We start from the raw sequence: 125284 nt of genomic DNA, 5'->3' as shown, positions 1-125284 counted from the left end.
ATTCATGCTCTCCAATTAACATTCTTGTACTCCTTCACAGGATCCTAGTCCTTCAACTTTATTTTTATTTTTGTTGCATTATGTGTACCCGTAGTAAGAACGATCGAGCCTCTAAGTTGAGTTTTGTGATGTTTCTGTCGACCGGCGTGGCCAGCAATGCGCCATCAAGGTACGTAACTACAAACGCACAAAATGAAGGCACTTCGCAGTCGTTGAATCTACCCAGGTATTAAAAAAGTCAGCAACAACTTACAGGATGCATTGTACAGCAGTGTGCAAGCCATAACAGATACCAATTAAACCAAACAAAAACGCAGTATATGAGCTATCGAATGGTTCGTAGGCAATTCTCTTACACACAGAACCATAACCCAACAAAACCAACAACCTCCTCCCGTGCTAGGTCCGGACCCAACAATCCGAGATGGTACCGAAGGCAAGGATGGATCTGAAAATGGGCACCTCAAACTACACCGCAGGTATTTCAGATCCCATCCAACGCTGTGGGTTCCATCCGGTCAAAATGGTACCGGATTGGGGGGAGGCTCGAAGAGGGACTACAACACAATGGCAAACCAGCTATGATGCCAGGGAATGAACAGTCAAACAGCAACGTAACTCACACTGCAGTGCTGTGAGCTGCTGGTTGAATGCAAAGAACACAACTATCTGAATGATGGAAAGCGAAACAATCAGTTTTCAATGCCGGACATGTAGGACGAAACAGATGAGCAGAGCAAGCGAACATCTGTCAACGACAGCGGACATTTGGATCAAACAAACGATCACGATCAAACGATGTCGATAAATATTGGTTACAGAAGAAAGAAACACGTATAGCTTCTCATTAACAGCTCGTATCGTAACATGGTGCAAGGAACAGCATTGCAAGCAGGCGCAGCGATAATGCACCATCCTAGCCGTGAGAATGGGTCAAACGCTACGAGAACCAAATACTAATGCTAGACAGCGAATGAAGTGGAATAAACAAAAAGGTGAGAAACAGTTTTCTGACTTTGTTTCTTATCAGTTGCGATGGTGGGACAGTTTCCAGTAGAAGCGTGTATTTCGTTTTAAGGTGGGTTGAAATTTTACAACAATAATCCTAGTGCAAAATTACCATCGAGAACGCGAACATACTATATTATAGCTAAAGCAAAAGGAAGACAAGTCCCTTAACGTGAACAGAATCCAAAGAACAAACAAAAAGGAAAGGAGATAGAGAAAATTGTGTTTTGAAAGCAAAAGGGCGATTTGTGTTTTATTCTTTCACAATCACGTTGCATACCAGTTTGAGTCGTTTTTGTCTAACATTTCGTGTAATCTAAAATCTACCTCATATTAACGTATACTTTTAAGCGAAGGCGAAGAAACATAACAAAAAGTTAAAAAAAAAACACGCGCTAACAATGACGTTATAGCAGGGTGAAAGGTAAACTACTCTCAAAACTAAAATTAAAACGAACAACAACGGACATACCAACTAACGGTGTGTCAGAAATGCGTATCCCCAAAGAAAGGTAAAAAGAGAAGTAGAGAGCAAGGAAACAAAAACACGAGAAATTATTAATGAAAAACATCTATGGAACAATATTTTTGAAACCAATCCAGGATCAAGAGGAAACAAATTACAAAACAAAAACACTTAATCACAACTAAAACCATCCCACATTTAGGAACCAACTGTTTGAGAACGTACGATGCAAAAGTAACCAAAGGAAAACGATTCAAATCCCATCTCGATGGCTGACCAGTCGACGGGATAATCTATCCAACGCTCATACACATACCCACCCCTTGCTTTGGCATGTCATTGGTAGAATGTTCCCTAAATTCAACATGAGAGGATTTAGCATTTCCTTCCTGTGCAGCACGCTCGAATACTTAGGTACGGCTACGGCTTCGTTTTCTTCACCCAAAAGCGCCATCTGTGGTGAAACAATTGAATCTTACAGTTACTGTTTGGTTATAAATTCACTATCGGAAGAATGAGAAAATTAAAACAAAAAATGTTTACGGAATTGATCAACATTCGGTACACTTAGCTTCACTTGTTTCTGTGGAATTCCGTTCCTACCTATGTAAACTAATATTTCGAATCGAAAGTACCGAGCAACCAAAGAAAATTCAAGCAACCAAAACGCTCCGAAAAGCGTTTGTCATTGGCAAACTCGAAAATAAGCAGTTCAATTCAAACGACGTGCTGTGCGAAAGCTAGTCAACAACGTTTATTATTGTTTGTATAAAAACACATCATCCCCAGATTTTCAAGAGAAAGCAAACGATCATAATGAATTCACTAAGTACGACAGAAGTGTACGGGCAACATCAAAACAGGGCAACATGCGAGTGAATCAATAGAAGAAAACCGCACAAAAATGAAAATAAAATATTTGAACAATCTAATCATAACATAAAATGGAAAGGAACATAATAATAGCAATTGAGCAACTCTAACAAATATCGGATTTTTTTAAATGCGTTGTCTGATTTCGACAGTTTCGTTGGGCTGCCGCACGCAGAGTGTTCCGTCTGAACCTTGCGTACGGATTTCCCGTTTCTTAATTATTTTTTAATAACAATCCAACAACACCGAAACAAACTGGAAATATATAGAGATGCGATATGAATCGCTACTATTTTAGGCCATACTTTGGAAACCATTAAATCAATTTAATATGAATGTATATAAATAACTTTTAACGGGCATTTCGATGAACGCTTCGGCGGAAGAAATCGAGTTGTTGCTTGCGGAAAGCAGCAACCGATTGCTCTCCGTCAAGTGTTTGTTTAAAGTTATGTTTTTGAGAAGAACGCTTGGTTTCAGGTTACACACAATTAATAAACAATCACACACACAGCTAACAGACAAACAATTTGAAAGTAATACGGAAAGAAACAGCCAAGGAAGAGAAAAAGTAATAAATAGTGGAATTCAGTTCATCAACACCATAAACGAATCCAGCAGCTGATAACACATTCGCAATCAAACAATAGCAAAAGGAAGCGAAAGTACGGGCAAACTTCAATAAAAATCAGGTCTAAGGTGAGGTGCTTACAATGAGAAGACACTATCAAAGCTTACCCATCAAGTGAATAGTAACATCAACAAACAACAGAAGCACTACGAAGTGAAAAATAAGCTACTAAACGCGGTTCAAAATTACAGTCAAAATTCATACAAAATGTCAAAATTTCAACGGAAGATGATGATGCTGGAAAACGTTGTTTATTGTTGATTTGCTCAAAACAAAATTGAAATCAAAAAGGAAAACTAAAACTAACGCAAAATTATTAACGATAGCCAACGACGAAAACGAGGAAAAAACACACACTCCAGATAGGTGCGTATGCGAAGCATGGTTTGAACTTTGATATAGTAAACCCTTTCATTCGTACAAAAAATTCAGTATATTACAATACCGTCAGATTCTTCTTGGTGAACGTGTTTTCGATTTAATGTCTGTTGAAATGCAACGCATAGTTTAAAATAGTTTTTTTGTGTTTAGTTTAATTAAATTAAAAAAGGAACGTAATGCTAAAAATATAATAAAAATTAAATATAACAAAGCATTTCAATGTTTCAATCATTGCTTTAATTATTTTCAAATCAGGCTTTATAAAAGATTTCAAAAGTATGATTGAAACAAAAAAAAACTTTAATGCATTTTTAAACCTAGTTTCGCATCCAAATGAAACAGCTCGCTCTATCTGGAATCGTGCGGTGGACCAAGCGTAGGAACAGAAGGGGCTAAACTTTCGTTTCAAATATATCCCGGTCTCTTGTTTAGGAGTAATCTAGGTCAAAGTTGAAAACTAAAAACGCAGCAAACCAATAATAACAATAGAAAACAAACGAACAGATGTAAAGACAAGACAGCAAACAGGCAAACAAACCTACGAAAAGAATGGAAACAGAGGAAAAAAAGATGTTCTCGGCAATGTTTTTTGGGATTTCCGGTCTAAAGAATAGAAGAAGATGAAGAAGATAAAAATATCACGAAAAAAGTACAAGCTTATTTGAAGCACCTTCGCGCCTTATCTTTAAAAAATTAAAACAAAAAAGAAAACTTGTGAAACAAATCTTAAGAAACGTAATTAAGAAACACAATTTTAAACAAACAAAACAACTCAGCAAAGTAACGGTAGTGGCGAAAATAGAAACCAAGAGAAGGCGAAAAACCGCAACCGCAAAATGGTAAAGGGATGAACGTATGCGTGTGAACTGCGTGTGAATCAAAACGAAAGCAAAACATAAAAGCAAACGAAGAAACGGTCGTTTCACAGATTTGGACAAAATAAAAAAGAAACAAACAAAAGACAAGTCACGGAGCAAATGAGCGTGCAAAATCAAGCAAGAAATACTACGCGTACTAAGACATTGTGTGTAATTTTACCAAAATCTGCCTTAACTTATATTTTCTTATATACAAAAAAAGAAATGGAAATCAAGAAAGCAAAAACAAATAAAATTTAAAATGTGAAATATTGCGGTTAGAATCTAAAACATTACAAAACTGAAAGCAGTAGCAGAAGAAGTGTTCCGAACCGAAAGTGCGGTAGCGAGGAGAAATTCTATATTAAGGGAAGCACTAGAAAGCAGAGAAACTAATTCAGGTCTTAAAGTGAACAGGATTCATATTTTGACTACTCCCAACGGCTTAAGTTCCGTAGATTTAGGTGTTGCTATCATGTACTATGGACAAACAAACGGGCCACAAAACAGTAAATGGCTAACGTCATGCATAAGCGACGCATCCAAACAAAAGGTACATATTTCAAACACCATGCACCAACATGTTGTGAGATGAGCAAAACACTTTTTTAAAGCACGCGATGTATGGATCACACAAGAAAACGAACGTACCATCAAACTACACTTTTAACGGAGCTTTTCAGAGTGTTCCACCATGTTTCATTTGGGATCTTCAGAAGAAAAGCAAATTAGTTTGTTTTTAAACTTTTACAAGAAATTGCTACCAACTACTTCTGATAAAACCAAAACCTGATTCGGATGAGGTCCATGTCATGTTTTTTTTCAAACAGAAATACCTAAAGAGAGTAAAGGTAAATTTGTGTACAGCATTAGTACCTGTTAGTTTCGGGCCGCTGTCCTTCTCTTAACGCTGCGCATCCATGATCGAAGCGAGATTTTACCATCCAAACATCAAGCTAACGAATGTTAAGTAAAAGAAGAAATTATTGAGAAATCGAAGCGCACTGAAGAAGCGTTAGAAACCTACCAGGTACTATAGTGGCTGCAAGTACGAAGGAAAACTACCAAAGGTACACTTTTTACATGATCGTGAACAATGGCAGTACAAACAACACTCTCATCAGTGCAGATCAGATAATTACGGTAGGGAATGGAGAAAAAAGACACATACTGTGTGAAGCAAACTAAACGGAACAAACTACTACTATTCCTACTACTAATCGAGAAGCCAACAGGGCAGCACCTATCTGGCTGACACCGGAAAACGCAACCGGAAGACATCGGATGTGAAACATCGGAAAGGTTTTGTTTTTCCAAATGTTCAAAAGGACACACACAGACACACTATGGCATAGGATGCCGAGCCCGTGTAGATTTATTTACTAGGACGTTTCTTAACAAAGAGAGGTATAAGCATGTAACCATTTTGCCAAGAGGCAGATAGGAAAGTACATCAACGAGCAGCAAACGAGAAGGTACATTTTTGTTTTATTTCATTCATTCGTGGGATGTAGCATAAATAATGTGTAAAGTTATCGGAAAAGGAGCAATCTCCGCAAATCTTGTCGAATGCGCTAGGCCAATACTATGCAAGCAGAGCGTTTGCTAAAGCAGGCAAAAAATGTGGACAAACGTGCAACATTGCATCAAAGGAAAAATGGGGTAAAGTGCTAAAGTAATGCAATACAGAGAGAGAGAAAGAGAGAGAGAGAAAGAGAGAGAAAGAGCGAGGCAGCATAAAAAAAGGCACATGCATAGGTGAAAAGTAGAAATAAAATTTCACATGACTATTAACAAAACAAAAAAGGTATAAGAGCGCAAAGTGGGGAGAAAGGCAGAAAGAGAACACACAAAAACCATTGTAATTTTATTCCTTAATAATGAAAAGTAAATCCCAAAGTAAGATAAATCAAATATTAGTAACTAAATAAAAGAAGAAGAAAAGCAGCAAGAAAGCGAGACGCGAAAGAGAGAAACGCATTACCAAACCAAGAAGTAAAATTTAGACATAAAAGTCATGGTAGCGGTTATTTCTAAACTATTTAATACTTTAGGCCAACGTTAGTGAGCAACAAGCAGCACCATTAAGGGCAAAACGAGATCAACCAAATGAGCTGAACAAAAGACTAAAACAAAAACTGAATCAAGAAGAACACAGGAAAAGAAATCTTCTAACCCCCAAACCCCATAACCGGCAAAACAAAAAAACTACATTACAACCTCAAACAAGCGTTATTTTATAAAGATGTACCAAAGCTGGCAACGTTTTAAGTTCACCCCAACTGCCAGTTTGGTATCAATTTGCGTTTACCATTTCCGGCAAATACCGAGCACACGGCCCGTGTCGTTCGGTGCCCCGTGGTCTGCGGAAGGCCTGGGCGGCACTGGTTGGATGCACAATGGTAACTAAAGGCGTTGATGATAATTTTCTTCCACTCTTTTATTTTCAATTTGAAATTTACGTTAGGAGAAACTGGTTTTCGGTTAGTTATTGCTATGTACCCAGCAACAGCAACTACTAAGCAAACTAATACTACTACACACACACACACATACACATACAGACAACCGCAGGTTCACCGGCAGATGGCAGAAAACTACTAGGCGGGTGACGCCAGATCAATCGATCTTTCACTCCTGCCGATGGACCCCCAGAGAAATAATATTTGAGATTTATGATTTGCAAGATACTTAACAACATGCACGCACGCACTAACACACATACACACATACACCGTATACATATTCAGATAGTAATGTGTGCTCTTGCCCTGAAACAACACAAGCAAGCGAACAATTGCAATATGTATTGAACGTGTGTGTGGTATCTACAGGGCCTGAGGCACACTTATTTGGATTTTTTTAGTACTCCGTACCAATCGCAAGTAGGACATATGTGTCCCGTAGGAGCCTTTCTTATGTTTTCGACTTAGAACATAAACCCTTGTCTTATTCGACAACGATTACAATCCAAGCGCAGCAACCAACTGTAAAATCTCGAAAACGAATGCTCCTCGAATTTGATGGGTCTGCAGGGTAAACTACTACATGAACAAAATTGTAACAAACTCAAAAGCAAAATTAGAAATTACTGTTCGTCTCGTACGCAGTGCTTTCTGACGAGTGTGTAAAGGAGAATATTGAGACTTTTCTTGATTCTTGGCTACTTTTCGATTCTCCAATGAAATTGAAAAAAGATACTTGTATATTGGTAAGCAGTTGTGCATCTTCATTGACAAAATTCCGTATCACACTGTAATGGACAGACAATTCCGAAGAAAATACGAAATTCCGAGCGCAAAAAAGCACTTTTGGAACGTAAATTTGACTGTTGGTAAATGTTTTCATTCGACTGAACCGAAGAAAATACTGTTTCGGCGGCAAATCTTTCAACAACAAAAAAATCTTGTGGAAACAGAAAAAAAGTTTTTATTATAGGATCATCACAAAAAACAAACGGTGTGATACTTTCATTAAGTATAACAAAGCAACATCGAGTATTTTCATGATCGTTCTGGATGCATATTTTCAATATGAATGCAGCATTATCATTCACCACATTCACATACATACACCACACAAACATACATACACACACACACACCAGGAGGAAGAAAATCCCAACAATCATGGGAATTAAGTTGTGATCGTCGGACGAGTAGCCGAGCATTCTCAAAACTGAAATAGCCACGTTTTTTAATCTCTGACATAATCCAAAACCGTTCTTGCAATAGCAAATGAAGGCAATCAAAATGAAATAAAAATGGAACATTTAGATATTTTAGTTTCTTTTTTGCAGTCTGCTGACGCCACACATTATCGCATGCCCAATTTAGGTGGATGTTGTTTCCGTTGCGCATCGTGCGACTAGCTCACGCGTTCACTATGCAGCACGGAACAATGCAATGGGCAAATGAAATTCAAACGAACGATACTGATTGAACATGCGATCGAACATGGCAAAGCAAACGTCAAACAGAAATTACATCCTTCTGGCGTAAAACATCTTTTGGCGATACTAACGACGGTACGTTATGGCTGCAAACATCTACCAAAACATAATGAGCGCGCTAGCAGTGAGTATCAACTTCACTAGTACAATCGATTTGGCATGCCACAAATATTTCAAACAAACTTTGGCTAACATTCTAAATACACTTGAACAAAAACTAACTAAACACGAAACTAAACTTTTACCAAGACACTTTGGCCACATACAAAGCATTCGGAACAATTAGTAAAATGTAACTGGTACTAAATCATTACAAAAACAACACCACACGTATCCAAAATGAAACAAAATTGCTAGCGCGTCAACATAACATCAACAGTAAACAGCAACTCTACAAACACATTTCAACCGGCATTCAAAAACAAACACAAAAAGGTAACACTTGGGCCGCCACGTCCGATCTAAAGTGCCTTCAAAAAGAATAATAAAGTAATAATGTTGATTTTTACAAAAAAAAAGAAATGGAAAAGATAAATAATTAATAAGTTTTATATACGAAAAAAGAGAGTAAAAAAATGCGTAAAAAAAGTGCGACGATGATGAAAAATGACGAAAAAGCGGAACGATGAGGAAGTATAAAACGGGCCCTTTAATAGACTTCTCGCCCCAAACCAAAGTGTTCGGCTACTCGTGCGCGATCTTGTGTAACTTTTTTGTTTATCTTTTGTTCCATTCTACTGTCATAGAGCGTGTCAATTGATGCGCACTTACCAATCAATCAACAACAGCAACAATAAACAGCAGCAAACCATCAACAACAATACAGAGTATACTGTTGCAGATTGCAGAGTGTAAAGAGTAGCAAACAGCAGCAGCAACAGCAACAGCAAGCCAAACCAAACAGATCAGATGCAATAGAACTACTGGACCACATTTTTATTTTTCGAACAAACACCTCTACAAAAGCACAAAACCACAGAAAAAATACAGGCAGAAACAACAAACAGAAGATAACAGTCATTTGGAAAGCTCAAAAACGTGTTTAGAAATAAAGCAGAATCGGCGGGCCGGCAGGCGAGATTGAACGGTGTGATGTCACTTTTCGTGTAATGAGTAAGTAGCGAAACAAAACACAAACCAAATCTAATCAATAAATGGATAGTGGAAGAGAGGCATGGTAGTGAAGGGAAGAAAGGACTAAATTTAAGTTTAATAATGTATAATTCAGAACATGAACAGATATAAAAATGCAGCAAAAAAGCGAATGCAAAAGCAAACCATAAAACTACACTGTTACACGAGCTGGGAAAGTAGAAAAAAAAGAAAATTTACAAAAAAATACATTAATACACTTATAAAAAGGTAAAATTACACACTACCACGATGAGATAACCTATCTAAAAGCCATAATATCAAAACGATAACACTTGCATGTGCAAAATAGTTGTCGATCAAATGTAACTCGATTTCGTGGAAAGCAATGAAAACTTAAGAAAGCAAAATGTCAAAGAACTCACGGTTCAGACTTTGTCCTGTACGAGAGAAATCTAACGGAAAGAGGAAGGGAGAAAACAACAGAGGGACAAAATTAAACATACTAGTACGTAGTGAACAAAGGCAACAAGACAGCAAACTAAAAACACTGAGCATAACCAACTTACAAGCATCAAACTCGAGATGGCCATAATACTCTATGACAAAGGGAAGAAAAACAAAACGGGAATGTATCAAATCCTATTTACATTCAGCGGCAACGGCAATGCCCGAAAGCCGTTGCGCAATTGTATTAAAGTGAAAAGGAAAAATCTAATGCAAAGCAGAGAAAAGAGAAAAATCTACCAAATTATCGAACGATGAGTTACACCTTTAAGTTACCGTATGTTTTGGCTCACCTTTGCGGCTTCGTTTAACGCTGCGTTGCGGTTTGATAGCATCGTGCCAAAGCGGGACTGCCTCCCGATTTTCACCTAATTACCGAATTACTATATACAGGGAGGGACCGCTTTGCGCATGCTACACGTACGACCGTGCGTGCAAATCGTCCGCAGCGAACGACTGTCAGCCAACTTTAGTCATCGTTTTTTGGTTTGTTTTTAGTTTTAATGTAAAACATCATAACAACCCAAACAACAGCGCAAAGCTGTATAAGTAAATAGTTTAACAATGCAAAAAAGGAAGAAGGCAAACAACCACACTAACACAATACAATGCTCTCACACACATATTCTTTAACATTAAGCAACCAATTGCAGAATGAAGAAGCAAATGAATTACTAATAAACAAGTAACAAACCAGAAATCTTAAACCACAACCATTCCCCCCCCCCCCCAACGCCAAATCATAAGCAAAGGCAACCCCAATTCCTAGAGAGAAGAAAATTTCCAAAAACTTATCACTAAACGACAAAACGCAAAAAACGAAACACAAATTATATAAACAACAAGTGTCAAAGCGAAGGGTGACCACATCACTACTGTTCTACTGAGGGAGACACTAGGCAGACCGCATAAAAGAGAAAAAAGGGGGTAAAGATTAGCAATCAATCGCAAACCATTCCTACCATGCTTTTACTTGGGTGCATCGCAAACTGTTTTCCACGCAAACGATCACACGGAAGGCCGTTTGCCAAAATGCTTCCAGTGCTTCGAGGAAGGTGACAGTAAGTGCGACCGCTGATGTGCTGTTTGACGGTTTAAAAAATAGTAACAACTTGTAGTAGTAACACTACTAGCACTACAACTATTACTAGCACGACAAGCCATCAGCAAACCAAAGACAAGCTCTTATTGTGTGCGACAGGGAAATCGAAGCAAGAAGATTCCTTTGTGGTTGGTTACTTTTAACCATCAGTCTACTTCTGTTCACTTGAAACGTCTTCTTCGAGAAGCGTCCCAGTTACCAGTATACTAGGCATAGTAGACAAGGTTGGTTTGTTTTGTTTTTTTTTTAAAGGGTTTTGTTCATCGCTCGCCTGAGCGAACATTTGTCGAGTTCTTCCCTATTTGCTAGTTCAAAAGGGACGCATGCACATTTAACTCTTTCCGCTGGCTGTAGAAGGCTAACAACGTGATTTCTGCTTGATACTGACGAGAGCGAAACAAGTGTAAGGCTCCGGTCGTGTTGCATTCAGTGTCTTACCGATTGGTACCGATCGTTAGATCGCGGAACACACGCGCCCAGACAAGCAAGACAAGTGTTTGTAGAACCTTCTGCACCGCTCTCTATACGCAGCATTAATCTAAAACTGAAGTAATTTGGCGCTCCAGAGCAGCGATATATTTCACCGGGCTTTAAAAAAACCCAGCAGGTTTTATTTTTTGTTGCCACAATTTGTGTCACATTACTAAATAAGCAATGTAAACTGCAAGCGCACTGTAACAGTAAAACCCAGAACAGAGCGTAAGCAAACCCATTTACCTAACTAACGAAGCATGCGGAGGAATGTGGCGAGATTAAGAAGCAAAACCACTCTTACACAACACGCAAACAATTTTAATATAAACAGATAAACCTAATACAAGCACCGTGGCGACGAGCAGCATAAGAAGACGATGAAGAAGAAGGATAAAGGAGTAATGAACCAAGTGGAAAACAAAAACAAAATGCATAAAGAATCCCCCATCTTCCATCCACCGATCCAGTGAGCTTCGAGGCGAACCGGCGGCTTGCCAGGTCTGTGGCGAAGGGTCATCAACTATTTTTTGCTAGTAGATTTAAGTGAAAGTATGATGGGCAGTTTTTATTGGCTACGTGTCGGTTTAGGGTGCATGGCCCCCGTCGGCACTTGCACGTGGTTCGAGGGGTTAGGTGTATGCTCAACGTTTCCTACCGTTTCACCGTGCGATGCACCGCGAAAGGAGTGATTTCCAACCGAACATGATGCTTACCGACCCGTGATGTCTGCAACGTGTTTGGTCGGGTGTCGTCAGACACATGGCGCAAAAAAAAAAGTGTTTCGATCCCACTGTTTTCACTAGATCAATCAAAGATGAAAACATTTTGCATTGTGGAAATTCAAAATTGATGCTTTTTTGGAACAAAATTCAAAACCAAACAAAAATCCTACCCTTTTGAGTCATTGCGTGTGAGGTGTTACATTGATGTTGTCCTCCTTTAGCAAGGATTTGTCTTGCGCATCGCATCGAGCTGAACGGGTTCATCAACGGTCGAGCACACCAAGCGTAGTTTCGAGCAGGGATTGAGCTAATGACGGTCGGCCTGCGGTGTCGACGATTGGACTGATAAATGATGATTCCTATTACGTGCGTAAAATGCACTCTTACTAATACATTCACACGCTCACAAATACATTTACACCGCAACACACACACTCACTCACATTAACAAACAACGATCCTTCGTCCAAGCGGCCAGCAAGCTGCGGTCGCCATTCTCGGTCTGCGGTCGGTATGGTATGGGGTATAACTTATTTTTTGTAATCTAATTTTAATCACACAAACACACCCACAAGCATATTGTATTTATTCTCTATTTAAATGCAGCAAAACAAGCAAAGCAAAACAAAAAAAAAACATAATGAATGATGAAAAATTAAATAAACACAAAACTCACCAGTAAATAGTATCGAAATAATCAGAAGTATTCAAACATTATTTCTCAAAACAAAGCAAACGAATAAAACAAACAGAAGCAACCAGCAGCAGCAACAAAACAGATACAGAAGCTAGAGGATACGCGAACACGTAATTTCAAATCCGCAAAGGAGAAAATCTTAGAAGATACGAAGAACAAACAACAACCATATGCAAAATGTATTTTAAAAAGAAAAACCAAACTTACTAACACAGAATGCAGAAGTAAATGGAAAAGTACATACGACGATCATCATCAGCAGTAACTTGAATGATAATACCATCAGAAAAACAACAACAACAACAACAACCGAACCGAATAATCTGGAATATCCATAATTTTCAATTGAGACAGTGTGCGCTACTTTCTCTACCGCTGGACACACTGTGGCCTCCCGGAAGAGGTGACAGGGTGAGACAAACCCTTGTCTGGCAGAGCGAATGCCACAAACCACCGGAGCCGACAGACCGAGTGCAGCGTGTGTGAAACAAAGGAAACCAACATTTTGAACCAACCAAATAATAACTAAATGTGAACTAATCAATCTTAATTCAACTAACAAACAAACAAAACAGCATTGAAACATAACGCAACACCGAACAACCTGTACCAGCAGTTCCAATGTAGTAACACCAGCACCGAAAGCGAAACACGATGGTACATATTATCCCGCAAAACAAACCAACCATTTTCTGCATAAGTTTTCATTTCTGTTTTAACTTTTCAATCGATTTTTCACACCTTTTCGGAAGCGTAAAAGCAAACAAACCAAAACCAAACAAAGCAAAAGCAAAAGATAAGATCCAAGTTCAACAACGTAAACTTTTGGCACAATTTGTAGCACGGAAACACACTTACACATTTGGACGTTAGAGACATTGAAGTTGGAGAATTGTTCAACGATGCGCACCCGGGGCGCAGTCATAGGGCTCGAATCAACGCACTTACCATTCAAACACGACCACCCCAGGAAACTGGTCTAAGGTGCAGCCCGGATGCTGTTGCAAAACGAAGCGAAGGAAAAACTGTCACGAAACGGGAGAGATAGAGCGCAGGCAAAAGTACGATATAGAGAGAAGCGAATCTGAAGACTAATTCAAACCAATCAAACCAAACCTATCCTACCTCTCTGTGAGGTGCACTCAAAATCTAGCAGGATACTTTCGGTACTTCTTGGGAGTTATTTTCAGTTCTGGTTTTTAGTGATCCGTAGCTAACATAGTTGAGTTGTCTTTTGTCGAATGTTTGTTTGTGAGATTTCTGCCCATAACAAAACAGCACAACACCACGGCACGCCAAGCAGTACGGTGAAGATGATGAAGATTTTCGCCCAAGATCTTCCTACCACCATCTGCCCCGCCTATCGATCACTCTGCTGGGGTACTTCATGCCCGTATGTGCTGGTGTGCGCGAGTATATTTACATGCATGATATTGCACCGGATCCGATAGCAAGCAAGGCTTTGCAAAACATCTCGAAGCCTTGAACGCTGAAGCGTGGCTCCAGAACATCGAGAAACACGCCAACCAGAAAAGCCCCGGACATTCCACTAACAGATGGCGAAAGGGGTTGTGTGCAAATCCCACAACAAAACACACAACAACAACACTCTACTTACGTTGTAACATGCACAATAGACCATACGAGACGGCGTCGGCAACACAGTTTTGCTGCGCGTTTCTCAATAATTTCTTTCTTTATTTCTCATTTGACTCTTCAACTCCAAACCAACGAGTTCAAAAACAAACAAACCCATAATGAACACACATACAGACACACTACTGCACCGGCACACGATCACACTATCCACCTACAAAACTACAACCACAGCAGCAGCAGCAGCAGCAACAGTTAGAACTGAACCACATGTGGACCCAGCACGGGCTCAACATAAACTAACCCCAATCAACAGCAAAACAACCAACCCCCCATACGCAATAATGGCGAACAATAGTCAAACCTTCTGGACAGGATAGCCAAACCAATAACCAAACCAAACTGTAAAATAGTGAACTCGACGACAGCTCCCCGGCGGCGGAGCTGAACGAGTGTGTGGAGTTAGATGTACATACATTATAAACCATACCGGATTTATTTCACGGATCTTTACGTTCCATTTACGCGGCTTTCTGTTGACAGTTTTCCACCACCCGGTAATCAATATTGCCACAATCACAATAGCCGAGCCTGGCTGACGCCAGCTCGGGCACCGATAATTGCGCCCGCCGTGACAGCCGGCGACTACCGGTCTCCGAGCGACCCAAGCCGGGAGCATCGAGTACGGTAGTGACGACTGACGGCGGTCTGCAAAGATGTATTTTATGTTGAAATAGGATAAAGTACCTAACTAACAATGGTAAAGCAGAAGAAAAACGAAAAAAAAAATATTTCACTCAAGCCAAGGAAGCAACGACAAAAGACGGCAGAAGAAGCAGAAAAAACACAGGAAGGACAGAAATACTTTATGCAAAAAACACCTACTAACATAAGAGAATGAGAGATAGGAAGATCGCACAACAGAGAGTAAGGAAGGGGAAAAATGAAATCAGAAAACCACCAAACAGCAAGAGAAGAAAATAATAACAGTAACTTCCAAGAAACCGACAAGAACATGCAAACAGAACACGATTAGTAGTTGCAGCAAAGGGTGCAGAACACTATAAAGCATGAAAACAGTTTAACAAAACAAAAAGAAAGAAGACATCAAACAGACAGACAGATAGAGAGAATAACGGTAAGAAAGTGCATCAAAAGTAAACAAAACGAAACATTTGTGCCAAAAATTTTCGATTGCAAAACTCACCCACACACTACACAGAAACACATACACATTTAAACACGAACAAGTGGTACTTCTAATGCAACACAACAACCACAACCGCTGCAGGTGCTATAAAAGGCACTTGCGATCCAGCAGGTATCTAAACTACTACTATTACTAATAGTGCTACTAATACTCAAAGATCAGAGTCATACCAGATCGATCGATGAACAAACCACAATATTTAACAACAAAAATTCACACACACACATACACACACATACATACGCAACATCAACAACAACAGCAACAACAAACTTGGTAATAATGACACGCTTCAGTGCGAATTATGTTTCAAATACCTTTTTGAACCATTTCCGTTCGACCCTTCTCGGTTCCATACGCACCGGAAAGGCCGGTGCGCAAAAACGCAAAATCTCAAACACTGGAAACGTTTTAAGTTTGCTGAGTTGTCGGACATCAGCCGCAAAGCGCTGAGCTCGACTGGATGAGTTGCACGTTTTACTGTGCGCGAGCAAGTACGCGCCATCAGCCAGATCCCTCGACATTGGACGGAAATCACACAGTTCCGGAAAGTTTGCTAAATCTCTTAAAACCTTCCTTCACCGTCCACCGAACCGAAGGAAGGAAGGGCGCTCGAGGTGTGAAGGCAGAAATGGGCGCGGCTTCTCCCTCGCACATACTTTTGAGTTGAATTTTCACCATAGACAGGCAGCAGGCAAAAATGCCAGGCAATCGCACGCGGCCAGCAACATCGGCGCGGGCAGTCGATTGTTTGCATTCGCCACAGGATCAACCACATACCACCACCACATAGTTCGTGGAAAGAAGAGTGTGTTTTCGGTTTCGGCCATGTTTACATCACAGGAGCAAGATGGAGCAGGAGAGCGAGCGGCGCTCGAGCAGCCAATACAATATCAACACACAGTTACAATATGCAACCACAAGTAAACCAATTTTCCACTAGCAATATCAAGATAATGAACGCGCAAGCTGGACGGGCTGCCAGGTGTCCAAACGGAGCGGAGAAAGGGGATACCGAAATGAAGGAAATGAACAAACGGAAAGGGTAGTTAGCGGAAGCCACCCAACAACTGAGAAGTTACATCACTTACTATCCAAGCCATAAACGAGCAACATCAAGACAAATACAGCCAATAGATGGGTTGAAAGTAACACTACACCACCAAGTAGATGCAACGACAGCAACGACAGCAGCAGCAGCAGCAACAAACGATCAAATGATCCATCCATCACCGACGTCTGGCTGCATTCGGGGCAAATAGAGCACCAATAGCAAACGGTTAATTTTGTGCACCTCCATATAAACGCTCGGCAGTGGCGGTGGCCCCGCTTTTCGGCCGGAGTGCTTTGACGCACTTGATGCAGCGGAAGGACACGTTCCCGCGCGCCCGAAACGGTCACCATCATCCAGCGTTTGACCTACCCAAAAAATGCAACAATAGACAGGTTAACAATAGTACATGAAAAAGAAAACAAACACACACACACACACACACACATACACACCCACTTACTCATACCTACACACACACAAAAACACATTGTAATGACGACTGTAACTACTGGCTACACCACCAACACCATCTGGCAGTGCATATAATTCTTTTTGGAACGAACGCAGCAAACAAATTACCCTTTCGGACTTTGCGAATGAAACAGTTTTCGGAAAAAAACGAAACCTGACAAAAGCAAACGGAGCAGCATACACAGCAGGAACAGAACTCAATCATTTTTGGATATTCCTGACGAATCAACGAGACTCGTCTATATCATCGATACACTAGGGTCTTGTAGTAAACCGAAGAAACGTTCTCTGTTTTAGAGTTTGCGGAGACGACAACAGCAACAGCAATGGATAGCAGAAACCACTACTGGCAGCAACCATAACGACTTTTCGAATCATTCGTGCACTGTTTGTTCGAGCGGTACACAGATTTGTGTTTATCATTTTCATCGTGCAGTACACGCAATAGTAGACGCTTTTCAGTTGCCTTCAGTTTCAACCAGTTTAAAATAGAAACGAAAAGAAGAGAGAGCGAGAGAGAAAGAGAGAAAAAGCAAAGTGAAAGGTGAAGACACACACCATTAAACCCTCATGCGAGCATCCATCAGCAGGAACCGGCTACACAACAGCGAAGCTGGTCGAACTACATCGTGCTGGTGGATCTTTGGAAACTAAAACAAACAAAGAAAAACAAAAAGGACAAAACATCATACGGCAAACAATAATGACGTAGCGGTTATGTTTTTGGAAATTTTTGGATAACAAATAATAAAAGTGCAAACAAACATCACAACTCACCCAAACGAAACCGAGCGCGCAAACGCAGCAAACAATTGAAATAGTCAAATCAACCGGAAAACAGAGCAAACTGTCAAAGTGAACAAATTCCAAAACTAGTATTATTTTTGCAGTTTAGAAACAACATTTTCGGGACTGTAATGCTATTTTAGAGCGAAAAAATCTGTCTTGGAGTGATTTTTATGTTTATTAAATTATTTCGATCACTTGTTTTACAAGAAAAAAACAAGTATTTATAAATACAAAAAGATGGCAAAATGCGAAATGTCTCTTTTCGATCGAAACGGAAATAAAAAGAAAATAAATGGTAGTAAACTTAAAGGTAAACGGAAGATTTAGACGTTGGCATAGACAACGAACTTGACAGAATATCGTAGTCAGGCAAGCCACAACAAAACAATTATAGCGCGAAACAAAAAGGAAACAAAGAAGACATCTCAAGAACAAACAAAAAATCAGTGTAACATTGCTATCCAACACAAGCAATATTGAATAGCGACCCTGGCACGAAACCAGGCCGGTGTCCGGTACCGTTATGCAGCGGAACGATGACCTCACTGTGATCTCTTATACACAGCTGTAAGACATTGTAATTTGTACTATTTATCTAGGGAGTTAACTCAAAAATTACTCTTAATCCAGTCCGAGATCCTATTTAGGCGCAAAAAAGGAAGGATTGAACGAAGAAGAAGAAGAAGCAAAGCTGAAACAGTAGATCTCGGATAACCAAAATTGCCCATTTAGGCCGTCACTTATCGTGGAACCAGAAACAAGGAAAGGCAGAAAGGAGAAAATTATGTAAAGAAAAATTAAACTAAAACTATACCGTTTAGGCCACTGTACATTTATAATGTGTGTTGTATATAGAGCACAAGCAGGAGCAAAAACGAAGCTATAAAAAACAAAACAGTGTAAAGTGAGTCAAGAACGGTTCCAGAATAAACAGTACCGGATCGGAGCCTCAGGCCGTGCGATAAGGGTAAGTTCGTCAAGCCATTCGCTACATCCACAGCTCAGCTCAGCAACATATAGTGTACGATCACATGTGCTGTATATGGTCAACAGAAACAGATACCATTTGAGGAAAAGTCAAAGTTTTCATTGCACTCTAATGCGAGAAACAAAAAAATAAACAAAAACCCTCGAAAGGAAACAAATCCCAAGGCTAAAATGTCTCGTGGCGAGACAGCAAAACACAAAAACACACAATTCTTGGATCAAACACAGAAAAAGAATGTTCGACGTGTGCAGCGCGGCAGCGAAAGCAAATGTATTTAGTCATTAAATTAAGCAAAAAATGTTTAGATAACCGAACGCCACACCTTCTCGAGAACATATGCGCAAAACCAAAATTGGAATGCAGGAAAACTAGGTGAAAGAACACGCATACACACAAGCGCGCGCGCGCGCTTTTTGAGGAAAGGCTGAACTAGCGAGCTAGGGAAAGAAGGATGAATGTGACGTACAAAAGACGATTTATGGTTTTTGTGTGTTTAAGTTGCACATCACAGAGTAAATCGTAACAAGAACGAAAAACAAACCAAAAAATACCAAATGCAAATGCAAGCGTATTTTTGAGAGGACAACATCAACTACAACAACAAAAAACGGGTTAAAACGGACAAGCTAGGTAGAAGAGTTTAATGTTTCTGTTGAACGATCTTAATTTTGCGTTTTTTTCAATTAGGTCGTAATTTTAAGTCAAACTGATTGTATAATAAATCACAAAAGGGGCAACACAAAAACTAAAGGTGAAATTAACGAGTTATCCACTGCACTGAAATCTTCAACCAGGAAGAATGTGAAAGTGAACGTGAGAAAAGAGCAGATACAAGCAAAAAGGCACACACACAACACACCTGACAGCAGGAAATGATGCAACACGGACGTTATCGCTGAGAGTTGAAAAACAAAACTGTTTCGAACATGAAAAGCTAGAATGCAGCGTAATCGGATTTCTATTTTCGGAACAAACACATAAACAAAGCACACTGTCCCGGATAGAAGCACGAGATGCAAAAATGGCGATCAAGCGTAATGTAAAATTTACACAAAAGAACGAATATATGGTGACATATATATTATGTGTATAAAAAAACCGCGAACGCAACAGAAAGCAAAAACAAATCAAACAAAGAATGTTTTAAGTTTGTGAGAAAATGAGAAACGTCTCAAAATTGCTATCTAAATTATGATAAAAATTTAAGACGACAGCAGGCAAAGCGATGCGCAAATCCATTACTGACGAGTTTGGAACGACAAAACGAAGTATTAGTCGGGGTGGGAAAATCAAGGAACAAAACAAAACAAACTCTTAACGTAGTCTGATGCAACCGAAAGCCGGAAAATGCTGAAAACATGGATATGAGCATGCGCGAAAGCAAAACTAGGAGGAAAAATAAAACGAAACAATATTACCTTAAATTTAAATATGGATACGTCAGAGGCAGTGGTCAAAAATGTAAAAAATACACACAAACACACACACATTAACACAAACACAAACACACTTAAGAAATGAAGAGAAAAACGATACTAAAGCTGTAAGATATTTAAGCGACTAAACTATAGGGTTGCAAATTTTAGATGAAACAAGCAAGACCTGCGTTAAGAAAACCCAAATTTAATGCATACTAAATCTAGGAACAATGGCGAAGTTGAAGAAAATTAAAAAAAAACAATCTAAAACAAAGAAAATGTACGCGAAAAACAGAAGATCATAACACGAGTGAAGAAAAGAAGAGAGAAAGAAACAGAGCGAGAGAGAGAGAGAGAAAAAACGAAACCAAACTAATTGCAAAACTGAACGAACGTGGTTGACGCACATTAAAAACCGTTTCAATTCCCCCAAAAAAAGAAACCAACCGCAGCGTCGCTTACCGATGAGCGCGCCATGCACTTAAAAGCTATAAAGCCACCATGCACAGAGTGCAACACGCTGGCAAAGATGGTATCAGAATCGTATTGTACGTATTGTGGGTGGGAACAAGCCAAAAACATGAATCCAAGCAAAGGGCTAGACAAACCGTCGCTCGTCTGGCAGGCCAGGCTTCTGCCATGATCTTGCCGAGAGAATGCAAAAAGAAAGCTAGGGAAGAACAACACATCATCTGGCAGCACAGTTCGAGCCGAATGAAGATCGGAACGATGGAAGAAAAAAGGTGAACGAAAACCATAAATTACAACAACATCCAGTGATGTACGAGGCTAGAACGGAGAAACCATGCAAAAGCAAACGAACAACAACTTACAAAGTGGTACTATACATGTAATTATATACTTACGAAACAAGCAAAAGGAAAATGAGAATCGCAACAGCGCGATATGCGAGCAGGAACAACTACGAACGGGAGAAAAAAAGGTGAAAACTTAAGAAAAATTATAAGACAAAATCACACTAATTGAAAAAAAATCTACATTTTGCATAAACAAGAACACAAAAAGGATATTTATGCTTATTATTTTATCTCTGTAACAAAGCGTGTCATTGTCCATACATGTTATTAGAAGTTTCAACTGTTTGGTGTAATAAAAATTAAAACTAATGAATAAAGAAAAGTAAAAATTATTAATAAACACAGGTACGTTGTCGTTGACTCCATTATGATGACATGTGTGCTGCTCTACGCATCGTTTTAGCTGAAAACAAACGGTAAGTTCTAATGGGATATTGGTCCCTAGCACGTTAGGACGAACGACGAAAATCCTTTCGCCGTTCACTGGCGTATAACATATTATTCAATACAGGAAGGAAAGGGGCATTTTTTCTGATCTACAGTTTATTTGTTCGGTGCAAAAAATACAAAACTTGGACAAACATGATAAACCGCAAAGTTTGCAGTATACTCATTTTCACTAACAAACTAACCCACTAGAAATCCGTAGCACAAAACTTCACTGATTTCTCAGTAAGTATATCCTGATTCCAATGCATTTCTTACCTAAGCTCATTTGGCTTCTAAGATCCTTTACATCGAATATTAAATGCATATAGCTCTCTAAATAACAATATCGATCTCAAAGTTAGTGTATATCTTCTTAAAATTATTCTTCGAGACACATATTCACGATCAGTAGCTTATATTAATTTATTCAATATTTATTTTGTATATATTTATCTAGTTAATGATTTATTTAATTATTAATTTATTAATTTATTAATTTATTAATTTATTAATTTACACCTGTTCTCACATTCCTCTGAATCTTTATCCGGTTGCTATGGATCGCAATCCATGAGAATGGATCGCAATCAACTACGTCTGAATCGTTTTCAGCTACGTTTGGATCGTTTTCAGCTACGTTTGGATCGCTCTCAGCTACCTTTGGATTGTGCGGTAGCTCGCGCAAATTTCATTGCAGCGCAACCGTTTACTCAGTGACCGCGGGACACATTTGCATCCCAAGGAAAGAATGCAATAATTAATACATTAAATTGTAAATTCTTATCGTATTTTTGATGTGAAGCTTACATCACCATTCATACATTTTTGATTATTGGACAAAAATTTTCGAACAAACCTGCACAATTTTCTTTTTGAAGTTACGACCTACTTGGTCATTCAGTCATGTTCAGACTTTCGAGATTTAACCGGATATTCCATGCTATGGAGTGAAGGTTTGGTTGGTAATCTATTCTGATGCGTAGAAGCCGACAAATCTATCAAATGTTATTCATAGCCTAAAAATGGGTTTTCAACACAAGTTCTCAATTGGGTTCAAACATAGAACAATATGAAATTGTTTTCAAATCGTCTGTTATGAGTAGAGTCATGAGGTACGCCGAGCGGTGACTAAATAAACTATGTGCCGCAACGAAATTTGCGCGAGCCACCACAAAATCCAAAGGTAGCTGAGAGCGATCCAAACGTAACTGAAAACGATCCAAACGTAGCTGAAAACGATTCAGACGTAGTTGATTGCGATCCATTCTCATGGATTGCGATCCATAGCAACCGGATAAAGATTCAGAGGAAAGTGAGAACAGGTGTATTTATTTATTTACACCCCCTCCATTCTAAAGATGGTATATCCGGGTATACCTCAAAACCCTGAACAAGACTAAATGACCACGTAGGTCGTTACGCTAAAAAGAAGAAGATTGTGCTGGTTTGTTTGGAAAACTTGGTCTAATAACCAAAAACGTATGAATGGTGATGTAAGCTTCATATAAAAAATACGATAAGATTTTATAATTGAATGCATTAATTGTTTAGTTCTTTCCTTGGGGTGCAAATGTGTCCCGTGGTCACCAAATAAACGGTGCGCCGCAACGAAATTTGCGCGAGCTACCGCAAAATCCAAAAGTAGCTGAGAGCGATCCAAACGTAGCTGAAAACGATTCAGACGTAGCTGAAAACGATTCAGACGTAGTTGATTGCGATCCATTCTCATGGATTGCGATCCATAGCAGCCGGATAACGATTCAGAGGAAAGTGAGAACAGGTGTACGTTAGCTCGCGCAAATTTTGTTGCGGCGCATAGTTTATTTAGTGACCGCTTGGCGTACCTCACGATTCACATCATAATAGACGATATGAAAAGCAACAATTTCATATTGTTCTATGTTTGAACCCAATTGAGAGTTTCTCATTGAATTCTGAAACCCCATTTTTAAGCAATGAATAACATTTGACAGATTTATCGGCTTCTATGCATCAGAATAGATTCCCAACCAGACCGTCCCTACATAGCAAAGAAAGAATATCCGGCTAAATCTCGAAAGCCTAAACAGGACTGAATGACTACGTAGGTCGTCACGTCAAAAAGAAGAAGATTGTGCATGTTTGTTTGGAAAAGTTTGGTCAAATAATCAATAAAGTATGAATGGTGATGTAAGCTTCACATACAAAAGTGATTAGATTTTACAATTGAATGCATTAATTATTTAATTCTTTCCTTGGAATGCAAATGTGTCCCGTTTCACTGAATAAACGGTTGCGCTGCAATGAAATTTGCTCGAGCTACCGCACAATCCAAAGGTAGCTGAGAGCGATCCAAACGTAGCTGAAAACGATCCAAACGTAGCTGAAAACGATTCAGACGTAGTTGATTGCGATCCATGCTCATGGATTGCGATCCATAGCAACCGGATAAAGATTCAGAGGAAAGTGAGAACAGGTGTATATATGTTTTATATGTTTATTTATTTATTTTTTTTATTTTTTTTTTATTTTTTCATGAACATTTTATTCTTTATTTGTTTTCTTATTTATTTTTATTTATTTATTTATTCATTTTATAATTTATTTATTTATTACACCTGTTCTCACTTTCCTCTGAATCTTTATCCGGTTGCTATGGATCGCAATCTATGAGAATGGATCGCAATCAACTACGTCTGAATCGTTTTCAGCTTCGTCTGAATCGTTTTCAGCTTCGTCTGAATCGTTTTCAGCTTCGTCTGAATCGTTTTCGCCTACGTTTGGATTGCTCTCAGCCACCTTTGGATTTTACGGTAGCTCGCGCAAATTTTGTTGCGGCGCATAGATTATTTGGTGACCGCTCGGCGTACCTCACGATTCTCCTCATAACAGATGATTCGAAAAGCAACAATTTCATATTGTTCTATGCTTGAACCCAATCGAGAACTTGTGTTGAATACTGATTTTTAAGAAATGAATAACATTTGACAGATTTGTCCGCTTCTACGAATCAGCATAGATATCCAACCATACCGTCACTCCATAGCAAAGAAAGAATATTAGGCTAAATCTCGAAAGCCACAGGACTGAAAGACCACGAAGGTTGTTACGCCAAAAAGATGAAGATTGTGAGGGTTTGTTTGGAAAACATGGTCAAAGAATACAAAAATGTATGAATGATGATGTAAGCTTCACATAAAAAAGTGATTAGATTTTACAATTGAATGCATTAATTATTTAATGCTTTCCTTGGAATGCAAATGTGTCCCGCGGTCACCGAATAAACGGCTGCAATGCAACGAAATTTGCGCGAGCTACCGCAAAATCCAAAGGTAGCTGAGAGCGATCCAAACGTAGCTGAAAACGATCCAAACGTAGCTGAAAACGATTCAGACGTAGTTGATTGCGATCCATTCTCATGGATTGCGATCCATAGCAACCGGATAAAGATTCAGAGGAAAGTGAGAACAGGTGTATAATACATTATTAATGCCTCACACCCGAAGAGGACTCCGTAAACAGCACTGCGAAAGGAAGGTGGACATTCTTCCTTATTCGTGACATGGCAACATGGATGACCAGAAAGCATGGAGATATTGACTTTTACGTCACGCAGATCCTTTCCGGCCACGGATGTTTTAAGAGTTATCTGCACAAGTTTCGGCACGCTTCTTCTCCTAGATGTTCATCGTGTAGTCACGTTGAATAAACAGCGGAGCAGGTTATGTTTCGTTGCCCGAGATTCATCTCAGAGCGCCAGCAGTTAAACGCCAGAATGGAGTAGTTAAGATAGGTGGAATAGAGGTAAGCTCAACGAATCTGATCCAGTTGATGCTAAAGAACGATGTGGATTGCTGCAGCGACGACTATGAGGCAGATTTTGACCAAGCTGGAGCGGTAGTGGCGACTCGATCAAATAAACGTGAGCGACGTGAGAGTTTGTGTTAGGGAAATGTGTAGTAAGTGTTATGTGTAAGTGAAAATTGTTGCTAGCACGTGTTGAATGGCAGAGTGAGTGCCGCAGTACTGCCTCTCCTGCGAAGTAATACCATGAGGGGATCCCGTGGGAGGGTGCGACAGGGCCAAGGAGAGTTGTTTACTGGGTTAGAATATGTCCTTATGTCTTATAAAGATTTCTCTCCTTGCAAAAAAACATACATACATACATACATACATACATACATACAGCAATGTATACTAACATACATACGTTAAGCATGATTTTTCTCATGAATTAAGTTAAACAATGGTGGAATTTCCTTTATTTTATTTTCCTTTATATCCATCCGTGAGCGATGGAGATGGTACAAGATGCGTTTATGAGTTTTCTTTTTGTGTCCTGATCTCTAGAATTTTGTCCTAAATTTGCTAAAGGGATTCGAAAATATTGTTATCCCTATTACCATTCTTTTAAAATGTTGTTATGTTTTGTTATGTTAATTGGTCACATTTGCGAACAAAAGTTTCATAACGACTTTTATTATTTTTAAGTCAAAGCTTATCAGTATGTGGTTTGTTAAGTCATGCAAGCTGACGACTAATGTTTGCATTGAAAAATGTACTCAAATTGGCGATTTTTAATGGGTTTATCTTAACCTGCACTAACAAACCTTGATTGCTTTTTGAATAATAGTATCCCATGAGTCAGTAGACAAAATTTGATACATCTCTCAGTCGAACTCTAACCGTGTTTTCCAAAACAGTAAAACAACTTCGTTCAGGAGCTTGCGCGATCAAAAAACGACACCCCGTAGCGTTTAAAACAGACATCGTGCGGCAGTTTGTGAGCGTCGTATAAGCCTGTTCCGGCATCTACTACAACTTGGCACTATTATACAACAATCAGAGCATCCAAAGAAAGCCCGGTTCCGATTAACAGACGGTCCTGAATGACTTGGGGTTCCAAAGGAAGCTGAAAATGAAGACCGAGGAACATGTGGCTACATTCCTGCAGAAGCTTGGCCGGGTGGTCTATGCATCCGACCAAACAGTGAAATAGTACCTGGGGAACATGAACAAACATATTAGGAGAATAGATAGCTATAGTATATATCAATGTTGGCCCTGAACGTTTTCTAGTAAAGCACCCTGTGCATCTAATACAAAAATGAAAATAATAGATTGAAATAGACTACTGTGAAATAGATTACAGTGATAATAGTAATCTGTGTTTTAGAAATATAGATGCTCCATAAGTTGATGGTGCACTCAACTTTTTCGCAATCCGTTATCAATGTTTTGGTCAGTTTTTATGCTAGACTTCGAATTATAATGCCATTCGATCGATAATCTTTCTGACCATCGATTAGAGTTTAAAGAAAACGATTATCATAATTTGTAAGTCTTAATTAGTAAGTGTCAAGGACATGGGTGTTTTCGTCCCGTATTAATTTTCTTCGTGCATCGCGTCTGAATGTTTAGCGTCTTTGTAATAGCTGTGTGTAAGTGTGAGACTATGTAAATCTGTGAAACGGGTATACATCAAGTCGGCTTACGAGATTCATGAATAAATATACAAATATAAAAATACCAACTTGTAGACAAGATCTGCAGTCGTATAAATGGGTTGATCTTCTTCTTCTTTTTTGGCTCAACAACCATTGTCAGTGAAGGCCTGCCTGTGCCAATTATGGACTTGGCTTTCAGTGACTGATTTATTACCATAGCAGGATAGTCAGTCCTACGTATGAGAGCACGGTCCCTTCGGGGCTTGAACCCATGACGGGCATATTGTTAAGTCGCAACAGTTAACTACGAGATTGGTCCCATTTGTCATTTGATTTGCTTTTTTAATCTAACATTTTAAGCATTTCTTTCTGTATTATATTGCCTTTATGCAGTGGGGAATTAACACGTGTGGAGGCCCTACTCGGTCACACGAATGTAGGCCTTTCTGATGAGTCGAGCGATAAATTGTTCGAGGAATTCTAAACCAGAAAAGGACTGCGAAGCATATTCTCTTGTGAGCGGAGAGTGCGTTCCATTTCTCGGGTCCCCTCGAGACCTCGAGGCTCCAAGCGACCGCTTAGTTTGCGTACTGCATTGCTCTAAAATATGACCAAAACCATGCTTAAACATCCATTTTCCATGGATTCCATCCATCTATACGGATAATAAGGCGGCCTTCGACAGTGTTTCCCACAGTATCCTTCTTGCCGAATACGACAGACTCGGGTTGCACCCTTCCCTGGTAATATGATTTAAATCTTACCTTTCTGATTGATTTTTCGCGGTCAGGCTTGGCCCACATCTGTCCAGACAGATCCGCACTTCTTCTGGTGTACCACAGGTTAGCAAGCTGGGCTCCCTACTGTTCCTGCTCTATATTAATGATGTTACCTCGCTACTGGTCCACTCCAACTGTCTCTTATACGAAGATGATGCAAAAATCTACCGCGAGATCCGAAATCCCGAAGACCATCATCAACTTCAAACATCCTCAACGACGCTTAAAAAAGGCTTAAAGCTTAACGCTTAAAACACTAAATGTTAAATAATTTATTTGGGGGAAAGAATCATGTTGATAACGTCTGAACAGACAAAGTCTTGAAAGAGTGTCTTGTGCCAAGGACCTTGGAGTTTTTTTTTTCTTTTTTTATAGAGACTTTGAGCCAATTGGCCTCATTCTCCTCATGTGGTTTTCTGCATCTACTCAGGCTCTGGCGCCGCTCGAGCCAATTCAGCGGAGGACAATATGCCTTGCCCTTCGTGATTGGCACCGATGGCTCGACTGTGAGACTAGGCGTCTGCTGCTGGGGCTTCCTCCGCTAGCAGACCGTATACGGCATGCCAGGTTGTCATTCATCTTCAGGCTTCGTAACGGAAGTGTCGACTGTATTATGCTGCTCTCGTAGGTTCAGTTGTACGTGCCAGCTAGGTCACTTCGTACCCACCCATTGCTGCACCTCGGACTTCATTTGGCGCCAGCGATCCCATGATCTGCATGACCCTTTTGATAAACTCCGTGACCTTTACAAGCCCGGTACCACGGCGGTGGTTAATTAACCACCGAATCCGTATTACGTACCACTGACTTGCGCGTATTGTGTTGATATGTATATGTTTAAGAGCAGCTCTGATTGGGCTATGCAGTCCCTTGACAATAAACATATAACGTTAAGCATTTTGAATTGAATTAAATTTGAATTGAATTTATTAAATCAATTAACAAAACTAATGACAACATAATCGTCGCAAAAAGGCCAAGCATTGTCACATAAATTGAACAACTGTATGTTCACCTCAAATGTAATAATTAGCATTGCGGCCGGCCCGTTCTAACTCAACAAAACATATACATAACAAAACAATTAAAATTGATAAAGAATATAAAGGACGAAAAAAGGATCGTCAATGAAGGTGTTTGTACATTGGCTCATTCAACCGTCAACCCAAACGTGCAAGAGTTCATTCACGGACTGCGATTATCTCACACGACCTGTCATTGGTGTTTTTCGTGATACCATGAGGATCTCAGTTCTTGTGTTTTTGACCATCGGTAGTTTTTTATTACTCGAAACCAAATTTAGACCGACCTTTTTTGACTGAATAAATAAATTTTTTAAACTAGCTTCAAACAAAAGAAAGTACCTGTTTACCAGGGGCGCTTGTTTTGGTAGGATCGATTACATCAGAATCGAAACACGAAATCGGCATAAGTATTGGGCAAAAGAATCATATCATAGTAATACAGTCACCTTACCTAAAATATCCCACTCTGCTGAATTTTCGTTTCAGTATCAAACAAAGGTAAGTCTCGAAATCATGTCTAGGCCGGCATTTTCACGTAGGAAGTTACGCCAAAGAGAAGAAGAAGATCATAAAAAGGAAATATATAATGTAACACATTACAAAAAAAAATCAACCAACTACGTAATGCACACATCATATTGTACCAGAAACATACTGTACGATTGTACGAAATACTTACGAAACTTACTTTAATATGAACGCTTTAGCGCCTTATTCCATTGCGATTTCGTGAACAAAAACGAACCCGTCGATGAACAAAAAACATGTGTTTGCTGGTTAACATTTGGGCTTCTTTAATTTCTAACCACCTCTAACTATATATTACGTTCATGCACCGGGATGCAATGCAATACAAAAATACGTAATCTGTACTAAATAATGTGGGTTCAAATCTGGGCTAAGATATGAAGAGAAGCCGCCACAAAGAAACATTGCCGCCCTCCTCATATCACAACCATCAATTTCCTACAAAAAAAATAGTAGCGTTCTCTATTGGTAAAATAGGTAAGCATAATAAATTAGAACGAAAACATCAGCGTCCTCTATATGACGAACCGATAAGCTTGTCAGTTTGCTGCGCCAACGGTAGCACCATCTACATGTGAAACATAAAAACTACCCTGTGACTAAATTAGTGCCCTCTACAGGGCTATATGTAAAGCTAATATCCAAGACATATTTAACGAAAGATGCGAGCGCTACCTGTTTTACAGTAGGTAAAGCTTTTGTTATTGCAGTGTACGAAAAACGTATGCAATCTGCACTTTTAGTACAGCCCAATCTCGTTCTCAAATGTCGACTTACTTACGCCTGAAGTGTATGCAATATCGATTGGACAGTTGGTTGATTTTGCACATTGCATATTTCGTTAAATGAAAACGGTTTTACGCAGTGCTTTTTAAATTGAGTCAATTAGGAACACATTTGCGAAGAATCGACTAGATGAAAAAATAAATACACACACATTTACCAACAAAGGCATTTTGCGACACAAAAATTTAATTGCTGTTTGTATCACATCGCATGATGCACGTACACGAGCGCACGTAGTAAGTTCGTTCCAGTCCACGTTCGGAAACAGTAGAACTAGGAATGGAAGTTCCAAACTAGTAGATTCGGTTGGAATTATAGAACCTATGAAGCGGTCAAAAGAAAATAAAAATCACAAACGAGCTTATCAATAACTTTTTGTTAAATGTTCGGAGTGTTTGCTTTGGATAGGTTTATCGAAACATACATTTGTTTGGATGACGATGGATGATGAAAATGATGATGTTGATGATGAAGTTGACGATGATGATGATGATGATGATGATGATAATGGTCGGCAAACTTTTTAGGCAAACGGCCATTTTTTATATGATCGAGTTCCGTGGGCCAGTAGAATGCAATGATGTTTTAATTTATTTTTAATACTTCTTCTTTGGCACAACAACCGGAGTCGGTTATGGCCTGTCTGTATCAGTAGTAGGTTCAGTTTCAGTTCACTACCCTAGTAGGATAGTCAGTCCTACGTATGGGAGCACGGTAAATTCGGGGCTTGAACCCATGACGGAGTACAGTCGTTAATTCGAATGACTTAACAACATGCCCGAGACAGGCTAAAAAAAGTGAGGTTATTAAATTATTATTAAATTACGAGGTTATTAAATTTGAAATTAAAAAAAAAACTATCAGGTTTATTTATTAGCTTTTGTCAACCGCTGCTTTAGTGTATTAAACATGTTGCTGTTCTTGACACTAGATAAAAGATAAAACTCTAAAACAAGCATACACGCATGGTATTCGTCCGCTATGGCGAATAATACGGAGAACTGCAGGAAGGTCGCAAGGTCGTAGATTCATGTTTACTAGTAAGTGTAAATAATGACAATTCCTGGAATGTTTTTGTAACGCAATTATCTGTCTTGGTTCTTTTAAAATACCCCCGCTTACAAGTAAATTTGCTTCTCAATTCTTCTACGGTTTAGAATTCCTCATACTACTTTGCGCTCGACACTTCAGAAAGGCCTGCATTTGTGTGGCTGCTTGGGACATGCACTCGTGTTAATCCGCCACTGTTTGCGCGAGCACTTCTTAAACAAGCCCTTTTTTAAGAATAGCGGTTTGAGTCGACTGGAGCCATTAAGAGTCGGCGTCGGAGATAAAACGCCTTACCATAAACACATCGCAACGGACATCTCCACCAGGCCGACTCCGGACAACTTCAATTCCGATCCGACTCCGGCCGACTTCAGATGACTCCAGTCGATTCCAAGCGGCTCTGGATAATGCTAAACGAACCTACCTTCAAAGTCGGTTCTGAAATTTTCGGATAAGGATCGAAGTCGGCTCTGGATTTTTGCCAACTTTACCCATCACTAATTGACATACGCTGCCTCCCGATGTGGCTCTACCACGTCCGGAACCTTCCGGCAAGCTGCTATTTTGTTTTCTCCAGATTAGTTATCAAACCAATGATTGGTGCCTCTCGTTTCAAAGCCATGCTACCGATGTCTATTTTAAGAATAGTTAAAATAGCTGCAGGATCTGGTTCATATTAAATTTGAGGCTTTTCAAATAATTTTCAGATATTTGCCAAATTATGGTGTTATACTGTGTATTTTGTTATACTGTCATTAATCAAAATCATGCATATGTTTTACCGAAGTTTTTCGTATCAAACTGCTGTCAGCTACAGTGGTATTTGTGCTTTAAAATATTGTCAGAGTACATTTATGCGTACATTCATTTTTTACATTTTCAGTAACATTGGTACGCTAATGATGAACCTGAATGATGTGGAAAATGAATCGCCATGGTGCGTGTGAAATGAAAACGTCTGCCCCCGTACGTAGGACTGCCTATTCTGTTAAGTGTAATCAATGAGTCACTGCAAGGTAAGCCTACTACTGGTACAGACTAGAGGTGAGCATTTCGGTTCTTTTAAGTGAACGTGAGTGAACCAAGCGAATTGCTGTGAACGTGATTTTGATTCTTTCGTTTTTTTTCAAACAGCAATACCGTGTGAATCGGTGCACTATTTGAAAATTGGTAGAGCTACCGATTAATCCGTTGGTACCGTTCTGATTCAAATTACGGACAGCTCAAAACTCCGGATATTCGGCATGTTTTAAACTAATTTCTTCATATTTTATCCCTGGCCGTACCGGTTTTAAATTTTTTGATGATTGCCATGACGTACTAGAATAAATTAAAAATGTGTCTGACCCCTAGTAGGCCCTGGTGCCACGGTAATTAAATATTTTCTGTCGGTCAGTTCACCATCAGTGGCATTCTTAGCAGTTTTGCTCCAAGCCAACGCCAATGTAATTTTGTCTATAATTCTTTAAAATCGCGTCCACGTGCTGAAGTACATCGGAATCCATTGTTGAAGTAGTTATCAACGTGATGACAACAGTATGTTATTATATTGTGCTCTGAATTTCATTAAAACACGTATTTAATATCGTAAGGAATTAGAAGCAAAATTTTGTATATAGTTTTTAATTCGCGGGCAACCTAAACAAATTGTGATAAATTGCATATACATATATGTTTAGACTGTGATATTAACAAAAACAAAGATTCAGTGATCGTAATAAATCAACGACATTTGAATATAGATGTGACAAATGGCCTTAATGACCGTAAGGTAAAGATCGTCTATTCGCACAACAGCACTGCAGTTGAATTAATCTACGAGTACAAGAGAAAAACCACACTCGAAATTCGTTGTCAATAAGACCGTCGTCCTGTCGTTTCAGGAGGCCACCGACCATAGAATTGAGTGTCCGGACCTTAAAATAAGTTAAAATAAAAAAGATGTAATGTGTGTGTGTAAAAGTAAAGATAATTGTAAAAATTTCGTGGCTGTCCGGAATTTGAATCAAAACGTCCGTAATATTAAACATGAAGTCAAAACTGTCCGGAATATGAATCATAATATCATTATAATTTCAAGCATTCTTGCAATGTTTCGAGTAAAATTATTGGAAATCTTTTATTTTTCCTCAAATTTAGAAGGTTTGTTTTAGTTAACTGAGATAAGCAGAGCTACCGCCGATTAAATTTGAATTAGTGAGGAAATTGTAAATGCCAAAAATGTCTTGAGTGTCCGTAATTCGAAGCAATACGGTACCAATATTGACAATCTATCATTTAACCGTAGAAAGCGATTCACACAAACAGTTTAAAATCGATCTTTTTTCTGTTTTTTTTTTTGCTCTTAATAGGCGAGTGTTGGAACGTTTTTCTGTTGGTTATTTCAAAATGATCATGAATGTTTGCACTCATTTTCATGATTTTTTTTTATTTCGATGCATTAAAACAGCTGTGTCAAACTCATTTCATCAGAGGGCCGCAAGTACAGATTTTCAGTGATTGAGTTGAGAATAAAAAATATACCTCAATAATGAAATAAAATACTGTAAAATCATTATTGTTGATGATGATGAGTCCCACCTCTTTCCCCAACATAGGTTTGAGAAGGACGGAAGCATCTTTACGATAATATTACTCTGATAGGTATATTACAATATTTTGTACGAGCAAGTGGTGGCATCGGAAAACTCTCAGAGGAACTGTCCGAGTAATACACACACCCAAGATGACCAACATAGTTTCATCAAGAAAAAAATGATATTCCCTAGCATCCTTTACGTAGCCCGCCAACAACCAATAAATGGATCTGGCGCACCACTTATCAGGACACAACTGCGACATGCATATGGCCAGTTCCACTAGTGCCAACCGATGGCCCCAGGGTCTATGGCACCAATGGCAGGCTCCAGGGCACTACCTTCCGAAGCAGGAGAATCTAATGTATCCCTTACGTACCTCGCCAAGAACCAACTAATGGATCCGGCGCACTACTTATCAGAACACAACTGCAACATGCATATGGCCAGTTCCACTAGTGCCAATGATTGGCTCTAGGGCACTACCTTCCGAAGCAGGTGAACATAATGTATCTGGAATTGGCCACTTACAATCATCAATGAGTGAATCCTGTTGTGATCTCCCAGACCGTGTGCAAACGGTTAATTCCCCCAAATAGATCCCGAATATCCACTTGTACGCGCGCGTGTCTCAAACCTATGTTGAATCTTTCTTATATTTTTTCTAATTTTAATTACAGTATATAAAGAAAAATCTTATCAGCATCATAAAGATCGTGATGACAACTGCAGTTACACATTTAATAATGACATGGGACATCTACACATATTTCATTGTTAAACAAATTGAATTTTGGGTCTGGTGGTACAGTCGTCAACTTGCACGACTTAACAACATGCCCGTCATGGGTTCAAGCCCTGAATAGACCGTGCTCCCATACGTAGGACTGACTATCCTGCTATGGTAACAATAAGTCACTGAAAGCCAAGCTCACTACACTAGTGGGTACAGGCAGGCCTTGACCAACAACAGTTGTTGTGCTAATGAAGAAGATGAAGAAGAAACAAATTGACTTTTTGTACTCCTTGCTTCAAATCTGGAATCGTTCTTTATTTAAAAATGTGTGATGTTAGTTTTCATTGTGCTCTTTTAAAAAAAATGTTTAATATACTTTTAAAGTCACATGCTATTTATTTTATTCTTATTATTGAAATAGGATATTTTTCATTTGTCGCGTTCTCACACGGTAGTTTTGTTAGAAAATATCGCTCAACCCTACTTTTTCACTGAGGTAGGGGAAATCTAGCTGCCTGTTGCGAATCTTTTTGTAAGCAATCTGAGCTATCCATTGCTAGATGCATAACAAATAATATGTGCCTGCAATTTTTTGACAGTTTAAGAGAAAAATTGTAATAAATCGTGTTTAAACATTAGTTTTTGCTAATTTCCAAGTCCCAAATGTTCGGTGGTATATTCATTTCTTATAACAAGAACCCGTTGTTTATGAATAATTTTGTTAAATTACTATAATTTTATCCGATGCAAATAGTAAGAACAGATTGTTGGTTTGCAGTGCTTACAGCACTTCTCAAAATATTCTCGCGGGCCGCATTCATTATCCAGTTTGACATACCTGCATCCGCGGGCCGCCAGTTTGACATACCTGCATTAAAAGAACCGTAGCGTTCTTCTCTTGTCAACCGGTTCATTCATTTTTTTCACGTGAACTGAATGAACGGTTCTGATTCATTTGGCACACTTCTAGTACAGACAAACTTTGATCGACAACAGTTGTTGTGCCAATGAAGAAAAATAATAATAATTATAATATTAATAACAATAATAAAAAGTAAGTAGGGATTGTCTGTAAGAGTATTTTTCTTGTTTATTTATTCGTATTGAAATAATCTAAAAACTATTTTCAACTTCTTTATGGTTTAAATTCTTACCTCTTCCTTTTCAATAAACAAAGAAAAAACAGTTCAAAATAATATTTTATTTACAAATAATAACCAACCATTATAACGAAAGCGTACAGATCGCTTCCTAATGCCATCGGTTTGACGCGCATATTGTTGCTTGGGACCCTTGCCTCACGCATACATAACAAGCGAGCGCGTAAGGCTGCGCTCTAGCATATGGAACCGTGCGTCGAACACTCTATCGCCCATATTGTGCTGCGTTGGGAAACAACCTATCTTGGCCTTTGGAAAACCGCTTTCTGGCTGCTCCCGGAAGAACACCACTCAAACATGCATCGCGAGCAAATAAACACCCAATCGCACACTCTACAACATGCACGTGTTTGAAAAAGAAACTCGAGCCGTACGACAGCCTCTAGCTACAGCACAGCCTCAGTAACAGTATTGTGAATGTATTGCAGGGACGTTGTGTTGTGGCGCAGTCTTTTTTTTAAACAAAACCGAACCCTTAGTACGGTAAAGACGTCCCCGCACCAGTGTTTCGTGCGCTTCGCACCTCTCCGAACGTTTGCGTTGGGTTTGTTCGTCGTGTTTCGCACACAAAAACAAAAAAAAACAAAACGCCGTCTTATCTTCGCTCCGACCCATGCGCGAGGGATGCCAAGATTAGCCGAACCGAGATTTTGTGTCTGGCCGGCCGTGCTGAAAAATTCTCTACTCTCCCGTATTGGGCAGGGTGAGAATCTAACGCGCCTGTGTGTGTGTGTGTGTGTGGTTGTGGGGATAGAGCGTTAGAGGGGTGGGCAGGGAAGGGTGGAAAAATCAAAAACTTGTTGCACACTCCGCCGGACCAGACCGTTGCGATGTGTGTGCTGACCTACAACAACTTTCCTTTCCCAGCCCTACTGCCCCAGCCTACCGAACCGTCCGCTCCGGTGGGGCAGCGTGCTCATCGATGTGTGCGAGCTGAAAAGGGCCGTGCGCGTGTGTTTGTGCGAAACGTATGTGTGTGTGTATGTGTGAGTGTGTTTGCGTAAATGCACATTTATCAGTGCAGTTCCGCGTACTCGCCGCTTCGCAATCGCAATCTGGTCTTTAATCGAGGAGGCAACATTTGACCATCGCTCGTTGGCAGTTGCCGTTTACTACTGGGGCGGGTGTAACGAAGCGCACAACAGCAGCACGGATCTTGTACTTTAACGGTGAGACGACGATAAAGGTAGCGCAAAAAAGAATGCACAATGTGTGCAAAGTGCAGTGAAAACAAAAGCGTTATGTAGGTGTTTTAAGCAAAGGTTCTACAAGTGCGTACACCAAAGTTGACAAAGTGCGCGAAATCGGACTCTGCCAAGAAGTGCCGGGAACAAAACAAAACAGCTACAACAACAACAACAAACAATCGACACACACACACAGAGGTGTGTCGTCGTGAGTGGTAAAGGGCAGTGAAAGAATACGAACGTAATGTGCGCAAAAAAAAACATTCAACTTTCAGTGCGAATTTGATTATTCAACGATGCAATTGTATTTGAATGTACTGCCGGTTTTGCACTTCCCAATACACACAAACACACACACACACACCTGTCGTTCGTTCTGTTCCTTTTTTTGTGAAGTCGAGACGGGTCGAGCCACTCGAGCCGTCAAATGGCGTGGACACGCACGTGTGAAGGGGAAGAGCGGTGTAATGGTAATGAGACTGTCGTAGCGAGGAGCTTGTGGGGGAGGGAGGGTAGTTGAGAGTAGGAAGGGGGAGGAAGGGGGAGTGCTCCATTGGCGTCGTTGCATCCGCTGCAGCGCGCGGTGTGTGCATCCAAGACGTTTTCGCTTCGGTCGTTCAATAATAAAAAGTGTGCATCGAAACCGCACACACCTTTCGCCTCCTCTCCTACGATCAACTTCTCTCACACATTCCCTCTCTCTCTCTTACACACACACATCCACTCGGGCGAATCAGCTCCATGGGGCGCAGACGGCTCTTCGATGGTGTGTATGCGTCGCGCGCCACCTTCACGCACACAACGAACCCGCTCCTTATAATTAATGCAACAATGTTGCTCCGTTTTCATTACCTGTTTTGCTTCCCACCGACAGCACCGCGCTGTGCCTCTCCCTTCGCACGCCCTCTCCCTCCCCCCCCCCTTTTTTTGCATCGTTACCCCTTTTTGCGTCGATGCACATCCATCCTCTCTCTCTCTCTCACACGCACTGGTATTTCTTTCTCCCCTCCCGTTGCTCCAACCCACCTCAATCACCCCCCCCCCCCCCCACACCCTTTCGCACACTTCGCCTACAGCCCATCCAACTGCTCTAATGCTACCATTTCCCCGTTTTTCGCGTACTGCTGCTGCTTCGGTTGGAGAGCCGCGTGTTGTCATGGTAGCGTTTGCGTTTGGCCGTCTTTTTTGCCTTCATCTTTTGCGCCCGCGTGTTTGTATGCGTGTTTGTCACGCATGTGGTGTGTGTGTGCGTCTATGTGTGAGCATAAAAAAGCATAACGCGACGAAGTGTTTGCTAGCAGGCGGCGGCGGCGGCTCGCTGGGCAGTGTCGGTTCGTTTTCGCGTTTTCGTTTTGACGGCTTGTTAGGGCGCAGTTCGGTGTTGTTGTGGTGGCGCCGTCGGTGTACGAAAATCAAAACAACAAAACATATGTTTTTCGGAAAGTTCCACCCCAAAGGGTTGTGCGCGCACGGAGCGCCGCTCGGTGGAGCGCATTGTGTATCTGTGTGTGAGAGAAACAGAGAGAGAGAGAGAGAGAGTGGAAGAGAGGGGGATAGAGTGTGTGTGTGTGTGGGAGGCAGAGGCTTGCCGCCAAATATTGTTGCATTCTGTGTGGCATTGCGTGGGGTTTTGCGGACTGGTGAATATCGGTGTGAGCGAGCGATCGTGTGTGGGAGGGGGTTGCCGGACGGTCGGTACATTTATCAAACGTGAGACACGTGCGTTTTTTTGTTGTCGTTGTTGCGCTTCATGTTATCTGTGTGTCGCAGTGATAAGGTTCGAGCAGCTCAGCACCAATTGCACTGCAGAGTGGTGTGCAAAAATCATGTTCGTTATACCTACGATGAAGTTATCAGTCTGGAGAGAAAGATGCAATTATGTTGGATAATGTCGATTATTTATCTAACGAGTCGTGTGACGATCAGAACTGATAAAATACACTAGCAGACTGTCATTTCAATCAGCTTAATTTATTGCATTTCTCACTGTTGCTAGGGCTGTTTAGCATCTCTTCTATTTGTACATTTGTCAGTGTAGTGATTGTAACGAATGATTTAATCAATGATAAATGATTGAAGGAAAGAATCGAAAATGAAATTATTTTTTCTTACAAGTATGTTAACCTCTTTCATCGTCATTTCGCTCGCTTTGATTACAGTCTTACTCTTTTGTATATTTATACAAACTATTATAACTATTGATTATAAATTGAAATTAGCATAATAGCATTATTTATCATTTTTCTGCAAATATTCTTTGGAGAGATTTTTTTTTTATCTTACTATGATGAATTATGTTTTGCTCATTCATTATTTGAATATGTGGCAACAGCTTGTAACAGCCGTTAACTTGTTGCATAGCAGTTCAATTCTATACTTTACAAAAGGGTAAGAATGTGACATTAAAATCTATGTACGGTACACGCAAACCGAAAAATTTAAAATCATTTCGATTGTACAAAGTACGCAATTACACTCTTTTTTATTCCTTTACATAAATTCCTATCATTTTCGTACATTTCATTTCATTGCTTGTTAAATATAGGTTAACACTTCGCTCAGGATCCGTTGTATTGTATTGTATTCTATTGTACTAACACCAGTTTTAACACCATTTTTCCATTCCTTCCTGAGATCCTTCGAATCGTGCGAAATTTGATCCTTGAGCGGTCCACTTGTCTCACCGTTTATTTCTGCTAATGTTCACAGAGGCACATATACACACACACACGCCCCCGGACACACACATTGATAGTTCAACCCTTGTCTGAATGATTGTAAACGCCTCGTATCACCACCGGGGCGACCCCATCCCACATTGACTGCCCTTTGCAAAAAGAAAAGAGAAAAGTACTCACTCTATCCGTGCTAAGTGCAACAGTGTGTGTGTACAATACGTGTCCTGGTGTGAGTGCGAGTAAGCGAGAGTGGGAAAGAGACGGCAAATTGGGGGTGCAAAATGTGTGAGTGTGTGTGTGTGTGTGTGCGTTTGTGGGGAGCACGATCGTACATGCATACACGTGCTCGGTCGTCTCCATCACGTACAGTGCGCGCATGCTTGTGTGTGTGTGTGTGTGTGTATGTGTGTGATGGTGTGTGTAAAAGCAGCCGTGAAGATGCAGGGTTCGCTGCCGATGCAATGAGGGGGGCACATTGAGTTTGTGCGAAAATGTTTGCCAAAGCTCGATCAAAAGGGCAGCAGTTCGTTCACACATACCATCGCAGCGTTAACAAACAGCCGCCACTGCTCACCCTGCCCGCCCTACGACGGAGACGAGCGGCAGCCGACACGCGGACAGCGTTCCCCGTGCGGGTATGGGGCCGACGCGACGCGCTGCGAGTGTATGTGTGTACGGGCGCGCGAGCGAGACGGACGGCGAACGGTGGCGCGCGAGCGAGACGGACGATTGACTTCGCCTCAACTCTGTTGCATTGCGTGTCGGCGATGCACTTGGCGAACTGCAGTTTGTTCCGCAGCATCGTTCCCATCGCATCGCATCGCGCGCTACAACCGAGACGACCGTAGCTGGCCACGGACGAGCGTCGGGAACACATACAACACTCCTGTGCTGTCCGCCGTCGACTTCGAAAGGCACCCAAACCGCGCTCGCTCTCTCTGTGTGTGAAGCACTGCAGAAGCGTGCAGTCGACATTCGAGCATCCGTTCGGGCAGTGCGTGTGGTACGTGCGGCAGTGCAGTGGGCCGCCGGTAAAAGTGTATATCGTTGCTATGTCGACGATCGCCTACTAAGGAAATTGCGTCCAATGTACCAGTGTCAGTAACGCGCGTGTCGGAGAAGCAAACAGCCACGGCGAACGCAACGGAAAAAAAGTTTGTAACCGCGTTAGTTGAAGCGAACGAGAACTTTAGTGTGTTGGGCAGGATTTCTCTGCTAAAACCCGGAAACTTTACGTTCGGATCGGTGAGCTGTGCCGTGTGTGAGAAGATAGCCTTGGCGGTGACGGCTTGGCTGAGAAAGGGGCCGCCCAATAATCCTGAACGGCCGTGCGTAAATAGAGATAGCCGTGTGCGTGCCGGTGCGGTGGAATTTCGTGTGGTTAAATCCGCTCCCAATAAAACTCGTTGACGGCGCTTGACAAAATACAGCCGCCCAATCGGTAGCAGCGGCCCAGTCAGTATCGGACTGCAAAAAAAAAAAAACTGCCAGTTTTGATAGTGTGAGGAAGAGTGCGGCCTACGCGCACACGTGTAGTTTACGCCAGCTGATAACGCTTTCGGCGGCAGGCCCCAAACGCACAACTCGCAGGCGGTACGCAACACAGTTCCAAGTCAAAAAGCGTGAAAAAACGCCTGCATCCCCAACAAACACATACACGCATGCGGCCGATAGAAAAGTAAATATTCACCACCGCCTGGGGAAATTGCGATAAGTGAAGGGCGGTGAAGACACGGCACAGATATTCGATTGACCGCATATAGAGGCGCGAAAAGTGTAGAATTAAATGGGTAGAAAATAAACACTCCGCGTTGCGTTGTGATGTGTGATGTGCGGATTGGAGCGAGTCACAATCCTCTGGCCCTGCGCCCGTTGCAGTGAAACCCGCGTGGACGGAATGCAATTTTTATCTATCTCGTGTGTGTGTGTTGAAGGGGTTTGTTGAAACTGGAAAATCAATTGTGAAACAAAAAATTATCAGTGATTGTGATGGTGTATTTTTGTTGTCGTTAACAGTGTGCTGGGAATGAGATTAAGATTTACGTGTGCGTGTAGTACTTGCCTGGCGAGCAAGAAGATATGAGATACCCGCTCATTCAGTAACAAAATTAGTGTGATCGTGTGTGTTTTATGTGATTGTGCAGTGATGATTGTCCAATTAACGTAAAGATAGCAGATTTAAGAATTTTATCAAAAGGAGTGCTTCAAAAATATATATTTGGTAAGTAAATACGCAAACTTTTTTGAAATCCTCCTAAGGACAGTCAGGCCGTGTCGCCTGTAAAAAAGTGTATATTTTCCAGGGAAATCATTAGTCATTTAATGATTGCTAGTTTTTTTTTAATGTAAAATTATATAAATTCTATTAATAAATAAATGAAATGTGCAGCATATAAATGAGATAACGAAAATATTTATTTTCTCCTGACATGAATTTTTGTAACTTTTTTTTGCTTTTCGCAACCTTAACTATCGAGAAATTTTTTTTACAAGACGTTGACTAACTCTAACGTTTGTCTAAGATCGTAATACACATCGCAATAGAATTTGGTCAAAATATTCCACAGTGATTTAAATTTATGAATGCGTGTTGCTGATACAATTCTTTAATTGTTGTTAATTCTATAAGTATTCCAAGTCGTACTAACGTTTTATTATCCATAATAATTCTGTTAATTTGGTTTCAATGCTTTTGGAATTTCAAATAAGCTATATCCAGCATTAATGAACTGAAAAATTCAATAACACAATTTTCATTATTTTCAATGGTGTTATGCGTTGGTCATCCTAGCGGAAGTGAAAATATGCTAATTTTAAATATTCCAATGTTTTGAAATATTACAGGAAATCAAACTAATGTATATTATGTCTTAAATAAGATGTTAAATGGACAAGATAATAATTAGCCAAAATAGTGCATTACTTCAAATAAAATATGAGATCTTTGAAAATACCCCCGTGCAGGCAATTGGCTACAGCAAGAAGCAACTGCGGTTCTTTGTCATTGAAGTTATATATATTTCAAAGATATATCAACAAAAATATGCTTTTTAACATTTGTTAGATACATATAAACATTCGAGAACAATACAAAATTATGTAATTTTGAATTTTAACACCATAACAAATGCAACAAACATAGCCTGTGTGTTTTGTTTTCTTAACATTTTTTTGTCATAGTATTAAATTATTTGAAATGATGTATATGATCCCTTCGATCGAATTCTAATGACACTTGATCGAAACAAATAAAATATTTGTGATGATGTGATTTTAGTAGCTTTCATATAGCTAGGCTTGTTTAAAATGTTTTATGGTGAGCGAAGATCTAGTGTGACCTTAAATTATAAAACAGCTATTTCCATATCAAATTTCATTGTTTTTTTTTAAATTTCAAAGATCGGCCATATTGCTATTCAAATTTTCTTTTATTCTGAAGAAATGCCAGACTGTAATGTTCTTACTTACATTAATTATCATGTTCATTATCTTACTGTCATCTGTTACCTGTATTAGGTCCGGTTATTTAGGTATATTGAAATATTAAATGTAATTTTACGTTGGAACGCCTATATCATCTTAATGAATTAAGTTTAATATGACAAAAATTAAGACCATAAAATTTCTAAATGGTTCTTTCGGTACGTTTGATTGCAGATCTCCCAAACCCTAGCACCATCGCTTCCTCGACCAACCAATACCGACAGCCCGAGAACGATCGTACCCGAGTGGAAAACACATTGTATTTTCGCAGCAAAAACAACACAGAAATCTTTAAATATTTTAAGATAAACTCCATGTCCCGACAAATCTGCTTTTTTGCGATTACATAGTAAAGAAACACAGTAGTGAGGAGCTTACTTTTGCTCGTGCTCGTACCACCTTTTAAAAAAACCCGGAGGGACAATGCCGTCACGCACCACGGCCAACGATTTGCGCGAGCTCGATGTAGCGCCGGCAAGTGTAACGTTTGATCAAGCTTCCAGATGTTGAGAGTCGGAGTCACAATACGTCCACAACTGTCGGTTCGTCCAATCTGTACATTGTGTGGTCGGTGTTTGGTGGGAATGACAACGGTGTGTCCTCTTCGAAGGTGCTAAAAGGAAGCTCGCTGACGAGGCGGTAGGGTGTGAGAGTTTGGCCAGTTTGTTGTTGCGCTTGTGTGGGGTGCAGCAGGGAAAGCATTAGCCGAGAGGTAGAGACACACAAGCTACTTGGGACCGTGAAATACGCCGCGCGCAACAGTAATAACATAACGTACCGTAAGCCGAAGCGATCGAATCGTGTAATCGAAGCGGTCTCGTGGTTTTTTTCCTCCTATATCGAGAGGCCAACCGATACATCCAGGTGCATTCGGCGGCATAGATAACGCAGCATTAAGAGTCGGAATTGGCTCTCGAACGCAACAGTTTGATTGATATATAGGCAAGGCGTAGTCAGAGAGGTGCTGTAAACGAGAAGAAAGTAAGGCTAGCAGGAGAAGCGCAAGTTGAGGAGGGGTGTCGCAGGGTTGACGTAGACGTAGAGCTTGTTTGGAAGACATACGCGGAACCACACGGGCGTGTGGTGCATCTTGAATGGTGTCACAGGACCGCTGGACGGAAGCAATGTCCGACTCCGGGTACGATTCGCGCACGGACGGCAACGGTGCGGCCAGCTCGTGCAACAACTCGCTGAACCCGCGGACGCCGCCGAACTGCGCCCGTTGCCGCAACCACGGGCTGAAGATCGGGCTGAAGGGCCACAAGCGGTACTGCAAGTATCGCGCCTGCCAGTGCGAGAAGTGCTGCCTGACGGCCGAGCGGCAGCGCGTGATGGCCCTGCAGACGGCGCTGCGGCGCGCCCAGACCCAGGACGAGCAGCGGGCACTGAACGAGGGCGAGGTACCTCCCGAGCCGGTAGCTAACATTCACATACCAAAGCTATCAGAGCTGAAAGACCTGAAGCATAATATGATTCATAATTCTCAGCCGAGATCGTTCGATTGCGACTCCTCCACCGGATCGATGGCGTCCGCACCGGGGACCTCCAGCGTGCCACTGACGATACACCGACGGTCGCCGGGCGTACCGCACCACGTTCCCGAGCCGCAGCATATGGGAGGTAAGTACGATCATGCGTCTTCATTTCTTCGTTTTTTTACAACTGCTTCAGTCTGTTGAGGATTTAACACACTTTTCATACATATTTACCATTGGGATAAAAACTGAGGCTCGCATAGAGCTTCTTCGAATGGTTCGAATCATGCACCGAAAACACTTGCAAGACTATGATTTGCTCCAACATCACGCAAAGTGGATCATCTCCAAAGTGAGCGCATCTTTAATGCTTAGATTGCGCACCAGAGATCCTCCAGTTCCCACGGATTGGGCCTGTGCTACATTTTTTTGGTTCGCTTAGGCACTGCCTCAAATTGGAGCATCTCAGCACGGTACGCACGAGGAACGGCTGCACTCAGACAACGGTCGGAAATCCGTGCAATCCCGGGAGGGGACCGGTTTTAATGCTGTTTGGTCTACGTTGCCTCGCTAAACCTACCTTCCGGGATCTCTGCAACATTTTTCGCTCACCTGCCACTTCGTTAGATTGTAGTTCCCGTCGCGAGGACAGTGCCGGGAGTTCGGTGGAGCAATGCGCTAGGCTCCAGAGAGGAGGCTACGAATGCCTTGGAATGGACGCTACACACTCTTTTTGTGCGTACTTCCACCACACGTTACCTCGACGATTACCCTGGTGGCCTGGTGTGCCTGGTGTTTGGCGTTTACGTCTCACTTCGTATGTGTTTCACCCATCACCCTTCGTTTCGTTGTTGGGGGCTCTGCTTTTTTTCTGCTTCTTTCGTACTCCCTCTCACACCACTGCTCCTTGCTCCAGCACGTCCGAATTTTTTTTCGCATCGTATTACCATAATTATATTATTTAATTATCTACTTCTTTTCGAACGGTGGCGTTGGAGCCCGTCCCTCTCTCTCTTTTTCCCTCTTTTCCCTCTCTTTGTCTGGCACTGTGTTCGTTTGTTTTACTTGTTTGCACGCTTGGACAATGCTTGTTTCTTATGCATCATCCCCCATTGGTACATTCTTTAGCAAGACGCGTATCCTTTCGCCTGCATGCAGAACCGTTTAAGTGCGCCCAGGTCCGGAGTGAGACGAAATTGATCAGAATTCAGACACACCTCGTTATGGGGCCGATGATGTACCGCCATGCTGTCGGACGCATTGGTTTGGCGACGAAGGTGTTTCGGTGCCCTGGTACTACAAATAATGGCAAACGGTGCATTGGCGTATGCGTATGCTTCTTCGCCCCGGTTCGTTTTAAACGGATCGGTAATAGTAAAACAACACGTAAAAGCGATATTTTGTAGTGGACTTTGGTAAACAATAAGGTTCCGGCTGCAGTTGGATCTTGTTTTTCTAGCTACGGAATGTCCGGTGTGCAAGGCAGACGTTCTTCAGCAGGACCTGTTCGTGATAAAACACAAAGGGACAAACTTTTCATTTGCTCCTATTTGTACAACTGCGTGGAACACACCTCATATACACGCACACAGGGTACCCGGGGAAAAATGTCGTGTCGCTTCCTTGGACGATTGGTATGTATTCGGAAAAAGAAAATACTTTTCGAGCTCGTGTGCCGGGTGGCGGTGGCTGCCGTTGTTGGAACGGTTATCGCCAAATTGCTCTTAACTTTGCCACTTGTGCAATTATTACTTGTTATATCTTTTCCTGCCGGCTGGCTTCTCTCTATTTCCCCCAACCTACTCTCCCTTTCCCTTCCTTTCCTCTATCGCCGCCATCATGCCAAAGGAAGCTGCAGTCAGCACTCCCTACTATCAGTTGAATGTGTGTAGTCAAAGATTAAGCGTTGCCCGTATATGCTAAATAAAAGTTTGCACGCAATTCCACGCTTTTCCTCGCCGCCTGCGTACGGTGGGGCTTTGGCGGCGGGGCAATGTTTTCTTCCTGCACGAGAGGACGATTAGTTGACCTTACTTAGCGCACGGAGGGAACGCAGGAGTGTGGGTAGGGTAGGTTACTGAATGACCACGTAAGAGACGTTTTTGCTTTGTTATTGATTATTTTTCAGAGGAAACAGAACAAAATGAGCAAGTTGAACATTTGATTTACATTCTTGGGCTGTGAGATTGCATTAGATTTGTGTTGAGCTGTTTTTTGAAATGTAAAATTATTAGCAATTACTGAAGGTTTGCTGAAAGGAGAGCTGAAGAAGTATTCTATTGGGAAATATATGTCTATAAATGTGCAAAATACTTTCTCAGAAGATTCAAAAAGCTCGGAGAAAGATCTTACATTTTGTGTTGTAAATGTGATCATTGAAAACCACACAACACTAAATATGGCTTGTAAATTTTAATTTTTAACGATATTGCCTACATAAAACATCTAGAGTCTTAACATCGCTTAGAAATGCCGTTTGGCCCCAGCTACCAACATGCCGGTCAGCTCCAAACCCGCCTATGGAAGCACATCTTTGGCTTGTTATTATTGTTTTCATCCCCTCTAAAACACATTCCCGGTGCGGCATGTTAAAACTGTCATTAGAAGCTTTGGCGCGAATCGCGCGCGCCCGCACAGGGGTGTAGGAAACCCGTTCGCTTCAGCTTCAGGCTGTGTGTGTGTGTGTGTGTGTGTGTGGCTGGGCATAGGAACGAATTTGCGGAATGTTGCAGAATGTGTCGCCAGCAGGACAGTGCGGTGCGGTGTGCATTTGCTAGAACAGGTTTCGCGAAGGAAGAACGTTTGCTAGCTGGCTGTGTAAGGCTTTTGAAGGTATTTGATTGATTGCGACCGCCAACGTTCATCGTTAATCATGCGCCCGCTCAGAATAGCCTACCAGTCATGGGTGGAGGAGTTCGCGGTGGAGTTCTTTCCAGGCAAAGCAGGGAGCTGCGTGTGACCCGGACCCGCTTGCACATTGTTCGACTGCCGCAGTCGCTCCATCGAATGTCCCGGGCTTTGCTGGCCGGCTTTGCGCACCAGCTCGCTCTGGCGCAATGAGTGCAATTTTCGTTGTGATCGTGAAAAGATCGCCCGAATCATCCGGTAGTCTGCTCCGGTGCTGCAACTACTTATTAAGCAGCATTATGTATCTTACAGCTCATTAGGCGGCGTCGAAGGAGCACATCAGCAAACAACCGTACCGTAATGTCTTAAATGCGCGTTTATGATGGGGTGACGGACCTGACGGCATGGCGGCCGTTGCTTTTGTTTTGATTTTGTTTTTGGCACTTATAAGCTGTGGTGGGGTTGGGCGGATGGGGTCCCCCAAACAGGTAACGACTTTGACCGTCGCCGTAACTGGTCGCTGGTCACATGTCGAAAGGTGGAGGGCTGCACTATCAAATGTCACTGCATCGAAACGACGGGAGGTGTTGTATGTGTACCATGTTACTGTTTGTGTGTGAGTGTATGCTGGCCAATGTTGCAGAGGTTTTTGCGCGCGTACGATCGCCCTGTAACCGGTTTGAATTTTTGCACACATTTTTTTGTGTGTTTCCAGCATCAGGTCGCGCAGGAAAAGGTGATTCGATCCCATTTCTCTTCGCTCCAAAATCGAGCGCATGCACCTCGGTACGCGGTATGTGTGTGTGTGTGTGCTTACGTGTTTGATGGGTCCGGTTACTGCGCACATAAATCCTCGACACAGTCGGACAAGGGCTCTCGTGTCTCTACTTTTTGGCGATGGCTTTTCGGCCACTCGCGCGCAGCTCCTGACGGCTCCGAGCGGCGATGGTGTTGATTGAGTCATTTACTACCGAAGCACCGATAGAGATCTCGCTGGTGGTGGTGTGCGCCACAGATCTTGACGACAGATTTTTTGGCGTCCGTAGAAGCTCATTTCACGGTGCGATGAAGACGAATGGCCGGCTAGAGAGCGCCGAGTCGCTCCGAGCGGTATTGTGGTCAGAGTGAGTAGCTTTGTCAAGGCGTCGTTACCCTTTATTTCTCTCGCGATCTTCGTTTTTTTTGGTTAATCAAGAAGGGGAAAAGAATGACGGCAAACTGGCTGTTTGAGAAAAGCGGAGGGTTGGCTTAGCGACAAGGGTGCTACATAAAAAAAGAAACAGACAAAGAGCGTGTTTAATCCGATTGTTGTGTTGTTTCCGGTTGAGGGAACCGCCGTGCTCTGCCTTCCAAACTTCCGCACTAAACAACAACTTCCTGCGCATGAGGACTATCACTGCCGCAAGGCGCACATCTGAAGAAGCCCAAAACTCGTCGTCGAAACACCCCAAATCAAAGGTCAAACCTGGCGGTTACTGCTTCTTCTTGTAAGTCCGCCGTCGTCATGCTTTTGTGCCGTACATTGACACCTCAAGTAAAACAGAGCAGCGGCTAGCAGGGACTTTTGATGAACACTTTCGTCCTCGCCTGATGAGTGGTAGAGGCACGCAAGCATTTCAGTTTTTCCCCTCCTGTCGAATTGTTTTCCCCCCATGCGAAAAATGGTTACAGTGTTCGACCGTGAGTGAGTGATATTTTAAAAGATATTTCACATTTACTGCTGCTCCCTTTCCTGCGCTGCGACGAGCGCACTCGCTCGTACATCCCATTAGCGAGCACGCGGCCCTACCAATAGATTGCAAATGCGCCTTTCTGCGGGCGAGTCATGAGTGAGACATCTATGACGGATACCATGTGGACAAAGCGTAAAAAATGCACACAAACACACACACACACACACACACACACACACACTTGCACTACGGCAAAGATCATCTTTTACGCGCACCGCACACCGATCGCGGCAGCGCCCAAAGTGCATAGCGATGGTGGAGGCTTGCGTTTTGGAACAGACCGCGCACACGGGCCGCCGGTGTGACGTGTGGAATTTCAGCTAATTAGAAAATTATTAATAGTTCCTTGCGCACATGATCGGTGCGCCATTCTTCTTCCTGGCCAAAGTCACCCGGGTCTGCATTTCCGGAGCAGAGTCCTCGACAGGTTTTCACTTTCCCTGTCACACGTTTGAGTGTGCCTATGTGTGTGTGTGACCCCTTCTCGTCTTGTGCCTTGGGGTCGGCTAGCAATTTCTAAAACTTGCTCAATGGCGCATCCTTTTCCTCTCTGTGCGGAGAACGTTTTTCCGCGAATCCATCCCCTCGCCCCAGGTGCTTATGCAATCAGCGCTGCTTTACAAATTAAAACGTAATTTAGATCCTGTTCATTAAGGCGCGCGCCCGATGCGATCCTTTCCCCGCGCCACGCGGTGCAATTAAAAGCGTATTTGAATAATTTGATTATTGTATGCAAATCAAAGAAATTTGTCTTTACCGGCAACAAAGGCTTGGCATGTGGAAAACCAGCACACCGACAGAACAGGCCTGTGGGAAAAGGGGAACACACACCGGCACACCAAACTGGTTCTTTCCGGGTGCGCGCGCGACAGCAGATTACATCTGGTGACACGAGATAATTTCCATTCCGCGATGCGTTTTGTGCTGTTGGGTTGTTGTGCGTGTGTTCGGCCGAAGAGGGGGGGGGGGGGACTTTGGACAGCAAATGGCTTGTTAATGGGCTTTTACCTTTGAGAACTGAACCGCAAAACCCTGCCGAACAGGGGTGAGTCTTGAGACAGTCTATCGTAGAAGCTGCTGCGCGTTCACTTCCTCATCACGCAAGCTGGCGCGCGCACACGGCCTTTATTTTGGCAGCTTCAATCGGGAAGCCAGCACACACACACGTTCGACAGCTAACGAGAAGCAGGGTTGGGACCACCGATTAGAGATGTGCAATCCGCGCTGTGCACTTTTGCATCGTCCACACACCCCGCGGACACTTTGCTCGCTTTTCGCCCCGTTGTTCTCGGTTGATTTCGCCGTTCGGCCGCCGACTTCGATTCCCTCATACGGGTGGAAACCGAAAATAATGCGCGAGTTGCGCCGCCACCCGCCTAAATTTAGCACCACGAGCCGGCCGCGAGAGCGGCAACACTGTTGCGCGGCCAAATGTCTATTTTCGTCTAATTCCGCACAGCCCGTCGGTACGCTAAGCCGCATTGCGGCCCCGCCCTCGCTGTCCCCGCCGATGCCGATTGCGGAGCAATGTGCGCACTTCTTGAGCAACTAGGGTGCACTTGCACCCCTGTCGTACTAACCTTTTCCGTGCGCCGTGCGCTCTCGTGCGCACTGTTCTTCCTCTCTCTCTCACACAAGCGCATAAAATGTGCAGTTTGCGGGACAGATGTGTGTGTGTGTGTGTGTGTTTGTGTGTGTTGCGCTTTCCGGTTCGTTACGTGTGACGTGTGTGCGCGCGCGCCATTGCTAAAGCGATCGATTATCCTCCGGGAGCGCTGTTCTGTTCGCTCTTGTTCTTTCAATTTTAACCAACCAAGCAAACCACCCACCCATCCAACCACCATGCACCCCGCTGCCTGTGCCACATGTGCATCAGTGGTCAGCTTGCATGCTCGAATGCAGCAAAAAAATGCAATGCAGAGAGTGCAGCAAAAACAAAGCACACCATGCGACAATGCAAAGATGTAAAAGTCACACACCTCCAACGAACCGCAATAGATGGGATGGCCCCTGGTGGGAGGAACGGGCAACGGGAGAATAGGGGCAGCGATGATGATTGATACATTCATATTCGTCGCCGGAGACCACCCGGGCCACCGTGGCAGCCCTTGGGGGGGAATATGAGCATCGCGTCACGTCGTACTTAATCAACGCGTGTGCGTTATTTGTCTGCGGCACTTCCGCGTGCGTATCTGTCGTGTCCGTTCGGTTCGGTCGGTTCTCGGTTGGCCGTCCCGGTGCTGGACACACGCTTTGCGCGATTGCGGACAGTCTGCAAACGGCAACGGTATGGTGTGAAGAAGTGGTTCTTTTTTGTGTGCTTCTTTTCTTTCGGAAATATGAAATTTCTTCCGCTGCCTGCCTGGACGCCGGGAACTGGACGAACACACGCGCGGTCCGCCGTATTTTGCCATTTTCGCTCGGATGTGGTCGGATGTGGGGCCAATTGCACACACAAACCGCGCGAGGTGGAATGTATTTATTTACGTTTTAACGGTGCAGCTGTCTCCTACCGGTGCATTTCGTGAGGTTCCTTTTGCCCATCGGGAGTGTTGTGAGAGGAGTGGCCGAAACAAAGCGGACCGAAAAAAAACTGCTACGGCAACAGTTCGAAAAGCACGGACGCACAAAAACGAGATCGCTCGGAAAAGTGCAACTGGTGGCGATGGTGCATTATTTCACATTCTTTTGGCCGTACGAATAAAAACATGAAACAAGTGCCATGCGAAAATTGAACTTAAAAGATCCACCCGTACCGGTTGCACGGCAGAGCGTGCCCGAGTGGGACGTCCGTTAAGGTGAAATAAAATAAATTAACTACAAATTTACAATTAAATTGATTCCATCCATTGCACTGAGGTCTGAGGTCTCTGAGCAGGAGTACTAATATTCTACCGGCTGGTCCGTTTGCAGGCTGCAACACCGTCGTGCAGCTTTCCCCTCGAGCAGGCAGTTAGTAGGCAAAGTTTATGTGCTAGATAGCGGTGGTTTTGCGGGGAGAATCAAGTCTAGCATACACACACACACAAACAAACACCGGTAAAGGTTGAAAGGCTGTCTCAGGGGACCGAGTTGCCGATTGGGCGCTGGTTCGTCCACCGTCCATCGCGCGTCCTGAACGGAAACAATAACACTCATAATAATGTTTCAATTAAACACAGGCGGGACGACAGGAACCGGTTATGATGGGACAATTTCACAATTGCACTTGACATTGGGCGCAGAATTGGTTTGCACCAGCCATCCAGGGACAGTTGACCATTGCCCACTTTGAGCCATTGGTCTGGAGCTTTTACATGCTAATTAGATTTCAGTTAGACAACTCTGCGCAACATACGAATGCTTTCAATATGTTGCACAAGGGCACAATGCCGCAACAAGGTAAATGTTTCCTGTTTCTATAAAACAGACTAGACGTACTTTAACCAAGCTATGGACAGAGTCTATTTTCGGATGTCATAATTTACGTTTGAATTATCAATCACATTTAGTGACTGCTTAACCTGCTTGTTATGCTTATCCTGTGTATCCTGTGCAACGTTTAATTGTTCCGTTGTGTCGTTAAACTAGCTTAAAGCTTCTTGAACCATTGAAGCTACCATTATGAATGCAGTATAAGCATGCAAGATTTATTTCTTTCCTTCGTTTCGATTATTCTTTCGTAAAAGGCATCTTGATTTAATAAATCTTTTGCGATAATCGGCTACACAGCATCGCATCTGCGGGCAGAACGGTACTCGATCGAGCAGTCGCCATATCTAGGAGTGCGTAAACAAGTTTAGGTTGCCACGTGATTCGATTCATTTCACACCGACATGACAGCAGAATAGAATACGGGTGCGCCTTGCCGCACTACCGTTGACCGTCGCGCGAGACCTTCTCAATGGCTGCATTCATCTCGCTGCTCGCAAGTGCGCCGTGAGTGGAGCATAAATCTCGACAAACGTTATTGCATTTCATCGACTGTCTTCGATCGGGTTTGGGGGGGGCTGGGTAGACATTTAGGAAGCAATAACAACTGTCTTATCGTGCAAGGAAACACACCGGCACGCGGCTAAGCCTGTGGTGCAGTGGTTTAGATTCCTTTTTACTTTTACTTACCACCGCACATGCTTTATGTTGGATGTTCAACAGGCAGCGCAGACAGGCTGAGAGCGGTACAGCATACACACGCCGTCTTGCTTGATAGACAAGGCTTCGCGGCCTGGCATTGCCGTGGAGTGACGTGTAAGTAGTGCCCCAAAGGCACCACTCTTCACGGGATAGAATTGAGTGCGTTGATGTGAACGGGGGGCGAGGAAGCGTAGTGCCGGTTGTCGTCGTAGTTGCAGCTTCTGCCCGAGCAGCACTGTCAAAATGGGTTTTGCGCTAGGTTGAGAATCGGAGGAGGGCCTTCGCCGTAGAAGCCGTAGCGATCGTCCTCCGCGAGCACGGGACGCAATGTTGCCACACATTTTGCCGCGCTTTTTTGCACTCGGCAGAGTTACGACGGCTCTCCGGTATGGAAGCGAGCAGCACATCTCACGGGCTGCGTCGAAAATCGAGCATAATTGTATGCTGTCTGATCTATTTCATTTCGCGTTTTATGTTTTATTCGACTTGCTGTTTTCCGCCGCCCGGCTCAGCTTCCAGGCAGGGCGGGAGGCTCATTGTAGGTTAGGGCCCCGTTTGACGTGGGCCAGACAGTCGGCGATGGGGCGAATATGGGGAGAGGTTGGTGACCGATCCCTACTCCATCGTGTCCTCCTTGAGGACTAGTTTCGCTCTCCGACACTCTTGACACTTCTCTTCCTTCGTCTGATCCTCTCCAGGGAAAGGCTGCTGGACGAGAAAACCTTGAGACGCGGGAGCAGCCAGAAACCGGCTCCTCCTGTGCAGCGTGCAACAAACAAAACAGCAAAAGATTCGAGGCTCCACACTGTGCACTACTACGAGAGAGAAAGAGTGTGTGTGCGTCCTGGGGTAGTTCTGTCAATGCTGAAAAAGGTGGCAATGGAAGAAGAGCTAGAAAAACAGAGGCATTATGGGGTGTTTCAGGCAGGAGGATTGGTGGGTGTTAGGCCGGGCAGGAAACCGGATGGGAAGTCGAACGGGATACGGATGCTGCTGTTACGCCACTGAAGCGGAATCGTTTGCGGAATCGGTCAACATTGTTGAGATGGCCGTGTTCAGCCTGCGGTTGATTTAGTTACTTTTTGATTCTTTTTTGATTCATTTCGTTTGTGTGTCCAAATGAAGTGTGCTGTTGGGCCGGCAGATAGGGCTTTCGGCGGGTACGCACTCGAGAGTTCGTGCGCGTATTTCTCGAACGTCACGGCATACCCTCATCAAGTGAGGCTGTCCCGCGATAGGTCTTGTGTATGTGTGTGTATGTGTATATATTTTAAAATTCTGGTTTGGGGCATCAGGACCCTGAAAATGTACCACCGAAACCCAACGGAGAGACGAGCTTGTCTGAGAATGGTTGGGAGCGCAAGCAGTGGTGCTTACGATTTATAAAATAAACAACGACGTACGGATACCGTGCGACGGGATTAAGGTCACGTTCAATGTTACGATTGTCGATCGAGACAGGCATCTTAAGCGGGCTGAACGGCTTGGTCACACTGGAAGGGATTATTTACCGATATAAGCGATTTCACCATTGGCGTTGTCCGTAATGCGAGGGCGCCGATAAGCTGACCGAAGCAGGCGCGAAGAGTATTTTTGTAACTTGGTTGAAGAAACAATCACAAGCATCTTGATGATAAGGGATAATGAATTAAACATAATTGCATCACCTGTGATGAGACAGTTGATAAATGGGACGTCTCGCGAAATTCTGGAAAGCGAGCAATATCTTCGTACAGCTGCATCTGACATTGACGTGGCTGCCGGTTGCATTGCGAAACGTCAAAGGTGGCGCTAAAAGTACATGTTTAAAATTAGTTTCCATTTTGTTTGTTTGTAATGCGCTCCGGTTTGTGTGCATGTGTTCGGGTTTTTAGCTATTAACTGCAATTTCTGCACTGCAAAATGTAGCCGTTCCGGTATGATCAGCTGCAGACACGTGGTGGACGGATCTTCTGCTTCGCGCAAAGTGCACTTAAATGGTCGTCGAAGGAGTGGACAGCGCCCGCGTCTGAGCTCATAATCGGCAGGCCAATTATGTCGACGGGAATGTGGAAGGATGCTTGCTGCAGCGAACAAGATGCATTAAGCATGGGCAATCAATCATCCCGTGGCTCTGCAATCGAGGTTTCCGTGACACACACGCGCGTCCCCGGGTGTCGTCGCTGACGATCGCGTGTTTTACAAGTGCGTCCGTGCGTTCCGTACGTCCGCTGCGTCGCCGTCGTCCGAGCCACAACATGCCCACGGCCAATAATCAGTATAATTCGGTTTAACGTTTGGTTAGATTATCGGGAAAGAAAATATGCCGAGGTAAAAACGGATCACTTTTCAAACCGAACCGAGCGCAGGACTGCAAAGATGGGAAATGTGTGTTCACGTGTTGCGTGCGTGATCCAGGGTGTATGTTGCGAGAAATTATTGGAATCATTCCAAAGTTATGTCGGTAACCTCAGCGTTTTTCGTGCGGTGTGTCGGTTTTATGCAGAAAGCAGAGATCTTAAAGTGAGCTGGCATTTTGATATAGCACATATATTCGATGGATGTAGCTTTGAGTTATCCTCAATGACCATTCTAAATTATTTTATCCTTAAGGCTGTTTTTGGGCCGAGTCCTGCAAGACTAGAAAAAGTCCGATACCTATTCTAACTGTCCTCCCATGTACACGTTTCTGCATCGTTCCTGGAAGTCATGCAGGTCATAGAGAGTCATTCAGTTTCATCACAGAAACGAACAGAACATTGCCATCAAATTGGACAGTTTCAAAACTTCATTCAAGCAAAGATTAACAATCTAGCGTTAGCTCCATAAGATATTCGACCTCCAGGTTAAGTTATATTGGTCTCTAGCTAAGGTTGATGTATTGATATGGTCTTCAAAACCTCTACTACACCCTAAATATCTTTGTCAAAGTCGTTAACTCTCACCTGGCATGTAGAGGAACAGGCAACAGACCAATGATTGAAAAGCCACGCTCATGTCTTCAGACCATAACCTCGGCCAAATTTAACTTCCAATCTATGGATGAAACCTCATCGTTAATGTCATTAACCTTTTGCAAAGCTTTTACTCCAGTGCCACCAACAAACATTGCGTCAAAAAACGACCAGTGTCACGTTCTCCTCCCTGTGTATCGGAGCATCTACGAAAAAAATACCAAAAGCCTCCCTTAAACTGGGAGGCCCATAATTCCAGCTGAACGCTTTAGATTGGAACGGAACTGGCGGTGTCTTTCGTAGGGCTCGGAACGTTTTCCTACCAGCTTCTGTTTGCTCGAACCCGAAGCAGAGCACAAACCGTCTAGGTTAGCTGACAGAAGAAATTGCAAGATGCACAAAAAATCGCACACACATACACACAGACGTTAACAGTGTATTGCGACCGAACGGGCAGCAAAACGCTGTGGCTATTGTGCCAGACCAGAAGGGAGGAGAACTCAAAAACGGTAAAGCTAATAAACCTGTTTCTTTCCATTTTTTGCGCATTGATTCATTTCTTGCGCCGGCGAGAGCTGCCCGGCAGTTCCTGTTGCATACATGCAGGGAGCGCGGGTTTCTCGATGTGCGCCACCTCTGCCGCCGGCATCGCCACCACCGTCACCACAGACCGGCTCGAAGGCTGCGGGATGCAAGCGCGGCAACCACTGGAAGGTAACCTCTCGGGGCGATTGTTGTATTTACCAATCGTGATGCATGATCAATGTTGTGCGGAGTATTTTATTTCTTGTAAGCAGCAGTTTGAGGATCGGCCAGAGGTTTGGGTAAACATTTCAGTCGCTCAGTCGCTCGCGAAACAGAATAAAAAAAACGCACACAGCGTTCAAGAGAAAGGCGCGCATGGCGGTGGATGTAAAATGCCTCATTTGTGGCGTCTTTTCCCCTGCGCGCAGCAGAACGTGAATGTGTGCAGAGCATGGTGTAGCGTCGGACGAGGAGCATGAATTTTGAGCAAGCGGAGATGGTTTTGAGTAAATCGGTTTCTATGCAGCCAAGGCAACGGCAGCCGCATAGAACTAGAGCACGGTGGGCCAAGTCGCAGTCGGGGCACGGAAGCAGGGCAGAATCGCGACTCTCTATCGCCCTTGTTGGACGACGGATAGGACCGATGCCGGTGCGGGTCAAGTTCAGTTGGCTTACCGATGCATCATCGGAAGCCATCTTAAGTAAATGGAGAGCTGGTTGGCGATGGAGCATGGGGCTCGCTTTACTCTTTTGAGTGGGCACAGGAGTGTTGTGCTAGAAATAGATTCGGCTCAAATTACGGCTCGGGCTTGCCTAGAGAAAGGGCAATGAAGGATTGAACACATCAAAGTTAAGTATTTTTTGTATTTGTGGTTGCTGTCGTTAAATGGTTTATTGAAGCGTTTCCATTATAAAAGTTGTGAAACAGTTGGAGGATGAACAGAAAAGCGTGGATGTGGAATTATATTTGAATACAAACACATTGCACATGATCACATGGATCAACGGTATATAATTTAGTTGGATATAAAAATGCACATCCAGCATTGAGGATGGTATTTTGCCATCCTCCACAGCTCATTATGTTCACAAGGTGATGGTGGCGATGGTTTCACAGTAAAAGTTTCTCAGGCAAAACGACTGCGAGGCATTGTGCGAAAGTTTGCAGTACCGTGTTCTATGTTCACAATTGGGTTTTAAATGCCCCAAACTGTTCGAACCCTTCTCACATGGAGTGTGTGTGTGTAGCTGTGTGTGTCAAGGACCGCAAACAGGAAGGGTCAAGGGACAAGGGAGGGCTTGTGATCGGAAGCGCAACAGAATCATGATGAGCGCAGACTGGCACCGGGCATAATTTGCCCGTTTTTTTATCGTGTGTTGCGCATTACGGCCCTATGTTGAAGGAGATCGTTTTCCTCCCCACATACATACACACACACACATCGATCGTAAGGTATGCAAGAGGAATGTTGCCTTAACACTGCGCGAGTTCGGTTGCAGTCGATAGAATTCGGTGGTTTTGAGTGCGTGCAGCGCATATTAACGCCAAGGTTGGTCAAATCGTTTTTCAACGCCCCTTGAACTTTGGTGATGCGAGTCAAGGAAGAAGAGCAAGAAAACAAACACTCCACAGAACTTTATGATGCATGGACGCTGCTGCAGTGGCGGTGATGGTGCTGTTGTTTCGTGTGTCACTGTAACACGGCTCATTAACGGCTGCAGACACAGCGATGGTGTCGTCTGACGAGTTTACTTTAAATTAGCGATGGCAAAATCAATAGAAACTTTCGTCGCCGCCGCCGCCGCCGTCTTTTGTATTGATCGCACTGTCCAGCGAAACAAGGTATTAGCACATCACGATCTTATCCCGATTCCTGATCGTGTAAGGTTTACTTACTTTTAATGAGCCTAAAACAAATAGGAACAATGCTCGTCGGAATGCTCTGCAGCAGCTGCGTAGTGTTTACTGTTGGTGTTCGCTTGTCTTGCGATGTTTTGCTTGATCTTAATTATTAATAAGGGCGCGGTACTATTTGTTTGCAAAAAGTCTTCTATAATGATCGATTGTATTTTTTAAATGAGATGTAAACTTAAAATATTTGCACAATATAAACATCAAATGCAAAACTTGCTAAGGAAGAACGTAAATATTGCGTGCCTTGTGTGGAATAGTTCCTTTTTATTTGAAGTTTTCAATATGAGTAATTTTTAAAAGGCACTTTGACATATTTGTTTTCACCAATGTTACAGACAATAAATCAAATATGCCTGTAATTGTATCAGATAACCTGAAATCTTTTGCAAGATGCTGTTCAGATAATCATTTCAAAGTTCAAGTCATATTTGAGATTTAGATTTAGATATAAAATTGTGCACAGCATAAACCTTTTATGCATTTCATGTAAATCGCAATCACCACACAGCACACAGGCGAAACAGATTGTAATATTTTCATTTAAATAACATCCCCCAACCACCCATATATGTGTGTAATCGAGTGACCTTGATGCATTCAGCGATGCATGGCTTGGCATAGAGGGGGCACCAAAATCGGGACGGGCGGTAGGGCAGTGCTAGCACAAGCGCAGAAAATTGCCTTATCAAATAACAAACCCTTTCTCCTCATGGTTGCATCCGCACTGCCCTACCGCGTCGACCGATGCATCCGATCGTTTTCATGCCTGAATCAGTTGGAAAAACTTCTCTCTCGTCGGCGTCGCGAATGGAAAAGCGTTTCACAATTGCTTCCTACTGTGACGCTCGACGGCGTATGTGGAAAAAGGGTGCGGTGGGAGGCGGGATGTGGAGAGGCTTATCGTCACTCACTCTTGGGTGTATGCGTGTGTGTGTTGTTCGCGGGAAAGCCCATATCGTAATCGATATGCTTGTTAGAGATCCGTTTTGATGCAATGGAAAAACTAACGCTCCAGTCTAGAGACCAACAAACACACACACACATCGAAAGAGAAAGGGAAATGTGTGGGAGGAAGGGAGAGGAGGGGTGAGAGTGGAAATGCAATGTAGTGTGAAAGTGTGGCTGACTGGTTAAATGGATGGGAAAACAAGGAAATGGATGGAAAGGAAGGAAAAAAAACCGTCCGACGGTTACAGAAAGACGCAAAAGTGCTCGTACGAATCGTCGTATCGTCGTTGGCGAACAAACAGGCGAAGCCAGAGCCTGCCAGAAACGGAGTTCTACGGAGCTGACGGGACGGCCAGTCCGCCGGTGTGGTGGATTTGTTTGGACAGAAAAAGATCGGAACAGGAGAAAAAAACGCACGCCTTCATAATGAAATGATAGACACGTGCACGTTTCCAGTTTCAAATCAATTTCACACTCGAAGTGAGAACAAACCTCGGAAACAGTCGCACATACACACATACACATTGGGATGGTTGGCTGGTGGGTGGTTTTGGTTCACTTTGCTCTCCACTACATGTCCAACGCTGCTGTTGCTGCGTATTTCATCTGCCCTTGTGAAACGAATCACCAGAAGCGGTTTGGGTTTCGGGAGCTCATGTTGTGTGCGATGCGTCGCCAGTAAGCATTCTCGCGGAAACGATAACAAATGTGTGTGTGTGTTGGGTGGAAGTGAGAGAGAACATGAGGTTGGGGGCGACCATGACACTGACCTAGGACAATTAGAAACTGATTGACGGAAACGATATGCATCGAAAGCGAGACGCAGGTTTTCTTCGTTTTATCAGACGCAGGCCGGCCTTAGACACGTTTACTCTAGGGAGTCATTTTGCTGAGGACAGTGAGCATAGCACTATGTAGGTTAGATGGGGGGCGTGGTGGGAGCTTGGTGGTCCGTTGGATTTGAAGTTGCCAGAGGACAACGATGAAAGTAATGGCCAAGGATCAGTGCGAATAAAACTCATCCTTGCACTTACATACACACACATACGGTCCTGTGTTGGATTTCGCAGGACATTGCGAAATGTCTTCGGTGGAGGTTTTACTGGCCACGTTTGATGACCTTCGGCATTGCTGCCCTGGCTGTCGGTTTCGGTTGCCCGGTTCCACATTTCCGGTGGCTGGCTGGAGATAATGAACATCAATTTCAAGAACGGCAATAATCGTAAAATGCAGGGAAATATTTCTTGATGCATTCCCGGGCTGGATCTTGAAGAACGCGCCGCACATTGGAGTTGATTTGAGCATGGGAAAACTCGGAGCGCCGCCCGTGCCAGTACGGCTGTCCTCCGCTCCGCGTTGTTACAGATCCTGGCAGTTCATACATTTTCATCGAACCAACCAGAAGCATCAAGCCATTCAGCCACCACCACGTACCACGAGATGGATGCAAAGGAAGGACAAAAACAAATGTAAAGTCGCCCAGAACAATGTGCACTGCGCGCGCGAGTCCTGCTTTTCGTCTCCGGTGCGTCTGCTGCCTGCGTCTTGCCGAGGTCGGGAGGAAGCCAGCACACACACAGAGTCTTATGCCAGTGATGATGCACCACAATCAATCCCTTCTATGCAGACCGAGGGGATCAATCTAGGTTGGTTTCATTTTTTGTTTCTCTCTCCCCCTTCATACTCGTTTTATGATTAGAGAGCTTTTCCGCTGCTTTTCGTTGTGCGCCGTGCTGTATTTTGTCATGCTTTTGTTCGACGTTCCCTTGTCACTGGACCGCTTTTTTTCTCTTCCTCCTTCCTTCCGCTTGTTTCCCGTGGCAGGTTGTTTTTGTTTTCGAACGACTCGGGTTTGCCATGTATAGATGCGCTAAGCTTTTACAAAAAAAGACAAATAAAACACGAACGTACGAGCTAAAAACAATGCTTTTGATGCACAACAATCACAACTACCAGCGCTCACACACACACAGAGACACTCTCTGACGCACATTTGTCGCTTACGCAAAGGGAAGGAAAGAAAATGCTCGAATGCTGCTGCAGCTGCTGCCTGGGAAAAGAAATTGGATGGTCGTAAATTTCGGGTTCGGTAGAAGGAAAGCTCTTCCTTGTTTCATTTACAGTGTAACAGTCGCACACGTTGGCACCACGCTGCCATGGTGGTGGCGTGTGGATCGAAAATTGAGATGAGGTTTGGAATTTTTCGCTACATAAACTTTATCCTGTGCTGGTGTGGACTGTTTGTTTCTGTTGCCCAGTTTTATGACGTCCCGGAAACGCGGACAAGCGAACCGTGCGACCGGCTAATTGGTCTCATCCGCCTCGTGATTTTTCCGACCAACCGGCTGCAATACAATTTGTCCAACCATCGTGTTCCGCCGGTGGCTGCTGGGATAAGCAGAAGAACATAAATCTGATTGAATGCCATTTCAATGCAACAAAATTTAGGAAAAATGGCTAAACAACTCCTTGGCAAGCTTCTGGCCAAGAGTAAAGGTAAACAACTTGCCAGTACTGGTCACTCTTTTGTCCACCCACCTTTCCGGTTGTATGTGGATTGATGCATTTTAAGCATAATACATTATTAACTCCACAGACAAACAACCCCGAAATGGCTTCAGCTCAGCTTAACCAGGCGGCAAACTGATTTCGATCCGCACGACATCATCTTGCACGGGACGAGAAATTGCCTCCGATACCTCCAGCGCGGCGTCAGTCAGCCATCTCTCATATTTGCTCTCTTACAAATGATCTCAGCATTGCCTCAGTCGGGCCCTCAGTCGCGCAGCTCGACGGACAGAAAAGTGGCGATGTGAAATATTAATGTTAAAGAATTCATTTTTAAATATGCAAATTTTAATTAATATTCACCCTCGTTCCCTTGTGGGGCAAAAACGCGGGCCTCGGGCAACGAGACTCTGCAGGCTGGTAGCAAGGTTTCGGTCATCTGTAAATGTGTTCTCGTTAGGCGGTTGCGAAAAACAGGCCGATTTTGTTTCAGGACAGAACAGGAGGGATAAACATATAAAGAGAGAGAAGGGTTAATGTAGAAACACAATATGAAGTTATTAGTGTTATTGCTTTCGACCGATGGCAGTAGATGCCCGGTGGATGCATCAAATCATGACTTCGACAGGCCCAATGTCCAGCGACAGGGGTGCATTAAAACAGGCTTGATTCTGGATCCTTTAACTACACATACAGGGTCGGCCAGATCCTGAAAGGCCTCTACAGACAAGGGCATAAAATATGTATCACGCACGAACGATGTTATTGAACTCATTTCCTTTTCACAAGGTCAATTTAGTCCAAAGCTGGCATCTAGAAATCTGATCTCCAGCCCTGATTGATGCAGGTTAGCAGCAAAAGAAATTGTTTTCCCGGAATCATTCCTCCGATTAACCATCGTGTGGCATGTAAATTCCCCACTGTCAATGTTGTTTGAATAATAGCCCCGGTGACATCTCATTCCCGCAGGGCGGACAGGCACGATGGCACTATGGTGAAAGCCTTTTTTTCTTCTCACGTTCTCACGCGATCCTGTTGCATAAAGAAGTGCACTAATGAGTGGTGGCTGCGCACATGTTTGCGTTCGGGACGCCGCAGTAAGTCCTCGTTTTGCAGTTACTTCCAGCTCGTAGGGCCAGTAGTGCTGCTTAGTCCTTCACGGATTGCGCTCGATGATATAATGCATCACCTGCCCTGTCCTGCCATGTTGGTTGTTGTTGCTGCGACCGGGACGGATCAACGAGCGGTAAAATTACTGCACAGCGGCGGCAGTTTCATGCTCGCAAAGCGCGAATGCACAGGATTGTGTGCAATTGTGCAACGATTGCGTGCAGGAAGAGCAGGAGCTGAAGGTGCGCAGGGAGACAGGCCGCGCTCGACCAAAGTAATAGCGGGGGTGTATGTTTTCCCTGGTGAATGTGCGGTCCCACAGCGTTACTACTTCATTCCACTTGACGGAAGCTAATGAGCAGAATCAGGTTGGCTGGGTGCATAAGAGCGAAAATCACAAAAGCCGTACACAAAAACACACAAACAGCGATGGGCTCGGAACGGGTTAAAAAAGAAAGAAAAAAGACAGAACAGCTCCAGGATCCTTTCACGTGTACACGCAAAACAACTGCAGAAAAGCAACAAAAAAAATTGCTCCTATTTTCCGGTGTGCCGAGTTGCCGCGCCGGAGTCATCGTGCAGCTCGATGCCTGTGTGTGTGTGTGAACGGTCTCGCAGTAACGGAACAAAAAATGTCAACGAGAGCTCTCCAGCAGAAAGGAAACCGGAAAATTCTCCATCGATATAGCAACAGCTCCACTTCGGCGCACAGTCCCTACCTACCTTCCCCTCACTATTGCCCCAACCCATTGGGCGGCGGTGGTAAATCGGAACGGGGCATACATCAGCGTCAAGTTCAAGGACAATTGTCAACGCTTCCGTCCACAACGATCCGCCACCCACACGTCTTGGGGTGGATGGGGCGGTCGGGGAAAAAAATAGAAGCAACCGACGCGCACCACCCCCTGGAAGCTCGCGGAAAAGTGTGCTAGGAGAGAGAGAGGGAGGCAGAGAAAGAGAGATGGAGAGACGGAAGGGAGTCTCGGAAAAGTGTCTCGGATGTGGGAAATCGGTTTACACCGTTAACCGATGCCAGCCAGATGGGCCATGTGGGGCCGATGCCGTTCGATGTGTGCGTGCACAGCGTGTTTGTCATCGTTGCGTTGTCGACGTCGTCGTCGACGTTCGTGCCGGCTCACCCATACACAGGACGCACCGAAGCAAGCAGTTGGGAAAACATGTGGCTACGACGATTCGTGCCGGGTTTTTCCTCGTGCACTGCAACACAGCCCTCCCCCTTGTTTCCCTGTCCTGCGTTGAGTCGCATGGCGCACGAAGCTGTTTGTTTGGGTACGAGCCGTTGTTATGACGCGGCACGGCAAACGCGTTTTCCACTCCGGGGGCCGGGGCGCTGTGTGTGTGTGTGTATGTGCGCGGGGTTAGGTTACGTTTCCGCGCGCGCGATTCGGCCTGACGCTGTTCAGCCAGTGGCCGCAACATTGTTGCTAACCGGGCTGATTTTGTGGCCGAAAGGGTAGGTGGGATGGGAGGGAAGGGTGCAATGTGCAGACGGGCTAAAGGATTTGGCGAGACAAGGAAGGAGTCGAGAGAGAGACGTGTCCTTGGTGTGTGGTGCAGGTCGCGCTGTGTAGGTTGAGCCGTCTCGTGTACGGTTGACTGTGTAAGTAAGTGGAAAGTTCTCTCTTTCTCACTTTTTCTCTTTTTCTCTGTTTCTATCTCTCTCTTTCTATCGAAAATTATCGCGCGCCACCCGTATACACTTGTGACGGGCGAGTGTGGGGCAGTGAAAATGCATACCGGCGAAAGGAGGGGAAAACCTCGGCCAAGAAAGGGAGGCCAGTTTTTCTCTCAGCTGTTGGTTCTGTCGACTCGGCTGCACACAGCGAAAGGATGTGTGTTGTATGCCGCCGCACACAACGCCAAGCGTACCGACACGGAACACACGGGCGTTTGTGCATGTGGGTGAGCGCTTTGGACGCATGCGATGTGGAAAATCGGTGAAAATGCAAGATTGTTGCTGAGTGCAGGCCCGAAAGTCAGTCGTGGCGCTTCTCGCGTACCCGAAGGACGCAAAAGGCCCGCCCGGTTTGTTGCTGTTCAGAGCAAGCGGGAAAGGCAAGATATCGTATAACACTTTGACGAGATTGAGTTAGGGCATGGCGTTTTGGTGTAACAGCGGCACCAGACGATAATGCTCTTAGGGATCGCATTAATGCTGCTTGTTTATTTGGGTTTGAGTGTTTGAAGAGGTGTAGCAGGTTTTTGTTTCAACTGTTAAGACTCTTCTTCGTAAATAAGAATTTTTCTACTATAATGTTAGGTATTTCTGTTGAACAAAACGGTTTTTTAACATACAGAAGCATTTAATGCTATGAACTGATTCTATAGAAAGCAAAACTTCAACAAGGAAACACATTTTGAAAGTTTCAGAAAAAAAAACATACCATCAGCAACTGTAGAGCTTTTCAGAAAGAGTAAAGTTCCTGCCCAGTTTTGATTGGCCCCGTTATCAAAAAAGTGAAACAAAACCCTTGAAAGCAGCTTGTTTGTTCGTTTGTCCCTAATTTATGTTTTTTCCTTTCTTTCGATGATGCGATGGCACGATTTTGGCTTACTTTAATGATGCGTTCTGATTAAGGACCGATTAGACGTTTTTTCCTTCCTTTTCTCCTCGCTCGCCAGCTTCCTCTAGATTCGCAGAGCATCAGTGCGAGACACAACCAACGTTAGCGTTGATAAATAACAAACTCCAAGGGGGTTGTTGTTGTTATGCGTTCCTTTTTTGCCACAAGCTCCAAATGATAGCATAAACCTGCAACTATGGCACATCATAACGTCCCGCTTGAGAGAGAAAATAGGCAAATTAAAATGCGAATGGGCCATTTTTGCTTTCGTTCATTCTGCTACCGATCGGTACGATTTTAGTGTTCACACACACACACACCTTGATGATCGTTTCATTCATCGGGGCAACGGAGGGGTGGCCGGAATGGTGTTACAACGTATAATTTGTGCTAATGGTTATGGGGTGGCTTTATTTATCATTACCCTAACAAATTGATAGATTCCGTTGACTGGCTCACACTTTGCTGCGGCCCCGTGAGACCTTTGCTTTGATCAGTCGGCGGCAGTGTGTTCTGGGTGCGAAAGGTTCCAGTTGTTGCTTCCACAAACCGATCATTCGTCGATCGTTGATCGCGCATCCCAGGTACATAACTCATCCAATTGCGAAGCCCCAGCGTGTGGTGATGAAGGAAGTGGCGCAGTCGCCGCTGTTACGACCTCTTCTGCTAGCATCGGGCCACGGCACCGGGTGGCACTGGGGGCTCAGCGACGTTTGCCTCATCCGACGTCCGGCTGTTTGGCTGCCAAACCCGCGAGCAAACATAAGCAGACAAACAAAACGCGCACCGCTCGGTCCCCCTTCCAGCCAGGCCAGGTTCACACACAATAAGCCGGCACAGCGCGTGCGGCCGAATGCCGCAACTGTTGAATGCATGTCGTAAAATAAAAATTTATGATTGTAATTATCATCTCTTCTCTCGCACCCACCGGCTCCGAGCGAGGATGGGAGGGATGTGGCGAACGCGGCACCGAGCTGGAGCAAATCTTCGCACACCCGTCTGCATCCCATTTTCTTCGGATCTCACCACATCTCTCGAGCGCTGGTGCAACCGGAGATTTAAAGACAAAAGGCAAACCATACACAGACACACAGGAAAAGGAAATCAGTTCGCTTGGGGTAGCTCTTTTTCGCGGTTTGCAGCACAATGATAATGGGTTATGTATGTGCTTGTGTTAGCCCTGTTCTTGCTCCCACCTTTCTCTAGCCGTAACGCCACAATGCCAGTAAGCTTAACTTATCCCCCGGTTGCTGTCTGTGTTGGATTTATTACCGGTGGCAAGTAAGTTGCAGCCCATTGCTGCGGTGCGCGCGGTGCGTTATGGCAATGATTTCGCATCTTTTCATCAAGCGGTGTGAGCGGCGGGCCGTCTTGGACACGCAGAAAAGGTCTTATCTTGTGACTGGCCGTGTGTATGTGTGTGGTTCTGCGCTTAAAGATATAATTTGTGGCACGCTTTATCGCGACCCGTACGACATTGTTTCAGCAGCGTTGCAGCAGCACGCGCCCCATCGGAAAGAACGGCTTGATGGACGGCAGGCGAGGTAAATAAAAGATATAAACGCCGCCCGCCATGTCCAGTTTAATCAGCTGTGTCCTCTGGAACAGTTTTCCGGTGGTTTGGATGAGGTTGCATCGTTACTAAGTGCATTGGTGTTACGCATGCGCGAAGAACAATTCCGTGACCTTGTCGTGCGCAAGCATTCCAAAGCGAGAAAAGCAGCTTTCTGTTCAGTTAGCTGAAGATCTCTTGAAACGCTTTCTATTTTTTGAAATGTTTGAAGATGGTTAACCTTATGTTTCCTTGTTATATTTAGATATCGTGTAACCATGAAGTACATCCTTGCCTAAGGTATTGCATCATTCGTAAATATTTATTAGACATTGGAGAACTTCTGCCCAGATGATTTATTCACTCAACACGGAAATTTACAAATCTTTTCCACACTTGTTAAAGTGCTTGAGTAGTTAAGTGAAAGAGAACAAATAAAACCCAGCTGTGGAGCATAACAGCCCAAACGAACGGGGCATCCTTTAGACATCATTATGGGTCGGTTCTGCAGGGCTGTCTGCAATCATAATGATCGGTTGGAGGTTGGAGCTCCAAAACGCAATCAGTCCATACGCGCGGTGCAAGACGTGTGTCCCGGTGCTGGTGAGGTAAAGCCATTCCGGCCGACTATCAGTCAACGCAGCAAGCAGACAGGACGGGGGGACACGCTGGATGGATGCCTCCAGAGTGTGATGTTCTTTGGTGGGGTCGGCGGGTATGTTGTGGTAGCATCAAATCGAGCAAATCGAGATGGATAATTTTCGATTATTACCGGGTACCGAGGCAAACCGAGGGAAATGATATTGTTTTCTCGAGTTGTACGTTTTTATTCGCCGTGTTTTATTTTTCGCCATCCCTCCTGCTACCCGTTGCTGTCACCGTCCTTTCAAAACTGGAAGGACCCACCAAAGTCGTCGGTAAGCATTCACATGCAGCCAGGCTCGCTTGCATCTTTCCGCTATATCAACCTGGTAATTGCATAGTGTGAGTATGGTGATGGTGCTGGTGGTGGTGGCCAAGCCAAAGGGAAAGGGGAGGAAATACGGAGAAAAGCAGGAACACCAACATCCAAATGCGCTTTGCGCTTGCAGGCATTTCGCGCAGCATTAAGCGAAGCCGACAGACCACGGCCAGCCTGTGCACGGATCGCACGGATTGGGCACGGGAAGGGCACGGGGAGAAGAGACATGATTGCTTCACGCCACCACGGGCTCTCGGTCCGTGTACCAGACGCCCCGGACGTATCGGAATGCGGGCTCTGGGCGTGGCTCACCCGGGGAAAAGCTGATAACTTTATGATGTGTCGAAGATGAGAAAATCATGACTGTTGTATTTTTATGTGTTTTTAAATAATACAATTGACGTTATGTTAACGGGCGGTTAGGCTGCCGGTTGGAGGAAAACGAATAATCGAGTACAGTCCCCCTGTACACGCAGCACAGGGCAAATGCGAATGTGGCTTTGGAGCGAATATGCGGTTGCGGTTTGCACATTGTTGTTTGGTTTGGTGAATTAGTTCGGCTTCAAGGTCTGGCTTTTGTTTAAGTTAATGTCGTATTTTGAGAGTTTGCATGATAGTTTTTGCATCCTGTTAAGAACCTTCGCCCGCCGATGTCAATTAATAATGGCAGCTTTAAAAATGTGCTGCACGTTAGCTCGATCATGCTATTGGTTGTGCGTGTGTGTGTTTGGCGCGTTGCAGAATGTATTTGTGGTAACTAGAGTACAATGCTGCATCTGCACTGACCTAGTCGTAGAGCTGCCCTTCTCCAGGCCTTGCGCACACATGCTATAACACCTACACCACTGAGTACCAACTGAGCGCTTCTTTATAAATGGGAAGTCATTTCGATTCATTGATTGAATGGATGAGTGACGTGAAATAATTGCATTCATTGCAGCTCTCGCAGTAGCAATCTGCGCCACCAGGAACCGACCGGGTGGGACCTAGCTCAATGGCTCAATGTCATCACAGTTGCGTGAATATCAAATTGCACACGGTTTCCCTTCCAGATATATACATTCCTATAACAACACGGTGCCCCGCGGTCCTTTTACGGAGGCACGATGTACGCAAACTGCTTGTTTGGGCAGTTCCAAAAATACGCATTTTTCGACGCAATGACGATATAATCCAAAGTTTGTTGGGAGCGCACGGGGTGGAAGGCGATTTGAGTATTCTACTGCACCGTAGCGTTTCGTTTTGTAGCCAATTTTACAGTCGATACTGGCGCAACAAACGCAACGGCATCAAAGCGCGTGTCTTGTACCCACTTATTTTCTACGTCAATACGTGCTGCGAATCCGTTGTCAAAAACACGCGTACTACTACGCCTCCAAAGGATCTGCTTAAGGAACGGCTTCCGTGCGAAGTCGGCACTGCTTCTTGGATGGTTTCTTTCGAGGCAAAGGCTCTGGTTCTGGCATGGGGGTCGAAGGTGGTTGAAGAAAGTTGCACGGCTATTTGTTTCAAACATGCCCTAGATAGAAGAGAGGCTCTGGAAGTTCTCGAAGAAGTATGCTTATGCAGATGTTTTACCTTTTTTTCGTTCCATTGCTACCTGTCTTAAACAGCTACCAATAGTGCACCGATAGTGCTTTGGTGCATACGAGAACGTTTTTAAACGTGCACTGACGGGGATAACTGAAGGAGATATAACCAGGCTGAAGGATCAAAAACAACTTGATAGTCCAGAGTTTAGCGTATTGTAGCAGAATCTTGAAGCATATTGCCAATCAACTCTGTACTTGCGCTCTGAGAAGATGACCTGGTGATGGACAAGAACTCTGTCTTTTTCTCTTTCGCAACTCACATTTACTCATAATTTGCTTCACAAAAGAATATGGAATTGATCTGTTTTGATTGAGTGTATTCATATCTTTCCTAATTTCAATCTACTGACTCTCATCTGTTGCTTTATAACGGAAGCGGAAGAAAATGATCGATTCTTCCAGCATTAAACAAGCATCGGCATATTGGTTCAGAGAAACGCCAAAGACAAAAGACGAAAACAGATGAAAACAACACTCAAAACGACCCGGGAAGTTCGATCGACAAGGGGCGACGACACGGGAAACGGGGTACGACGAGTTCCCAACATCATTATCATCATTACTGAAGTGATCGCGTCATTTATGATCTGCTAAAGTTATGACCAAGGCGATCGAAAGCAAAAAAAAAACGAAAAATCCGGTGGTTTGGGCGTAGCCGTGCTCCCGAACGACCTCGAGAAATGCATAAATTGGACGATGTCCAAACTCACGAGCAGATCACTGGGGGCCATCTCACGGTGTGCTCGATACCGGTGTTCCCTGTCCGAAGCGAAGACACGGGCGAAAGGGAAAGCACAAGCTGCCGGTAGATAATGAAGCTGAACAGGCAATGGGGGCCGATGAAGAGCTCGCGTACCGAAGAGATTGCAACTAAGGAAAACAATTCTGAAGATTGATCGTGTGACGAACCCAACTTGGGGCGCTCACTCGTACGGAAGAGCAAAAAAACGGTTAGGCGAGGCGAACGAAACTATGAAGGTACCACTTGAGGCCACTCGGTGGTGCATCAGTCCCTCCTTCCCCTCGGGGCGAAGGGAACCATTTGGATGGCGGCTGGAGAGGACCGTTTCAAATCGCCACAAATCGATCAACGACTGTCGAAGAATCGTCGCGTCGTATGGACGGAGGTACAGGGGTGGTGTGTGTGTGTGGTACGACCATTGTCTCACCTGAGCGCAGCAGCTCAGCTCAGTTGGCTGTTGTTTGGGGTGTTGCCAGCCGCTGCAGAGGCAACTGTAGGCGCACTGTCTGGCGGCGGTACAGGCAGCTTCTTTAAAAATTGATTTCAACCGCGAATTGCGGCTCGAGGGGGCCGCTGGCGAGCCGGCGATGCGCAAAACAAAGGCTCACTGAGAGGGATCCAATAAAATCGACAAATGAACGATCTTTCTCTCGGCTCGTGGGTTTTTTGTTGTTGTGGTTGATGTTGTAGTGCCTTCTTTAGCAATCTTCGTGTGAAGGCTGTTCGCTTAAGTCACGGCGATGGTCAATGATGCACTGCACACTCAACCGTAATCATCTTCGTCATCGTTTCGCCCTCCACAGAACGGAACGGGTCCTTCCCAAGAGGGGGGATAGGACCGGTAGTGGCAGTGCATCCACTATTAATGCAGAATCAATCAACGGTGGGGGTCGAGATCGAAACACACGGCTATCGCGTCTGGATTGGGTGCGATCGGGCCGATAGGCCGGCTCTAGGGACCGCTGGCTACATCGTCCTATTGAGCTGTCTGGATGCATTGTGTGAATTATATAATTAATTTCCTTTGCGCCCTCCCACCGGTCGAGCGTCACTGAGAGCAGCGTGTGTGAACGATCCTTGGTGCATCGCACGATTATGACTATTGTCCTCGGGCGAGAACAAGGGTGTGCTGCGCCTGGATCTACCTTGGGCGTGAAGGAGGAGGATCTTATGTGTGTGCTAATCTGTCGGTCGAATATTTGCCACAATAGTCGGCAACAGCAGCAGCAGTAGCAGCCGTGACGAATAGGCGCCTGACGGGGTGCTTTTGGTGTCGCTTTTTGCGAGTCAGTTGTTTTGCCCCATCATTCTCAATGTCTCAATGGCTTCGATGCGGCCAACATCAAAAGGGTTTGATGGCAGCATCTTCACAGCGTCTTCGTTTCCTGCATTCGGATTGAAGGTGACCTATTTTTTAATTATTTATGGTATTTCATCCAAATGTGATTTTTGAAGCTGATTCTTGTTTGTGTTCTTTGTGTATCTGCATGGATGTTTTGTGCGGATGGATGTGTTTGATGTGTTGAAATTATTTCACATTTATTGCTGTAACCTTTCACCGTTCACCGTGACGATTGCATATCTTTTTTTGTGCAAATAATGTATCCGTAATATCAAAAACATTATTAGGAAAAGAAGTGTTGTAAGGAAACATACTAACCAATAGCTTTGAATTAGTCTAAGAATAATTAATCCACCTATGGAAGCTAAAATTTAAAAGTAATGTATACAATATTTCAAAACATAAACCTATTTATACTCAATTTATAATTAACAGAAAATCACATAAATCACATTCAATCATAACAGATATATTCAGTGTCCATTGCAATCTACATACTTAAAAAATATATTGTTGTTATTTTTATATCACGAATTTTCAACGATTTTCTTACGTTCAGCTGTAATCTGAGTGATAGATTCATCTATGTGTTTTGCAGTCGTTGCAGTTTGATATTGCACAAACAATTTGTATAGCTATAGGCTTAGTCTGTCCTTGCTTTAAAGACTACCCCAAGGGTTGATATTCGTAGCATAAATTATGTATGAGAGTTATTGATTGACTTAAAATCGCTCGCCTGCCTGTGGCCGTGGCTGTGGTAGTATCGACCGCAGCCAACATGCAATGTCCCAGGTGTAACGACACAATTGCATACAATATAGAAGAACCAGACACTGGCCGGCCGGCTCGGGACTGCAAATGAAAGGCAAAATCGAATAACGAAGAATCCTTCTAATTTCAACCCCCGTCCTGTTCCTCGTGGCCCCGTGGGGTCATGGGGTGACAGCTGTGTGTAAACCTCCCGGAGAAAAGTAAGGAAAAACGAGTGAGTGAGAAAAAAAAAGAAAAAACAATCCCAGGAAAAAAATAAAATCCCCGTCAAACGATGGTGTCCGTTGTTGCTGTTGCAGAAGGTTCGAAAAATAGACACCAGAGCGTTTATTGCCTGCCGGTGGCTTTGCAAATGGATAGGATTAAGTGTTGTGCAGGTTAGCCGTATGCAACTGATTCGTACTGAATCGATTTACAGTGAAGCAGCAGCAGCAGCAGTACCAAACAGGCAAGACTATTCCTGCTAGATACACCCTGTTGCTGCAGTTTCGAGGCCAGGCTTGACGCTAGCTATCTCTCGCTGTAAGCTGTCGGGCTGTTAAACGCTCGTGTTACCGTTTGCGATGCATTAATTAACGAAGCGAGGGCAAGCAGACGGCTGACGGGGCAGGGACCGGCAATAGTGGAGCTGTGAAAATCATTGACATTGGTAAATTTGCATATATTGTTCGCGATAAAAGAAATGATTAAGAAATGTGGAGTGGCCCGGGTGGCCGGTTTGGGTGGCTGTTACGATAAGCGTTTAACGTCGCATTAATTAGTCATAGGGTATCCGAGCCTAAGTCGATCATTTCGTGCTGTCCTGGTCACGGGTATGATGCGGTTTGACGTTCGACTGTTTGAAGACGACGCGCGTTGTGACTTTCGCTGATAACGCCGTCTTAATCGTGCTCAATCACATCGCAAAACTGCCGCGGTGTATGTGCGTTTCTAAGCGGTGCAACGGTGGGTGGCATTGAATTCCTCCCAGGCCCAGGCATTGTGACGCGCACTGCACACTAATCTTATCGCCTTTGATACACGGGTGTCCTCTATTCTGGTCACTCGCCACTCCGGGGGTAGCCTTTCAGTTTTTGCCAACCCGCTTCAATTCCTCCGGTCTCAACACCCTCCCTTGCACATAGACGTGCTTGTTCATTAGTGTTCCTCTTCACCCTGGTGGTGCCATGAACGCACAACTCTTCCGCAAGCGCATCGTCGTCTGTGCATGAGTGTGGGTTGTGTGGTTTACATTGTACTCATGGTGTTTGAGTTTGCTTTTTTTGTTCTTCCTTTGCTTGCGTTGTGCAATACTGCTACGAATGTCAGATTTCTAGTCGTACTCGATTTTGGCCGCAAACACACATACGCGCAGCCCTAACGCCATGGTCTGGTAGGTCCGAGTGCAATTGTGTTATCAGCTGGCGATTTTTGCCCTGCATTTTCTTTGCCGCTAGTGACCTCGACTTGGGATTTGCTATGTAAACATAACGTGTACGTGTAGCTCGTGTCTGGAATAGATTGCCTCCCCATACAGCCAGTGACACGCACACTCACACACACACACACACACACACAGACGCGTGGCACGGCTGTGTTTATGTTGCAAAGATTAGTTTGTGTTGGTGCAGTCCCCGTTCGCTCAAAGCAATGCAAAGCAGCAGCAGCGACGGCACCCCGGAACACATTGGGTGGTGACTTTGGTTTTGTGCCCCCGTACCCGTGTATGCCACCCGGAAATCTAGCCGCCAACGGTGACTAAGTGTATTGATGAATTTAAATTTTGCACTACAAAAATGCGCTTTGCTTTTTAAATGGTACATGTACAGGCGACTGGTTGCTCTCCTTTCCTTCATTGCTGCATTGCCGCTTTTTCCCAATCACATGCTGGATTTGGTTGTCTTACCCCTCCCCCGCACACACACACACACGCTCGCTCGCTGCATCACTAAAGAGCATGCGAAATAACGATAAGTGACAGTTGAATGTTCAGCTGTTTGCTGCTACCCGGGGTTTCGTAAAGCCATCTTCCACCGTGCCCGACCCTTGTTGGCGATAAACGCGCGCTCGCGAAAAATAAAATAAAATACGCCAACTGGAAGAGCAGTTCGGCTGTACAACACAACACACACACACTCGCAAACCTAGCCGCACTAAACAGAGCGCCGACAGCGACGGCGACAAGCGGCCAAAGACGACAACTACCCTATCCCAACCCCGCGAGTGACAAGTCTCGGGCTCTTGCGTTCCGCTTCTAATTAAGCGCGGAGGCCCACCTTCAGCGTAGAGCGACGACGGTGGCAGTCCTTCGTACTCATTTTTTTCCTTCCTGTGCTGTGCCCTACTATGTGGTAGCACTATGTGGCACTGTTGCGATGGAGCAGTATAGCAACCACCCACGCCAACACCCCACCCGGCCGACGGGAGCTAAAAGTCTGACAAGTTCAGGCAGCTCGCACGGGAGTCGGGAATCGATTGTATCGATAGAAGCCCAAGCGTCCCCAATAATCGACGTTAAATTGTTTCCCCCGTTCGCGTTGGATTGTTACTATTTGCGTAGTTACACTGCTTAATTTTTAGGCGTAATAGTACCGCGTCACAGTGTCGTAAACTATCGGTACGTTTTGACATGCAGCGCGTTGAAACGGCACAGGCAGGAGAGCGGCCAAAACGAACGGGAACGCATAAAATTGGGTTAGCTGCGGTGGAGGCGTCACGGTAACGAGCTGGAAGCTGGCGTAAAGCGTAGATGAAGCTGCACAGACAGACAGACCACGTCCACACGAACGGACTGGGAAGCGGGAGAATGCACGTTGCAATCTTTGAATCTGATTTGCACGCAGATCGATGCAAAAATGTTGCATGTCAAGCGTTAATAAAGATTGGTGTTTACGAGTGTTCGCTTTGGCTGACATCGGCCGGCAGCGGGTGAAACATGCGGCATCATACCTGGCGGTACTTGGAGCGGAGAGTTGGAGCTGTGCCAGCAAAGGTGTCAAACGTGCAGCTTATCGAAAGGGTAATGAGGCATTTACTTGCTCTGTTGCAAGACAATTACTCAAGAATAGAATAAATACAACAACAAAAAAGCCCGCACCAATTTGTAAGGATTCATTCCAGCTCTCCCCTCGCAGGGTAATGTGTGTAACAATACGAAGTGTGACAGACACTTCGGGGGAAGTTTTTGACAGCTCCTGGGAATGGCAACCCTTGCGGCTGCACTGCTGCACACTCGACAGGGGTTTTACACGTGCATGCGCGACTGGTCACTCCGTAGCACACGGTAAACAATGTTGTAACTGCAACTCGCCCCTTAAGAATCCTTTCGCCCCTCAATTTGTAGGCAAGTTTCCGTCTCTTTGCACACACGCTGAAGGAACAGAACGTCGTCCTATGATTATGCTGTCAGGGAGAGGAAGAAACAGTACGCAGAGCCACGCCGGGGCACAATTCATTCGATCGGGACCGGGAGGAAAAGCGTCCTCGTGCACATTTGCACCTCAATAGCAAGCATAATTTAGTCAAATTAAGCGTACTCCGCTGGGAGTGGACGACGTAGGTCGTCGGTGGTGGCATTGTCCGAGAGGACTGGTGCCACGGTTGCTCAATTGTAACAATCGTTGACCTAGGTCGGTGGTGATGTGTGTGGCCATTGTTTCAACATTCCACTAGCTTCGGGTCCTCCTAAAATCCACTCCCCGGACGGATAGGGCGAACGCAAGTCACGGGCAGCGACTGCTCTGTGGCGAGGTGTTTGTGTGTTGCAAACTTTTGAACCGAAAACTGCTACGACCACCACTACTTCGCTGCTGTTTTGAACCAGGAGCTCTGCATCTCCTCGACTAACTGACAAAAAAGACCGCATCCGCTCACATTGTTTCTATTTCTGCAGGGACAGAGAGGTGGTCTAGTGGTGCCAAAGTTGCCCACGGTGGCCGAATTCGAGGCCCTACATCCTCCAACTAATAGCAGTGCCAGCGCCTGCTAGATCCTGCTACTAGCACAAGTGTGTGTGTGTGTGTGGGTGGGAAGTTCAATGTTGAAATGTTTCACCGATATTTATCCCGACACTGACCCCTTGGATGAGCCAGCGTTTTGGTGCCATTTCTGGCTGTGTTTTCGCTCAAACCAACCAGTTCGACAATAACCAGTGATGTTGATATATTCACGTGTGTGTGTGTATGTGAACTTTATTTTTCTCGCGTTTTCCCGCTGGAATGTGCATGACATGTCGCCGCAACTGTCGACACAGATTCGCTCTAGTGGAAGTGCATCGTCGCGCATTCGCTGCTGCGCGGGCTATCGCGGGTATCTAGACATACGTGTGTGGCTAGTGTAGGCCAGGGAGTACCATCACCACAGGAAGGAAGTGATTCGAGAGGGCGAATAGGCACCGCAGCGTTCCAAAACACAAAAAGCGGTTTGGATCAAAACTTTACTGCATGTTTTCCACCGGCAGACCCGCGAACGATGGATCCACATGGACACAGGAGGGAACAACACAGGGTCAGCGTCAGCAGTAACGAGTCGACGCTGCGTTGCGTTCTAATGTGGGGCTTCCGCTTGTCTAGAGCCTTCCGCGGAGTGAGTGTGTGTGTGTGTCTGGCTGTCCTGAAAATTGGTTTCAGAGCGGATGTTGACTGTTTCGCGTGTGTGTGTGTGTGTGTGTGTGTTTGTCCAGCCGTGGATTGTTGGGAGAATATGTGCTCATCCATCCATGCGGCAAGTCGCTCACGGGGTGGAGGTCGCAGCACCGAGAGTTTGTTTGGCATTAAGTACCTCCAGTTGCAAAGGCAATGCAAAGAAGAATCATTTATCAAACCTAACCATCTTCGCTCAAGGGTTTGATATTACCCTCGGAGGCCACTTTGACTCATGATCCGGCGTTGAGCATTTTTCTAGTTTCACACATTGCAGTAATTGTCATTAGCACTTAAGATTGAAAGCCCGGAATGCTTTACGGCATTGGCCCGTAGATCGCAGAAAGGCCGCGAGCAAACCAAAGAAATGGATGTCTTTATCGCAACGAAACGTCGCAAATTTTGCGCCCTTTTTTACTGCCCCGCAATAGACACTTGCAACAAGACGGCAGCGAAAGAGTAAAAAAGCCAGAGAAGGCATTCCGCCAATGCTGTAAAAAGCACCAACAACAACAACACCAACAAAAAAAAACTCGAACCAAACGCACACTCATCAGTAACGCGAGACCAGTGCGACCAGGCACCCATCTCCCTTCGAACGCGCGGCTACTTTCCCAGCCATAAATCATCCACTTCAACCAGATTGAGTCTCCTGCCGCCGCACCAGGCGTGACCACACGTCTGGTGCGGTGTCTCGTTTGTTCCGCCGTTTTTGTTGGCGTGTGGGTGGTGGTGGGCGGGAGCGGGGGAGAAGGTAAATTAATTTACACTTGCACACAGCGCAGCTTCAAGTGGGAGATGCACTTGTCGTCTCATTGCCTCGTTGCTGCTCCGGCCTGCATTGCCCGCCGTGCCAATGACGCAGTGGGGTTTTGGTGACGATCGCTACCTTTACCGTGCTTGATATAAGGGTTGAAAATCATCATCATCATCATCATCATCGGATGCTGATCGGACGGGCCACACTCTTGACGGATCGTCTCCATCCCTTTGCCAGTCCGCTTTCGCCTAGCCCCCTCGTCGCTTTGCCCGTTTGCAATTCGTGAAGAAAATGTGCATAAAATTAGAAATCGAACCCTCCGCACACACCCCAGGAGGGAGGGGCGGTATGATTGGTTCCCGTGTATGGGTGCGATGGTGTGGGGCTCGATGTGAGTGGCAATACATTTGCAATATTATGGTTAGATTCCATTTCCTGCACAGGGAGCAGAGCAGCGGAATGTAGAAAAACAAAACGCCGGCAAGAAGTGCCGATGCAAACTTGCAATTGTTGGTTCTGCAGCTCGGGTGCGGGTGTGTGTGAGTGTGTCTGTTTGTTTTCTTTGCACGCTGCCTGGTGGCCCCAGGGAAGGAGAGGGCGTTGTTATGGGAGAATGTAAAAGCAAAACAAGCCACCCATCCCCGTTCTATTGCATCTCGTCTCGTGGTCCAAGACCACTCCCTATCCCTCTCGCCTCTTCCCACCCTTAATGTCCCTCTGTAAAGAAAGACGATTTGTTCTCACATTCCTGCTTCCTCCTTCCCCATGTACCACCATCTCTGTCTGGAGAATCGTGCGCACACACACACACAGCCACAGGATTGTGACAGTACCGTCCCCTGCTGGGAGGTGAGTGAAAAGAAACACATTTCACGAGTGTGTACCCTGTGTAATGTCACAGTCGATCACACTCGGGCCCCCGGGTGAAGCCGATTGAATCATAAATTGCACTTACGGAAGCACTTGTTCGCACTGGCCTGTCCGGTGGCCACAACCGGGTCCGAGCGGTGTCCATGTGTGCCGCATTTTATTTTGCAGCCACTTTTACAACTGTGCTGCTCTGCTCCCGCTCCCGCTGCACCGCCAGTTCGAGAGATCCGAGCGTACGAGAAGTGATGATGCAATCAACCGGACGGGAGGCAACCCATCGTTAGCTCGCCGCTGGAACCGATAGAGCCAACGGGGCCGGGAGGGAAGGATGGAATGTGCAACGCTGCAACTAAATGGCGCGTGCACCAACACCAGCTCGCAGCGGCGAGAAAGGCGTAAATTGTGCGGCGCGTGTATGATTCTTGGCCGGGGCGCGTTCTCCCTTTCCCCCACTGCCAATCGTTCTGCCCTTCTGGATCTGGGCGGGCGGCATGTGACTAGCTAATTTTCCAACTCAGTGGATGGCCGGCGGTCCGTAAGATGATCACAATCACTTTGGAACAGTAATGTGGGCACAAACTTTCGTTGGAAGGTTGAGTTTTTTTTAAATAAATAAAATTGTTAAATTTCCACCACCAATTTCCCCCGTTTTCACTGTTCCCTAGTTCGAGTTTGAAGGTCAATCAAGAGGAAAAGAAGAAATGAATTCCCTGCTCAATCACCCTTCGCGAGAGTCGGAGGAAGGGACGCGCAAAGAATCCTATTGATAGAAGCTACTGCAGCTACTACACTACACTTGCGTAATTGTTTAACGTGCAGAATGAATCGGTGCACTATGCGGCCGGGAAGTGGCCGTGTGGTGGGGCAGCTCTCCCCCGTTCCCGCGGCATTGGGTTACCAGCGTGAGCGTGAGCGCGCGCGCGCGAAGAATCGATGATGCCGTGGAGGTTGTCGCGCGGCGCAAACATTGTGGTGTGTGGTGTGGCCTGAGACCGGCTGCTAGGGGAAGATAAAATGTAGCTCGGGTTTGGGTGGCGGCGCGTGCTGGTTTCGTGATCGCGGCTCACCTTCCCAATCGGATGGGCGGCGGTTGATGGTCGAGCGGGGTGTAGTATCTGGTGTTCATTGCTGCAGTTCGGGGGAGAATCTGAAGGTCCTACCCTGGGCGAGGCATGTGACGCAGGCGGGCGCCGATGCACCGGTAAGAAGGGCGCGCGAGGCAAGCTGATAAGAATGTGCCGGCTGCACAGGCTGCAGTTTTCGGTCTTTGTCTTTGTCGCACGGCATTCTGGAGCAAAAGAAGAAGAAGAAGAAAAAGAAGAAAGATGCGTGTGTTGGATGATTGTAGCCGAGGACCGATGCGGTTGGTGGTGTTATTGGTCAGCTAATGGTGAGCCGGTTTGCCACTGTAAAAGGTAATCGCGACTCGAATCGTCGCGAGACTAAATATAGAGCACTTCCTGAGTTCATGCCAAGTGGCGGAAAATGGACGGAACTGCATCGCTTGCCCCTCCCGCACCCTCTTTCTCCTTCTCAACCAGCCGCACACATGCACACTTATACCAACACAGTGGGGTTGAACAGTGCATTGGACAAAATGCACGTGTAAAAAATGCAACAGCCCATGGATGTAGTTGTGTGATATGGTGCACTCACTGTGTACGCGTGGTTTTTTTTACAAATTACAGTGTGTGTGTGTGTGTGTGTGTGTGTGTGTGTGTGTGTGTGTTTGTATAAAAAACAATACTTACACAAACGCGTTTACTCGTGAAGATCAATTCATTGCGACGCGCCGAATGACTCGCGACGATTGTGCCGCTTGGGTGGATGATGAAAAGTAAATAACATTCTTTGGGTAAATAGTTGCAACCCGAAGCTAGTGCCAACTGTGCTGGCTTGCTCCTTTGCTGGCGTGTTCGGGCCTCGCGTCTCGTCTCCCGTTACACGGACACGTAAATGGTAGATGTAAAAATAAAGTTTCGCGTCGGGGTTGTATTGAACGGCCGGCTGGGGTGGGGTTTTGAGGGGGGTACGCGAGTATGGCCAGGATAAAAGGTGGGTGTGTGTGAGAGCTTCGAGGTGAACAATCGGTCGTGACCACGGCCGGGTGTTGTGCAGCCAGGCTGTGTGCAAACTGCAGCAAGATGCAGGAAGGGGGTAACCGTTTTCGGCGAGCCTTCTTGTAGTTTCAGCACCCTCGGTTACCCACTTCTCCTCTCCTAGCTTCACCACACGTCTGTTGTTGCGGGCGTTCTGTTCTTCTTTCACTGATGTTTAAACGTTTCTTGAACGATGCGTTTTGCGTACGATTTTTGGGTTTATAACACGTGGTTTTGCGACATGTTAACATTTGTAGTGTAATCAGTTGATTGATGTTAATCTTTTTTATTTATTTGCTCTCCTTTTCAGCTACTCACTCGTGCGTTTCACCAGAACCTGTAAATCTCCTACCTGGTAAGTAAATATAATTAAAAAAAGGAAATAATATATTTCAAAGCGGTACAACAGTGTTGTAGCAAACATTTAGTGCTTCGCACTGTACGTTTAAATATTTGCTAACACGTTATGTTACAGCCGACATTAAAGCATCTTAAAGCAACTGAACCCAACATGTAGTTCTTTGCAAGCAAATAGGACGTCATTTGAAAAATGTGCATTTATAGCTCATACTTTATGGAATGATGTATGTTCTTGCCCGATGCAATCTGCTATAGACCACATTGCAGGCTGCATGTTATAAATATCGGCGAACACAATGCGTCACCTTTTTCTCACCTTACCGCGCTCGGACGCTTAAATCTTGTGGGCGTTTGCTTTCTTTGACCTTATCCTTGTGCGCTAGGCTAAGCGTATTTCTAAGCCAGTGGACATGAGGTACTACCGGCTTCCCTTTTTCGATATGTAACACAGTTAACATCACAAGCACACACACACACACACAGAAATAATGTCGGTATGGCAATTGGACAATATTGTTATTTATCGCCACATTCACCAACCGATCGAAATTGTCCCAAATCGCTTCGAGTACATAATTCTCCTATCTGTCTGCCGCTGGTGGCATTTGTACGAAAACGTATAAAATGCCCCGTTCTTAAGGCGACCGCCACACAATTGTGGGCATTGAGCTGAGGGGCGCGCGAGACTCATGTTTGTCGCATGCATATCGCGGCGGCGGCGGTGGGAGCAGCGGCTTTTCGCGCACCTTTGTCGCCCTGTTGAGCATTTTTCTAGACGACAGATACCAGCGCAAATACTGTTGCATTATACACCGGGTGTGTAAGCAGGGGGACCCGGTGGTGGACATAAGCAGAACGATAAAATATTTGCAAAACCGATGTTTCTTTGCGCTGATACTCGGCGGATACGAGCGCTGTGTTTGTACAAAGGTACAAACACCGAGAGCGTGTCCGCCATGGGAAACTGCCTCAAACACATGTCCTTCCGCCCCCCCCCCCCCTCGCCTTTGACCACCGAAAGGGCAAAAAAGGGTGTTAATCGTTTCGCTGTGCGATGTGATGATTGGAGATCACGAAGATCAAACGGGTGCTGGGGTGAAAAGCACGACGCTACTTTTGCGACATAATGCGCTCGCTTCGATGTGTTGCGTGTGGAAATGTTCGGCATGCATTCTTTGCATTAAATGCAATACGCGATTTTTTTGAAATGAAAATTGATCGCAAAGAAAATCTCGAACGCTTGATTTTACTTCCAATAAGAAAGGAGTGCGCAATGGGAATACGAGAGTGAAAAAGAGAGCGTTATGACAGTGCGCTTGATGGCTAATTTGCAAACAATTTACATGGGCCGCATCAGAACAGTTCATTACGGATCAAAATAAACAATTTACTTTTTTGCTCGTATTTGCGTTTTTTTTTGTTGCTCCCCGGGCGGTTGTTGCAATGACCCGTCAAAGGGGATCAGCGGTAACAGCGGCGAATTCGGCGCGCTCTCGTGGCCGTATGGAGATAAGGCGAGCGTAAAGAGTGCGAAGAGGAGGAAGGGACCTCGAACAAGAACACGACTACAATCGCACAGTACGAAAAAAGGAAGAAACTCGGAGGCCGATGTAAAACTGGCCGCCCAGGGTCTGGACAAAACTCTTTATCCAAGCAAGCACTGGGAATGGGGGAGGTACAAGGGCGCTCCTTTCCTCGGGGCCTTGCGGGCTGGGCAGGGCGGCAGGGACCGGGGGAAATAACACCAATTCATGTCAATGTCACTGTCACTCAACCCCAACATGCAACTGCATCATGGGGGCACGCGCGAGGTTCCCTCGTTCTCCTCCGGGAAGTTGGTTTCCTTTTTTAATCGGTGGAGTGTCGAGAAGGGGTGCAGGCACGAGGTTTGGGTAGGTACAGTGATGTAGGGGGAGAACGATGCGTGTGCAGTGCAATGATCAAATGATACAGGCAAGGAGAGCGAAGAGGTCACGAATGGTGGAAGTACTTGATTTTCAGGAATCAATATTCCTCGCTGTCTGTCAACCGTTCTGCCCCCAAAAGCTGGCGGTGGGGGGATCCGGCGGATCACGATGGGTGAGAAAATGAGTGAATAAAACAAAAAACCCGATTGCAATACTACTAATAAAATAAAATAAATCTCCTGCCTCGTCCAGCTTTTTTGATTGTGAGCCTGATTTTTCTCTACATTGTAGCCGATCGTGTGCGGGGGATGTCAGCCTGGGGCAGATGGCGCAAAAGGGTTGCCGTACGCAGGACAAGCAGAAAATCGTGCCTTGAAGCTCGCACAATCTATTTCCTTTGGTTGTTTTAAAAATGGGTTGCATCCAGCTTAGTTTGTCTCACCCGTAGAGGGAACAGGGAATACAAACAGGAGACTCGTTTCTTGTTTCCGCATCGGCTAGCTTCGGTGGAAATTGAAGGCATTCACCCCCTTTTTCTTTTTCTAGCCCATAATTGCCGGTTGAAAATAATGCCGCAGTTTTCGTGCCGCACAGGGGACAGGTTTTCTTCCTACAACATGATTAACATTGCAACATTTGTTGTAACAATGCGATTGTGTGTCCCAGTGCGTAAAACGCACGAGCCCCCGATCATGATGGGCATGGGAAGGAAAAACGGTTCGACGGTACATTTGTTGCGTTCGATCATTGTCAACTCCATTAAACGAACCAGAATAAACCGGTGCGTGTGTGTCTGTGGTGATGGCGATCTTTCTTTATCAAACAAACGTGTTTGAGTGTTCTGGAGGCGTTTGAGTGAGCAGCGGCCATTTGCATTCACGAAGCCGAGTTGCATCCCAATAAAACCAACTGCATGAGATGATTGATGTTGGGAGATGAGCTGCAATACATTCCCAACCGTCCCGTTTGGTGTTTGATTGATTTTTCTTGCACCGAGCTGCTGCAAACCGGGCCCCTGGATGCGCACTGATTTGTTTGCTTGCTGGTTGCAACAAAGCCACACCACCGTTAAACCTGGTGATGGTGATGCACCTGTGGCGGATCGTTGCGATGGAGCGACTGATGGTGTGAGCTTTGTAAATGGAATTTCACGCGTAGCGCGTCTAGACAAACCCCAATTGCGGCTGCAGCCCCGTCATGCGGGCACGACCGACCGGACGGCGGAGACCGGTAAGACAGTGTTAAGTGGAAATGAGCTGCGGAATGGCTGGCATGGTCGTCGTGGCAAATAACGTTGGCCATGTTAGGGACACAAGAAGATGCCGGTATTTGGCAGAAGGTGCAAACGCACACAAACCTACGTGAATGCGATGTCTTCTGAAATTAACTGTATCGTTTGATGACACAACGCAAAACGAACCAGTTTGTCGTTACTTTGAGAGAAGAGGATCATGATGATGATGATGATGGCGGTGGTGGTGGTTCCTCAAGAAAGATGGAGTGAAGCAAGTGTTAGATCCGGTTACCGAAGCGATTTTCAAACGCACAGTAATGATTAGCGAACGGGCCCCTAACTGTTTGCCTGTTGGTGGTGCAGTCTTCAATCATGGAACACGCTGGGCTCATAAGGAAACATGGGGCATAATGGTCATGTGAATAATTTTGCTCTTTTGATAAATCATTAATTATCTTCAAAATCGTTGAATAATAATTCAACAAAAATCGGTGCTTTAACTCTAGATTCATGGTACAACATGAACTGCACCCGTTTACAAACAAAATCAGTTTAAAAAAATGTCAGACAAAATTGCAAGTTGCCTTAATTATATTTTTTCTAATGATGTGAAGCCAAATGGTAATCAGCCGATCCCGTCAGATCAGTTGTCAATCACTTACACCGGTTTCGAGCCCAAGTAAATTATGTAAAGCTGCTTTAGAACGTTAATTATTAATTAATAATTTATTTATGATTTATTATAAAGGACACAAATAGAAAACAGGCATTTTTGCAAGACTGTGCATTTTTGATCCGTAAAAACAGTTCTTGGAAAAAAAAGTATGCAACTAACAGTACAGGTGAAACATAATACAGCGGTTGTAGAGCGTACTGTTTGGACAAGTTAATTAAATTACACCCAAGCGTGTATTAATTATACCCGTGTTCGGCGTGACGGGCACACACAGGATCAAACCACTACTGAGAAACTGGATCTGCTTCGTTCGCACTCGGCGGTGGAAAGTCCTTTCCGTACAGCACAGGACAGTGCAGATTTTGAAACATTAAGCTCTCGCAACCGGCGTAACCGAATCCATAAAAACGGAGGTTTCCTCGTCCGGGATCTCCTTTCTTCCAAGTTTGTGTTGCTATCTTGGGTCGTAAATCTTAACAGTAGCAGTAGTTGGACAGTGTATCTAAAAAGGTACGGATACCAAAAAGGTACGAGTAGAAAGGAGCATGTCTAGATGATGCTGGTGCTATCATTTGGCTCGAATTCGGACATCCGGATTGACGGCGGCTCGCGGTGTATGTGCTTTAGTGAGGCGATTGTAGGTAGCAATTCTCCCTCGTGTTGCTCCTTTCCGGAATAGAATGCAACAAGGCACAATGTTAATCACTCATCAGAAAAGACGAAACGGGTCCGTTCCGCACCGGCAATTTTCCGGCTCGGCACAGTCGATTTCTGCAGCCCCCGTGGGGACACATAAACAAGCGACCAAACAAACGGAACACACATTCTTCATTCTCGCTGCGCTCCACTCGTCGTTTTGTACCGTGCTGGAGCTGTCATAAAGCATGTAGTGCAAAGAAAGTTCTCATCTGAGCGCTGCTTAATGCTCACACTTGCGGTCCCGTCTGGCCTTCGGCAGCTCCGGCAGCTTTGGGGCAATTGTTGAGCCGTAGGAGGAAAAGACACGGTACATATAACGCCCGCCTCCCAGTGTGTTGAGGGCAGCTGCCCGTGCTACTGTGCTGCACTGGGATTCGGCAAAACAATTTCCTAAATGTGGTCGACCGAAGAACGAACAAGGTTAGTGTGTACCTTCGCTGCATCGAGAGGTACGCCACTTCTTTGGGAAGCAAGCAACCGCTCAGCTCCTGGTCTAGACTGCCGAAACTCTCAAGTACGTTTCGGAGATTCCTTCGGGAGCGTGTGGGTTGTATGTGGCCTCGGTTCAAGAGGTGGGTATAGCACATTTTATCTGCCGCACTGCCATTCGTGATGCATACATCAACCGTTGCTGGAAGTAATCGTACGGAGATGATAGACGAGCGATGAAAAATCGCACAGAACAAAAGGCCATGACACGAGGACGAATAAAGAGTTGCCAGGGCGCCATCCCACCGAGGGGATGCCACAGCTGTCTCGAGGAGCAAGCCGAAATGATTTGCATTCAGCTGCATCGTGCAAGATATGGACCGGTGAGCATTGGCTGATGGAGATGAACGTCCACCAGAGATACCACCGAACGCACTGTCTGGTGGTGTGCGCAAGGTTCTCTGTGAGTGCGGTTTGCTGCGATCAAAAGACTGCTGAGAGCCTGTCGGCTTATTTTTCGGCTCGGCACAACAGGCTTTGGGGTTGTAAAACAAGCAACATACAAATGTAAATATCGTGCACAACATCAGGCACTGTTTGAGTGTCTGGTTAAATAAAGAAACGGTCCAAAATTTACAGTGCGATGGTAGTGAAGTATTGCTTTGAGAATGGTTTGAAAATAACGGTTTGTAAGTTATCTATCAAATTTGTCATCATGCACATAACTTACAAGCCAAGTTATATGTAGTTGATTTTAGACATCAAATACGTTCCTCCCTGCCAATGCTATAAAAAAGCCATCCAAACTTGAGACATTTGCTGTGCGGTGTTGGGAATCGATCCACCATGTTGTAATTTCAACAATAACAAACCGAACAATACGCCTATACACCATTTTAACCGACTCTCCCCTTCAGGGCTCAGTCCCGCTTCCCACTCTTATTGGAGCGTAAGCGCAGCAAACGTCCAAGCATTCGCTCTGTAGCAAGCGGTGCAATCAACGAGAAATTACAGGCTTCCAGGCTACCAATACGATCATTTCAGCTGCCACCTCTCTGCCACCTCGCCGAGTGTAGGTAAAACGCATCGCCTCGAAGCATTTCCCTGGCGTCGGAGAAGGCTATGCTCCATGGATGCCGAGTTGCCGTGGATGCGTTTGTGTTGCGTTGTTCTTTATGAACGCGTTGAACCTTCCACGTTGAACACAGCTGAGGCGAGCTTCCAGCGTTGGGGCGAGCCTCTTTTTTTCACCGCCTCCCCTTTTACCCTTCATCAACGGCAGGGCGAGTGCACTAGTGAGCACTTAATTAAAATTAAACTAATTAAGAAAGCTCGTCGTATAATTTTCACACCACACCATCATTTTCGGGCTACTGGTAATGAAATTAATATTTCATTCTATTTTATTATTAACGTTTACATGGGGGGAGGGGTGGGGGGCGCAGAACTCGGGGCACAGTTGTTTGGTAACCATCGTACCATTGCAGCTCGACCGTTTCGGAGATGTGACCCTTGCAGCAGCGTTTCTTTACTTACCATTAGTGCGAGATTTACATACGCGCGGGGAGCTCTGTACCACATTAATCTCAGAACTCGGAACTGCTCCCCTTCGTCCTCGGCCAATGTTACCAATGCTGTTGATCAAGCGCAGTAGCACGCCGCCCTCCCAGTAGCACACGATCGCGCGTCTATGAAGTGTTCGCATGTGCAGATCGCTTTAGCAGAACAATTTATGGTGCCGGCTGTTTGAGAAGCGGGCTGCCGGCTACTTACTTCCGCTTCCTCCGATGATTACCAGGCTGGTAGCTGGGGTCCCGGTGGTATAAGAAAAAGTCGCTCAGTCACGGACGGCAACACATGAATGTTTCATTGAACTCTTTTGCCGGGTGGGCGGTGGCTAAGGCTGAAAGGGTGCTTCAGCACCAAAACTGGACCGGTTCAGAGGTTTCGTTGTTTTCCCTTAGAACGTGTGTGTGTGTTTGTGTGTGTTTATCCAAGAGGTGAGGACGAAAACTGCTGCACGATTCTTCGGCACCGAGAGATTCTTACCCGGGTTGGCCTCGTAGTAGGGTCGCAAGAGCAGGCCAAGGGTTTGGGTCAATTTAAAAAGCGGGATAAAGTGTGCGAGGATCAAGCTGAAGCTGGTGGTGTGTGTCCACATTGTTTGATGATTTATCTTCTGTTGCTGTTTGCGATTGGAGCGCGTGCAATCGAAGCCGTAATGCTAATAAAGCTGGAACAAGCAAGAATCTGGATCAGGCAGGCAGGCGGGTGTCGGGTGACACACAAGTGCGCCACATTATGAATTATTCATCCTCACGTGATGGAAGTTAAACCTCTATCGTGCTGGTGCGAGTACGGCCTGGGTGGAGAGTTTACAAACTCAAATGTCAAGCGCATGTAAACTGTAGAAAGTATAGATCGCTACAGAAATGTCTCTATTTGATAGTGTGACCTTCCATTTTGTAGAGCATGTCAAACTTTGGAAGGGAAATTGTGTACACGGCCACAATATCTGCCATACAACTCAAATCAGGCTATAGTTTTTTTCTACAAACTGCTGATGTTTAATTATCGTGTTCTACCCATTGCTTCACGTAACGTTGGAAAATGCTTTACACTTGCAATCCGCCCATTTTCGGGCGTTTCTACACACTGATTAATCATCGATACCAACGCTGGTAGGTGTTAAAAGGATAAAGCCGGTAACAATTAATACAGTTTCGCGGCAAAAGCGCAATCAAGGAGGAAATGATTCTTTCGCTTTCCGTTATAGCCTCGGCAAGGTGCATCGGGAGAAAATATTGCATGGTAATAAATTCCCCCCTCCCACAGTAAACATTGCATCCAACTTCGGAAATACAGAGTAAAGGAGTGCATCTTTTTATATTTTTTTCTTTGATAAATCACTAAATGTGAATCGTACTCATCGTGGATGCTTTATGCTGATGGCTACCGCTTGCCGAATTAACCTGCGAAGACTGTGATAAAACGTTGCTTACGGCTCAATCGAGGAACCGGCTACATACCCACTAACTCCACGCGAAGGCTTGACCTCTAGAGGGCTTTCCGTGTTCAGCACAACCGAATTGTACAAAAGAATATGGTAGGCGGGGGACACAAAAACACGTTGGCAATGATTTATCGGTTGGCATTGCCTTCTACATTGAAGATACAATTGATCGGTCGGGCGCGCCGGTTCGGTCAACCTTTCTCTTGCCTCAGTGCATCAAGTGCAGCGTAAATGCAACAATGCCGCGCGTTTCCTCGTGCCCCCGGCCTTGCGGGTAAAGTACAAATGCAGTTTATTTCCAAATTAATTAGATCCGCTGCTAAACAATGTTCTCCTCGAGCAAAAAAGCCTAATGAGATCTTCGGCCGCACGAAATTTGTGCCGAGACCGCGGACCCTACAATGGCGCTGCAAATTACCGCTTTTTCCGTTCCCTTTTTGTTTGACCCTTGCGTCGTCCTCCCCTCCCGCCGATCAACCTGACGGGTTCCTGATGGGAGGCGCAGAGACAGTGGAGTGACAGTTATCGACACTTGCACGGTGATCAAACGCAGGGAGGAGGTAGCTGTGGGTCATTAGTGGGTTTTGCGCTGGGGATGGGACGGCGTCACACACTCCACGGAGGAGAGACAGCATAGTGATGTTCATTTTGGACTACAATTCAGACAGTCGTTCGCGGTCGGACAGAAAAAGTGCTAATCGAACGCATTGCATCCAGCGTGGCCGCGAACTTGTGTCCCGGGGCAGTTTGGGCCGCGCATTGGAAAGTTAGGAGTAATGGAGTGATAAGGGTGAGTGTGGACAAGGATGATGATGTTGCTTCGGGTATGAGTGCGCGAGTTGCAAAGTGGCAAAACCAAATATTGTACCGCCAAGGGATGCATTTGGTGCGATGCACCAAATCGAGCTGTGGTTGCCTCTACAAGAACCTGCGCGCTGCCATTAGCGCCTATAAACACAACAAGGTGTGAATGTTCGAAGGGGGAGGTGAGTTAGCAGTGTGACAAATTGATTTGAAATGACTGTTTAACATACCAATACGGCATGGGCAATACGTACTGATTACAACAAGTTTAATGAGTTAAACAATATACTTAATTTGTTGCATTCAATCCTCAGCTAACAATTAAAAGTTTTTTTTGTGTGACGAAACAACAACCCATCTTAACAAACAATATTTCACTAGCCAACTAGAAGAATAAAACAAAAAAACAATGCGAATGAAAGCTAGATACTACTAACACAGTTCAACTGTTTGGGTATGGTCCCGTAGTAAAGTCGATATAACGGACGAAATAACAAAATGTTCCATCCAGGTGTAGGCGCCATAAGACACAATGGTACATCAATCCATTGCTGATGATTAAACCCTCTAGTTGCTTAGGCATGTCTTGATCAACTACGCTTGTTAATCCAAAGAACAAGAAGAAAAAGTGTTAATCCAAAGAACAAGAAGAACAAGTGGTTAATTCAAGATGTATCGCTCAAAAAAACCAACTGAGTTGACTGCAGTACAGGAAAACAAAATCTTACAGCTTGAATATTATTATTTTTATTATTACTATTACACCATTTAGCAGCTGTTGAAAATGTATGAAAAAATGTGTACAAACACTGTGTCAAACATAATTCCAACGTGTCATCAATTCGCGACATAGCTGTCCCGCAAATGGCAGTAAAACCCCTTGAAACGGTTTTTAAATCCATCAATTAAAAACGAGCCCTTCCCCAACAGAAGAAACAGAGAGACAATCAAAAACAATATGCTAAAAAAAGATGACGGAAAGCAAAAAAGTTATCAAAAAAGAAAAAAAATGCAACAGAAAAACATTCCCATGGGGGTAAAAAAAAAGGAAACAAAACATGCACATTGTACGAAAACGTGTTATTCTCTTCCACCTTACCATTGCGTGAACGATATGTTATGCCAAACCGCTCGAGGCCGTGTGTACGTATGAGTGAGTTACCACCACCATACCTGTCGGCGGATGTTCAATTTCGATTCTGTGAATGGATTTACTTCCGGGTGGAATTGCACCGTTTGAACCGTTTGAACTACCCCAGAATGCCGGGGCGGTTTTGTTTTTCTTTCCGTTCCGAACGCCGTATGGAAAGGAAATGGATTGTTGTTAGCACGTAGCGCAGGCCAAAAAAAAGCAAAAAGAGTTGGAAAGAATGAAGGCATGAAACGAAGAGCACAGAACAGCAGCAGCAGTAGCAGCAAATACGATTCGGCAAAGTAAATTTACATATTCGACGATCGACGGCTGGTTTTCCTCTGCCCAGCGATTTGCTATCCATTGCCGCGGTGTTTGGCGTGGGGAAACAGCATCGGCACAAGGAAATTGGCCACCCATGGGGGGAGGGTACTGCTTCGCTTGTCCATCGTAATCGGTGCCCATTTGCACTCACTGGTACATGGCCAACACAGAGAGGGAGAGATACCGGGGTGGCATTATTTGGGGGAGTTGGTGTCGGAGCGTGCACTTGCCAAGGGTGTCATCATGTGCCTTGAACGTTGCATTTCCGATTCCCCAGAATGGCTGCGATACGGCGAGCAAGAATGGTTAGCGTGAAACAAAACAGTCGTTTGATGATTTTGATTCCGTTTCGATCGCAGGAGTTGGTGTGCGATATTGAATATGTGGGACGGGGGTGGCGAACGTTTTTGTTCCCTGTACAGATGGACTGTCACAAATTTATGCAAAATGTATTAAAGGATGACGTTTCGAGTGATGGAGCCAGTTCGTGTTGTTTTTTCGCGCAAGCTCTCCCATTTTCGGTGGTCGAATTTTTGCGCCACGTTTACTAAATCGCCAAACAACGCGATCCAAAAATGTGTCAGCTCTCTTTGTTTTGATTTTGGCTGGCGTTGGAGGTAAAACCAACAAGAAAAAAGAAAACTTAAATCAAATAAATAAAGCCTCTTGGCCGGCACTGGCGAAAGAACGGGCCACGGCTAGCTCTGCTAAATTAAACACTTTGTTATGTTTTGTTGCAACTTATTATATTATAAGCACTGCTCGGCCGACAGGAAACGTATTGAAATTTACGATTGCAACAATGTAGAGCTGTTCGTTTGCAGCACCCCATTCGTGAATGGCACTTGTGCGCTGGAAGTACAAATTTGAATGTTTACAGTCTAAGCTGTGCGCACAAGAATTGTCACCCGCGAAGAAACAATCATTTCGACACTTTACCCCCGGTTCCCTTTTCTTCGGCTTTCTCTCTCTCCCTTGCCGCTGCTGGTTCGTCGCTGGTTCGGTTCCCACAGCTGCAAACCATTTAAACACTTACGCAAAACGCGCGTTCCACTTCCAGGGCACCGGGAACAACGCCCAGAACGAAATATCGTTAATCTCCTTCGGGCGTGTCCTTGCCTCGCGGGTACTTGTCTCTTGGTTTGCCCAGCGAGATCTGTACGGCCTCGTGTACACAGGCTCTTACAATGTTGCGTGTGTGCGCGGAGAAAATGTGTAATCGATTTAGTGGCGCAGCACTATGCGCAACGTTTTTCTATTAATGCTCGTCTGTGCGTTTTGTCCTGCCCGAAGACGCCCAAGACACTTTTCCCAAGGAATGTGTGTGCACAGGAAGTGTCAACTCGTCAAACCAAACGCGGTGGAGTGTGTGTGTGTGTGTGAGGTGTCGTAAATGTCATGCCAGCAAGGATAGGGTATTTGTTGTTCTTAAAATTTACGATTACCCGTTCTACGCTAGTGCGCAATTCGTTTTGGGCATGTGCTTGTTGGACATGTTGTGGCGGGCAGTATATGCAAAGCAAACAGAGAGCATAATTGTTATGATGACTGCGCTCCTTTCACGGACGGAGCGGTTTCAGCTGGAAGGGCCCACAACACTCCCAGCTCAGAAGCAAAATAATTTAATGACGAATCGTGGAAAAAGAAACCAATTAATGGAAATAAATACTTTGTTGCGAGCAGTAGAGAGCTGTTTAGAAATTTTGGTAACTAGCGATTGCGTGTGTTTACAATGTATTAATTTGTTTATAAGCCGCATAACTATCGAGCAGGAAGCATTGATTCTTTCAAACAAAGATTCGGATTCAATGTCGCGTCGTTGGTTGAACGAACAATATTCTTCAAATTCTAGACAGCAACAAAATCGCGCTGCAATACAACTATACCGTTGATCGGCGTTAAAAAGTATGCAGACACAAAGTAAGGGAACAATAATTACATTAATTCATCAGCGAAGAACATAATCAAGCATAGCTGGAGTGTTACACTGGTTACATGCCAATCGGTAGAATTCATTAGGAATTGGTCGGCAATATCGTACCTCCGGCAGAAGAAGCATACTTTGTGCTGACCGATGCAATTCGTTAGGCGAGCAGTCTCCCTTTGATGTTTTAGCATCGATGAAGTGATCAATACACCGACCGTGTATCGAATTTGTGTGTGTATGTATGTAGTCTGGCATGCTCTCTCTCCTATCTAGCGAAAATTTCAAATATCAGTCAAATGTGTTCCAGCAGCACATTATCGGGACCCGTCTAGCTAGTCTCCACACTCACACTTTCCATATTTTTCACACCTTGGTCTGAATTTGTAGTCGTCCCCGTGCGGGCATGGAAAATTACTGTGCAACTCCGGACGGTAGGTGTTGATGTATGCATCCAATAAACACTTCACGTGTTTTGCCAGGTTTCGCGTACTGCAAACACGGGCTTTGGCGTGCCGTACGCGTACGGCTGACAAGCGCGTGCGACAAATGTTAACTCGCCACCTCAATCAACACCGTAGCGTAGGACGGCGAACGGTAGGCGCACTCCGCCGGGATTGACATGAAATTTCGAACGTGGTTCGAACAATCGACCTCACCCTTACCCAATGATTTCGCGCCGAGCGTTCGAACGGGCTAATTTTCAGCAGGGAAATCCGCAAATGGATGGATGTGTTTTTCCGGCCGTATTATGACGAATGTGTGCATATCCGTGTATGTGAGTCTGGGAGCATGTCCGCGATGGTGGTTGGCGGTGGGCAAATAATAAAATTCAATTTAATTAAAATTGAAATTAAAACTGGAAATAATTACAAATAAATCATAATTATATCTGCGGTTAGATTGTGTGCAAGCTAATTATAAATCAATACCCGCCCGCGATTGGGACATTCGCTTCATCATTAATGGTCGCAATAATGCGGGACACCGGTATGCTCGGTAGCATCGGCCTGGCATACCCTTGTCCCCGGAAGGACAGGCGATACAATTTAACCACCAAACCTGACCGTTGTTCGGGCTACGATCGCCATCATCGCTTTGATGTGCACTTGAACTGCGGCGGCGTTGGCAAGCATTGGAACGGAACGAAACAAAAAAAATCAACCAAGTGATAAACACGGCATAACCAGCACAGAACATAACCTCCAGTACCAGCGACTGAGTTTCGCTCTCTGATCCGTGTGTGATCCGTGTCTTTAATTTTCTTTGCTTTTTTATCATTTTGCTTTTGTTGCCTTTTTGTTTTTCCCAGCGTGGCTCGATTGGAATGAGCCGTCCGGTTCGGTCGGAAAATCATGTAACGGCATAATTACTGTTAATATGTGCGCAAATAAAAGGTGCGATTTTATAGCGGATCGAGTGTTGTTGCCGCCACCTGGGCCTCACTGTCTACCGTCCGCTGCGATGAAAAGTGCATAATGGTTTCAAAATTGAATATGGCAACGCGTTTGGGGAATGAATGGAAAGCTCTTCACACAAGTAGCTTCCGGTTGATTGAACCAATCGATTAACACTCGTTTGTGTGTGCTTTTGATTGGCTCAAGCTGTGAAATAATGCGCCAACTTTGGTAGAATGTTGTAGTTTTTTCTTCTGCTACTTTATGTGAGCTGAACTGATTGCTGAAACGCGCTGCTGAGGATGCCGTTTTCTCAAGGGTGACTTTGTTGTGCGGCAGTGTGACTGTGTGGTAGTAATCCCTGCGCCACACACACACACTCCTACTGTGTGCAGCGGCGAAGGTTATGTTTAGCAAAACGCGTCCCAACTGACAAAGGGCTTCAGGGTTATTCGGTCAAATTCAGATCAACATCAATAATCGCGCTGATAAGTCCCGCACACGGAGCGCCACTTGCATGCATCGTTGAATCTTCCGGAACAGCAAAACGACACTGGGGCACGTATGTTTGCAGCAACACGGCTGACCCGTGGCCGTGTGCCAAGCGTGCGCGGCCCAGTACGTCAGCGACACGGCCACAGCTGGTACGATGGATGCTCAGTACGCTCAGTTGATATGCGCTGAGTTGTTCCAGTTGGGTGGTTGGGTTGACCAGGCGCTAGTTTACCGTGTGCTAGGTGGTTGGTCGGGTGTGCCTGTGAAGCCTAAATGGAACCAAAAAGAAGGTTCGGAGCAAGATAGAAATAACAACAACGTGCCATAAACAGCTCCGGTGCAAATATGTCTCCTCCAGACGCGATACCCAATCAGCGCACTACAGCCCAGCGGGTAGTATCACTTTATCTAGAGCGGACCGGTGCTACTGGTGCTGCCGCTACGTGTCAGAATGTCGTTTCGCGCGCTCGCGCCCTATGATGCTTTGTGCGCCCAGTCGACATACACTCCTAATTCGTATGGATAACGTTACGACTCGAGCAACACGCACTGCACGATCTGTCTGACAAACACTTTGCCTTGCTAGTGCAAACCGCTTTATTCTTAGATGGAGAGGGAATTTCAATAGATCACGCGTCGGGCTGCAGCACGGTGTCCGATTGTACAGGTTGGAAATTGTAACGCTCCAGGAAGTAGCGTAGCAAAAGACCCTCCCGAGTGGATGGCCATGCTAGGTTGATGGACGCCGTAGTGCGAGCGCTTGCACTGACACTAGCAGGAAGTACCGAGTTCAATTGCTCTAGTAATGCAATCAGCTAAAACAGTACAAGAAGACGGGTGTTAAAGACATTTCAAACATGCTGCAGTTGCGGTGTGCGGCCTCGTTCCATTGTATGCTTACCATCTGTTCCTCGTCGAGCGTATTGGTGCTGGTGGCGATCGATTGCACCAAATTGGCCAGCGCGTTAGGACCGAGCAGACTCACGACGTACGTGTAGTTCTCGGTGAGGAATTCGATCAGCGCGTCCACCCCTTGGCGGCTGCTGAGGACGGACTGTAGAATGGATAGCCGTTCCTCGGCGTTGAAGTTCACCTGCAGCTCGCCACCGATGGCAGCCAGCAGGTACGAGCTCAGCTGCTCCGTATCGTTGGCACATCCCAGTGCATTGATCAGCAGTTGGCGTTCACCTCGGTTGTCCGAACCCAGCAGCTTGCCGAACAGATACTGGAAGGCGACCGTTGGCGCGGTTCGCAAACCGTAACAGTACACCACTGCCGAAACGTCCGGGTGCACTGGTTCCGCGTCGAACACTTCCCGTTCCAGTGCGTCGCGGGTCGCCGTCAGGCAGCTTTCTATTTCCATTCGGCAGGCCCAGCTGGAGATTACCTGTCGGAGATACTTCTCCAGCAGTCGCTCGTCCGGTGCCACCGTTGTGATGTCCAGCGTTACAAACACATCGCCAATCAGTGTGTCGACAAACAGCTCATAGAGAATGTAATCGGGCTGACCGCGCATTCGACCGTGGAAGTAGCCGAGGACCCGATTGGCCGCTTCCCAGGGAGGATACTCCCGTTCATGGCGCACGTAGCCGAGCAGCTCGAGCGCAATCTCCAGATCGAGCCGATTTGAGCGAGCCAAATGGAAGGAATCGTCGATCAGCTGCGCCCGACTGTGCATTGGAATGGCCGCCGTGTCCTCGAGCAGCGTCCGAATCAGCATGTACCAGTTCGAGGGATCATAGTTGACGCGATAGAATCCCGTCTGGTTGACGTTGACCAAAATCCACTCGTCGTTCGGAAGGCTGGACGGTACACGTACCGCTTTCGAAGTCATCCACTGCCACTCGAGCAGAGCGTCCTGCGCATCGCCCTGCTCCATCATCGTGTACGGTATTACCCAAACCGTGAAATCATTATTAACTATCTTGTTACCGTAGAATCGGTCCTGCGAGAGGATCATCTCTCCACGGTATGAGCGGCGAACTTCCAGCACGGGATAGCCGGCTTGATTGACCCAGCTTTGCACAAACCGCTCCACATCGGTTCCCTCGGGCAGCGATACGACACCGTCGAACGCTTCCGTCAGTGCGGCCACGAAGTTATCCGTGTTGACCGTGCCGAACTCGTTGCCCTGCACGTACGTGCGCAACATCTGCCGCCAGGCGGCATCCGGCAGCAGCAACCGGAACATCTGAAGTACCGACCCACCCTTGGAGTACGCTACGTTGTCGAACAGGCTGAGGATGGCATTTAACGTTGCGCCGCGGCTGAAAGTCATCGGGCGCGTGCTTTCCGCGGCGTCTGTGATGAGAACACGCTGCACCACCTGAACGTTGAACAGGTCCCGATACTGGCGCTCCGGATAAGCCATATCGGCCCCCAGGAACTCGTACAGCGTCGCGAAGCCCTCGTTAAGCCAGAGATAGCTCCACCACTCGTTGGTGATAACGTTACCGAACCACTGGTGCACGTACTCGTGCGCGATGATTGTGGTGATGGTCGTTTGCGCTCGATACGTCGTAACGCCCGGCTCGAACAGGAGGACCTCTTCACTATACAAGCAGGAAATGGGCGCAAATGTTACCAGAGAGTAGCGTTGACAAATGAAATGATTCACCACACACACACACTCACCGATATTTGCACAGTCCCCAGTTTTCCATGGCACCGGCAGAAAATTGGGTAAGTGCCACCTGATCCACCTTGGGCATGTAGGAGCGATAGGGTAGACCGATGTGCTCGTCCAGCGCGTCCATTATGCGAACGCCTGCTTCTAATGCATACAGCGTTTGGTTGATCGCGTTGGGGCGAGCATAGACGCGCTGGGCGGCCGCCTCGTTCTCGGTGTACAAGAAGTCCGACACCAGGAAAGCCAACAGATAGATCGACATGCGCGGAGTAGTTTCAAAGTACGTAACAACGTTGCCGTCTAGATCACTGAAATTGCAATCGAAAGTTATTTGTCACAAACACACCTCGCAACGTCAGAGCACTCGACAATCGCCATACCCGGCTTCGGCAAAGATCGGCATGTTCGATACGGCCTTATAGCTGGGATGATGTTTAATCCCCAACTCCACCGTAGCCTTCAGGGCGGGCTCGTCCAGACAGGGGAAGGCGGCGCGCGCACTAATCGCCTGGAACTGCGTCGATGCTACATATTTGCGAGTACCGTTCGCATCGAGATACGAGCTGAGGTAAAAGCCATCGTCATCGACGCGCAGCTCACCCTCGAAATCGAGGTGCAAAACGTACGAGGCCGGTGCAAGTGCACGACGGATCGCGAACACGGCAAACTCGCGCTCAGCATCCTCGGTATAGCGCAGAGTTTCCAGAAACGTGAGGTTCGTGTTGGGATTGGACGCGTACAGCTCGTTGGAGGTAATGCGCAGTCCGCGCTGATGCACGTAGATGGTTTTGGCCTGCTGCCGGATGTCCAGATGTATGTCCACACTGCCACTGTACGATCGGTTTCCGGTGTGCACCTGCGTCTCCAGATACAGTTTGTAGTGCGTCGGCACGATGTAGCTCGGCAGTCGGTACCGTAGCTCCTGCGCTGCCACTTCCTGCAGGCTGACCGGATCGAGCGTGTTCAGTTTCCGCTCGCTATGCTGCACCTTCGGATGCGCCGCAATGGCTGCAGAGTGCAGCCCGATTAGAAAAACACTGCACAGCAAATGTAGCCGCATGTCTACAAACTTGAAGGTTGATTTTGGGACTGAAATCTCCGGTGCGAAATGTCGTCTCCAATATCCGTAATCGCAACAGTTTCGGATTGTTTTACGACCAGATCGACCACAAACGGTTGCTCGTGTACGTACCCCCCGATAACCGAGGTGTAGGGCAAATGCCTTAGGAAAAGCAATTTCTCACCTGAGCAATTGAATTATCCATACCTTTGTATAGCAAGCGGGGCTCGTTTGGATTGAGATAAGAAGTCGATTGAGTGTAATAACTGCCGAACAAGAGCTAATCGGCCTTAATCGCTTATCGCTCGCTAGTGAGTAAATTCGTAGGGGAATAATTGACGTTTACTCAATGACTTGTGTGATTTATATTTGATGTTTGATAATTCGCATCTCATCTATACCAATGCTGTCTAAAAACGATTGAATATCTTATTGACGTGGGCCGTTTTTCTACATTTTTGACCGTTTACTTGCGCAGTCATGATTGAATTTGGCTGATTGTGAATCATTAATCATTCCGTAAATATATTGGTGCTATACTACTGTATAAAGGATAGTAGCTTAGTAGCTCAGAAGCTTAGTACAATATTTGAACGTTAAAGAAACCAAAACTGAGTTTGTGCATATAACAAATCCCAAGTACTAGCGATAAATAACGCTATGCAAGTAATCTATCTGTCCAGTTGTGCTAAGTAAACAACATGTAATAAAATGGTTCAAAATGGCGCGACGACCGGAAATGGATCGCGTTAAAACGTCTGCCTAGAGACATCTTCTTTCGTATGGTGTGTGCCATAACACCTCTCTCGCTCTTTCGTAGTTCGTACCACTTAGACTCCCGATGCCGATGTAATACTAGAGTAGGAGGAAATAATTAATATCACAGTTAGGGCACGAATGCTTGCGTACTTCACGAAACCTTATGTACCGAAGGTGGAGTTGCGATTGCTCACGCGTTGTTGCCCCGTTATATGCGAGGTGGGTCGTTTCGGGCCAAGATGTAACAACCCCAGCATAAGGTGGGAACGAGAAACCGTGCCCGAGAAAGGAACGTTCCATCTAAGCCAGCGTGGAGGGCTCTTTGTGGGCATGTGTACGACAATACGGCAACCCAAAAGAGAAAGGGCGAAATTAATGTGTTTGGCTCGTTGGCCAAACAGCAGTCTGTTTGCAAAAAAAACCAAAGCGCCTGCGAAAATTAGTCACACCCTCCCGGGCCAGCTTTTGGGGAGAGTGGGAGATAATGTTATGTGTCTAAAATGGTTAGACAGTTTTTACACGTGAAGCAAAGTTTGCATTCGCTCCGAGCGGGAGCAGGTTGTGCCATGTCGGCTTCGGGTGGGTGGAATGCGCGTGTTTGTGTGTGTTTGATGTGATGAAAAATGCAATTGCGAGCAAAGTACGCGCACAAACCCCGCAGGCCAATCCCTCTTTTTTCCAGCTCCTTTATACATTTAATTCCAGCCAAGCAGAGCCCGCCGTTAGCCGAGCTGTGTGAGCTTTTTACACGCTTGAGATAGAAATAATGGCGTAGTGCGCTGGTTTTCGTTACAGTCCGCTGCACAAACCCGGACTAAGGGAGGGCGGCTGATGGTGGATCGCTGGTGCCGCGTTTACGGTGTGTTGCATTAACGAGGCCCAGGAATAGGCAGAAATGTATTTATAATTCAGATTAGTAACAAAATGGTGGCTCTCAAAGTGCGATTGAAGCGCGAAGAAGAGCGCAACGAAGAGCGTATCCGCAATAAATGTGCAAAAAAAGGAACCAAACATTTTTGCAATAAATACTGTTTACAGCTGACGGGGTAAAGTTTACTTCCAGCGTTGCAATTGCGCTTGAATGCTCGTTCGACCCGGTTGTGTGCCGAACTCGAAGCTTTCTAGTTTATTTTATGACAAAATAACAAACAAAATGGTGTCTGTCACACCCTGTAACCTCTCTATTAAACTGATGATGTCACGCAGCAGCCATAAAACAGACATCCCACTAAGCTCTCTATGATCGTAATTTGTAGTGCAAAAATGTAGCCATATTAATGAGTACCTTGCAATCGGACGACAGTGAAGGTCTGCCATAAAAGCGTTACAAAATAGGCACAGCTCTGGGCAGTCTAGTTTCTGCGCAGCGATCAGGCACACTCATAAGTGCAGCTTTGAAGCGTAAACTGCACTTACTAACGTCCTGATTCATCGATCGAATAGCCCGGCACGCCCCCATCCGTAGGCTTATCCGGGCTGTTTTGCTACGAGCGGTTCAGGTCGTTAAAATCGATCGTTAAAATATTATGGGATCTGTCCTCGGCTCTTCTCACGTGCATTGGAGAAGGTATGGCGCGGTGCAGATGAAGGGATGCCGAGGAGGAGGTATGGTTCATATTTGACCACAGTGCGTATTTGCGAAACCCGAAAGGTGCATCAGCTAAATGGTGGAATGTTTCTGCTTTTACGAGTCGACAGCTGTGGCTCCTTCGACGGGGCAGTCATTAAACTCTCCTCCTAAAATGTCGTTTGCACTCAATAGTGGCAGCACTGGCTGGCCCGATCGAGCCTTCGCCAAAAGATCGACCGTTAAGGGAGGGGGGAGGGGTAACCGCGAGCGATGGATAAGGATATCGGTGGCATCGATTTCGTTTAATGTTTTGCCTGCTGCATCGCAGGCCGTCGTTATGAGCCCTCCGATTAGTGCATCGTGATAATAAGGGCAAAACACTCCGTTGGTGGCGCTGCAACTAACTGTCGGCAAGAATGTGGCATTAATGCCGGCAACGACGGGCCGTTTTGTTTAATTTCTTTCCGTCGTCACCGGCCGACTGCCCGCTTTGCCAATAAAACCGTGCGTCGCGTGTGCGAGCGTGTGTTGCCTGGCTTGTAGCAGTGCGCCCCAGCCCAGCCAGAGTGCGCTGATCGCTCCAAACAGTAGGACTATTAAAAATCAATTTTCCACCGATCCTCACGCAGTCGTTTTTTATCTCTACCTCCGCTGGGGGAATGATCCGCGGGCTTGTCTTTACGCAGGCGATTAAAATGCAAGTGAAAACAAAAAATAAAAACACGAAATAAAACACGATTAAAATGTCAGTGAGTGATCTTTTTTTTATTATTTTCGTTCCACACTGCATGCATGCGTACGCTTTTTCAGTTTTGTAAGTTCAGAATTGGTTCAATGGCCGATACGGTTGGCGCTCGGTTTGAAGTAACGACCCCGCAGCATAAAATGTGAATCATTTGTGTGCGTGTCTGTCTCTGTGTGTGATGGCATTCTGGTTTTTCAATGATGCGCTCCTATTTTCACAACCATTACGGAAGGGCCAGATTCATTAGCCGTTAATCGGAAATTTGCGTGGTGACGTGGTAATTTGTAGTTTATTTATTTGTGATTGCTTTCGGACGATGCCCTTTTCCCGGTTTGTTTTTTACTGCGGATGTGGTGCGTGTGCGAAACGGCAGGAAAGGTCGACTGGTTCCCATCGGAATGGATTCAAATGATAATCTGATTTATTTAGCAATGGCACTGAGGCTGACACGAGCCCCATTTTGTGTCACATTGTAGCTGCAGTGGTAAGTTGCCGTAAAACTTTAATTCAATTTTCAACTCACCGGCACCGGAAGCTCGTACAGCCTTGACAAGGAAGAAAAAAAAGCTTTGATACATTTAGTATTTAAATGGACTGAGCGGAATTTTGTGAAGTACAACGGGCAATATTTATTATTTATTTTAGTACTTTTATTGAATCGCTTGCAAAACCAGTCATCATCTTCAGGAAGGAAGAAACGACGTTTTCAAGATGCTTTGACTCATCTGATGCACGTGATCTCAACACAACTTCCTCACACATAATGCCAAGGAAATAAGTTTCACTCAATCGAAGTATGTATGTGTGTGTGTGTGCTTGTCGAAAAACGCTGCTGGAAAATATGCGCATTTTCAGTTTTTACGACCTCTCCGAAAATTCGGTACGGTTTCGGTGCGGTTCTCACCAGCCCGCCCAAAAGTTACACGTTGATTCCCCTCGGAGGTCACGTCACTGTCTAGCACGGTGGCGGTGAGAGACTGGCGGGCTGAAAGATTGAACAGAGGTTCGTCCCAAAACTAATCCGTGAATCATCATCCGTGGCCGAGCGCGAGCACGGCGCTGCCCCCGGGAGCCAAGGGGCAGTAAAACATGTTTGGTTTTACGAGCTTGGAAAAGTTTTTCTCATTTCCCTCGCTCAACCACTTTGCTGTGGAACGGATTGCGCGGCGCTCGTTAGCGTTTTCGAGATGCGAGTCGTTGCCTCTGTTCTTCGTCTTCGAAACCACTGTTGTTTCGCCTGTTTGATTTATGTGTGTGTGTTTGTAGTTTGTGATGGAAACTAATAAGTTTTGATGCTTCCTTTCCCTGTTTGTCTGCATGCTCTTTGGTGGCATTTTAAGAAAGCACTGACTGACAAAAGCCAAGTTTGTGTACGACTTAGGATGGTCAAATCATTGTTTGGGAGGGCCTTCATGTGTGTGTGTTTTTTTTTCCACACTCCGACCAGTACGCTAGTGCAATGTAGACATCCTCCCGGTAAGATGCATCTTCCCAGCGAGCAGCGGTTGCGAACCGACGAACCTTGGCTTGCATGTTTTTGATGAGTTTTAAATTTTGGCTGATTTGGTAAATTTTTACGACTTTGTTTATGAAACGATGGAACTGACAAAAGGCACACCAGGCAAACCAGCAGGAATCGAGCGAAAAGCAAATCGCGTAACGAACCGCACGTCCAACATAACTGCGCACCCCATCTCGAACGGTGGACGGTGCGGGGCACGTCTTCGCAGCATTGCAGTGGATTGATGTCTTCCAGCAGAGTTTTGGCGCCGCCGTCCAGCGCATTGTGCTGGCGAAGGTCGGTGCAAATCTGCACCGGAACACGGAAGCACGAAAAACGGAATCGAAAGCGCAGACACCGGGAACGATAAAGATGTTTGAATGCGTCATAAATCTACAAAGACGGTCAGTGAAATGAATTGGAAACTCGCATTTGTCGTCGTCAACGTCATCGGGAGTTGTTCATTTTTTTTTTTTGGGAGGATAGCAAACGCACATCAAATGCAGTGGCCCATCACAAGTGTGATCTACACGGTGGTGGTGATGACGGCGGTGGTCTTGCTCCGTTTAAACGACAATGTAACCAATACGTCTAGCAGTTGACGATGCATATGATTAGTGAAGTGGAACCGCGCTTTAAAGACACCTTTGCTTGCATGCGTGTGTATGTCCGCCAGATCGCACAATTCATTCCAACGACATGTGAAGGCTTTAAAAACAAATTGAAATCGCTTGAAACACATATTCATAGCGTGCCCGGCCGAGAATGGGTTTTACTTGCTCGTTAACGAGAAAGAGGGTGTTTCTTCAGCTGCTCTTCAGCGGGGTTAGTTTTGCATTTGAAGCAAATCGTTACAAAATGCAATAAAAGTGTCTAATGGTACGGCGTAACGACGTGTAGTTGTACTTGGACCAATTGGCCACAGCGTGTTCTCCGCGGAACACGGGCAACACGGGGTGGGGTTTTAGTTTTTATTTTACATTTTTTAAATGCCTCCCTTCGTTGTGCCAATTGCTGTGCGATCTGTCAGGTTTCGAACACATTTCTTCGCTCTGTGCAGCGAACGCGTGCAAATGAGCGTAAGCGTGAGTGAATTTCAATTCCAAAAGAGGTCCAGCCTGTCATAAAACCTCACTTCACTGGTTCCCTTTTCCGCGCGGTCGCTCGCCCATCCATCGCTGATGGCATCGAAAATCCACTCGTTAAACGCGAAACCACGAACCGATCGGCGCGGGGAAAGGGACACCGGTGCCAGCGGCCGGGCGCGCAAGGATCGTAAATTATAATATGATTTTTATTACATTTTAGCGTAGCATAAGCCGAGGCCGGCTGAGAGACGTTCGTAATTTGTTATAATGTTATATGGCTTTCCGTTCCCCAACCGTGCACCGGCACACTGAGCGCCGACAAGACATGGCTCAGGGTGTGTGTGTGTGTGTGTGTGTGTGTATGCCTTTGGTGCTATTGTTATTTTTATATTTCCTTCCAGTCGAAAGAAACGGGTGTCTTTGGAGAATGGGGAAGCTTTGCACAATTGTACCCCAGCGGAGACTCACTCTAATAACGTTCATTTTCAACAAATAAAAGCATTGCACCACAACTATCGTCAGAGTGTGTGTGTGTGTGTGTGTGTGTTTGTGTGCTGCTGCGATAATTTCTGTATCGTTTTCGTCATCAGTTTTATTTCGTTATTTTATTTTACAATTGCTCGTGAAGTGGCGTGCAAACGCAATTGCGAGCCGCTTTGGCGAGCAAGGAACCGCGCCCAAGATCGGTTTCGGTTCCCTTTTCTTCGTGAATCATGGTTGTGAAGATTTGTTGTGCAAAAACACCAAGCTAGTTACGAATTGGTAAAATAACTGCGCCACTGCATGCACAAACACACACACACACGCACAGGCAGAGGAAAAACGAAGAGTCCGGATACAAAATTGCGGTTTTGTAGCTTTTATGATCCAATTAGCTGTAGAACAAGAACCGGGACGATGCGAAAGGGGTGTTGTAAGACGCACACAGGCACACTGGTCTGGGCATGCTAGTCGATGGAAATTGAATCAGCGGATATGCGTTTTGCACACATGCCTTTTTTCATCCTTCCCTTTTACCGTTGAGGCATGGGAAGTGTCATAAACTCGTGTATGCGATTTGTTGTTCCGTCAAGGTTTCGTTTGACTGAGTTGCTGTAAATCAAAATATAATAAAGTGGCCAAAGGGCCGGGACGAGCAGAGGAATGTTTCCAACGCATGTCTTGGTGGTGTCCAACAATCCTCATTTATGATGCTGCATTGTCAATGGAACGGTCTCATGTGGTCCGCGACACGTCCAATCACATTTATTGCTTCATTATGCCGAACGAAGTTTTATTCCGGAAGTGTGGAAAGTATGTTTTTTTAACTCATTCGAACATGTTCCTTTTCAATATAATTTTGTATAGCTTCGACGAGGAATTCGCTAGCAGTTATTCAACAAATAATTACGCATGCAATAACTTGTCGCATGCAAATTCCGGTTTCAGCAAAAGCTGGTTTTTAAAAGCTCGAGTAAATGTGTTCAACATCCTTCTATGTAAAATTAACTATGTTTTGTAAGTGTTCCAATCAGTCACAGAACGCCAAGCTGAGGAAGAGTATAGTGTTCAATAACAATACATTTATTTATGATATTAAAGTCTAATGTTGTATGATAGTTTAATTTTAAAAGAAACACACAATTGATATGATTTTCTATTTTAGAACTTTACTAGAAGCCAGTCGGAAATTGTTCATCCCCACACTAATAAGATAGACACAATTTACAATTGCGTAGTTTGTGCTTTTGCATAATACATTTAAATGTAGAAATTTAAATAAATAGAATCATAACATTATGCTTCTGGGGTAAAGTACAGCTAGCTTCCATCCTTCCCTACATTAAAATCAATTCAATGCTGCCATATAATTACGTGAAAAGAAGAAGAAATAGTTTATTGCGGTGTTTTACCGCTATTATTACATTACTCGCAGCACCGTCAGTAGGAGTAGTGTTATGCTTTTACCTAATCATAAAACTAGTTATTATATACCTTCTGCACACCCGAGTGGCATGATTCGTTGTGTTGCCCTTTCTCCCCATGCTTCGTGCCGATTCCCAACAGCGAGTGTGAGAACACCCGTACAAGAAAAGCACTATTCTTCCCACCCAGAGCGGGCATAGTATACGAGAGACCCTTGCACACTTTTCCATCGCGATATGGGTGTAATGGTCGGTGTTGGGGTGAATTTTCCAGATCCCCTCAATATTGCTCGAGGCTTTCGATTGGCTCGGGCTGCTGTAATAGTGTGTAATGGGTGTGTGGGCACTCCAGAAGATGGAAACCATTTCGTATAAAACAAAAGAAACCACCCCATGCTCGAGACCGGTGCGATCGCTCGAATCGCTGAAACTCCACCGTCACGAGCACGACGTTGTCTAGTTGGGCTGGATCTACACCAACCTGTGCTAGTGCGCGCGACTAGATGTGCATGTAAAAAAATAAACATATAAATCAACAATGCTCGGCGTGGCAAGCATCAAAGCAAGTAACGGATAGAAAGAGCAAACCCGAGGGAGCAAACTTCGACGCCAACAAACCCTCCCGCGCGCGCCCAGCACTAGCTATGCACTCGAAGCGCATAGCGAAAGATTTACGCGGGGGATACGGTTGGTGTTGGTGAGCATGTTTCGATGTTGCGCCCCATGAGCATGTTTTGGGCCGCCAGAGCGAGACGGGAAGAGCGCGTGCGAAACATAAGACAGAGGCGGAGTCAACCCTACCATTGGTTGCGCTCGTCGGTCGTTCTGTTGCTCCCGCTCTGATGGGTGGCGCGCGAGCATAGGTCTCCGACTCGCTCTAGCGCGTTGCAGCCGTTCCACACACCTTTTTGCACGTGCGGCTTTGCCACCACTGGCTGCGGCACAAATTCCGACCGAGCACGTGGTTCCTCTATCTACATTTCTGCGCCAACCGGTGGATGTGGACGTCTCCTGGCACATCGGTCGAACTGTGTGTGTGTGCGTAGATACAACATCTCGTTATTTTGTGCCACCGAAAGCCGAACACCCTCGACCGTCGTCATCGTCGGTGTCGTCGCGGTTTTATGCTCCGGCGAAACTGCTGCGAACGTTTCACTCTCACTCTGTCCCAGTGCATCCGGCACGGTATCTTTTGCATCCCTTCGGCGGTAAGTTTGGGCGTTGCAGCACGATGTTACATCGGAGCACTCCGCAAAAAGCAGGCGGAAGAAGCAGCTAGCCCGAAAATGTGTGTCGGAAAATTTCACCATCAGTTCGGGAGCGGAGAGGAGGCCGCTTTTCCGAGGGAATCAACAAACGATTTCGCTGCTTATTTGAAGAAGCAGCAACCATCTACGAACGGTTTCTTCAAACGATGAAGCACACAACGACATACCATTCGGCTCTGGGGGAAAACATGTTTTAGTGCTGCTTTTCGCCACGTATGTCTAAACCGAAAAAGAAGAACTTTCTCTATCAACGGAAAGACTATTTTTTTCGCCTGTTTCCCAAACCTTACCATAGAAAGAAGGACTGCAATGCGCGGATACGACAGGAAAAGAACCATTTAGCGGCACATACTTGGGAGAGAAGCACGTTCGTAGGAAACAAGGATGTTTATGTTAGCGCGAATAATTCAGACACGCTCTGAGCGCTTTCGGGTGAGATTAGCAATGGAGCATTCGGGCAAACGAAAAGAACGTTTGCGTTTCGAATGGGGCGTTTTTGCTTGTGCAGCGATGACGAGTACCTCGTCTAAAGGCAGTCAGCTATCCGGAAAACGTTGCTCTCGATTAATGCCCGTTGGTAGCATCGCACAATAGCATAAAAGCACATAAGACAAGTCACCGGAAGGCTGCATAACACCGAAAGGTTAGGAGAAAAAAAATAACGGACGATAAACGGGTACAATCTGAGTTGGTATCTGAGCTGGGAAAAGGGCTGAAGAAAATAGGAGCAGTAGAAGCTTTATGTAGGATCTGCTCATCGAATGAACAACGTACTAAAGATCGTTTTTTACACGGCGGATTTATGTTGGAACAAGTCGTTAAATAGCGAGCTTTGTTGGGAGTATCAAATAAAAGAAAACCTCATCACTTACCAAGAGCACTAAAAGAGATTTAGTCAAGTAGTGTTGTTAGTCTTTTTATTAGCTTGGGATTTACTATTTATACTTATAGATCTTATCTTTACTTAAAAAATGGCAAAAAAAGATAAATAGAAAGATGTTAAATCATCAAACTTGTTACATTGTTTTATAAACTTGTTTGTTACTACTTGTTTGTTATAACATTGTTTTATAAACTTGTTTTTACTTTAATGAAAACAAACATGCAAACAAGTATTTATTTTTCAATAATCCGTTATTTTTAGTTATATGACTAAAACTAATATTGCAATAAAATGACTGCACTTCTTATTGGTGTTGAAATTCCCTGATAACACAAAAAATGTCTTTAAAAATTATGTGTTAGCTAACTAACTAACGCCATGTTTCAATGTTGAAACAAGCAGATGCCAAAAGTTTTTTATGATTTTTTATAGTACAGTAGAAACTGACGATATTTTTCCGATTTATTAAAGTTAAAGTGCATTCAAACGGCATATTGGTTTACGTTTGAATTGAATGTATCTTTATGTACAGTTTAATCAGTCGACTGATTGTTTCACTCATTGGATTACGTTTGCCTTGAAAGTAACATTTCAACCTGTATGGCATTGCGCACATCTATTTACTTGTCATGTCGCTCCTATGGCGCTCCATAGTTCCCACCAGCCCCACCGAAAAGATTGATTAACATCTTGACGGGTCATATACTTATTAATGCCGCCCATAAAATTAATCCTGCCCGACTATGAATCGGACATTGTACACGGTGCAGCGACTCTCCTCCCATGTACGGCAACAACCATGTTACCTCACGCAAGGTCATGTCCGCATACGCGCCAAACATGAAGCGTACCTAAGCAAGTCGTGCACCAAACTTAAATAAAAATAATTGAATCAATCGAGCACGGCTTGTGATAAACGATCCGATTGATTCGTTAGCCGGATGCAGTTGCAGTAGTTGTCTTGCGGCTGTGGAGTTGCAGTAGGGATGGGGGTTGTGCAGGGGTATGAACGTCAGCGTTGGGTGGCTTCGATCGCGCCACGTGCGTTCGCGAAAACGACCAACCAGCACCGGTCTTATCTGAGATTAAACGAACGAGGTGACAGCTAAAAGGAGAAACCGGGCGATTATTTAAATTAGTTCCCCTACGAATGTTGTACGGCGCGGCGGGCTGCATCGGAGGAGGGATCTTATCTCGGGGGTAGCGTTATTTGCGTTATTGTAGGCAAGAAAAAGGATAAGTATGCTGCTGGTAAGAAGGTAAGAAGTATGCGCGCTGCAATAAGCATCCCCGTGCCCTTTCCGCACCCGGCGTGTGGAGCTCGGTGCATCGGAAGCTCGGATTTCAGCTGCACCGAAACCAGATGCACACACGCGCACCGCTCCGGGGGCGTTAAGGCAATCGAAAGCAATCAACATCAATTAGCAAGTTTATTTGCAACACCGCCGGTTTCGATGGATTCTTCCGCATCGGCGACTGGTACAAATTGCTGCTGCTGCGCCTTTAGCGGGTGGCAGATCGGTTTTGCCGCTACCGGTACCGCATACTATGAAAGTATGATTTATCGTCTACAATCATTTCCCATTACACAGGCGCGGATCGTAAAATCAGCTCCGGAAATGTGTGTGTGGGTTTATGTGTGTGTGTGCGTGTTTCGGAGGGGATGAATCGAAAATTCATCTTTTGCTAGCGGGACGAAGCTGTTGGTGTGGAGTGCCCGTGCCTAATACGGTGAAGGTCGCGATGTACGCGATTCTCTAGCCTTGCTTAGTCATTCAGTGGGCGGGAATGGGTTGGTTGTTGCGCTCGCATTGGAAAGGTGCATTCTGCACCGAAGCATTCCAGTAGCGCACGCCGATCGTTTGCTCGATTATGGTTTGTTTAGTCTGGATGAATAAAATATTGCTCAATTATTCAATTTATCGCGGGCCTGGGCCCGGCAGTGGCAAACAGGACTGAAACCGCCGTTCTGTGTAGGTCTGTTCCGCGATCGATACTATCGTCTGCCGGTGCATTTGTGTGTTTGTTCTGGCCCGCTTGTTGATATGTTGTGGTTGCCCGCTTGGCAAATGTGCAACGCATCCGCGAATCGAGATGTTGCAGCATGGATGGACACGAAACACGAGCCATAACTGTACAAACAAACGATTGGCCCAAGTTGGTTTATAATTGCGAAGCGTGCGTTAACATGGCGATCAAGAATAAGTTCATAATCGATGGATTATGAGCTTGAGCGGGCAATGTAGTACGTCCAGGAAATGCAAGGACACAAAATTGATAAGCACAAACAATGAATGTGTGTTGTGAAGGTGAATGGAATTTCAGGTGATTCATGTATGGGAAATGTTTGCACCACAAATTGCATCATAACATTGAGAAACTACAATTACGCAGATTAATTTTACGCACAGAATTGCAGGAAGGAACTTTTTTTTGCAAATAAAAAAAGATTGAATATTCAACAGTTGGTTGGGACCATCAGAACCAAGGACCCTTCAACCCGAAGAATAATGATACATAATTTTTCACGATCGATGCAAAACATGCACAAAATATTGCATTTAATTCTTCACAGCTAGCACCGATCGTTTTGTCATGATCAGCGATCGGTCGATGTGTGCCGCTGCTTGCAAGTTACTATTCTGGTATTCCCATTCTCTCCGGTACTGGAGCAGCCAGCTTCGTGTCATCGACAAAGCGCTTCAAGTGATGCCCTTTTACTACAACCCACGGCGAACTGAAAATGCCAGAAATAGATAGAGGAAGATCGACAATGATCTATTGACTAGTTCAGGCGCGCGCGTCTCGCTAGGATTTACTTTTCGGAGGATCCACCTCGGCACAATCTCGGGGAGACGGCGGTGATGGCGGCTCTACCGGTGGATTGACACTTTGACAGCTCTGATGCAATACCCATTTCCAGTCGACGGATGACGCGAAATCGCACAAAATCCACCCTCCAGCCGGGGCGGAAGGAGGACGCTTATTTCCACCGTGATCAAATGACAAACGGGCGCGTGCGCTTGTGTTTAGCAGGCAGGGGAGATGAGCGCAAACTGTGCAAGAAGAAGCATCACTGTGAAGACGGCAATGCAAAGATAGTGTGCTCAACTTCTCCGCGAAGATTGAAGCTAAATTAAGCACGAGATTAGCATGACTGAAGTGACTTTTCAAAGTGTCAGAATGGCTGCACTCGCAAACTAGCTGGATGCAGCGCAATTTTGCCCCGGTGTGTGCGCGCATGCAAACGAGCAACCGCAGAGGGCAAAGTAGAGGATGGGAAGGAGGGAGGGAGTGAAAGAGCAGGCTTAAGGTTGCCCTCGGGCATTGAAGTCGATACAGCGGTTCTATTCCAGTGCCAGTAACGATGACGAACACGATGTTGCTTCTGCTGCTGTTGCTGCTGTTGTTGTTGATGATGATGATGATAATAGTGCAAATATAAAATAAATCTTCCGTAAGCTTTGTGTGGTGGTGCGTGGCTACTATAAGCCCGTCTGGAAGCAAGGAAGCTAGTCGGGCAGGGCCATGCAAAAGGGAGACACCTTCGGAGCTCCGGAGCTCCCGCCGGCACTCTCGGGGGGACGTCCGTTATGCGTTGTGATTGATTATGGAATATTTATTATAGTGTCTTGTTTTGAAAAAATAACTTCAACGGTTCGAATTTCCTACACCTCGAGATCGGGGCTGGAGTGGCAACGTGGTACGGAACGGTACAGCGGTTTGAGCCGTTCGGTCTTGGGACTCACGGATCGCAGAATGTTATTGTGCGCGCACTGATGGGAAAGTCATTTTTCACCGAGTGGTCAGGGCGCGTAGTCCAGTTCGTTTCTGGCTGCTGTTGCGGATGCTACGATCCTCACGAATGATTGGAAACGCCTGGAGATGGTGGGAAAAAATCAAACACAAAAACGATCCTAATGAACATCGTGTGTTCTCATTCGCTGCCACGATTGACACCTTCGATAAGACGCACATAATGAGCTAAAGGAGAGGGGACAGGGTCTTGTCTTTGCCACGAGCGATAAGATTGCAATCACTCGTGAGCGTGTGCTGCTGGGCTGAAGAAGAAACGCTTTCCACAGCAGTAGGTGGGAAGTGGGATTGTGGAACGTGGCATTGAAAAGAACCTATTTTCTAAAGCCCGAGAGCCCGTTCTCGAACTGGAAAACCAGATGCAGAAGTTTTTTTATTGTCCCCCGCCAGGAAAACAAATGTATTTAATGCTTTCTCTGCCTTTTTCGCCCCGTTTCAGACGACGAGCTAGTGAAGCGAGCCCAATGGCTGTTGGAGAAACTCGGCTACCCGTGGGAGATGATGCCCCTGATGTACGTCATACTGAAGAGCGCCGATGGCGATGTACAAAAAGCACACCAGCGGATCGACGAAGGTAAGCTGGCGATGATGGTGTCGTTCGACATCACTTTCATCACCGTGTCAGACATCTACTGTGCCTAGCACCGGGTCCAGTGGTCACAGGGTGTAGCAAAAACGTGTTCTTTTTTGCGAGAGACTCTACCTCATGATGCAGCTGTTAAGGAAAGGTTTCAGTTGAAGGCAATTTTTCCTAGGATAAGATGATCTTAAGTTACCTGCGTATTAGTGTTTAACATTGTCGTCTCAACTCCCAAGAATGTTTTAATCGTCTAGGGTTAGTTTATGTATACTGTTCTCATTGAAATGTCGTTCAATCCAACATGTTAAGTTAGCTAGCTCAGACACGAGAAGTTAGGAGTATCTGCATCTTGAAGGTAGCGGCATATGGTGTTATGCCACGTTCACTGACTTCAAAATTCGATATAAAAAAAAAACAAAATCAAAAACAAAATTGTGAATTCCGTCAGCCAGCAGCAGTGACCTTCAAAGCCTTACCTTTCCATTCATTTATGTTTAACACAGGTCAAGCGGTGGTCAACGAATACTCACGATTGCATAATCTGAACATGTTTGATGGCGTGGAGTTGCGCAATACCACCCGTCAGAGTGGATGATAAACTTTCCGCACCACTGTAACTGTCCGTATCTTTGTATGTGGGTGTGTGTATGTGTGTTTGGTGAAACGAATTCAATAGTTCTGTGCTATTTTAAATCAAGCCGCGTGCGCAACTGATGCCGATAAGTTCAAACTAGTGTTTAAGGAGTGGAGCGAGAGAGCCGCACCACGGTACAGAAGGGCAGCAGAATGGGTCGGCAGCCTAGCTGCACTGGTGCGGTGCGTCCGGCATCTCGGGGAGAGGGCGGGGAAATTCTAGTGTTAAATCGGAGCAGCAAAAACAAAACAGTGGTCGTCCCGTTCAAGAAACGGCCTATACACACACAGAAAACACTGCAGCATGTTTGTACATAGTAGATCCTAGAGCAGGTGGTCGCTGCTCCTCGAACGCTCTGGACGCACGACTTTGCGCGTACTTGCGTAGCGTTCCGCCGATCGTGGGTATTCGTACTGCCACAAGCCCGCTTTCTCCCATGCAATCTCTGCAACCAAACCAACAAACAACAACAAAAAACCAATCGACACAATGAATCACACCCCTTTTGTATCATCTGTATATTTCTTGTTCTTTGCGTTCTTTTCTATGTGGCCCACGCCCCGGCGGGTACGTAATTGCGTCGAAAACCCCGAAAACCCCGGCACATACAGTGTACATACGGTTTGAGGACAACTTTGACCTGCAGCCCTTCTGGGGTTGCCACGTGTAGCTATACTTGTGAGATCGGGCGCCGACGGTGTAAAGCGCGAATGGCCGCCACACAGTGTGTCCACTCCAACACTACCCCTCTGGAACTACCCCGTCCAGGGATGCACCGGCTCGGCTCATGCCCCTGCAAAACAGTCCGGGCTCCACTGTAGTAGCTCCGGCGTTGCTCTGAGAGAAGGATGCCCTTCGAAGTGTCGAAAGCGTGCATTGGGCGTTCAAGTGTGTGTGTGTGTTAGGTTTAGCGAGAAACAGCAGCAGTTACGTGTGCTGAAAAGCGAAGGAGTAATAGAGTGCATAATGAAAATGAAAATGAAAATGAAGCAAAAGTAGAAGGCGGAGGAGAGCAACCTGTGTTCCACTAGTAGCGAATAGTTTAGTCTAGTTTCGTCACCAATCAACCTTCCAACCATCGTTCAACCAATACCTGAGTCAACATCGTCATCGTTATCGTGCCACAACTTTATTAAAAATGAACCTTTGTCCGCGCCACCGTAGGGTGATCTGAGGCGACCCTTCTTACGGGCGCGACCCACATGCCATCGTCACCTTCTCCAATCAAAACCAACAGCCTGTACCGATGGTGTGCAATTGTGCGTGCGTGTGTGTTATTAGCAAAAAAAGAGAAAGAGACGGCGAGAGAGAGATAGATCGAGATCGAGAGTACAAAAGAGCAGTAGAAATGTTCGTTGTTTGTTTTCCGTAACACAGTTGTTTAGCCAAAATGGGAATTTCCAATAATCCCGGGGGCGGGGAAATGCGGGAATACTGCGTACACACATACATCAATCAAAAAGAAAAATCCTTGCGCTACATCACTACCGCTTGCGCGGTGCTGATCTAGAGCAGACCACTTTCCACTCCACTCTACAATCAATCAATCTGTGCAGAAGGTATGGTAAGACGGCCTTTGAGCGAGTCACGGTCGCCACCATAACGCCGTCCGACGAGGGCTGAATGCGAACTTTGCTAATCGATTTTCCGCTTTCTTTTTATCCCACCCCCCTTTCTCTCTCTCTCTCTCTTTTGCACCGCCCCTTGTAACCCCCAAAAAGGTAAACGACACATTAAGACCTACGAAGCGCTGGTGAAGTCATCGCTCGATCCGAACAGCGACCGGCTGACGGAGGATGACGACGAGGACGAGAACATCTCGGTGACCCGCACCAACTCCACCATTCGGTCGAGGTCCAGCTCGCTGTCGCGGTCCCGGTCCTGCTCGCGCCAGGCCGAAACTCCCCGGGCCGACGATCGGGCCCTGAACCTTGACACCAAATTCAAACCATCCGCCAGCAGTAGCAGCACTGGCTGCGATCGGGACGACGGTGACTGCAGCGCGTTCGACGACAGTGCCTCGGTGGTGCGGGGGCACGGGCGGACGGCCCACAGCACCGGTAGCAGGGGCCGCAGCCACTCGAAACGGTACCACACCCTGCCGGCCGAGCACATCGGGAGCCACATGGCGGCCGCCCAGAGTCGATCGCCCGCCCCGGACGACGAGCCGGTGGTGTCGGTGTCCGTGTACGAGAGCCTGGTCGAAGCGGCCAGCAAAAAGACGCGCACCTTCAGCCCGCCCCGGGGGGAGGCGGAAGATTTGCATACCGCACGGAAAGCATCGCCCCACGACGAGCGGGACGAGCCGACCCCGGCCCAGCCCTACGAAGCGTACCTGGAGTCGGTGCGGCGGAGTAAAAAGTGCTTCGCGCTCAAGGACAGCGAGGCGCCGGGCGAGGAGCCGACGGGCTACGAGAAGGAGAAGGAGCCGCGCATTCCGTACTCGCTGCCGAAGAGCACCTTCGAGCGGCTCGACCTGCTGAAGAAACCGAACGGGCTGACGTTTCCGATGTACAAGTACAGCGGGATCGAGCCGAACAACTTTGCCCTGCCGCTGCTGCTGCCCGGGCTGGAGGCGGTCAACCGTACGCTCTACTCGACGCCCTTCCCGGCCCAGCTCCTGCCGTCCAGTCTGTATCCGTCCGTTAGCAGCGAGTCCACGACAGTGCCCATGTTCCACACGCACTTTCTCGGGTATCAGCCGCCGCTGCAGCTGCCCCACGTCGAGCACTTCTATCGGAAGGAGCAGCAGCAGCAGCAGCAGCAGCAGGGATTGGCCGAACCAAAGGAACCGACGTCGTCGTCTTCGCCGGGCAGCAACCGGCTTACGCCACCGAAGGGTGCATTTTTCTACGCGAGTGCGGTGGAAAATTCGCTCACCGCCCAGCAGGCTTCCATTGCTACCATCCATTAGATCCACACTGCGTCCACTCGCTGTTTGCTGCAGCGTACCGCGGACAGTGCAGTGTACCGCTGTACAAAAAGGTAAGTTTGGGTAGTATACGATAGGGTAGGATGAGTAGATTAGACAGTAGGCAAGTGGGGATGCAAATTTACAGCCCTTTTGGTCACTTTAACAGACACAACAGACAAGGGACGCTAGCACGAATCATCGCGACAAAATGGAATGAAGCAAATGGCCTTTGGACATTCTTTGATCTTCACACTGTTTCCGCGGGCTGGGGACGTTATTAGAGGAAAAACGCCAATATGTTGTCGTCAACATTGGTTCCGCTCCTACCCTGGGGGCTGCTTTACTTCTGCCAGTATCGATCATCGCCTGGTATCGCTCGGCATTAAATAAATCATTCATGGCCAAATCAACGTTTAGTTATTGATATGGGCAGGAGGAAGCAAACAAACGAAAAAAAAAACGGGCACACTCCATCGAACTGGATACTGGAAACTCTGCACCCTACTCTCACCCTCATTGCCCCCTCCAGATCCGATGTGCTGCAAAATTCTAAATAAAAATAATCCATGCGGGTCGCGAAGCAAATAATTTATTTCCTATTTATATTTATTTTTAATCACACACAAATATGGGTGCATGCACGTGTGTGTGTGTGTGTGTGTGTGTGTGTGACCGAGTATGGACGGACGATGGACACTGTGGTGCAAATAGCGGTGAGCGGTCGTGGCCGAAGGTTGGCTAATGCAACGCGTTGTGTCGCCCGTTTTTCCGAGCGTGCCTGATTTCCAATGCCTATTTTTCACTCCACTGCCGCTTTGGTCGCCATTGCCTTCGGGGGGACCTTTTTACGGCAAATGTTGATTTGCACCGACACACACCGAATTGCACACTGCACCCAGTCAGTCAGGCAGGTGGTGTTGTTTGAAAATGGCGCTCTGGAGCAACCAACAAACGAACACAAAACAAAAAAAAAACAAATCGATAGAAAGAATCGAGCTGTTTCGATTATTCAAAATTTATACACAAAATATGCAACGTATTCCCCGGTGGGGTACCCTCATTGTCCGACCTACTCCCCCCCGGTGCACCTCAAACCCACCGGCAGCAATCAATGTAATAATGGTAAAGGGTGGCGTGCCAAATACTCCCGGGCCATTCCGCGCTCGACGTAGGGACATACAGCGAGTGGGAGCTGCAGTGACACGAGTGAAACAACCTGGAGACCCCTGCATTCGTCAGGCGGAAATAAACAAATCAAAACAAACCTCCCGTCTGATCTCGCGACCCTGCCACCCACCGGCAGCCGGCAACCAGTCGTCCAATTTCGGCACTTTGGCGGTGTGCAACTTTAGCAGTCTATGCACATGCATTGTAAATATGCATATTGCACGAGATAAAGAGAGACGGGCCGAGAGAAAGGGTCTCTGTGAGCGGGGTAGCCAGAAGTATCGAACGACAAACTATGCGCGTATTACGAGATGCGATCGGTTTGACACTCGGCATTCGCACTTTGGTGGCTATTTTTATTCGCCTGCTTAACTCCGTCGCTGTTTGTGCGTGGCTGCGTGTATGTGGCCGGGCGAGCGTTTGTTTAATCTGGCACGGTGCAGTATGCAGTTCGGATGCCAGCGCTCGCCGCCCCCTGCACCACTGACCACCCGTTCCATGCCCAACGACAGCAACGTCCCGGCAGAGTGATCAGCAGAAGAAAGGCGTTTCGTGCCAATTCTGTCGTATACATCGTGCACGGACGCGGATTGTTGACGAAAGGTTTTGTAGCAAACCGGGCGGCGAACAAGTTATGAATAAATTTACTCCATTCGTTATCCACTGATGTATCATTAATGGCAGCCGGTCAGTTATGGGGCGCTATGGGCAGTACAGTCGGCCCCGGGTGTGCCGATCGGTAAATAAAGTGATTTTTGCATTCCGCTTCCGTGGTAGCTAATTTTGTGTGGCACACTTTGGAGCGAATTGTTTGATTAGGGCTCGTTTGTTCGCTTGACTGTAAGCTATCATCCGATGAAAGCGGGCTTAAATGCTAGATTTACTAGGCGGATCATTTTGACAGGTAGCTCTAGGAGCTTTTCATTATGCCTAATTATATTGTAAATATTTAGTTCTGCATTTAATGCAAACTTCCAACAAATGAAAAAGTCATTCTGCCTTTTGAAGAATTTTAATCAGTATTTTCAAAGCTTTAAGCACAAACGCTTTGAACGTTTGATGTTTTTAGTATTTTATCTACTTATTTGTTTATTGAGTGCCCCTGACTTTCGTCGCTCACAAACAATAAATATTTTTGGACCTGGATCTAGTAAATGTACGACATAGCTTGCATTTAAAATCAACGTCAATATCTCTCTAATTTTATGGTCTAATTGCATAGAGAAGATAAAAAACTATCTATTATTTACCGATTAGAAATTAATTTTAGTATCCTCCTGCTAGTGCTCGAATCGAATTCATTTGCATTCTTTCTGCTTTCTAGCCGCAGGTACAGCAATATCGGAAACTCTTTCTTTAATATAGGTTTAAAGAGCCTCTAATGTGCATCTTTGCGCTGATCGTAACGTTTCACCGAATCATCAACGAGTGTTGTTTTGCCTTCTGCAATGGAACCATCCTACACTCTCACGTGTTTGAAAGAGGTCCACGGCACACCGGGAATGCATTATGCGCTGACGGCGGTGGTGTTTTGTTCGAAGTTCGTGATGCAACCGCCGGGGAAGTTGCACACAGGGATTTAACGACTCCTCGTAAAACGGTATTATATATCGAGGCCGCAGCGAAAGGTAACGCCGCAGCCGCAGCAAACGGCTACACAAAAGTAAACCCCTCTCTGCCGCACTCGTTGCACAGTGCCGGACCGCATGGCGCACATCTTCGACCAGTTCGCGAGGTCGCTCAATACATTAGGAACTAATATATATTCCAGGCAATAATAATTTTCTATTTTACTACCATTCGTGGGGAGATGCTTTGCGAGTGGTGCTTTGTGCCAGGAGAGGCAGAGAAGGCATACCCACCAACCACCTCCAGGGTTTCAAACACGTTCCCTGCGCTTATCGTGAATCTTTTGCATCTTTTGATGATCGATACTCCTCGGGCCCGGGACAAGACCAACGCCAAGGTGCACCGTGTGGACCAACATCGTAGACGACAATCCGTGCGTTGCGTTTTGGCAAGGAGGAGCTGTACGAGGTGAGATAGAGTGTGTGGGAGAAAGATAGGGATAGCACAAAAGAGTGTGTGAGAGAGAGAGAGAGAGAGAGTGCACCTAGAATAACAGCTCGCTTGACTGACTTGACTGACTGGCAGGCCATAGAATGGTGGCCAGAAAAAGCGTCTTACAAGACGCGCTAAATGCAACTTTACAACGGTCGTAAACTAGGTCGTAAATATCTTTGCCAGCATACCTTCTGCAAAAGAGCAGATCCCGCAAACACACACTGCGTACGGTGCAACGGCTGCCACTCGTGATGCACTTGTAGTAGACCGGGGCCCGATCCGAACCGTCCCGGACGCGTTTTGCTGACCGAAACAGACACGCACACAGGGTGCATTTTGCTAATTTTTATGCTAAATTTTTCCACCACCGACATGGGATAGTTTCCAGCTGAGAGTGCAAGTGCACTTGGGGTGCAAGTTGTCGCATGGAGCACGATAACGGACGCAGTCCACTGCTCATCTTAGCCTTATACCTGTTCCTGGAAGATCCGATATGTCTCCAATCAGTATCGTCGGCGGTATTTTACGATAATCCGCAGCGAACGGGAACCGGCCGCCCTGGTAGCAGTTTTGACAAACGCATCTGCACTCTGCACTACCGTCATGACGCGATTAGAGGTAGAGCAGCATGCCGTACTACGCTACCACTTGCAACGGCAAACGTCGCGGAGCAACATTGTGGCCGCAGCGCCGAAGCAATAAAAGTTGGAGGACATCTGTGAGCAGATAATTTACAAGCTACTTTGTATAATGAAAAACGCATTAAAAAACTACGCCTGGCAAAAGTTCCTAGTTGTTCTTAGGGGGTGGGGGAGGGGGGGGAAGTTGGAGGGGGGCAATCATTTGCGAGCCAGACTGCGAAACTGTTACAAGACAAACCCGGAGCATTTCCGGGCGATCAACTCATGATTATTGTTAGACTCGCGGTGACGAGCTGTGAAGCGTCCTGCCTTTTCGGACGTTGTGCGAAATGTTTCGCACTGCAGCACGGCGGGTGTTCGATGCCGTGGTGTAGTTGCGGTTTTTCTACAGCTCTCACATACACATAACCGGCATGAAACACGGAATGCGAGCGATGCGAGCTGGGAGTTGGCGCATCAAACTCCACTAATGTTGCACACTGTGTGGGGTGGGATCAACTTCTTCGCCGGCGTTTGTTACCGCGGTGGTGCCGATGAAAAGACGCCATAGATGGATTTTAGCCAAAGACACACCGTTCCTTCGTGGCCGAACAACGGTTGCACCGGTGCGCAGGGCAGAAGGTAATGGAACCGGTTCCGGTACTGATCGGCCATTACGGGCTAGTGAATTTTACTAGTTTTCAGAGATAATTTTATGGGTTTCCATTTGTGGGAATTGCTTTTTTTATTGCTTCAACTGGCTGTGAGGTCTCTCTTCTGGGCCGGTGTGTTGTTTCAGCAGTTTCGTTCCTTTGTTCGAGCGTTTCTGTGCATTGTGCTTGATGATATGACAAACCCAGAAAACAAAACAAAAAAACGATAACTATATGCGTCTGGTTTATCTGGCTGTAAATTTAGTTTGCAGTCCTTCAACACACAGACTTACACAAACCTCATACCCTAATCATTGTGATGGATATCGTTCAGTACTATGAAAGGTATCATGATGTTATTGAGGTGTGTTCACATATTCCTAATGATTTGCAATAATTTTTTTATCCATTTTAAAAGATGATTAAAGATGCTACAAGATGTATAAAGATTATGAGTTATACAACTATGCGCAGAACTCATATGAATAAACCTATTGTCCAAATTAATAATAAAAGACGTGAAATGATACAGCTTATGCACTACGCAAATATTACGAGAATGTGATCTACTTTGCAATGAAAATTAGTTTTCCTTGTTTCCAATGTTTTTACAAGATATATACAGCTCCGACGCTAAATATATCCCGAAGAAAAAATATTTCTAATGTTTTCATGTAATGTTTGAAGCAACTATGACCAGAAAAGATCTTCTATGTATGTAAGACAATCTATGTATGTAGTTACACCGTTGCTGTATGAACTGATAGTTGAACAGCACATCACATGGTCTAGTATTGTAAACACTCCCTAAACTTAATGTTGAACGTTAGAAATTTGAGGTGGATATTTAACGTGAATATTGGAAATATATAAATCTGACGCATGAATACAGACTTACCTTGTATATCATAAGAATTATTTTAAAATTAGATATCAACTAAGAAAAAATAAAAAAATCTTAGAAAAATCATCATCAGATCAAACCTCACTAGATCGCAAAGTTACATCAAGCCGTTCCCTCTAAATTGTAGTTTTATTTCGAGTGTTTCAAATAATTTGCATTTGCATCATCATACTAATACACCTTTTCTCGATTCTTTTCCGTTTCTTCAAAACAGATCGATTGGAATTTCACATCAATCATCTGCAAGCCCGAAAGATGCTACCTAGTCGTCCCCAGCTGTTGCTACTGGAGCTTTGCAAGAGATCCAGCTTTCGTTCCTTATCGATGCACAAAAGGCGCACCCGGAAACAAAACAAAAATCCAACCCACTCGTCAACGGCCCACACGGCGGGTTGCACTGGAGAAACTCCCACCCTCGTAAGTGCTATCTAAGCGTTAAATTACCTTCGCCCTTTGCGGTAGAACAAAATAGAAGCAAATGAAACAAAAAAATCATTGCCGGAGGCGCAAGTGAACAGCGGGAAGGGAAAGAAACCCCTGCCGAACAGAAAACATGATTATTGATATTTTTCGATCGTGCAACGAAGGTCTACACTGTGATACAAAATGTTGTGTACAGGATAAATATTAGATTTTTTTGTTTGGAAAACAAAAACACAGCTAAACGGTAGGAACAAAACAAGGCAAACCGAACCCAACGAAACGGTACGCACACGGCTCGTTGTATGTAAATCAATCTATGTGAGCGTGTATGTGTGTGTGTGTGATCGTATGTGATTATGTGTGTGGCGAACGGTTTCCCATTTTCTGTGAGTAACGCCCCGTTACGATCATTGCTGTTGGAAAAAAAGCTAAAACCAAACCTTCATCGAAACGAATGGCGCGCGTTCTTTACTTGGCGCCCAATTTCCCACCAAAATTCGAACCTGTTTTTAATAGTGTAAAACGTAATGAAAATAGTAAACGGGTGTGTGTTGTGTGTAGCATGGTTCGATCACTTGGAACCAAAATCTCAAAAAAAAGCAAACAGAAACTCATTGGCAGAAAGGCAGACACACCGGAATTGCGAAGTCGGGAAAGCAGATCACTTTCTTGTTATGTCTGCGTTTTACTCTCGTGTGCGAATGGAAGGCAGGAAATTCAGAGGTTCATCTCCCATGGAAGATGACGGAAAGAGATTAAGAAATTCGAAGGCAAATCTGTTACAACGGCGAGCGATTGTGTTATGGCTAGTAAAAAATTGAATTGTGATACGTGCGCAGTACTGCATATTTGTTCAATTTGTAGCTTGTAGTAGATCGCCGTGCTCGTGTCCCGTGATCCGGGGGCGGGATGATAGACTCCGCCACTTGGAGCGATATCCCATGTTGCTGTACTCTCGTTTCGGTGCCTTTTTTTCTTGCTCTTTCGTTTTACAAAAAAAGTAATTATATTGCTTTTGTTTTATGTGCGCACCCGCACACACAGCTGCACACGATCGTACAAGTTAACGAATGGTTTAGTTTGCGCTAAGTTTGATTGGTTCTAGTTCGCTAAGTTAGTCTGTAGAGAGATTCGTTTATCGTTATGTTCAGCAGCAGTGTCAGGAACGAGATTGGAAGATAATTACAGGGGCAGGGCAGATGAGCAAAGGGGGTACGGTTAGGGGTTGGAAGTCAAAATGCTTTAGCCATCCTGCAGTCGAATTTAAACATTAAAAAACAGATCCGCCTTGACGAAACAAATACCCCCAAGGAGTTCCTGCGCCCGGCCCCTCGAATGTGCACGAAATGGAATAGGTGTTGTACAGGCAGAAGACAGTTGTAGAAGCAAGGGTGTAATGTTCCAATTGAAAAGCGAAGAGAAAACCTAATGTAACTACAAGGCAGATATACAGCTGAGAGCTATATTTTACGCAGCGAAATACAATGTAATCCCATTTTCTCCACTCATCAAACCTTCATTAGTCCTTCACATTTCACACAAGCAAGTTGTACTATAATGTAGAAAAAAGTAGAACAAGCAAACCATTTGATGCATCATCGTCATCCAGCTTGAAAACAAATAGATCAAATTACATAGAACTGGCAATGTCTATTGATACGCTGTTCGAGAGACTTTTTTTTAACACAACCGTAACATCAGTGGTGCCGCGTGAATGTATGTTTATTTCTGAGTATAAAGAAAAAACAACAATGTGCATATATACTGGTGTGCAGTCAACTCTTTCTGAGAGAATAAAACCCTTAACATTTCGCTTTGCACAAACCATGTCTTGTAAAATATTACTCCAACAAGAAGGACAGTCAAAGAAAGAAACAAGAAACAAAACGTTAAACTTAAATCAAAAGCTAGAAATGCACGTGTACCATACATAATTGCCCAGAAATTATCGCAACAAAGGGGAGAACAAAAAACAGTTACAGCCAACAGAAAACAGTTACAGCAAAGGTGTACATAGCATAGAGTCACAACACAATATGTACATTTTACCCGGTTCAATATCAAAATAAAATGAAAAAAAAACGTCCCGTCCGCTGATGACGGAGTAATGAGACGAGGCGTGAAAATTCAAATGCAACAGCAACAGTTAAGAATCAAAATAACAAAAAAAAAAACACCCTTATCCGGCTCCAGTACACCATCTATTGATGACGAAACGTGTGCTGCGAATAATGTTTTAACAAAAGATGAAGTAAGTAGAACGTGATTAATGGAACGCGATGGGCAGCAAAGCTAATGAAAACACACATGCTAAACGTCATGTGTAGCATGTGCATAATAGCAAGAAGAAATTTCAGAGCAAGACCCAAGGAAAAGTATCTTTGATTCGTCAATCGCCGCAAAACGCTGTTTTACTGCTGTAAGTTTGAGGGAAACAACCTCCGGTAAAAGAGAAATAAAGTGGAACAAAGCAAACAAACAAACAAACAAACAAACAAACATAAATAAATTATTAATATTATTACTGAACTTCGTCGTGCGTGCTGTATTTCGAGTCGCTTTGCTCGCCAATGTATGCGTCCGAAATGATGTGTTTATTTAGTTATTTTTACCACCAACAACCAGATGGTGGTGAAGTTCAAGAAAAAAGTAGCTGAACGCAACGCTGCGTCAATTTCTCTGTCTCCCCACCGCCTTTCTCTCTCTCTCTCTCTCTCTCTCTCTCTCGCTCTCTCTCGCTCTCTCTCTCTCTCACTCTC

General features: G+C 45.2%; 2 protein-coding genes across 8 annotated transcripts; one reads left to right on the top strand and one right to left on the bottom strand.

The window, feature by feature from the left end:
* Positions 1–36086: 36086 nt before the first annotated feature.
* On the top strand, positions 36087–125054 carry LOC120950755 (uncharacterized). Of its 7 annotated transcripts, none has more exons than XM_040369030.2 (7): positions 36087–36145; positions 41483–41687; positions 43124–44569; positions 81260–81304; positions 113006–113140; positions 115502–116765; positions 122317–125054. In XM_040369030.2, the coding sequence occupies exons 3-6, from the start codon at positions 44044–44046 to the stop codon at positions 116692–116694; spliced, it is 1899 nt and encodes a 632-aa protein (XP_040224964.2). In that variant the 5' UTR covers positions 36087–36145; positions 41483–41687; positions 43124–44043; the 3' UTR covers positions 116695–116765; positions 122317–125054. The 7 variants fall into 7 exon arrangements, with proteins under 7 accessions (XP_040224964.2, XP_040224965.2, XP_040224961.2 ...); XM_040369031.2 differs by lacking the exon at positions 36087–36145 and adding an exon at positions 36286–36304; XM_040369027.2 differs by lacking the exon at positions 36087–36145 and adding an exon at positions 36616–36770.
* Positions 95901–100473, bottom strand: LOC120950754 (aminopeptidase N-like). Its single transcript, XM_040369026.2, has 4 exons — positions 98353–100473; positions 97978–98280; positions 96245–97895; positions 95901–96158 (listed from the first exon to the last, which is right to left on the bottom strand). The coding sequence occupies exons 1-4, from the start codon at positions 99030–99032 to the stop codon at positions 95973–95975; spliced, it is 2820 nt and encodes a 939-aa protein (XP_040224960.2). The 5' UTR covers positions 99033–100473; the 3' UTR covers positions 95901–95972.
* Positions 125055–125284: the final 230 nt, after the last annotated feature.

Source organism: Anopheles coluzzii, chromosome 2, assembly GCF_943734685.1.
Source record: "Anopheles coluzzii chromosome 2, AcolN3, whole genome shotgun sequence".
In the NCBI taxonomy this organism is placed as follows: domain Eukaryota; kingdom Metazoa; phylum Arthropoda; class Insecta; order Diptera; family Culicidae; genus Anopheles; species Anopheles coluzzii.
Note: the sequence above shows the minus strand (reverse complement) of the source record. Positions and strands in the feature narration are given on the sequence as shown.

Excerpts from the sequence above, each read along its gene's own strand:
- LOC120950754 (XM_040369026.2), bottom strand. The coding sequence starts at position 99,032 with ATGCGGCTACATTTGCTGTGCAGTGTTTTTCTAATCGGGCTGCACTCT. Across the intron at positions 97,896-97,977 it reads TGGGGACTGTGCAAATATCG|TGAAGAGGTCCTCCTGTTCG; the intron begins GTGAGTGTGTGT and ends CTGCTTGTATAG. Across the intron at positions 96,159-96,244 it reads CGCTCGACGAGGAACAGATG|CTGATTGCATTACTAGAGCA; the intron begins GTAAGCATACAA and ends GTACTGTTTTAG.
- LOC120950755 (XM_040369030.2), top strand. The coding sequence starts at position 44,044 with ATGGTGTCACAGGACCGCTGGACGGAAGCAATGTCCGACTCCGGGTAC. Across the intron at positions 81,305-113,005 it reads ACCTGTAAATCTCCTACCTG|ACGACGAGCTAGTGAAGCGA; the intron begins GTAAGTAAATAT and ends GCCCCGTTTCAG. Across the intron at positions 113,141-115,501 it reads ACACCAGCGGATCGACGAAG|GTAAACGACACATTAAGACC; the intron begins GTAAGCTGGCGA and ends ACCCCCAAAAAG.